This window comes from Peromyscus eremicus, chromosome 19, assembly GCF_949786415.1.
Source record: "Peromyscus eremicus chromosome 19, PerEre_H2_v1, whole genome shotgun sequence".
Classification (NCBI taxonomy): Eukaryota; Metazoa; Chordata; class Mammalia; order Rodentia; family Cricetidae; genus Peromyscus; species Peromyscus eremicus.
Genome location: NC_081435.1, coordinates 38,349,084 through 38,480,454, shown reverse-complemented (window position 1 = coordinate 38,480,454; position 131,371 = coordinate 38,349,084). Strand labels below are relative to the sequence as shown.

The 131,371-nt window shown below is 44.2% G+C and overlaps 1 protein-coding gene across 2 annotated transcripts; it reads right to left on the bottom strand.

The window, feature by feature from the left end:
* Nucleotides 1-16,011: 16,011 nt before the first annotated feature.
* Nucleotides 16,012-129,810, bottom strand: Tnfaip8 (TNF alpha induced protein 8). Of its 2 annotated transcripts, none has more exons than XM_059246219.1 (2): nucleotides 129,668-129,810; nucleotides 16,012-17,597 (listed from the first exon to the last, which is right to left on the bottom strand). In XM_059246219.1, coding segments are annotated over exons 1-2 (567 nt in total). In that variant the 5' UTR covers nucleotides 129,669-129,810; the 3' UTR covers nucleotides 16,012-17,031. The 2 variants fall into 2 exon arrangements, with proteins under 2 accessions (XP_059102202.1, XP_059102201.1); XM_059246218.1 differs by lacking the exon at nucleotides 129,668-129,810 and adding an exon at nucleotides 55,632-55,721.
* Between the last annotated feature and the right edge of the window lie 1,561 nt (nucleotides 129,811-131,371).

The following is a 131,371-nucleotide window of genomic DNA, read 5'->3' as shown; positions in this document are numbered from 1 at the left end:
CAGAAGCAGATGGATCTCTGAGTCCAAGTTCAGCCTGGTCTACAGAGCGAGTTCCAGGACAGTCAGAGCTACACAGAGAAACCCTGTCTTAAACAAAACAAAACAAACAGAAATGGCTTAAGCAGTGTAGTGGCTTCCATAGGCTCATATATTTGAATACTTAGTAACCAAGGAGTAGAACTCTGATAGGATTAGAAGGATTAGGAGGTGGGGCCTTCCTGGAGGAAGTGTGTCACTGGGGTTGGGCTTTTAGGTTTCAAAAGCCCAAGCCAGGCCCAGTGTCTCTCACTCTGTCTTCCAATGGATAGGAATGTAGTTCTTAGCTACTGCTTCAGTAACTGCCCGAGGTTTGCCTTGCTCCCCGCATTGATGATAATGGACTAAACCTCTGAAATTGTAAGCAAGCCCTCAATTAAATCATTTCTTTATAAGGGTTGCCTTGATCATGGTGTCTGTCTTAGTCAGGGTTACTGTTGCTGTGATGAAACACCATGACCAAAGCAACTTGGAGAGGAAAGGCTTTATTTGACTCACACTTCCATATCATTGCTGCTTACTGGCTTGTTCCCCATGGTTTGCCTGCTCAGCCAGCATTTTTTATAGAACCCAGAACCATCAGCCCAGAGGTGGCCCCACCTACAATGGGCTAAGTCCATCCACATCAATCACTATTTAAGAAAATGCCCCCACAGGCTTTCCTATAGCCTGATCTTACAGAAGCATTTTCTCAATTGAGGTTCCCTCCTCTCTGATGACTCTAGCTTGTGTCAAGTTGGCATCAAACTAGTCAGGACAGTGTCTCTTCATAGCAATAAAACAGTGACTAAGATAAGCATGATGATGAGGGTAGTAGTGGTGGTAGTGTATTGGCTTTGAACTTGAAGAACTCCCCAGGATGATGTGAGCTGGGCCTTAGGCCATGGCATGAGTATTTGTTTTCCCTTCTTTTATTGACTTTGCATTACAGATTTGGCTTTTCCTCATGGAAGCTCCAGACTCAGCCTCATTGTCTCTTGTCCAGTGGGAAGAGACAATGGCGAATGAGCTGAGCCTACTAGTGCAGACCTGTGATTGCAGCTACTCAGGAGATGGAGGCCGAAGGATTGGATGTTCAAGACCTCCTTGGGCTACTCATTAAGTTCAAGGCCAGCCTGGTTAATTTAGTGAGACCCTGTTTCAAAAAGTAAAAAGAGGGAAGGAGACACAGCTCAGGCATAGAGTGATTGCCTAGCATACACAAGACATTGGATTCAATTCCTAATTTCCATAGAAAGTAAATAAATAGAAACTATCAGGAAGCTCTACAGTCTATTGCAGAGACTGAACCCATGACCCTGTGCACTAGGGAAGTATTCTGAATGCAGGGACTTGTGCATTCTAGTTGTGTCCACCCAGGGTACTACAGCCCCACTCTCTACAGCCAAGTCAGTCTTGATTGCATCATTGTATTATGTATTTAGTCCTGAACCAATCATTCTTGAGAAGGAATGAAATGTTCTGATTGGCCAGAAGAAGATCATACGTCCAATGGTTTCTGTTTACTTAGCTTTATTACTATTGTGTGAGCATGTGTGGGTATGTGTATGCGTACGTATGCGGGTATGAGTCTGGATGTGCTTCCACGGAGGGCATTGCCAGTCAGAAGACAACTTTGTGGAGGTGGCTCTGGTCTTCTCGTTTTCCTCTAATGTGGGCTCCAGGGGTGGAACCCAGGTTGTCAGGCTTTTGAAGCAAGTGAGTTTACCTGCTGAGCCATCTCTCTGGCCTGGTCCAGCTGTTACCGCAAGGGGCAATGGTACTAGCTACAGAACTGGTGTATGTCTGTATATATACAGGTGATAGGACTAAGGAAAAAAAATAGGGCATTGCTACAGTATAACAAAGAATGGGTTTTAGCAATGGATGTCAACTACCACAAACATATATGGGATCTGATCATGAATATTCTTAATTACTCTCCAACATATTGAATGACAATCAGATACAATACTAGATATCAAGACAATCCATAAACTCCAGGCCAGATCACCTCTGTTGTAGTATGGGCAAGAGGCCTATGTTCTAGGAAAGGGTAGATTTAGTCAGTTAATTGAAAGCACCTCTCACCCAATAGCTGCAAGCCAGGGTCAATACCTATGAATGCAGAGTAATATAACAAGTGTCAATCACCCTACCCCTACACTGGCGTGGCCATGACCTTGAAATTTCCAGGATTTTAAATAGTGGAGACATCATAGAAACCAAAGGAAGCCAAGGGGAGCAAACTAAGAATATGTGTGTGTGTGTGTGTGTGTGTGTGTGTGTGTGTGTGTGTGTGTCTTAAAGAGCAAGTAGCAAAGACAGGCTCTTCTCAGATGAGGTTCATATGGATTACATTTTGTACATATGGAATTCATGTCAAAGCCACAGCCATGCACAAGAGTGACAGAGAGAACTGACCTTTCTTAGAGTGAGAAAGCTCTAAGAACATAATCTCAGCCAAGCCCTGGGGACAGGATGGGTCATTATTGGAAGGGACCAGCAGACTGGTGAGTTGAAATTTGGTTTTGATTGGATGGGACTGAGCACAGCCCTGGCACCTATGGTTAAATATGTTATTATATTATAAAAGTAAAAAAAAATGATGTAAAGTGATGGGTAGCAGATATTTCCCAAAATGAAAGTTAACATTTTACTGTAAACCTGAATCTTCCTTAAATATAAACTGCTCCACGTAAAAAGTTTTTGGATTTTTGGAACATTTAGGGTATTTTTGTTTTGGTTTGTTTTTAAATGATTACTTATTTTTATTTTACATGCATTGGTGTTCTGCATGCATGCATGCATGTCTGTGTGAGGGTGTCAGATCCTCTGGAACTGGAGTTACAGACAGTTGTAAGCTGCCATGTGGGTGCTAGGAACTGAATCCAGGTCCTCCTCATTTAGTTTTTTTAATTGTTATTTAAAACAAAAGACACACAAACAAAAATAAAAAAATAAAAAAATCTGAAGTACTTCTGGTGCCAAAAATTTTGGATGAGGGCCACTTAACCTGTAATCTAAAAATGCTTCAAGAATGAAACGAGCCTCCTAAATACTCTTGGTATCAGAGCCCCTCTTCATGGATGGTAGGTGACATGTACGGCAAATCTAAAATTTAGCAGCTAGAATTTTCCTAGGAGAGAAAACCGTTAACTACAAAGGAACCTTGGCCCACAGACTGGATTCAGTCTACACTCAGCAAGCCCTCATCCCCTCCCCTTCACATCCCTGCCTCCCTCTCGTAGGGGACAGGTGATGCCTGCAGTAGTGGTAGCCACAGTCGTGGTGGTGGCAGTGGTGGTAGCCACAGTCCTGGTGGTGGCAGTGGTGCTGAGGGCTAGCAGCAGTGGAGCACTTCCCGTAGGTGTGGCGCTACTTTTTTGTTTGTTTATTTTGCTGGTTGCTGTTGTGTTACTTAAATGCCTTATGTGCACGATGTGTAACAGCTACTCTGTACTTCTGTACTCAGATCAAAGTAAGCAACCCACACACCGTCACAGCCATTGAGTGGCTCCTCATCCATATGCGTAATAGCCATCAGAGCTACAGACACAATAGCAAGAGATCCCAGTTATCATACTTTCAGCAGCAAGCTAGTTGTTACATCTAAGGACAGTGAGCATCCTGATTTGCGTATTCGTGAGCAAGCATCACAGAGGTTAACACAGAGCGAAGGTAACGGAAGTAAGTTTTGACGGCAACTTCTTTCAAGCCACAGAGCATTGTGCAAAGGCATAATGGGAACAGAAACACATACCAGCCACCCACCCATTCTGGAGCACTAGGGTGAGTGGCAGAGAATGGGGTTCTCAGTACTGGTTGTGGATTTAAGCCCTAGTCAGCTCAGCCACTTATCAACTGTATTAGCTAGAACATCGTTTCTCAACCTGTGGGTCTTGACCCTCAGAAAACACAGATATTTACATTACGATTCCTATCATCGAAATTACAGTTATGAAGTAGCAAGGAAAATAATTTTATGGTTGGGGCGTCACTACCACATGAGGAACTGTATTAAAGAAGGAAGGTTGAGAACCACTGAGTTAGAACACTGTTAGCTTCTAGGTGCCCGTTTCTCTTCTGTGAAAAAAGCATGATGCTACGTAACTCTCGGTGGGAGAGGATGACATAAAAGGTCCAGCCGCTCCATGTTGGCACACAGAGAACACTTAGTTATGATAGCATCATGCTCAGAGTAGAAAAGTCTAGATTCCAAGGTAACCAATGTCTGCAAAGGGGACGGAACATATAAAAAACAGGAAAGGATCAAACCCATTTTATCTCTACAAGAACTAATCTTTACCACCCAAGATGTCCTACTTCCTCTTCTCTGGAACAAACAATGTTATCATCTGTGAGAAGTTGGATCAAATTTCCCCTTGATTCACTCTCACGTATACACAGGAGAGCTTAGCCTTGCAGCAGCCCAGCTCCTGGTTAGGAATGATGAAGCAGACCAACCCAGGCATTCACCTCTGTCCTTACCCAGATGTTTTCAGAAATGCCATTTGGTGAGGTAACAAAAAGCTGATGTCATGGGTTCCCAGATCCCAGGAAACATGATGAAACCATCCCTACCCCATCTTGCCAGTCACCTTTATAATGATGCTTTGGTGTTAGGAAAACCTAATGCCAAATGCTCCCTAAAACCAGCTGTTACTCCCTTGAAAGTAGAAGCACAAAAGATAACCGGAAAGTGATTGGTAATTCCTTCTCCACAGTGCAGTCCAGTTTTATATTGTCAATATGCTGTCACCCCAAAATACCATTTGGCTAATGAAGCATCTCAGACCTCAGAACAAACCATGGCTCCTTTGATTGCAGACACGTTCATGATTGTTGATATACTTGTGGAATTTGCTGCGTGAAGTTGGCAGTCATCACTCCTGAAGATATTTCAGCAATGTCTGATGAATCTCATGATGAAAAGAAACCCATTGTAATAGAAGAGTATGTGCTGAATGATTATTTTTATAGCAATTTGAAAAACAGGCAAAACTAATCCCTAGTCCTGTAAGAAACAAAATGGTTGCCCCAAGTGTGTGCGGTATAGAAGGGTTTAGCTGATTTGTGGTAGTTAACAAATATGCGTTTCAGGTTTGTAGCACTGTACTTCTCAATATGGGTGTTATACTTTACTATGCTTATGAGAAGAGGAGAGATGATGAAGAGAGAGGAGGAGGGGGGAAGAAGGAAGGGAGCGAGAAAGGAGAATAAGAGAGGAAGGAGGAGGCCTGGAAAGATAGCTCAGCAGTTAAAAGCTCTGGCTGCTTTTTTCATAGGACCCACGTTCCAATCCCACAAGGCGGTTGACAACTGTCTATAACTCCAGTCCAGGGCATCCAACACCCTCTTCTGGCCTCTCCAGGTACCCAGGCATGCAGGTAGTGCACAGACATACATGCACACAAAACATTCACACACATATGATAAAATAATACCTTTTGAATTATAAAGAAAGGAAATCGAATAGTGTTATTATTTTTTTTAAGGAAACACAAGAAAGTTGAAAGCAACAACTGTAAAGAAAGCAAACAGGCAAATAAAATAATAGCGCCTGAAAATACGTTAAATACCGTAATTTGAAATCACAGTGGAGGGGCTGGGAAGGTGGTTCGGTCAGGAAAGCTTTTTCTGTGCAAGCATAGGGACCTGAGTTCTGACCCTCAGGACTAGGGTGATAGAGCCTGGTACAGGGGCCTGCTTCGCTAATGCCAGCACTGGGGAGGGAAGAGTCTTTAACCCTGTCTAGGTTCAATAAGCTCTGCCCATGTTTGCAAATGTTGTTCCCTCAAACAGGGCTAGAAGGTCAGAGCTCGAGTCAAATGCTGTCAGCTGAGAGCAACCTTTTCACTATGGAAGAACAGCGACAGAAAACCTTTGCATGTGGTAAGGCGCAGAACAACTGCACTGTGCTTCCTAGACTCCCAGCCTCCTGGGTCCTGCTTCTCTAAGGGTTTGCATAAGGAGTATCGCGTCAACTTAGAGCTGGGTTGCTAGAACAGGAATCTGTTTGTATGCAGGGAGATTTCCTTGGCTATCATGAAAAGGAAGCAGAGGACTTGTAGGTAAACTGTTTAGGGAGCATCTCTTGGTTGAAATTAACATTATTGAAAGACTGATAAGCTCAGTTGGTTTTACATCCCAAGTTCAGTTCATACTGACAACAGCCCCAAAGTCAAAGCCTCTTTCCAAGATGGTGGCTCTTATGGAGCTGGAGTGATGTCTCAGCACTGAGAGCACTCGCTGCTCTTGAGAGGACCTGGATTTGGTTCCCAGAACCCATATGATGGCTTATAATCATCTCCAGAACCTCTAGTTCTGGAGGATCTGATGCCATCTTTTCTCCTCTGTGGACACTGCATGTACATGGTGTACACACACACACACACACACACACAGAGCAAAATACCCAAACACATACTGCATGTACATGGTACACACACACACACACACACACACACACACACACACAGCAAAACACCCAAACACATACCTTTTAAAAAACGGTGGGTTTCCATTTCCTTAAGCTGAAAGAGCAGGGAGACAACGTTTTGTCTGTGGAAAGTTTTCTTTAAAAGCCTGGGGGTGAGGAGAGAAATATGGCAAAGGCCACCTATAAGACATTAGAGAGATGTCTCTCTTGGCCTGCTATGGAATCCAACTGATTCAGAACACAAAAGTGGAGTTTATAAGCAAGGTACATATTTGAATTATCATTCTCATGGTTATTCAGAGATAGATTAAAATGTGTGTGTTTGTATGTGTAGCCATGTCCATATGTCTGTGTCTGTGTCCGTGCGTGTGTGTGTGTGTGTGTGTGTGTGTGTGTGTGTGTGTGTGTGTGTGTTGGCCAAAGGTTGATGGTAGATGTTTTCCTCAATGCTTTCCACCTTAATTTTTGAGACAGGGTCTCTCAATAATTTTGGAGCTTACTGATCTGGTTAGGCAGGCTGGCCAGCAAGTCCCAGGAACCCTTCTGCCTGCATGCCCATACTTAGGGGTTTGTTGTTGTTGTTGTTGTTGCTTGTTTGAGGGTGCCAGAGATCTGGAATCAGGCTCTCATGCTTGCATGTCAAGCACTTTGTCAACTAAGCCATTTTCCCTGTTCCATATTTTAAAACTAAGTTAAACTAAATGGTACATTTTAAAATCCCATCTTTCCATAATCATGAAAAATAAAAATTTCTTTCATGAGTCAGCCAGTGGCAGAAAGTATTGTGATTTGTCTAGAAGGGATCTCATTGTGATGAAACTCTCTGGATGGAACTCATTGTGAAGGAGAAGAGCCTTGTCTAGAGACAGAGATAGCCTCTGGGGCCGAGTCTCAGTGAGGGTCTGAATCCCACCTTGAGCTCCATGCTCAGGGGTCTGTCCTCTGCAAACAAGAGGACAGGATATTTTGTTGCTGCTCTCCCTCCAATACTCAGTAAGCTCAGAACAGTGATAGTGACATGTGGCCAAATGCTGGGAAGAATTCACTGGCTCCTGGGCCAAGGGCAAGGCAGTCTACAAACATAGCTGCAAGAGAGGCCTCTCTTCAGGCTGGCTCTAATATGTACTCCTGGGTCTCCACCTGAGAGCTCAGGAGGCACACGTATACTTCATGAGCACAGGGTATGAACTCAGAATTTGTCTAGCTTCATGAGGTGTGGAGATATTTTAAGATAAATGATTTTTTAAAAGTTTTAAAGTAGGTATCATTTCATACCAGTACTCAGGGGGGATGGATGATAGAAGATTATGAGTACTATGTCATCCTGGGCCACAACTGAGTCCATTCTCAAAAAGCAAAACAAACACATTCCTCTATGTTGCTATCACTCAGATATTTGTAACACTTTAAATGTGAATTAATTATTAACTATTGACGAAACTGTTACTTGTTTTCACATGCATTCTTCCACTTCGCAGGGTTTGTAATCCAAATCTTGCCATAGACTCATTTGTAACCAGTTTAGTTTTGAATAAAAACAAAAGAGCCATACACATGCTTCTTTTACCTATACTATCTTTCATACAGGCATGCAAGAATGTACTTGTGCATGTATGCATGCTCATGCACTTACATAAACACATGCAAATGCATTTGCCATTGATATGGAAAATTTGCCACCACTTTGAGTCTGTTGCTTTAAAAACATCAGTTTAAAACCAAACTGTTTGAAAATCTTCATGTCGGGAAGCATAGCTTGGGATCTTCAGCATCCTAAGAAGCCTAATGTAGAGCTAAATTAACTGTGCACTGTCACCCCACTCCCCATCAGTCACACACTCTTTAGAAGTAGCAGCCAGGTGTTCCTGCAGAGTCCAGGGTTTCTTGAATAGCATAGTTAATTTGTCAGGCACAGGCAGGGTACTCACATGGGCAAGAATGTAACTCTGAACGGGTTAGTCTATCACTATTTCCTGTATTTGTTTCTAGTAGAAAACAATTCCCTGAAGAAACTCCAGACCCCCCAAGTATTGGTGTCTTTGCTGGAGCCAGGAGAGAAAAATAATGACATGGTATTTAGTCTGTAAAGACAACTTCAAAGAGCTACTTATTCTCAAGTTCATGCCCTGGCATAGTTCCTCCCATACTGAAGCCAGGTTGCATGTGTGTGCACATTCCAAAGAAAAGACAGACCCTTCATCAGACCCCGGAAGATCATTTTTCAACTTTGGAATACCCTGCTTGACCAAAATGTCTTTGTGTACTTAGGAACCAGAAGGCATTCCAAACAGTTTATGCTAATAATGACATTGATACTGGGTGTCCATTTTTAAAACTCACCTTGGACCCTGAGTCATCCTGTGGTCCTTTACCACTGGAGAAGCGACAGTCAGTCAAATGGATGCTGTGTGCCTCAGTGAACACCCTGCATCCCACGAGTCAGAAGAGTGCTCTTGGCTGGTAATATTTTGCACATGTTTTCACACATTGCATCTGGAAAAATTAAGTGAGCTATAAATTCTACTGGAGGAAGCCCCCCAGAAACATTCAAATTGGTCCCTCCTGGACTCTCTTCTGTACACTTTTTCCTTTGCTGACTGTATTCTTGCACTGTGTATAAACCATAACTGTGAGTATAACCTTTTCCTGGAGTTTCCCGAGTTCTCCTAAAGAACTATCAACCCCAAGGGTACAGTTGAGGACTCGCAGAGGAGCCTTGATGTGCTTTGACTAGTATAGTGAGCAGAAGTGATGCTGAATCTGTCTTGGTATGAGTCATTTGAAGGACGGGAAACTTCTGCTGTTGGACTTGTGGTGCTCTTAGGAAATAGAAGGTAGAAAGTTAGCAGAGACTAGAAAAGATCAAGAGGCCCAGTCATCCCAGGTCTCCGACTAATCTTCAGTCCCAGTATGACTGTAACTCATGAGAGACCTCAGTGGAGAGAAATGCAAAAGTACAGGGTATGTAGCATGTACATAACATTAGCATGCATGAGGTCCTATGGTCTATTCCCAATCTCAAATCCAAATAGGGAACAGTCTGGCTGAGCCCATTTAACCCTAGAAATCATGAGAGACAGCTAAATGTTTTTTTTTGTTGTTGTTGTTGTTTTAAACACACCAAATTTTGCTGATGGCTTGTGATACAGCAATAGGTGACTAATGCCTGCAGCAATGACGAAATAATTTACAGAAATGTAGACTGTAATGGGTAAGAGACCACACCTAAATAACAGCCAGACAAATTTTTCACAACCCAATCCAAAATAATTTTCCGAAAGTTGAAAACAAAAGCCAATTTTTACAGGGGACCTGGATTAGATCGGGTTCTCTGATCTGTTGGAGCCTGTAGCTAAATTCCTTTTCAGTTCAGACTTATTTGTATTGCTTCTTGGGAAATGGCGGAAAGCCAACCATAAACAGTGTCCTACAAAGGAACAGCCCTAAGCTTTCAGAGCCCTCTGTGTTTGATTTTTATCTTTCAAATGAAAATATGAAATAGTTGATTGTATACAAGTGTTTAGAGACACGGGGGGGGGGGGGGGGGGGGAAGCTCCCTGTCAAGCCAGGAGCAGGAAATCAGTTTGCTGCTGGCTTCAGCCGTACATGCTCTGTACCCTGCTGCGTTCTACCTGGTCACCCTCCAGTGACTTCCCGGGAGGAAGGGATGCCAAACTCCTGACACACGCTGTTTGAAAACACTGTGGAATGTTTCCACCCTCAGATTTCAGGGTCTGTGCTTCGGTGAGTATTTTAGCAAGGTAAAAAATGTGACTGCTCAGTTGTGAAAGCAGAGGTCCCGACTAGGTAAAAGCAGCAACGTTGAGACTTCCCTCTGGTTGTCAGCCGGGACTTGTCCTTTGGAAAACAGTCTTCGAAGACAGCCGTAGCAGACAGTGAGGGTGCCCTTTAGCACAGAGAAGTGGCAGTGTCTATTGAGCTGACAAAAAGCTAGCTCTCGAGAAATGAGAGCAGCTTGTCTTATAAACTACCAATTATCCCACGTGATGGTTGACAAAGCTATTTATCCTTCACTTCTCTGCCTCACGTTTACACTTCATATTAGGCAGTTTTAGATGATTTAGCTGTCTGAATGCTTTTAAATCCAAAGTCGAAGTACAGAGGAATTTATTGTCTTAGTTGACTGTGAATCAAAACACTTATTTCAATAATCAGATATTACATTTAAAAAAATGTGTGTGTGTGCACCTATTTTGTAGGAGTCAGAAAACGACTTATGAAAGCCAATTCTCTCCCTCTATCATCTGGGATTCAGGGATCAAATGCAGGCTTGCAGGCTTGTAGGCTTTCAGGCTTGGCGGCAAGTGCACTGAGCTGCTGAGCCATCTCACTGGCCCCAATTCAAGTATTTTTCCCCTGTGTTAAGATTAAACTGTAAGTGCCTGATCAGCCACTTTATTTTCACAAGTCAAAACCAGAACTATGCAGCAGCGAGTAGAGAAGGCAGAATTCCCTCAGCCACCCAGGAAGAAGGGGGTTGACTCACTGGCTGCCTGATCTTACAAAGACCTCACTCAACTCTGAATACAGAGCCGGGTTCTCTGTGTGTGCAGAGTATTTTCCAAAGCACAGATCTTTTCCTTTTAGCTGAGACTGCTGCCTGGCTTGTCCACATCCTCTCTCAGTCCTTACCTGGAGCTCAAATTCATCACTGGGTGGAAAGATGCTCCTTCGGCAAGATGGAAAAGAATCCTTAGACATAGTGTTGCCCTTTCAGGCATTTCCCTGAGGTAAAAAGGTCCCTGTTGTGGAATATTACTTTAACTAGGCAAAGATGTGTTGCATTTGTTTATGCTGCATTTGTTTAACGATGTAAAGATGTGTTGCCTTGCCTGTCTAAGGCACCTGATTGGTTTAATAAAAAGCTGAACGGCCAATAGCTAGGCAGCAGAGGGATAAGCAAAGCTGGCAGGCAGAGAGAATAAATAGGAGAAAAAGAGAAGGCAGGGGGAGAAAGAGAGGGAGACACCTGGGGCCAGCCAAGCAGCCACCAGTCAGTAGACATGGAATAGGAAAGAAAGAAAGAAAGAAAGAAAGAAAGAAAGAAAGAAAGAAAGAAAGAAAGAAAGACAGAAAGACAGAAAGACAGAAAGACAGAAAGACAAAGACAGAGAGAAAGAAAGAGAGAGAGAGAAAGAGAGAGAGAGAGAAAGAAAGAGAAAGAGAGGAAGAGAGAAAGAAGGAAGGAAGGAAGGAAGGAAGGAAGGAAGGAAGGAAGGAAGGAAGGTAAAAAGCCCTGAGGCAAAACATAGATGAAGAGAAACAGGTCAATTTAAGTTATAAAAGCTATTGGGACAAGTGTAAGTTAAGGCCAAGCATTCACAACTAATAAATCTCTGTGTCATGATTTGAGAGCTGGTTGGTGTCCCAAAAGAAAGCCTGTTACAGGCCCCTGTGGTACTGGGCCATACATAAGTGTCCCTAAGGACACCAAGAGTAAAAAAGATACAAATGTTCAACACTTGGTGGTGATGGTAGCAGGTGATTATAAACATAGATTTTCCTGTTGTATCATTTTGGAAACAAAAGATGACTCATTTTTCATAGTCTAGGCAGGTCATGAACTCACTATGTGCTGAGGATGGCCTTGAACTCCTGATCTTCCTATCTCTACTTCCCAAAGTGCTGGGATGGGATTATAGACGTACACTACCTCAACACACTAGGATTGTTTTTTTTTTTAAGATTTGTTTTTATTATTTTAAAATTGATGTGTATATGTTTGTGTGGGTATATACACTTGAATGCTGGTGCAGGTGGAGGGCAGAGATGTTAGATCCCCTGGAGCTGGAGTTACAGACCATGGTGAGCTGGGCGCTGAACTCAGGTTCTCTGTCAAAGGAGTATGTACTCTTAACCTCTGGGCCATCCTTCCAGCCCCTGAGCTTGATATATAATCTTTATATATAAAGTTTTGTAATCTTTAGTTGAATTACAGAAAATGAAACTGTTTCAGAGCTAGGATAAAGTTGTTGTGTTTTTTTTTCCTGTCAAATAACATTTCTAAAACTGCTGAATTTGAGTCACGTGAGGGTTTCTGCACAGGTGTGTAATTTATCAAGCCAAACACTGCCAAATCCAGCTAACTTAGAAAATGCAAGTGTGGAAATCCAAGGCCAACAGCATCTTTAAACACAATTATTCCTGTTAACATGCTGTCTCATTAGACTGCTTTAATTTTCTAGCGATTGAACAACACTTAACTTCTACTAAAAATATTTCAGCCTATGGATAAATACATTGATCTTCATCTGTTCATCAAGGTGGGTTTGTTAAGTTATAGTTGAGCTCATATACTCACATCAAGTATCTCAAGGAGCATTTAAAATTCTCAGTGGGGAAAAAGAACCCAACTTGACAGGTTCAAGCTACAAAAACTATTATTTTAAACCATCAGTGGCAGGAATCCATCAGAAGTTTCAGCTTTGAAGGCTTTTTTTACGTGTGTAGTCACATAGGGGTGTGTGTGAGGGGGGGCTTTCCAGAAAATCACAAATGTGATACTGTTAGTTACACAAAAGGAGGCATTTCTGTATTGTTAAGGTTTCTCACACATGCTTTTCTTTCAAACAAACTGAGTTGTATATGCAAGTTCTAATAATCAGAAAAATACATGGGTATGTTTTAAATCTTACTTGTCAAAATGTTTTCAGCCTCCAAACCTGGAAATAAGGTCTACGCTTTGAACTGATACCATACTACTCACACAATGGGGGGACTGTCTTGGTGCAGGCAGCGTTCTGTGCCTCCACCAAAGGCTGTCGGGGCAGGGGGGAGGGGGGGACGCCTCACCTCATGAGCTCATGTGCAAACCGTCCTTAATTGTGAGCACCTTGAGCCGAGGCACCACAGGAGACAGAAATCTGAGCTACACAATGCCTTCAAATTAGAACTCATGCCGCAACACTGAAAATGCCTTTGTATAAAAATTAGACCCAGATCTTGGAGGATAGGTCAGGCCTGTAGTTATTTAAATTCGGTTGAAATTGTCACTGTATGAAAAATCTTTTCAGGTATAAACCTCTTCTCTGAGCCAATAGTGTGTCTACTATCACTTTTGGCCATGCTGCATTTAAATACAAGCAAGGGTGAATTGATATTGTAGTTGTGATACTTAAGTGTGACCTCAAGAGAACTTTAATTTCCCTTGCCTCCGTCTCCTCATTTGCAAAAGAATGAGGATTTTGGCAGGGGTTTTGAGTGAATGTGCCTGGCCCATGAAATCCATATCATAAATGTTAACTGCCAATATTGGCTATCGTTCGCTTATTATGTATCTCACACTTTTTGTAGAAAACCCATCAGCACATAATTAATAAGTCAGTTTTAACACATTTCATTCTTTCACCAAACCTAAAAGGGCATTATTTAGAAGAAAAAGGAATACATATAGGAAAAACAAAACAAAAATTAACCATGAGAGTTAGTAAACCAAGACACAGAAGATCCCAAATTGCATTAACTCAGATCAGAGTTATCTACCCTAAGCTTCTTCAAATTCTTTCTAGTTCCAGCCCTTCTTGCCAAAAGTAATGCAAAAGGGGAGGGAGTCTCGTCACATCCGAAATTAGGCTGCTACTCAGACAAAAAGAGAACCTACATGCATCAGGAAATAATGTGCTGATCGTGACATTTTAACTGATGTGGAAAACGTGCTTCCCAGGCAAAAGACTAACAAGGTAATAGTTCTCAGAAGACTCTGAAAAAAAAAAAAAAAAGGCAGCAAAGAGTCCTTGCTTCAGCCTTTATGTTCTTCCATGTCTGTGAGTTCAGCATTTGTGGATTGAAAAATATATTTTTTTAAAAAAATGTGTTTGTAGGGGCCAACAATATAGCTCAGCAAACGTGAAGGTGCCTGCTGCTACTGGTATTGGATACATAGTTCAGTCCCCAGGACCCACAGGTGGAAGGAGAGTATCAGCTCCTGCAAGTTGTCCTCTGACCTCCACAGGCGTGCCCACACACATACACACAAGTAAATATAAGAGAAAGTGTTTGTACTGAACACACACACATTTTTTTCTTGTGATTATTCCATACACAAAGTTTTGTTTTGTTTCCAAATCAACAGTTACGTTGTACATGTGTTGTAAGTAATCTTGAGGTACGTAAACATAGGAAGACATACAGGTAGGCTAGATACAAATACTATGCCATTTTCTATAAGGGACTTCAGCATCTGTAGTGTTTGATATCTACAGGGTGTTCTTGAACCAATTCTCCACAGATACTTCTTTTTGCCTTTCTGGGTGTGCTGGCTAGTTTTCTATCAATATGACACAAGGTAGGGTCATTTGAGAGAAGGGAGTCTCAATTGAGAAAATGTCTCCATAAGATCAGGCTGTAGGCAAGTCTGTAGGGCATTTTCTTAAATATTGATTCGTGGGGAGAGTCTAGCCCATTGTGGGTGGTGCCAGCCCTGGGCTGGTGGTCCTGGGTTCTATAAGAAAGTAGGCTGAGAAAGCCATGGGGAGCAAGCCAGTAAGCAGCACTCCTCCATTGCCTCTGCATCAGCTCCTGTCTGCAGGTTCCTGCCCTCTTTGAGTTCCTGTCCTGACTTACTTAGATGATGAACTGTTATACTGAAGTGTAAGCCAAATAAATACTTTCCTCCCCAAGTTGCTTTCAGTCATGATCATGACCTTTCATCACAGCAATAGTAGCCCCAAGACACTGGCATATGAAACTAAGGGATGCTACCACTGTCCACATGCGTATTGTGTTGCTACCCTACAGGTCTATCAGTATGACCCAAATGTGCTCAGACATCTCTAAATTTCTCCCAAGGTCCTCTGTGTTTTGTTGGTCACATCCTGAGTTAGAAATTCATGAGAAGCTGTCTACATCACTATCCATACTTCTGCTGTGCAAGATCCAGTAGAGAAGGGAATATGGCAGATCAGTGGCTCCCACCAGATCACAATACTCTTAGCTTTTCTGAGGTTGGAAAAGGGCTGGTCAAGGAAGGCTTGTGGAGCTCTCTGTATGAGCCCTTGAGCAGTTATGAAGTCCAGTCATTAGTAATGCAGCCATTTTGCTAGTGTTAGGACAGCTAGCAATCATCTACAGGCTCCAGGAGGTAAGAATTATATTTTCAGCTCAAATCAGAATTTAATATCACTCAGGCACAGATACTTTTTGCCTTTGGCGTTTGTCTTAACCAGGCAAAGCTGGGTCTCAGAGAAACCTAGCCACTTCCTTCTATTCTATGATGGGTCAAAGCAGATCTTCCGGAATCTTTACTCGTGGGACCTTTTCTGGTGAATTTTTACTTCACTGCCAATATTCTTGAGGTAGGTAAATGACAGACTCAGTGGCAGTGCCAATATTGAGTGCCGGTGGTTGGCTCTGTTATTTCCTAGATGACAGAGTTGGCCAGTAGGCTTCTAGTTCTTTTACAACATCAGCAAAGGTCTACTTTATCACCCACGCACCTAAAATGATAAAGAAATCGCACACCACTTGCTGGAGACAGACACGGTCATGGGTCCACTCATCCAAATAGCAAACAACACAATCTAAAACCCGAGTAGTTAAATAAAAAACGATGGCCTTTATTCATCAATCCCCACTTAACATTGAAATGCATCCATCTTTCTTACATTACTAAGCAACAGCCTTTCCATCCTTTCACCCCTCACCCCCCTAAATTAGGCTGCCAAGTTCATCTTCAAACCCAAGATGATTTTCCTCTTTTTCACACTACTTACATTTTATTGTTTCAATATCAAAGCCGATCTAGAATTCTTTTTCTCCTATTTGTGTGAGATGGATGTTAATACCGGAGACATCTGTCAGCACGTGTTCAAGATGACATCACAATTAGGCCCTAAGCAAGTATTTCAAGGCAACGGCATGCCGCTACAGTTTTGAGAATCTAAGTATCACGTTGGTACCAAGAAGCACAACTCAGTTTCAGAAGCACACTCTTACATTGGACACATTATTTATTTCCACAGTCGTGATTTCAGAAACGCGGTTTTCTGCTTTCCTGATGGTTCCACGGCCTCAGATTTAATTCCTGAATGTCAATGACAATCTGTAACCAAAGAATCGAGTAGACGAGGAAGCAGAATTGTTTCGAAAGGACCGATGACAGCAGAGAGAGGCCCTTGGCATTTTAAAAGAGACACACAGACATAGTAAAGGATAAAAGTGAGCCAAGATACACAACTTTGTACATATTAGAAATATCCAATGTGCCACCAACACGATTTCCCTAAAACACAAAAAATCCCAGTGACTGGAGCGAGCCACGCTCATCTGTCTTTGTGCCACTCTACATTTGAATTACCAACCCTCTGTTTTTTCCACATCCTGACATTTATTAAGTAAGACATTTCAGCCAGAATTATTGGCAATATGCTTTTTTTTTTTTTCCCCAATTACAACAAGCCACACAAAAGTACTACCATTAACGTCCAATGGTTGTATCAGGCCAAGCCTTTCTAAATTACACGTGATCTTTAAAAGATTCTCCGTCTTCCCTTCATGAGTCAGCAGTGCTCCGTCTCCACATAAATCGCTGCCGGCCACACGCGTATGTCACGAGCTCATATGTTCTCTTCATCCAACATTTTGTTGATGCCATCGCAAAGTTTCTGTAAGTGAGGTTTAAATTTTCCAAAGGGATTATACAAGGCAGCCAAAAAATCACAATCTGAAAAATGATCAAAGACATTATTAACCCGTCCGTGAGACTTGGCGGTGAGGTGGCGCTGAATGATGTCATGCAACAGCTCCCGGCACTCGTTCAGCAGCCTAGACAGCACGTTGCGGTCGAAGGTGTATTCCACCTGGTGGAAGCTGACCACCGTCATGGCAAGCTGGTGGACCTTCTTCTTGAACTTCTCCATCAGCGCCAGCTCGTCTTGATTGAACTGATTGTTCCTGTGGAGAACGGCCAGCTTGATGACCGTCTTGATGAGGTTCTTGATGACCCTCTCTGCCTCCTTCTTGTTTTGGGTGTACTCCTTGGTCACCCTGTAGAGCTCATCCAGCACCTCGCTGCTGGTGTCATCGATCAGCGTGGTGGCGATGGATTTGGATACCATTTTACCCAGGATCTTCTTTTGCGCCTGAACGGCCAGGTTTTTGGAATTAAAGACATCTGTGGCCACTACAAAATAAAATGAAAAAGGAGGGGCAGAAAAAGCAAAAGATCAGTAAATAGCAAGTAAAACGAAACAACAAAACAAATCTCCAAGTATTAGCGAGTATTTTCTCTCTTTCCTTCACTATTTACAGTTTGTCTCCCACTTACTGATACAAGTTTCTGTTCAGAAAAGAAAATAGATTCAATGTTTTGTACATTTCTGTGCATTGGGTTCTCATTTGTGGAATTAATGGGTTTATGTGTAATTAAAATCCTTTATACCTTCTGCTATGTAGTCAGTGATTTCTTTAGCAGTTAACAGTGATAACATCCTTGAAAATAACTTTCAAGTTAAAGGGGGCTGGAGGGCTGAAGAGATGGCTCAGTGGGTAAGAGCACTTGGTGCTCTTGCAGAGGACATATGTTCAGAATCCAGAACCTACACTGGGAAGCTCACAACGGCCTGTAACTCAGGCTATATGGGGATCTGACACTCTCTTCTGGGCACCAGCACACATACAGCACACACTCACACAGATATGCACACAGTCATATAAATAAAAATAAAAGCCAGGCGGCGGGGGCGCACGCCTTTAATCCCAGCACTCAGGAGGCAGAGCCAGGCAGATCTCTGTATGTTCAAGGCCAGCCTGGTCTACAGAATGAGTTCCAGGAAAGCCATGTGGTTGCATAGAGAAATCCTGTCTCAAAAAAATAAAGAAGGAAGGAAGGAAGGAAGGAAGGAAAGAAGGAAGGAAGGAAGGAAGGAAGGAAGGAAGGAAGGAAGGAAGGAAGGAAGGGAGAAACTCATTTGAATGAAAGCAGGTTAAATAGCAAGGCCATGATACTGAACAAGATGGAACACTGACTCCAGCAAACTGGAAGGAGAGTCCTCTTTTATAAACCAGTTACAGAAAGCCTAAGAGCCTTAAACATTGGTCGTCGCTCTTCCCGCCATCCCACCCACTTTGAATTTCACTCCCAGATGTCAGCTTTTGGAAGGTCACACTCCAGAGAGAGCTCACTGTCAGCTGCTGTTCTCGATCCACTGTTTCTGTTAAGTCTTGAGGAAATAAGCTTATTTCATGAGCCAATGAAACATGCTGCATGAAGAACATACTCTAGAAAAGCGGATCCCTCGAGTTGACTTTTGGCATGATTGTAACTTAATTTGCCAGATGTTTAACACACACACACAAGAGTTGCACAAATTACAGATTAATAACACATGAAATGGAATGTGTCTAGCTAAGGGCCCAGCAGTGAAAATGCTCTACAAACCACCATTAGTTTTATTCTACTATGATGACCCCTTCTATGTGCTGGATGCAATCTGAAAGCTTGTCTACGATTCTGCTTTTGCTCCTTCCCCTGCCTGGCTGAGGGCCTCAGAACTGCATTTCTCTGGGTATCTACTCCACCATGGGATCCAGGGATTTCTGTTCTCTCTGTTCTTGGCACAAATGCACTTAGAGCAGTTGGAATACAAACATTTAGAAATGGAGATGAACAACTTAGGGCATTGATATTGTAAAATGATTTCTAGTTTGGATAAAAACTAGCATTGCTAGGAAGTAAAACGGCAGGAGTACCAAGGCTGGGCTTGAAGGACACCTAGGAGCAGTAACTGGGTCAGTGTGCAAGTGTCGGGCTAGCTGTAAGGTAGGGACAAAGAAAATCCACATGACATTTGAAATCTGGACTCACAGCAGGTAGATCGTCTCATACAGGTTATTACAGAATGACTCCTCGTGTGTAGTACTCACCCAGGAGCACACAAAGCTGTGCGTCTACTGAGAGGATGTCCTGGAGGAACCAGAAACGGTGCCCTCCTAACTGTCATACTGAGTTACAGAAACACGAAGTGAGAGTGCAGAAGAAGAACAGAAATGCGTTTTGAGAGAGAAAAGGAAAGTGAAAAGCTGTGAGAAAAGGCCAACTTTGGGAACGTTTCCAAGCTTTTAAACCATTTTTAGTTTAATAGTAATCTATTCTTATCCCTGTCTCTTCAATGATTCACAAGAGTGTTAATTCACATTAATGAAATCCTACACAAAGAAATGCTACCCCAGCAGTTCATATTGCCACATAATGGCCAACGACCCTCTTTTATGTTATAGCTCCAGATCCACACCTTAACAAGTAAATCTGGTTTCTACAGGAAGAGATACACAACCACTTTCAGATACATAACAAAAAACTTAGATTTCAGCGACTTATTTTATATAAAGGCTCTTCTGCTTTGAATCTCTTTGAGATTGACAAACCAACCCCCCCCCATCTAGAATCTACAACCACATTTCCCACATCAACACACTTGCTGTTGTGAAATACTGAAACCAGAGAGAGGGAAGGGAGGAGAGAAGGAGGGAGGGAAGGAGGGCAGGAGGGAGGGAGGGAGAGGGTAAAGGAGGGAGATTCAGCCTCCTCAGTGCTAATCGCTCAAGGCTGGAATTGCAGCTTTGTAGCTTGTCAAACTACCTTTCTCATTAAATCTCAACATCCCATTTTGTTTCAAACACAAAGAGAAGCAAGAATCCCCCCAGCACAGCATTTTAGCTTCCTGCAAGCCAGGGAGGAAAAGCCAGTCTACTGCAGACTAAGCAAGACCATCCTCACTTACTGTAACCGAGTCATAACCCAGACATGGAAGTTGATCTCTGAGGCTTTTCCTTTCTTCCCAGAACTTCCACATGACACTTTCATTTTAATCTTCAGATCAATTCAGTGCACTCTTCTCCCTCTCCACTGGGAAGACTTACATCCAGTGGGTTTATTTTTCAGCATTGGAAATGGCCTGTTTCGAGCCAAGCCAAGGGTTGTGGCTGACAGCTGCTTGCCAGGGATATGTGGTCTGGGATCATAAAATGTGACTGTTTTCTTTCTTGGACATTAACTGCTGCTAGTCTCGTCTGCTCCAGATCATTGTCAGTTCGGTATGCTCTGTCAGATCTCTCAGAGGCCTGCCACATCTCAGAGCTAATCCCGGACTCCTGTCTAGTCTCACCCCCATGTGGTACCATCACCATGGCTTCAGAGAGCACCCGTGTGCCACTGACTCCCATAGTCCTAATGCAGCCTGACTTCTTCCCCAGACTCATTTTGCAAAAACATTTAAGACTCTTTTCTTTTGAGATTTTGCAGGCATCACAGACGAATCATGTCCCTAACTGGATCCTTGTTCCTCTCCCCTTATTCCACCCTCCCTGTCCATTACTTACCACCCAGATTAACAGCATCTCTCCCAACCACTGCTCAAGTCAGAGACCTGGGAGTCATTCACCATCTCATCCTCCCTTTTCCTTGGTCCATTACCAAGTTTTTTTTTTTTCCATTTTCATCATTTATTAGTTTCTAAATTCTATCCAATTACTCCATCTCTGCAGGCGTCATCTAGTTCAACTCCTTTCCAGTGTCTTTTCACGCTACAGTCAGGGTATTTGGAAAATGAACATAGAAAATGAGGTTCTATTTAAGTTCTTTGCTAACCATCACACTTCCCAGTTCCTCAAATCATTTTTTACCTAATTGTTATTGGCTCTCCCTTTGGGCCCTGAGCTCTCCAAAAGCAGACTCCGTCTGTCTACTTCTCTGTGCCAGGCCCTGGGCTTGGGCAGGCACCAATTTCTCCCATCTCTTCACCATACTTAAGTACTTCTCGAGGAAAATGTTTTGGCCTGAAAAAACTCGAGCTTAAAATACATATTTGAGTGTTTCTGTTTGCTTATTTTAAAACTTAGAGAAACGGGCACTTGTTGTAACTCACTAAATACGTGGGTTATGTTGTGCTGTGTGTCCCATGTCCCTTCCTCCCTCCAGTGTAAGCATACTTCAGAAAGTGGTTTCTCTTACCACTAGCCATTAGTTTTTTTTTTGTTTTTTTTTTTAAAGAGGCAAGATTTATGTCTACTAAGGGAATACATCAGAAGCTAACAATACAGATATTTTGAGTATAAGCAAGGTATACTATTTCTGACTGGAGCTGCAAGGGAAGATTAGCCATCCTGGCCCATCTCTGCTTCTGGTTTGGTCTGTGTTTAAACATGGGACAGAGAGACGGACCAAGGCATATCCCTGGAAGCCACCGAGATGCACACAGATGTTCTCTACGGAGACAGTGTTAAGAATATTGACCCACTGTTTATCTATTAAGATGAATTCATTTGCCTTGGAAATAGACATGGAAATTGTTGGCTGAAAAAAAAATGATGCTGTATCTAGCATGGGTGAGGTCCTACTCAATTTCTAGTTTTTTGGGGAAAGACTGTTCTATAGAAAAGGCTACATCGTACTTTGTATCTGCTCACCTCTCTCTCCCTCTAGGACTTAATCAAGCAGTCCGCTTCAGCAATGTTTTCTGTAAAACAAACTAATATTTAGGGAATCCTGGTTTTACCATCAACAATCATAAAGTTAGAGATAAATATTGATGGTAAAAATATTCTGACCTGTGTGTGCAAGAAAAAAAAGTGCTCAGAACAAAGATGAAAAAGCCTTTTGATAAAATCAATGAATGAAGAGGATAGTTTTCTGAAAATTCACAAAAATGCCCCACAATTGTTAATACCACACGATGAAGGACTCAAGTCATTTTACGTATTTATCAGCAAACACAATCTTTTTCACTCAACAGGTTTATTACACTTGGCATTTTGGAATGCTGACTACAGATACACATGTCATTCCAAATCCTTACCTAATTATACTCAATTCCATGGATCCAGAATGAGGAAGTATAGAAAAGAAAACCATTTGGAGAGTGTGTCTAGACATTGTGCAGAATGCATTCATGTTCTTTAAACAAACAATGCAAAACCTTAGCTGCTTTCTTATATTTGAATAATTCCAAATGGAAATGGACTTAGGGAAAAAAAAAAACAGCTTTGGGGATAAGGAAATGGTCAGAACCAAACCCAGCTTCATCATGAGAGAGATCAGTGGGCTAAGATAACCTCCCTACCCTGGGATCTGGCAGTGCTCCGGGGAGAGTGACTGGTTGTGTATCCTGACACTAGTCTCTCTACTGAAAACTCTGATGTAGGAAAGCAATAGTATAGAGAAGAAATGTAATTAAAGGGAAAGGAGAGAGGGGAAGGGAGGGGAGGGGAGAAAGGGGAGGGGAGTGGAGGGAACGCACAAGGTGGGCAGGGGCTGGAGTGGGAAGGCTGTGGCCAGTAGGAGTCTATCTATAAGAAGTGTAAGGACAGCTGGCCCCCGAGATCAGAAGTAGCACTCACAGCTGGAGGGAAGACAAGCTCCAGGCACCTTAACACGAACTGCATTTATGTCCTAAGAAGGTGAAGGCCATTCCAGAGATTGCTATCTTGGGAGAATTGATATACCTTGGATCCTTAACTTGACCTTCAAAGGCACAGTGGCGTGCATACATTCTCTTGATCTGAGTGGCTAAGAACCAGCAACACACACTACCACAGGGACAAGGCTCTTGCTTATGGAGGGGGTGAATAAAACTTTTCCAGTGGAGTGACAGTGAGTCTTGGCATTCTTGTCTACATCTCTTTGGATTCTCCTTTGGGTTCGGTGTTAACAGCTTGCCTTGTTGCCTCATGAACTCGGGTAAGAAAAATCTCCATGACATCCGATTTGTAGTCATGTGAAAGTTGTGAAATTATCTTAAAATTACACCTTCCAACACATATGGGAATTTTAGCAAAAAATATTTAAAGTTAAAAGGCTGCAGTGTAAATGTCAGTGTATGAGTGGTCCTTTCTGGTGGCATTTTTTTCCCAGCGCTCTGGAAAAGCAGTCTGCCTAATAAGGCCAGACATTCTGCCACTAAGGAGTGATGGAGCCACTGGGCTCTTGCTGGGACTGGGTTTCCTCATCTGTAAGCTGAGACTATGGATTCAACCTCTTGGAGTTGTTCTGAAAATGAATACACAGGGACTGCATGGAACTGCTACCATGCCTACCACAGAAAGGGTCCTCTGCAGACTTGTGAGGAGAACACAACACATAATAAGCTTCATATACATCTCAATACACACGCTAGTGATGAATTACATTGGGTCAAAATCAACCAGCTCCTCCTGTTAGTACTATGAAACTGAGAAATGCAAAGCACCGGATGGTTGTGTGGAAACAGAGGCCTCCTGCAGTGCACCTAATACCAACTTACATTTCCTTTCCCATGGTCACATCGAAACACGTGTAACACATGTAAATCCTTCAGAAAGAAAATTTTAATTTCCGAAGGATTTCAATTTCTCTTAGCAACAGATTCAACTGCAGAGAGGCAGTAGGCGGGTCTTTTGTCTGAGGAAACTGGTCCTCTGAGAACAGAAAGGACGCCTACCACCCGAAGACAAAAAGAGACACAGTTGCCACACGCATGCAAAGCTGCGCACCAGGGGCATCTCGAAAAAGGAAATGAAACAAAACAGTTAAAGCCTCACTGTGGCATCGCTCCTCCAGGCCTAGCCCTCCAAATCCTCACACAGGATCAGACATGGGCACAGGAAGCTAGTGCCGTGAAACATAGGGCCCAAAGGGGAGAGAGCTGGGCTGGAAGTCTGGGTACAATTTAATTTCTTTGAAATTCAGTTTTCTCATTTGCTAAGGTGCTGGCGTAGGGGGAATACGTTGCCTGGTGGTGTGGACTGAAATGAGATCTAATGAGTTACAAATACAGCCTATCAATGTGCTAGGCTCCGGAGGGGTCTCAAATGAAGTCTGACTTCAGCCACCCTCCTTGGTGTGACAACGAACCTCTGAAGTAGAGACCGCTAGAAGAGAGGAACCAATCCAAATACACCGTGACCTCTCTGCTCATTTCTCTTCATCTCTTCTAGTTGATAATGTGTGGACAAGACAAAATAAGCTCGGAATATGATAAGAAGGCTTTCCCTGTAGGACCAAAGGCTGTTTTTGTCACATTGACACTGAACCTGTTTGTCATGATTTTGAGGTGTGTCCTTCATTCATATGCTGGATTTTGTGGTGACTTTGAACATGTAAAGCCAGGGAGACAGGTCAATGGGTAAAGCCAGAAGACATATGTTAGATTCCCAGAACCCATGTAAAAAAGCCAGGTATGGAGGCATGCCCCTGTAACCCTGGCACGAGGGTGGTGGTGGTGGGAGACAAATGGATTCTGGGGCTTGCTGGCAGCCAGAGGAGTGTGGTTGGCAAGTTCTAGGCTAATGATAGATCCTGTCTCAAATGAGGTGGACAGCATCCCTGATGATAACACCCCAGGATGACCTCTGGACTCAACACAGGTGTACACATGTACATCTGTACACACCACACACACACACACACACACACACACACCACACACACACACGAACATGCAGCTATATGCACACAAATATGCACACACACACAAAAGACAATGCCAGTTGTTTCAACTCTTTTAATATCCTATTATTAGACCCACCTCTGCCTTTTCTCCAATGTTCTCTAGGGATCATTCCACCTCTTTATTGCCTTCTTGATGGAATAAACTCTGACGAGACATCCCTATTGCCTCCAGAAATGGAGGAAAATTTGGTGATGTTTAGATGAAGCAGTATGGTTGGATCTCAAAGAATGTCAGTTTCATAAATGTTAGGACAAAAGTTAGAGAAACAAATATATTTTATGGATGCCCAAAGTCACGGCAAGACATATATAGTCATGAGAACCCATTAAATTATCCTAGGCAATAATCACAGGAGAGACACAAATAATAGACAATAATAATAGTAGCCACCATTAAAAAATAGTTTGGTTGATTCTTTAAGACTCTCATACAATGTATTTTAATCATACTCACCCCCCAAATTCATGGCCTCTTTTTTCTTTTATAACCCCTCCCTCCAATTTCTGTCATCCCTATGCTTCTGGGTGTGAGGCCATCTACTGGAACATGGCTGACCAACCAGGAGCCACATCCTTAGAGAAACTTGACTCTGCTCCCCTAGACCTATATACTCCACAGTTCTGCAGCTGAGGGTGGGGGCTCATGAGCCCCTTCCCTATCCATGCTAGAATGTTAACTGGGCACCCATTGATTTAAAAATCCTTGCTATACTATCCTAGAACTTGCATTATCTTATTGAAGTTTCACACCAATCCTAGAAGGAAGACTATTACTGTCCATATTTTCAGGTTACGTGTCTGAGGCACAGAAAAAAAAATGAATTACTTTCTTATACAATATATTTTGATCATATTCCCTCCCCCAACTCCTTTTAGATCCTTCTCACTTCCTTATCTACCTAACTTCATGTTCTCTCTCTTTCTGAAAAAAAAAAAAAGACAAAACAAAAAAAAAAGACAAAACAAAAATAAAGGTTAACATACAGAGACACACACACAGGAAAAGCACACTTAAAAAACATGGAGTTCCTTTTGTGTTGGCCAACTGTTCCTGGCCATGAGGCCTGTCTTGGTTGATACCTTTAACAAACCCCTCCCTTCAAGGCTCAGGGATCTATGTGGAAAAGGAGGCAGAAAGATTCTAAGAACCAAAGCCGGTGGATGACTCCCAGGAAAGAGTGTCCTCCAGACACAGCAGGACTGATTCATATATGAACTCACAGAGCCTGAGACAGTACACACAAGACCTGCACATGTTCAAACCAGACAAAAATCTCACCACTAACAAGGGGAAGTGGACCCAAAGTCCCTAACCAAGAAACCTGCTGGGAAAGGGTACATTAGTTTTCTCTAACAGAGTGTCACTGAAAGTGAGTTAGATCAAAAGGCCACAAGTTGGTGGGTGGGAGAGACGAATTTGAATGCATGCATGTCCAATGCTAAGCTCTTCTCTGAAAGAGCCATGTGATACAGGAGTTTCAGAAATAATGTTTCAGCCGGGCAGTGGTGGGGCACACCTTTAATCCCAGCACTCAGGAGGCAGAGGCCAGTGGAACTCTGTGAGTTCAAGGCCAGCCAGGGCTACATGGAGAAACCCTGTTTTGAAAAAAGAAGAAGAAGAAGAAGAAGAAGAAGAAGAAGAAGAAGAAGAAGAAGAAGAAGAAGAAGAAGAAGAAGAAGAAGACGACAAAAAGAAAGAAAAAAGAATCTAAGGATGTCTCTCGAAGGGAAGGGAATCCAATGAAAAAGAGTAGGTCCAGCCCAACTGAACTTGAACAGCTTGTGTTTTCAGGATGCACCTGCTTAGCTTTAAGAAATTATAGTGTTTTAATCTAAAAACAAACAAAAAAAGATATACTTACACTACTCAAGAACATGAATGTAATCAAATCAAGTGAAAAGTCCCTCAGCTTTACCCCACTTGCTGCACAGTTCTGATCTCAACCCTTGCTTCAAGAGGCAACAACTGTTCTGAGATTTTTGGCATCTTTTCAGAGCTATGCATAGATCTGCCCCCTGCACAGATAAGCAAATATATGAATAGATCCTGAGCTATGTGAAGAAGTCTCAAAGGTCCGCCACCTCTCTACTTTGATTCTGAGCTAGGGTTTCACTATGCAACAGCTCCGGATGACCTGATACTCACGATCCTCCTAAGTGCTAGGATTACAAGGGCACACCACCACACCTAGACTAAGGCTTGCGACTCTTAGGAGCTGTGATTTCTGAGTGATGAAAGAACTACACATAACAACGTGTAGGCGTTGGCGGAACCGATAGATATAAAATGACGATGTGCTGAGAACAAGGCCGTTCCTTTGTTGCTGCCCACATAGCAGGAGTAGTAAGGGTCCTTTAGAAGAGGTGGGAGGAAGCAAGGCTGTCGTCCTGAAATGTGTGAAACGGGGACCAAGTACTGTGGTTAAGATTATCATGTAATTTGTCATCCAAACGGGATACCTTTGAACAGGGTGCTGTTGGTAATGGCACCATGACAACAGAGCTGTGACGCCTCAGGGAAATGCAAGGAGTTTTCCTAGGTGGATAAGAAAGGGGTAAAACTGAGAATTTATTTGAATGTTTGTAAGAATTTTCTTGAGAATCCTGTAAACATACAGACCAGGTTTTCTTCCAAACTTTGTTATAAACAAAAATACTAGGGTTTTTTTAATTTAAATTTTTTAAAAAAAATTTCTTTTACTTTTTTGGTTTTTCGAGACAGGGTTTCTCTGTGTAATAGTCTTGGCTGTCCTAGAACTCACTTTGTAGAGCAGGCTGGCCTTGAACTCCCAGAGATTCGCCTGCCTCTGCTGGGATTAAAAGTGTGCACCACCATTACCCAGCTTAGTTTGTTTGTTTTATTTTTGCTTTTTTTTTTTTTTTTTTTTTTGAAGTTAAAAGGAATCATATTGATGGTGTGGGGAGAAGCCTCTCTAGTTAAATAGGTCTGGAAAGCAGTGTATACTAAGGGTTTTTTTTTGGAGATGCTCAAGTATCCATACAGTAAAAACTTAGTATTTTAATTTTGCTTAATAAGTTTTCTAAAAAAAAAAAAAAAAACATTTCATAGGGACCCAAGAACAATTTGTAGACTAAAATCAATTAAGGTAATTGGCTAACGAACTGACGAAGGTTCTTAGTATTGCTTTGTAATGGATTCATTCAGCCTGACTCACTGCAAGCAGGGTCAGCTCGGTGGGCCGTGTGGGCAGGGCTGGCGGAGGGGCAAAGCTGGGCGATACAGTACAGGCACAGCTTCTGGAATCAGGCAGCCTGGGTCAGAAGCTGCATCATCCCCTGAGGGCCCCTGAGGCTGGACCACATCACCTACTTCGTCTGTGCCTCGGTTTCTTTGCCTGCAAATGGAGTTTAAATAGAAATAATCCACATGAAGTGCTGAGAATAGCATTTGCTGTTAGGTAGTCAGGTGAGTCTGTGTAATTATCACCATTATAACTGCTAGTTCGTCGTTACAGTGACGTTCTAGTACACAATGGCTCAGGTTTAAGTGAAGGAAGAAGGAAGAACATTAACAGATGTAATCCATACATGCCATTCAATGAAAACTTGTGTTGAGTGTGTCCAATGTGCCAGAGGCTGTGGCTTCAAAGATAAATAGCACTTTCTCTTTTTTCCAGGCACTCAGACTAACAGGGGAAGGAGGGATGATGGGAACACAGGTGGGGTGCACCACAGAAAGTCCACAGGAGGATTGTGGGAAGAAAGCAACGGCTGTGAAGATAGCCAGCGTTAACTCTCTGGATGAGATGATGGGTGAGGGGAGACTAGAATCGAACGTTTCTCAAAAGGGGCTTAGCCTCAAAAGAAAAGAAGCTCCTGCCTTAGAGAAATAAGTTACTCTATTCCAGAGCTGACATAGAGACTTCCTACTCGCTGGTGGGGCATTATAAATTCTGTTCATTAGCATCCCTAAAAACCGGAAGCCGACGGATGGATTTTATGGGGGAGATGGAGACATTAGGTGTGTATAAGTTGTCAGGGCCTTGGAAGTGCTTACTACTGGGTTTCTCAGTTCTCAGTGTTTGTCAGGGAAAGGAGAGCAGTCACAGGCATCCAGGGCAAAATTCTGCATCTTGGGCCACTCATACTAGAAGGGCATGGAAGTGGCTTGGTAATTGCTGTACCGACTGCATTGAGTCTCTATGACTCTAATCTCGGAGACTGCATTTTTTTTTTTTTTTTTTTGAGGACACTGAGTGATCATTCTGTATAATAAAGGTTCTACCCTGCCCTGGGATATGCTCCTAGATCACTGGACTTAAAACTCCCAAATAGATACATGCTGACCACAGAATCACATTGGAAACAGACTCAGTGGATAGCATTCTCTTTCAAAATTTCATGGAAATAGAGATGTGACTTCTGCTTGGAATCCATAGAAAATGCTTTCAAGAGAGAGCCTGTTATATACTGAAAGGGTTTTGATAAGGCAGCTAGGAGAGTATAAAGTAAGCCTTTTCTAGATGACATCACAAAGCACAATTGGAACAGGGCCTAACTCCTACAAATAGGATTGAAATTAAAGGAAAATACCTTCCAATAATTTATGAAAAATTGACTGTAGTGAGTTTTTTTTTTTCATTTCAAATTAAGTAAATCTTTCCTTACTTACTATGTTGAATTTGGAAATGCTAGTTGTTTTTATAGATGTTTCAACTGAGCTTGATTTACTTATATATATATTTAAGTATATAGCACCTTCCCACTGTTGATTCAATACAATCTTCTATCAGAATGTGGAGAAAAACTCTCTAAATAGCTCTGAGATTTCTACACTTTCCTAAGTCAAGCCCTGAAACTTGCCAGAGGCCCTGACCCCTGATGAATATTTATATTCATGTAACATTTAGAAAAAGTTTAGTACTGAGGCAGCTCTCAGATTGGCATCAGTGGTCAATGCACACTTTCTGGTCTAACCAGGTTGCCTCTGGCCAGGTAAGAAAGACAACAACAATACAATTACAGTGACCACTCTGTAGTTAACAAAATACTTCCAAACACTTTCATGCACACTTCTGATTTGGACCTATAATTTATCAACCCCAAGGGAGCCAGAGGAGTGAACACAGCTCAGAAACCCAGGGTGCATAATCAGAGACAGCTGAGGAACATTACTTCTTACTAGAGTGAACAGTTGCTCTATACAAAATGCAAATTAAGGTAATGTTCATTGTTTATTAATTTTCCATCAGATACTCTATACTGCTAAGTCAGCCACATTCTACTTCTTGGAGCTTGTCCGCCCTTTCTGTACCAAAAATAAGAAGCATAGGTCTTCCACATCAGGGGATAGAAAACTAAAGGAAAACTACATGCTGGTCTAACCTTACCCTGGCCCTCCATCCCTGCCCCAAAGGGGCTTCTCACCCTCCAAGCCTCAGTTGAGATACCACCTCTTACAAGAAACCTTCCCAAATCCAACGACCACAATAAATCTTTCCTTCTACCCTGCTTTCTGCTTGATAAGGAAATCCAATTTCTGTCTTACCTTAACTGCTTATAATCCTTGACAAGCAAGGTGCCAAGCCTTTCATCTCTATAGTCTTCACAGTGCTTAACATATATATGCCCTCGAGCTAGCACGAATGAACCAAGTTCCAACTCTCTAATCTGCCTCGGTGGACCCCACTAGTATCTTTCACAACTCCTAAAGACGTGTCGGAAAATCAATTCAGTTCTTTATAGCTAGAGTTTAACAAAGGAAGTCATTTGTACTCCATGGCTAAGAATATAACCCTACAAATGGGATATAGACACATTCTTTCTTCGTGGTACTAGTGATCAAACCCAGGACCTCACATGTGGTGGGCAACACTTTATGTTTTAAAGGAGCAAAATCTATTTAAAAAAAAACAAAACAAAACTGGTGCATTTTCTGCTTTTGTTTTTAAGCCATTGCTTTCCTCTCCATGCTCAGCTAAACCGTACTGAATAACTAGCTATCCAATCTTTGCAGCAAATGTTCTGGAATCTTCCATACAAATATCTCAAACCTATCTGTTTGAATATTTGAGGAGCAGCAACCTGTTGGCCTTACCCTGGGCATCTCCCGAATATGCATCTTGGCACAACTTCCCAACATTCTGTTCACAACCTTTCCCCAGCAATTATATTAACACGTCAGACAAGCATCTTACGGCCCTACCAACACCTTGAGGGCAGATCCTGCTGAGGGTAAGCGAATGGTGAGAGAAGACACATAGGCGTTCGAGTAAACTACTTCAATTCAGACATCAAGGTACTAATGCTCTAGGGGTCTGTGATAAACTCAAGTCTCTTTCCCTGGAGGCTCTCCAAACTTTGGGAACTTCCAAGGAGATATCTGCGTTCTCTGAGTAGTTCTTTCCTCGATGTCTGCCCTTTTCTATTCAATGCTGGGCTCCCAGGCAGACCCCTCTAGTTGGGGGGGGGGTTGGAAAGCACTGCAGAGCTTGGAGCCTGGACTCCCCAGATTTCGGGTCTGCATAGAGTTGTATTGCTCTTAGGGTTAGTGTCAGAAAACGGGGACAATTAACCTCAAAAGCTTTGTTTCTGATTTTCTTTGAACAATCATAAGATCCGAGCATAAGAAGCTCACATTCCCACATGACAGTGGTGCCCCTGAGCTAAGCTGTGACCACACTTTTTTGAAGGAGGGTCCCCTGGCCTTTTGAGTGGGTGACCTCTAACCTATACCATATAAACGTGACTAGATTTTAGAGCAACTTCTGGAACTCCTACTGAATAGTCAGGAATTAAAAATCCTGCCCAGCAGCTCTTTCTCTGATCTGGTCCCTACCTGATTATAGGGCTTTTAGGGAGGTAGAATGTTAAAGTAGATATGAAGGCCTGTAAAAAGAAAATGCCTCCTGATCAAGAGAATAGAATCTCTTGCTTGGGTACCGACCTAACATTCCAATGTGGCCAGATCAATCTCCTGGCCAAGGAAACACCCCCAGAAAGATAGGTTCACTTTAAAACATGCTAATGAAATAGTAGGAATAATTAATTCTTTGAACTAAGGCCCTAACTAAGGCTTATGAAGTCAATTATTACTGAGCAAGTACTTCCTACTACAATTTCTTACTCCAAGACAGGCAGAAAAAGCACACATCTTGATGAGTTTGAGAGTGTTTAAAAAGAATAAAGAGGGACTTGTTAGAAATATTAAATATGAGTCTTTTCAATCAAATACTATAAAGCTTGTGTTTAGGACAAGGAATTAAAATCTTTTTTAATACCCCCATCTTGGAAGGCTTTTATCCACACATTTAATCCTCCCCATCCAGTAAAACCTTTGTTTACACAAGGGCCCACTGCTCTGTTCTAGGGCTTTGATGTCCTAGAGCAGTAACTCTGTTCTTCTTGGAAAAGGGACCTGTTCCCCTTTCTCCTTCATTTTCTGTGCACCAGTTCTTTTCAGAGTAGTCAGATGAGTTAGATTGTGAGGTTGGGCCCCAGCCAATGGAGAAAAGACACAACCTCTACCTCCGTTAGAATAAAAACCAAATGTACTTCTTTTCTTAGTGTGTTCACTCATCTGAGTGCACCTTCTTGATCAAGAGTAAAGTTCGCTTTGCTTAGACAAAAATCCAACACACACACACACACACACACACACACAGAGAGAGAGAGAGAGAGAGAGAGAGAGAGAGAGAGAGAGAGAGAGAGAGAGAGTCCAGCCCAGCAATGTGCTTATACATTAGTGTGGTGTTTGAATTAAGAATGGCCACATAGGCTCATATATTTGAATGCTTAGTCACAAAGGAGTGGCACTATTTGAAAGGATTAGAAGAATCAGGTGTGGCCTTGGTGGAGGAAATGTATCATTGGAGGTCGGCTTTGCCTTAGGCTCCCCTCTCTCTGCCTACGAATCAGGATGTAGCCTCCAGCTACTGCCCCAACAACTGCCTGCATGCCAGCCACCATGCCCTTTGCCATAGCAATAATGGACTAACCCTCTAAAGCTGTAAACAAGCCCCCAATTAAAGGCTTTCTTTCATAAGAGTTGCTTTGGTCACGGTGTCTCTTCACAGCAACAGAAAAAAAAAAAAAACTAACTAAGAAAGTCACAGGCTTCAGCTATATTTGGTACCTATCTCATTTCTATACAATGTGTCAACTGAGTCATGGAGAGGCGGTAAATTTGCCAAGTTCATAAAGATCTTAGGAAAAAGTTGAACTAGTTGTCACCATATCGATGTGGAATCCTAAACAATAAATAAACTTATAGGTTGGGAGAAAGCCTTCACTCAACTCACTAATTTTTCATTCCACAGATCTTTTTTTTTCTTTTAAATCTAGTGTCTATTATGTGCTAGGCAGACCACCTGCTCACAAGAAGACCCATGACAAAACACACACACACACACACACACACACACACACACAAGTGCCAGGTAGTGACACTTGTGTAAGAAAGAAGTGTGTAAATGAGAGAATATGTTGTTTCATCCAGGGTAGTCAGGGAAGGGCTTTCTGAATAGGTGATGCTTGAAAAGAGACAGGAAAAAAGCACAGGGAGCAGCCTTGGCCTGGTGTAACCCCCAAGCTTTTCCCACAAAACCTTTCTTGACTGTCCTGCCTAGCTGTTACTGGACTGGGCATTTGCGTATTTATTTGCTTCCATTTTTGATCTACAGTAAAATCCTTGGGATTGGTGATACTTTATTACCTATTCCTTGATACAATAAATATTCAGTTAATCTCTAGTATGTATCTCCTAGATTTGTGTCGAGGAGTAGGGCATGGATACTGTTTCTATGAAACACAAACTAAGTGACTATACATGATGTATTTTCCTATCTGCTACACAGCTACTTCAACTACTCTTACACAAGCATGCATATTTCAATGTCATCTCTTGGGAAAAAAATATTCTAGTCATTTAATAACTAAAGACAGGGATAAAAAAGAAAGCCATCTATTGATGGCCTTGAAACTGGTAGAGATTACTGAATACCCTGAATTCTGTTTTTAGGGTACATTTTTTTAACTATTAAAAAAAAAGCATTTTCTTTACAATTATTCACCAGAAACTGGAAACCGAGGGTCGGGGCAAAATGACTCGGTTGTTAGAGTGTTTGCTGTACAGGCATGAGGACCTGGGTTCTATCCCCAGAACCCACATTTAAAAAAAAAAAAAAGCCACTGTAGTTCTAACTTAATAATCTTCATGCTGGAGAAGTAGGGACAGGCAGCCTTTCCTACTTAGAAAGCCCCAAGATAATGAGAGACCCCACCTCAAAAATGCAAGGTGGATGGCTCCTGAGGTTGACCTTGACTTCCACACACACATGTACACAGACACCCACACACATTTACCTCATACATATGTATGCTCACACCCACACAAACGTGTGTATACACACACACACACACACACACACACACACACACACACACACACACACGCATGCTCGTACTCATACCTAGAAAGCTAAGAAAGCATAAACTTACATTAATTCATTGAAAAAGAACACATTAGGATATATTTTATTTTTCCCCTTATTGAAACTGGCTGGCTTAACATTATATTTAGAATTTAAAACAATAAAGCCCCTCTCAAGCCAGAAAGACAAATATTTAGTTAAAATAAACACAGTCCTGTGATGCTGACAGGACATACCTGGTATACTAGACTCATTCTTTTCAGCTCAAGAAAATAACTGAAAAGACCATTACAGTTCTTTCTTGTAAGAATTGAAAAACATCCCCTGAATAGATCAACTTGCTGTCTTGGAGATGGATTACTTCTGTAATGGTGGCTATCAAGGTAAAATAAACTTTGGCAAATAACACAACAGAACGGGTCATTTTTATGACCGACTGCCAAATAGCAACAAAGTAAATGTCTTCTCGCACACACTTTGTCAGCCCCATCTCTTGTGGCCTCCGTCACACCCACTCGCTCCTTGCTCCTGCAGTAAGCCACCTTCCCAGCTCTTTCGTCAGCCCCTGCTCTAGAGATGGAAGAGGGAGAGCCGAGGCCCCCAGGTCAACCCAGGGTCACCACTCAAGTCCTATTAACTTGTGATGCTTCTCTCTCCTTCTGGAAAGGTCTTTGCGGGGGCATTATCAAAAGCAGTGGGTAGCAAATTCCTCCACTTAAAACGTGGCGAATCCTGCCACTTAGAAGCCTGTGGCTGCTGCTGTCCAGTTGAATCAAACACTTACCTCTTTTTTTTTCAACTGCGGTAAAACTCACATCACATAAAATCTACACTCTCACCATTTTAAAATTATTTTATTATATATACCTGTTGAACAACCATCTCTAGTATTTAATTTCAGCATGCTCCTATCCTATACCCACCAAAATGGACCCCCCATAATATTTTAATTTTTTGCCTTTGTAATTAGTAAAAAAAAAAAAAATCATATAAAAGTTTGATGGGCCCCTTCCCCCTTCTTTGTAAAAAACAAAACCCGACCTTCTGAGAGCAGTGAGTGGGGAAGGTGGGAAGGTGGGAAAGAGAGGTCCTCTCCAATTCCCGACCTGTCCATCCAGCACAGGGGTAACGCCCTAGGCCCTTGTGGTGTATGAGTTATCATCTCTGACTGGGATGGCCAGGGTCTCACAGCATTTGGACTCACTTTACAAGAACCCAGGATAAGGCTGTTGGTGACTCATGAGCCTCAGCCCTTTGTTCCCGGGTTGTCCATCAAACTGGACGAAGGGGCTACAGCTAGTCCCTCCTCCACAACGCCCAGGCTCTCGTCAACTTCTCTACTCCCTTTTCCCTCACAATGCTTCCATTTTTAACCCCAGGATCTTTTCTGAAGTCTCTCCCCATCTAAAGCCATATTGTATCCACCTTGGCTACCTCTTAAGACTGGCATCTTCATACCACACTATCATGCTTTGTTTCCTAAATATCTGTATTTTATTTCCTTACTACTTAACATGCTTTCATTACAAAATAAACTTACTTAAAAAGGACACCATCTATTTACTCAATGTGATTCCGAACTGACATTATCCCCGTTTAACACATCAAAGTCATCAAAATCATTCACTGTTCTAAACGTAAGAAGTAATTCAAAGGAGACAAGTCACCAACCCTATTAACTGCTACCAGATGCTGCTGTTTGCTGAAGGCCACAAGTCTGCACATAGCTTTGGATTACAAAATGAGTCCCGTGACTAAGGAGGCAAAGGTCACGTAGCCCAAATACAAGCATTCTCTGGAATGATACAGAAGATTCCAAAAAAACATTGGAAGCACCTGGTCTCGTGATGCAGCTGAAGATGACTGAATGCTACGTCTCGGATTTCCCAAAACCATTTTGCTGTGGTAGCAGCAGCATAGACACCATGTTTTGGGAAACCACCACACATTCCACCCCAAGCTTCACAGTGACACCATAAACATCAGTAGTTTTGCCTCAGATACTGTAGCCACAGATACTTTGTCGTGAACCTCTCTCCCCAGGATGTGGCATCCCTCTTGGGTACTTAACTCATGTGTATGTCTGATAAGTCCTTGAGACCGAGTCCACAGGGACAGCAAAGAGTCATCCACATTTCATTTTCCTTCTCCAGGGAAGCTACTAGTATTAATGACCCCCTTATCCTGGTCAGATTCCTGTCCTATGCCTGCCTTGTCTTTGGTGAGAAGGGTAACTTTAAACAGTTTAAACCAACTTCTAAAGGAACTAAAATATGTCCCAGCTGATGGGTTCAATACTGTAAAAGGCTCAGGGATATATGTATATGCATATCTGCTCTTCTCTTGCTATGGGTACTTCACGGCACTGAAGATAATTATCAGTGGAACTCGTCCCCTGTTCTAAAAGCTATCGTATTCCAAACAAGCTCTATTTAAAGGGGAAATAAATGTAGCTAGAAGGCTGAGAAGCCGAGGTGGGGAATGAAATTTCCCAGCTTGTTTCTTGGGTGAGCATGGGATGGATGTTCTGGGGGTGGTTCAAAGTGTCCTACATGTCCATAAAGAAACTGTTCCTATTACCAGGGCCAATGTGGGAGAAAACAAGAGTTGACATAAACAAACAACAGTATTAACTAACATAACCTGAAAAAGCTATTGAGATACAATTTGTGATGGGAAAACTTGTGTTTTCAAAGTATCTGGATTAACTTTTTAAAAAATTGAAGCCCATGCAAAATCTGCATAGGCAATATAATGTCCCCACTTTAAAGGCTGGAAATATAATTTTATGGAGTCAAATGATTAACAAGGTTTACATCTTCTTTTTGGTCTTGGGAAATAGTTTTGATCATGTCTGCCAGTTAGTTTACATCGAGCTATTATAAATAACAGAGCCTCCTAATAAAATATTGTTTCTATGGGAAAAGATGGTACTTCATTGAAATTTTTATTATAATAATCTCATAGCTACAAGAGGTTGAAAATATCTCCTTATCCATTTGGTGTTGTTGGCACAAATATCTGAGGCTGAGTACAGTTCTGCCAGCTAGGAAAGATCCCTGCAACTGCTGATGAGTTCAGATTGCAACTGAGCATGGTAAGTGGCAAAGCACAGTGAGAGTTCATATCAGGGGACCCCCAGAAAGAAGCCAAACTCACAGGATGGCTTTACTGTGATCCATCCAGCCCCACCAGACCTAGTCCACTCCCAGGAGATGAGCATCCATCCTTTCTGAGAGTGCTGACCCCATGACCCAAGTACCTACTGCAGGCCCCGCCTCCTCAAGATGTGACCACTTCTCAACACTGCTACACTGAGGGCCAATCAAGTGTTGAGCACTGGAACCTTTGGAAGACAGAGCACACCAAACCATAGCACTAGCTAAGAAAAATAACACTGGATTTATCTCTAAGATGTAAGACAATGCATAGTCTAGAGAATGCATCATACTTACACAATAAATCAATTCTTCTGAATGTATGATTGCAAAGTCAGTTTCTAAAACTGAGTTTTAAATCTATCCTTGTTAACTAGTTTCCCCTTGAATTTAAAGGGGATTGTCCTTTTAATTTTTCAATTTGTGCCACCTCATTCCCTGATTTGGAAAAAAAAAAAATGCTTAGGGGAGTTAACGATTTGCCAAAAGTGGAGGACTTTCTTGTCTCCCTTTTCCACATCCATCCTTACTGCCTTTCGCTGATCTTGGAATGAAGGAAACAGATGCTGGTGCCTGAGATGTGGTCTCGTGCAGTATTTTTAACCCGTCAGCTGTAGAGTTAGTCTTTATATAGGCGGTGGCAAGTGTTTCTCTGTACCTTTATTTCCCTGAAACACATAAATACACAAATGCCAGAACCGCACCCACATTCCAATGCAGGGCCCTTTCTACTGCAAATAAACAAAATGAATCCCACCCACGGTCCTTCACTATGCACCCCTGTGGAATAAACCATATCTCACATCGTCCCACCAGAATTTATAAGCTATTTAAACCAGTGTTTAGAGAATTTAGTTCATATCAAAACAGAGTTTAATCCCTGAGACCATGTGTTTAGTACGTACAAAGCAAAGAATCTTCTTCTATTATATCTTCATTGGGGTGGTGTGTGGCTTCATGGCAGAGTGCTTGCTTAGCAGGTGTAAGGTTCTAGATCCTTAGTAACACACTCATATATACACACCGACACACACACACACACACACACACACACACACACACACGCTCTATTACTATTAAGTTTACACTAATAGAAAATGGAGCAATATTCGATAAGAAAGCTACACAATATTTGGATTAAGCTTCTGTTTTCCAAATTCAGAGCCTTAACACTCTCTCCTTTCCACAGTTTGAGTGGTCAAACAACACTGACAGGTGAGGGGCCCTGGTTCATCTTTTCTTGCTAATGTAGGGCTCACTGCATTTTGATTACTATATTAATACTATGTTAATATATTTCCAAAAGATATTTATATATTTTATATCTGTGTATCTTTATAAGTCTATATTTATGTCTATCTATCTGTATATCTATTATCTATCTATCATCTATCATCTATCTATGTATCTGCAGTCACTAGGGGTATCTGAGAAGCTTGGCACTCTGTAGCTAGGGTTAGCTCATCAGCAAAGGTCTTAGGAAAGCCCCAAACTTTGGGAAGATTTTCTTTCCCAGAACAATTCAGATCATTACTCAGTGGCTTGCCTTGTATCACTCACTACGAGGCAGAACTTCAAGGCATGCACGTACATGGTTAGAGAGCTGAGACCTTTTTTGTCAAATTTGATAAAGTCCATTTCCTTTTGTCTTCTGTGTATAAACTTAGAAAAACTCTAGTTCTACCTGTTGCAGGTACCAACCTGAGTTCAAAGCCTCCTGCACTCAGCTCAAAGTGTTTTTTCACCTAGTGGCATACACTGTTTCTCTCAGTTACACCCATCTCCACTGATAACACTATTCTTTACTCCTAAAACTTTTTACTTGAAATTATACTTAGCTAGTGACAAGCTTTCGGGGGTGATTGGTGTTCTCATGGAGCACTTGAAAAATTCTACAGTAGAAGAATTCCACTGAATTTTAACAGAGAGATATTTTTGTGGGGAAAAAAACCTGCAGGTATTCCAGACATGGAGTTTGGCTAAGATATGTCTTTTTCCAATGGTACCATGGTATGTATTTTCATCAAGTAATTACATCAGACCCAAATTTGAAAGCCGAATCTTTAGTTTCTACCATGTTCCCACTGAGTAGGAAGTTAAGTAACGACATCCTTGGATCAGCTTGGACAGAGCCAGTCTGCTCAAGGCCCTCCTGTGCCCTGTCTGCTCTGAGTTGGGTCCTGAACACTGTGTTCAAACACCTACCAGCAGATTGAGTAGGACAAGGCCCTACCAGGTCTTCCTAAGCTTGTAGCTATGCAGTGTGTTAGGATTGCTCAGTCTAGTTTTAATTGACTTATGGGAATGGCATAAGTACTAACCAAGTATCACACACCACACACTAGAACGTACAAACCAGGAGATATGCCCAGAGGCATAATAAATATCTAGGTTTGGATAATCCATGAATCTCATGAAAATCACACATTTTGTTTTTGCGAAAATATTTTATATTGTGGACCATCTAGAAGTGGGCCTATCTTCACACTTCATTGGGTATCAAACATTTTCTGTTTGCCTACAATGTATTATTCATCATTTTAAAAAGCTACGAAAAGCTAGAGATGGGTCAGCAATTAGGAGCTCTTGCCGATCTTGCAGAGGACCCAGGTTCAGTTCCCAACGCTCACCTAGAGGCTCAAAATCATCCCTAACTCAAGTTCCCGAGAAACACACACACACACACACACACACACACACACACACACACGACACTCATACACATTAAAACAAAAACCAACCAAACAACATGGGGGACTAGAAAAATGGCTCAGTGGCTTAGAGCATGGATCCAGGCTTGTTGCTATTGCAGAGGATCCCGGTTTGCTTCCCAGCACCTACATAGTAACTCATGACCATCCATAACCCAAGTTCCAGTAGACTCTATGCCTTCTTCTGACATCCTCGGGCACCAGACACACACGTGGTATCCGTACAGGCAAAATACTCGTGCATATAAAATAAATCAATCTTAAGTCCTATCTGCTACTCTTAGGTCCAAGAGTTTTGGTTTCTAAAAAACTAAAATGAATCGATATTTTCCACCAAGGAACTGTTTTTACTTGATGAAAATTCATACACAGGATTTAAAATTTTAAAAATCAAGCTCTAATCTAAAACAAAGCAGGAATTGCTTCCTCCTGCTTTGGCATGATACAAGAGGTACCAACAAGGAAGGCACACATTTTACAGTCATAGCCATGCTGGGCCCTATTGCAATGCTGTGCTGGCTACTTTCATGTCAACCTGACACATCCTAGAGTCATCCAAGGGGAGGAAACCTCCATTGAGAAAATGGCTCCAGAAGATCGGACTGTAGGCAGACAAGCCTGTAGGGCATTTTTAAAATCACTGATCGGTGGGGGAGGTCTAGCATGTAGTGGGTAGGGACACCTCTGGGCTGGTGGTCCTAGGTTCTATAAGAAAGAAAGCTGAATAAGCCATGAGGGGCAAGCCAGTAAGCAGCGCTCCTCCATGGCCTTTACATCAGCTCCTGCCTCCAGGTTCCTGTCCTGTTTGAGCTCCTGTCTTGACTTCCTTCAGTGATGTGGAAGCTTAATAAGCCAAATGAACCCTTTCCTCCCCAACTTGCTTTGGTCATAGTGTTTCATTGCAACAATAGTAACCCTGAGACAGATCTTAACCATATATTTTGTAAGTTTATGATTTATTTCTAAACTTAGCAAATGAAGTCTAGCTGTGCTGTGGGATAATACTCTTATAAACTGATTTAATAAAACATTGATTGGCCAGTAGCCAGGCAGGAAGTATAGGCAGGGTAAGCAGATGAGGAGAAATGTGGGAAGAGGAAGGCTGAGTCAGGAGACATCAGCCCACCATCCAGGGAGCAGCATGTAATGGCACACAGGTAAAGCCATGGAACATGTGGCAATAAACCTTTTAACAGAAATGGGCTGAGCTTAAGTGTAAGAGCTAATCAGTAGTAAGCCTGAGCTAATGTCCAAGCAGTTTTAATTAATATAAGCCTCTGTGTGTTTACTTGGGTCTGGGCGACTGCGGACCGGGAGAGACACAGGAAAACTTCAGCTACGTAGCTGTGTCCCTGAAGCTGTCTCAAAGAATTGATCCTGACTTCACCCTAAGTCAACTAAAAATATTTGCATGTGTTTTGTATTTTAAATCTGGCATGCCTTTGTGTTTGACAGACAAATGGGAACTCAAGTGAGCCACACAGGCTGAGTTGAGGATATAGATGGAAGCACTTCGTTTTTGTACAGACAGTCTCATCTCAGCCACGTTACATCTCCTTTATAACTTCCACAACCCATAACCAATACTTCTTAAATCCTAACACAGGAAAGGAGTGCTGGTTAAAAGAGACACCAGAAAGACTTTCTTCCCTTAAGTTAAAGGAGGAAAACTTATAATATTTTGCAGAGAGGGAAAGAAGAAAAAAAGAACTTTCTTTTAAAGTCTTAGCTAAAAGCATCAAGATCACTAAAAATATTGGTACCTGTCAAAACAGCATGGTTCTTCCTGAGTGAAGGGAGGATCTGATTTAAAGAAGTTTAAAAGTGACTAGGCTACATGGACGGAGCTTTAGGGGTGGGAAAAGGTGATATATCATATGGGCCTTATATTCAAAAGGACAAGTCCCTGGTCTGAGGAGCTGCCAAGGCTCACTTTCATCTCTTAGCTTAAACTTCTCCATTGGTATGTCAGGTAGGTACCTCAGGAGGGTGGTAACTGAAATTGAGCTAAAATTAAAAGAAAAAACAAGTAGCAAATACAAACCCAGAAGATTCTAAGGACTAGTCCAGATTCTTCACAATTCATTTTTAAAAATCAACAAAACACCAACAGCATGAGAAAAGTTTCAATCTGTATAATATACAAAGTTAGGTGAAATGATGGCCTGGAAAAATGTAAAATAGCAGAGTGGTTGGCTTTGAACTTCAACATGTAACACACATTGAAATGAGTGACAAAGACCTATTCTGTCCAAAATCCCCCACTTTATTTTAAGCTTGGAAAATGGTTAGTCATATCTATACTAAACACTTCCTGTCCACGGGCAGGCTAATGGCAACCAACTGCCAAGTTCAGTAGCTGCCTACATTCAGTCAATTGAGTCATTCATGAACTAAAAAAAAAAAAAAAAAAAAAGCACCATAGACTTAAAAAAAAATCTGGCTGACTAAAACTATGAAGGATATACAATGAAAAACAGAACAGACCATTTCACAAAATAGGGAGAGATGGTCCATGAAAAATAATAGAAAGAAAGCCATAGACAATTCTACACTAAGAAAGTAAGTGTTGGTAGGTTCTATGATACTCTAAAAACTCTACTAAACATAGCAGTTCTCTCTTTCCGTCTGTCCTAAGTTACCATCAACTGTGAACATGGCACAGCCTAGAATCACCTGAAAAGGGTCTAAACCCAGCAACTGTCTTTATCAGGTTGGTCAGCGGGCATGTCTTTGAGGGGCTGTCTTGATTGTCTTAATTGAGGTAGGTGGGCCCAACCCCACTGTGTGCAGCACCATCGCTAGGCAGGTGGTCCTGGGTTGTATAAAAAAGGCTAGCTAAGCTTTGGCCTAGGAGTGAGCCAGAAAGCAAGCAAGCAAGCAAAGAGCATTCCTTCACGGTTTCTGCGTCAGGCTCCTGCTTGAGTTCCTGTCCTGACTTCCCTAGATGGACTGTGACCTGGGAACGAAAGCCACATAAATCCTTTCCTCTCTAAAGCTGTTTTTGGTAAGAGTGTTTGATCACAGCAACAGAAAGGAAACTATAATACTTTCCCCTACCATTAAATAATCCAACTGACATTCTACATCTCTGTGGACAGAAATGCCAAAGACGTTCAATGGAAAAAAAAAAAAACGGAATCAACAAAGGCAGCTAATCAATCTGCTGCCAACCCTTCATCTTTCCATTTTGTCGAAGCACGTTTTAAAGGAAGGACGACTTAAGAATTTTAAAGAAACAAGAACCAATCAGGAAGGACATGATACTAACTGCTCTACTGATTGCAATTTTACATTAAGGACTCATCTTCGGGAAGGAGAATGGAAAACAATTCAGGACTGCAAGAATGACCCTTTCCCCCAGCAACCTTGAGAACTGTGTCAGGCTTCGGCTCAACGGCCTCTCCCAGTAGCAATTATAATATACCTGATTAACCCTCAGATGTGTTGAAACAAGCCAGCTGCAGCTCCTCTGCTGAGAGACGGGAGGAACACCTCCCTGCCCCCATGGCCAGATGCTCTGACGAAACGATCCCATAGCACACTGGAATATGAGGCCAGAACAGGCATGTGCAGGAATCACTCTTCCGTGTACTTCTAGAATTATCAGCTTGATCATGAAGTCAGGACTAAGGCTGAGTGACCAAATAACGTAGGCCAGTTCTAGCCATAAAAAAAATTTTCAGCCTCAAATTCGCAGGGTTCACATCTGACTTGTCATTGAGGGCAGCCCCCAGAATCAGGTGTGTAGCTTCTGTGGCAAGGGGCTTTGGTTTTTAAATCCACCGAACTGTCACTTCCTGCTGGCCCTGTCCAAACAGACGGCCCAGAGCAGCAGGCAAGTCTGAGATGATTCCCACAGGCTGGCTCTACCCCTTTGCTCACTGATCATCTGCCATTTGCTAGTTTTCAGAGGAAATCACTTTTATAATCCAGTAAGGAAGTTACTGGACATTCTAGCCAGCTCAACACAGCCCCAGCTTTTGACTGGCCCCAAGTCAGCAGCAGGATTACCGTGGCCTTCTTTATGGGCCCCTGTGCAGATCCAGCCTGAGAAATTTACTTTTTAATGATCTTTTAATGGCACCACCATCCCTTTGGCTCCAAGTTGGCATAGTGCATTGGCAAACAGCACCCATCCCGCTTCCTGCTAAACCCACCAAAATAAGCAGACTGCCCAAACTTACCAGGTCACCGTCGTTGCTTGCCTGGTAAATACTGCAGTTCACTTTGGGGCTTTTCAGCCACTTTTTGTCCAGTTCACATTTTTTCCGCACTCCTCCCTTCCCCGCCTTCCACACGCCCACCCACTCCCAACTCCCACCCATTCTTACTCTCTGCTCCCACTCTTCCCCCCTCCCCCCTCCCAGTTCTCCCTCATTGTTCCTTTACTCTGGAATCTGCCAAATGGCTCCTCCCTTGACTTCCCTTTCAATTCTGGTTTCCAGTCCTTCCTCCTCTTGCCTTTCCTAGGTGCTACGTGCCCCAGAATTCCACCTCTGTGGACGACTCTTCGGGAGACTCCTTCTTTAATTATCCCCTGCCTCTCAAGAATCGAAGCCCAGTGATCAGACCGGTGATCTGAGGAGGGGGTGTATTTTCATACTAGCTATTTCAAAACTGACTTACCCGATTTTCATTTTAACCCCAGAAAGAAAAAAAAAACATCTCACAAGTGCCTTACTATAAGGGGAACAGCTGATGCACGACCATTGTACTTGGACAGAATCATTTTGTAGAAGGAAAAGGTGGCTTTGCTCTTCATGAAAGGTGCAGGGAGGATTCACTGTGTGAATGTGGTCAGCAGGAATGGGCAGGGTTCTGCCTTGGGTGCCATTGTGAGCCTCCTTATTTACTTAGCTCCTAAATGAAGCTGTACATAAACATTATCTCCTGGTTTCTCACCAGGAACAAGCCATGTAACATATTTCTGCTGGTATATGACAACAGTTCTCTGTCTTAATTATAGGATGAAATGGAAATTTCCCAAAATGCTTCAGAGTGTTTCAAATCCTACTTAATGTGTATAAAAATAACAGTCCAAGGAGCTCTAGGTTAGATACCAAAACTATACCACCCTGGCAAAGGCCATCGGTGGCTTCCCATTATACAACTTGGGCCAGAAGTAAACACATGGGAAGAGAGGAAATTAAGGCACCAGGGAGGAGAGAAAAATTCTCTTATTCTCAAGAGGGGCCAAAGGTCTTCAGAGCACAGAGAGCTGTCTGATGGTGTGATACAATAAGAAATCAACACGATCTTCATCTCTGGCTCCTGGCCAGAGTTCCTAAAACCCTGGGAAATTCCTAAGGGACAGGAACATCTTTTGTTATATGTTCTAGGTTCACTGTTTCTGTCACAAAGGTCCTAAGTGAGAGAAGCCTGTTTATGCTAATGAGGCAACTCAGAGACTAGGGACTGGATGCCACAGAACCAACCAAGTGACAAGAGGAGGGAACTTCATCTAGAGAAAGGGAGGAGCTGGAGACTCAGGTCAGTCTCCAAGGGCCAATGATCAGACCCCCCCCTCATGGAGGAGCCTAGTTGGTACCTCTGGAGTCACAAGGGTACTTAGGGTCCTGTCTCACCCTTTTCCTTGGTATCTCTTCTGTTTGGCTCTAATTGTGTGGGTTCCTTTACTATAAGCCAGACATTTTCCTGAGTTTTTGATCTGCTGTAGCTTATGGGGAAACTTTTTCCACCCGTTTTACATTTTTTCCTCCCTTGGCTATCTTCACCTGTTACTTTCATGCGTTGGTGCTTATTTGATGGGATGCCCCAGGCCTGTAGACCTGCTCAGCAGACTCTTCTCAACACAGATGGGAGGTGCTGGGATGGACAGAAGGAAAGGAGTCTACTGGCAATTAAGACTTGGAAGGCACACAGAAATGGAAATGATGGGAGCTTAGGAGGACTGGGTGTTCACAGAGGGACAGTCTTCATTCACCCATTTAACACAACTGAATGCCCAAGGCACATTCCAATCCCACCGCACCCCAGATGGCCTCCTCAAGCTTTAGCTCCCAGGTTTAATAGAACCCAATTTCACTCAAGGCCCCAAACCAAGGCAAAGTATTCTCTCTAGCATCCGTTCAGACTCAGCTGGCCATTTCTCCCATGGACTCTTCTTCTGGCTTCCAAAGCCCACTGTCTTTGAGATCTACTCCTCCCATTGGTATGAGTCTAATTCTGTTTCCTGTATGAGTTCCATCTCTCTCCACCCCCTGTAAAAAGTGGTTGTTTTCAGAAACTAAACCCATGGTTCAGCCTCTTCTTTCTCTACACACTTCCTCTTGGAATTTCAGAGAGCAAGTGATCTCTCCACCTGACTTCGCTCCTCAATATTTATAAAGCTAAACCTCATTTATCACTATCACTATGGAGCTAGAGGACACATTCCTTCTCAAGTCTACGTATGTTGCTAAGTGCGGTTATCATTTTAAAAACCATGAGTACGGTGGTAGGGTACCAAATCTAATCACATAGGTTTTGCAGTGTTATTGATTCCCAGAGCAGGACTCTGCTACCAATTTGCTCTCCGCTCAGTAATTACTCACAAGGACAGTATAACCCCTACAGCTAACTCTCCAATGTCGGTGAGCCATCAGAACAAGATTTAACACTTATTCTGTCACAGTCATTGGCAGGGGCTGTGGAAAACAGTAGGCTACTGACCCTCAACCACTTCCTAAAACCAAATGTTCTGACTTCCAGAATGCACCAGGCTTGCAGGCACCAGTGAAGGGAAGGCTGTGGGACGGGCATCTGTTCCTACAGTGGCATGCTCTAACTCCTTCCTCACCCCCACACATACAACACATTCTCCTAAAGAGTTCCCCGCCCAACCAGCACTCCCAATAACTAACTGCTCTTAACTGGATATCCTTAAAGGAAAGAAAACAAGTGAGCCCACTGGTTAAGCCCCTCCGTTGGCCTGTCACTTTCAAAACGAGGGATCTGATCGGATCTTTTTGCGGAGCTAAATATTACTTAATAGTGCCATATCTTTTATTCTCACCGGAGAAGGTCAAACAGGAACACTTCATTTGTTCAAACGTTGCATTTAGGTTTTTTCAACTTCTCCCAAAGGTAGTGATGATACCAACACAAACAGATTACTCTCCCAGTTCACGGAGATTTCACGGCCTGAAGCCAGAGCCTGTGTTGCATACATCCTCACTTGTAAAACATGCCAGGGAGCGGGTAGAAGGCTGGTGGGCACTGTTGGCCTCGGTGCCTCACCTCCAAGATGAAAAGTTTAGATAAAACGATCTTCGATGTGATCTTGCTCTAACCCCCAATCACGCTGAGTGATTCTACATGCACTTTCAATGAGGATCGTTTGAATGACAAAACCTTTGCGAAATAGACCTCTCTTAAACGTATAGACACGCACCGGACTTCATTTCATTCTAATTCATTGGCGGTATTATTTTAGGAACAACCATCTACACAAACTGCATTATGTACCCTGCTTGTTTCACTAATTTCCAAGTTGTTGGCGTCATTCTCAGAAGAACAGAAATGTCTACAAATAAAAGGTTGTGGCAAATCTCTGACTTTCGTATCATGTTGAGATGAAATCACCGGATCCTGACATTTTTTTTCTGGCTGTGTTCTCTTCCACCCACGCCCACCCTTTGGCTGCTTCCTGGATTACTAACAGCCAGGAGCAGGGAATTTCATCACCCATGCTCTCCTGACAGTTCAGTGGTATCATCATCCAAGAACAACAAAGGTATGGTGCGTAATCAGGCTGGTAAAACTTTTCAGAGGTGTACATGGGGAGCCTCGATTGTACTCCAGCTTTTAGAGGTGGGAGCACCAGGGAAGGCAAGGCCAGCGAGTGGTTCACTGTAGAGGAAAGAGTACGCCACATCTCAAAATGAATTTTCTACTTCTAGTCCTTGTCAGTGCACTGTACTCTCAGGCTAATGACTACATAAACGGAGACAGGTAATCGTGTCAAAGTCTGGCCTTCGAGAGAGAATGCTATGCCTGTTCCATCATAGATGACATCAAGGTCAGGCGAACCAAGTACGAGGCATCTGCACTATAGCCAACCTTCATCACCGCCTGGCCTCGCCTTGTCAATCTCTCTGCCAAGGAAAGGCTGTAAAGAGAAGACACACAGGAAGTACCTGGCAAGGCAATGATTGAGAACACGGAAGTGCCACACCGCTTGTGTCTGGAACGGTGAGAATAAACAGCATGCTATACATACATAGCTTACCCAGCATCACAGGGGGCCATGACCACAGAAGAGGATTCTAGTAAGTCACCGCCATGAAAGAGCTGAACCTCTCTCCTCAATATTTGACCAGCCAAACTGTGAAACTTGTAGAAGAAAACCTTCAGGATGATGAAACAGAAAGAAGCTTCTGGGGCAGAGCAGGGGTGGGGGGTGGGGGTGGAGGGTCGGGGGTTAGGTCAGGCCAACAACACGGGAAACAAAAGCAAAAGCAAACAAATGAGGATACAGCACATGGTAAAGGCTTCTGTGGGGCAAAGGAAACCATAAAGACATAACCTACAAAATAGAAAATATTTGCAAACCACTCATCCGGCAAAGAACAGATAACTATAAAGTGCAAGGAAGTCAAGCAATTCAACAGCAAAACCTCATGTGACCCAACTAAGACTTGGAAGAACTGTCTGAATGCGTCTTTCTCAAACAAATCCAAATGACCAACAAATACATGAAAAGTTATTTGCCCAACACTTGTCATCAGGGAAACATTACTGGAAGCAGCAGTGAGAAGCCATCACCTCAGTTCTGGGGGCTGTCACCAAAGGAAAAAATGAAAACGATTATGCTGGCACGTATTTTGAGAAGAAGGAATTCTTATACACTATTTGGTAGAAATATAAATCAACGTAGCATTACAGAACACAGTATGGAAATTCTTCAGAAAAACAGAAATACAATTACTATACAATCCAATGACCCCACTTACTGGGTGCTTAGCCACAGAAAATGAAATCAGAATGCCAAAGAAATACCTACATGCCCATATTTAACACAGTACTGTATAATAACCAGGCTATGGAATCCACATGGGTGTTCATTGACAAATGAATAGAGAAAATGTGATGAGTACAAAGTGGAATACCTTTCAGCCATGAAAATAAATGGATTCCTGTCATTTGGGACAATGTGGGTAGACCATTTCACATTCGGTGAAATAAGCCAGACACAGAAAGTCAAATATCACACGTTGTCACGTGGTCAAGTACAAAAATACATGACACAGAAGGACGAAGTCCCAGGTTCTACAGTCTGGAGATGACTACAGTTAACATCGAATCACTCCAGGAAGTATTTCCTGCACCGGAGTTCCTCCGTGTCTGTAGGATGCAGATACCTACTATGCTGACTTCTAGACCTCCTGCCCTCAGGCTGGACAGAGGCACTTGAGAGTGCCCGGGCAGCTGCCTCCTGACAAGAGGTAGCAGAGAGAGTGAGCCAGAGCCTCTTCTCTAGGGCACAAGCAGACACCGGCTACAGAGACTCTTGCTGAACCCCAAGCTTATGTGAGGATGGATGAGGGCAGGTTTAGACATTTATTGGAAGTTTTACATGGGGGTTGAAGGGACAGTTAGCTGGTCTCTGTTCAAATCCTGATTTTACCTTTCCTAGCTTCAGAAACAGTTGTTTATACTTTGAATTGAAGTTGCTCAGCTGTCAACTGGGCTAGACCCAAAGGATCATTGCACAAGTATGCAATGAGAAGTATGCCCAGCAATGAATCTAGTATAGGAAAGAACTCAGAATACTCTAGCTTCCATACTGCTTCTTCTGTGTTCAAGGAAATTCACGATGCTGGCAAGCTACTTCGGCCCTGACCCCATGATTGTTTTGCCTGTGCTATTAAGAAGAGTACTTGTGTGAAATGTTTAAGGAAATCAAAATAGGTTTGTCCTCTGGATTTGGAAGGCACCATTCCATATGAATTGCTTCCAGTTTGGTGTAGGAGGTTCAGGAAGAGAAAATGTGTAACTTTGTTGTCAAAGAAGTTTATAATAAAGTGCAGGCAAATGGGATGAATTATTGTAACATGGGGTGAAAACAGTACGTACTGGGTACGTGTAGGATGCCAGGGAACAGCCTGGAAGAGCATTTTCTGCAAAATGGGTGCACTTGGAGACCGGCATGAGGCAGAGGCAGAGGCAGAGAGAGATCAGGAAACGGGACTGTTGAGAGGAATGAGGAAGTGACTGAGCAGAGTACTGCGGGTCAAGTGGTGGGGTAGATTGCTGTGGTTAAGGGGATGCAAATAAGAACTTCCCATTTCGGAGAAGGTCTCCTTTTCACAGTTACTGGAGTCAGACTCCCACTTCCCAGTCCTGGAATCAGAAGCATCCTCTCCCCCAGCAGCGAGGGCAGAAACTCAGCCAGCCAAGACCAATCAGATGGCTAATATCTGGGATTTTGAAGGTGAAGGATGACCGCATACTCTGTAACAGAAAACCTGGGCAGCCAGAGGTAGCGACAGCAGTGGTGGCAACCTAACCAGATGGATCTTGGGTATCTGACAGTACAACCGAGTACATTCCGAACGCCTAGGTTTCCAGCCTGTTAGCGGGTGCTGTAGATTTGATCTCAAAGGTTCCCCACAGGCTTATGTTTAAAGGCCCCCAATGACACAATTAGAAGATGGTGGGGGCTTTCCAGTGATGGGAGGGTGCCAAGGTGAGACCCCAGCCCATCCTTGTTCTCTTTGGTTTCCTGGATACCACATTAATGGCTTTCCTTCCTCATGATAAGTTGCCATCAGCCCAGACCCAAGGCCCACCAATCATGCCCTGAAGCCTCTAAAACTGCACGCCAAATAAATCCTTCAACCAGAAAGATCCATACCTGTAATCCTAGCACCCAGGGGGCTAGGACAGGATAGTGAATTTGAGGCCCCCATGGGTATACATAGTGAATTTCAAGTGTAACCCAGGCTATACAGTAAAAGCCTAGTTCAAAAAACAAACAGTAACAAAAAAAATGTTTCCATAGAAGTTAATTACCTCAGGTATTTTTGTTATAGCAACAGGCAACTGTCTAACACAGTGAATGTATGAATTATTCAAATTTCCAACAATTATTTGGTTTACAATAACAGAAACTGTGTTCCACTTTTTGCCATTGGAATTCTAGTGATGGAGGTGATTATTATAATAATCAGTACAAATGCTCAGGTACAGGACAGATAAAGAAGATGTATTCCAGGAGTAACAGGGAAGGTAAAGTGGGAGTCCTTTCTTGGTGACCACTCTGAGGCAGACAATAAAGGAAAGAACAGAGTTGATGAGAGCATATGGGCTTATAGTTTGGAATCCGAAGAAGGGGTGTGTGGCCTTCAGTAGAAACACAGAAGGGAGATCAGATCTGTTCCAGCAGAAGGGGTGCATGGTCATGTGAGACTTATTGAAGGTTCCTGTTCAATGTTCAAAGCACAGTGTCTACCAGGAAGCTCACTCGGTATACAGGTGGTTCTTAGCGGAGTCCAGGATGGAGGCAAAGCAGACATGATGAAAAAGCTAGAAAAAGATAGGAAACCAGGGATGGTGATATCAGAGGAACCAAGGGCAGCGCTGGGTTGTAGTATTAAATACAGTTGTGTTTTGTTGTTGCTGTTGGTTTTATGTTACATTTATGTGGTGTGTGTGTGTGTGTGTGTGTGTGTGTGTGTGTGTGTGTGTGTGCCGTGGGAGGTGTATAAAAGTTGTAGAGGTCAAAGGACAACTTGTAGGAATTGGTTCTTACCTTTCCCATGGGAGTTCCAGGTCATACAGCTTGGTGGCAAGCACCTTTATTGGCTGATCCATCTCACTGGCCTTTAAACTTACTATTATTGTTGTTGTTGTTATTGTAAGTTATTATTATTTTTACTAGCAGTTTTTAAAGGTCATTATGACAAAAGATATGACCAGAGGTTTACTGATGATTTTGACAAATTTGTGGAAAAAAAAATTCTACAAAACAAAATACAAAAGCAACCAGATTTTTAGTAAGATAAAGTACTAGGAAAAGAACATTCACAGGCCAGGTGTGTTGGTATGTATCTGTAATCCCAGCACTTGGGAGGCTGAGGCAGGAGCATCACTGTGAGTTCAAGGTTTGCCTGGGCTACATAGCCAGATGATGTCTTGAAAATAAAAGCAATCAGAAAGTGTTTTAGAAGAAAAGTTCATTTTTAAAGGCTGGGTAAGTAATGCCTAAAACTGGACAAAGTGATGGAATAAGCTTTATAAATAAGCTTTACAAATCCATTTATTCCACCGTATTTAACAAGCTCCTCTCTCTGTAGGTTCTGGAGACAGAGGTGGAGAATGAGACACTTTTGCTTAGGAGCCTGTCGCCTGGAAAAGAGGCTACACGTGGTGTGGTGTGTCGTCAGGGAAAAAGGACAGGTGTTCTGAGAGGGGGTAACTGGGGGGCCTGGTTCAGATGGGGGAAGGGTTGGTTCAGAAAAGGCTTCTCCAAAGGGTTGGTCAAGAAAAGGTTTCAGATAAAGAAAAGGGTATTGAGACAGAAAAGAGGCAATAGAATAGGGAATGGGAACTCATCTAAGCGTGGAAGGGAAGGAACCAAGATGGAAGGGTGTCATTCTGGAGTATCAGACACCTGCTCCAAGTCTTGAGGGTGACTGGTGAGTGCGGCTGAAGGTGAAGCTGTCAGTCTGCAAGTAGGAGGCTGTCTAATGGCTACCATGTTCGCTGTGAAATAGCGGAAGTGCTGAGGCAGGAATGACCTAGGTTGGGTGGTAAGGGGAATGGCTAGCGTGGGCAATGGAAGAGAGAGCTGTCCTCACTTGCCGGCCAGCCCTCAGTTCTCTCCCGAGTCCTCACAAAGCAATAATTGCTTTTGCATTTCCACTACCCACACCCTGACTGATCACCAAGGCAAAGGAGTCTTGGGTTCTTCAGTGCTTATGTCTAAACCATCCTCAGTGATCTCAACTATCATTCATTTTTACTACTTTCCTAATTAAGCAATGTATTCAACAGGAAGCAACTAAATGCCAAATATGTGGATATTAATTGTCTCCTCAGGAAGCCCACATCCACAGGAAACTGTTGACATCCTCCTTTCAAAGGCATTCTCCTCCTTAATAAACTGGCTACTTCCCATTCACTTGATGTCTAGATATCTTAAATGCTTTCTCCTTTTAATAAAGCAAATCCTGGGTTGGTTTATTTATTTTTTTTTCAGTCACTTTAAGCACAGTCAATTGCCTACTGACAAGCAGGCAAAAATGAAAGCATTTCTTTAGGAGGAGACTATAGGCGGGAGCTACTTACTGTTGGCACAGAGTCAAGTGCATGCTAAGCTATGAAAGCTGAACAATCTCCCCAGTCATATCCATCCACACTCAGGCACATGCACAAATCAACTGGCCTCTAAGGACTTCTACATCTGATGGTATTTTTTCCAGATTTGACCCCAATGAAAGTACACTAGTCTCTTACTAAGGTTCGGAATAATGAATCAGAAGTATCCACCATTACAACAAATTGGATATAAAGCATCCAAAGGCAATTTTCTTGCACTTCAGATAGTACGAGGGGCTCCTGGTGATCTGTCACTAAACAAGATGGACAAGCCTGCCACCAGGGAAAAAAAACCCACAAACTGTCAGTGAAGGGAGGTAGGGAAAACTGGGATCAGTGAAGAGAAACAAGCAAGAAAACTGAGGAGTGATAGACTGAGTGAGGGGTTAGACCCCACAAAATACTAGTCTGCAGATACACCTCCCCACACACACATGCACACACGCACGCACAGGCACACACACACACACTGGAACACACACCCTAGCAGAAGTGTGAGTGAATCAATCTGCTCATTAAAGTAATAGACCAATTCTCCTCAGACTTAGTTTAAAAAAAAAAATCTTACCCTAACTGCTATCAATGTAAAATTCTAGCAGCTCAGATTCATTTCCAAGACACAAATGTTCCGGGCTTCCTCTAAAATGCAGAGGGCAAAGCCTGTGGGGCAGGTACACCTCTGCAGGCAAGGGCAGAGGAGGAACAAGGGAAAGGTGCCCACTCTGCCACAGTTTCCAGGTTGCTGCTTGCAAACTCACAACCAGAGCCAGCAAGGGGAGGGGAGAGTGTGGATGCTGGGAGGTACAATACAGTTGACCTGGCAGTTTTTCACCCCCCTACCCCACCCCTCCACCTCCGACTCCTTTCCCAAAAGACAGGGAATAACAGGGCCCGGGAGAAAATACTAATCTAAATGCTATGCAATTTACAAAAAAGTTCAAGAACGGCTTTTCAGCCCAGCTCCCATCCCGTTTTAACTACTTTTGACTTCGTGTAAATTGTACCAAACAGAAAAAGAAAGCCATCTATCAGCACAAAGCTCTGTTGGACCAGAAGCCGCCACGGGGAAACACCCAGCCGCAAAGCTACAGTGTTCCTAGCTGTCACTTTTCATGCTGGCTGGCCCGAATTTCTATTAAATAAGCCCTTGTCCATGGACAGTTTCCCTCACATCGCATAGCGAGGTACATGAGCCGCACCGAAAGCCTACATGGCAAAACGGAGCTTTCCCTGCTCAGATGCGGCGGGAGCTGTGCCTAAATTGCAACTTAGCAGTCTCCCAAGAAGCTTCTTGAAAAGAAAGGGGGATTTCACAACCTTGAACACCCCCACCCACCTAACTTCTCCCCCCCCCCCGCCACCCCTACTCCCACCCCCATGTACAAGTGGACTTTTGTATACCCAAAGTTCCAGGAAACAAAGCACACAAACACTCACCCACAAATAAACTCCCAAGCTAACACCAGCTATAATAGTGTTTTGGTTGGAATTTTTCCAGCCCTGTCACCAGCTCTGTTAGCAGTAAATGAAACTCTTGCTTTTGCAAAGACAGAGAGGGACCAGCTCTCCTATTTCAAATGGTAAAAAGGGCCCCCCTCACACTTTCCAGTCCCCAGCAAAAACTAACTGCAGAAGAGCTGGCAAGGAGAAAAAAAAAAAAAAAAAAAAAAAACAGAAAAAAAAACAACATATTCCCCAAATAAAGATCTTTCACTTCTCTCCTCACCCAGCTTCCCCTTTTAGCCGGAAATACATGTCCCTTCCAATTTCTGATACCCCTTTTCAAGGGACCCTGACTTGGGCTTTTCCTGGGAATCCAGCTTTGGGCTGTCCCCAGGCAGGCAGGCAGGCAGCCCATTCCAGGCGCGTTTTGTATTCTTAACAGCCAAAACTCGCTTTCTCCTTTCGAGAGAAAGCTGAAAAGCAGCCTTGGTGGGCTGGCTTGGCTAGGTCTGATGCTGGATCCCTTGCCTCTTAACTGCCTGCCTAGTGGGACAGGGCTGCGCGCTGGGCTCTCAGCAGAGTCCAGCCAGGCTGGGGAGAGACAAAGTTCCCCACCGCTCGCTGGTTGCTCCCATCAGCGCCTGCTCCCGCCTTCCTCCACATTCCTGCGCTGAACTTGGCGGAGCCGAGCGGCTGGCGTACCTTCCTTGGGCTCCTCCGCCTCGGAGAGCATGCTGTCGGGGTGCACAGCCGCAGGCGCCACCGCCGCGGACATGGACGTGAGGCTGCGAGGCTCCCAGACGAGTGCGATGCGCGCGGGCGGGCGGGCGGGCGGGCGGGACGGCGGTGGGAGGAAGCCGCTGAGATCAGAACCTCCCGGGGCGGGCGGCTGGCTGCGGGAGGGATTTTCAGGGGAAAGTTCCGCAGGAGTGACGAATCGCGCGGGGCTGGGCCACAGGAGTCCGCCCCCGAGGGGCCGCCGTGGGTGGAGGCGACCCGGCAGGTGGGGCCCAGCGCAGGAAAGGTGCCCTGGCCAGAACCGAGGTGCGGGGTGCAAGCTCGCACCGCATCTGGGGGGTGACATTTTTGATATCCCCTGTCTTGGGTTTTGACATGCCCCGATTTATGAAAACCCTTTTCAGGACGGTTATTTTTCAGGCTAGGCATACAGATGCTGTGCAAGCTTTTGGAAGGGTCCCGCTTGCAAGGCACAAACTTCACCAGTGCCAGGAATGGCCTCTCAGGAAAGTAGGACAGGATAGGCAGAAGCCCCTTATGCATGGCTGGCTCCCTCTAACCAAGCTGCTGGGCGCTAAAGGCCTCTCTGGCTTTGGGAAATGCTGCCCAGACAGGAGATAAAAGGGCAAAGGGCAGGAGGGCCCAGAGAACAGCAGCCATCCTGCCCTCCCCTCCCCAACTGGCTCTTACCATTGGCTCAGAGGAAGTCCTCTTAGCTCTGGGGTGGCTCCGGTTTGCCCTTCAGAGAAGTGGGCACGACCGCTTCCACCAGCCTACCTGTCTTGCGGAGCTATTTATTTTACCAAGCCTTGTTTTAGCACCAACCCTAGGGTGAGGGGCCTCAAGTGACATACCGGAATGGAAAGACCCAATGGAAAAGCATACCCAGCTGGAGGTTGTGAGGAGAGGTACATTCTTTAAGAAATATATTTCCCACTGCCTTCCTTTTCCTTCTATTTTATTTTTATATGGGGAGAGGGGGCCCAGGCTCTATGCTAAATTTAATGAAAGGACTGTGTAAACTGCCCAGGTTTTTCGAATCTGGGTTTAGATTTAGTTCTTCTATTTATTATTTATATGGCCTTAAGCAAAATAATAACAATAATAACCTCTCAAGCATCCATTTGCTCATCTGTAAAACGAAGATAAAAGCAATCTCTCATTCACAGATTTGTTCGGTACTATAGACAGAATGATTTGATAGCGTAAGTGCTGTACACAGGTTATCATTAACTATTGCACCTTCTGACAACCAATTTTTGTAAAGGATACTCTTGCCTTTTATTTCACCATTAAGTCTGAAGAGTATCAATTCTATTCAGAGGCAAGGGGGTATTATAAATAGTAACATAAGGTCTGATATTAAATCGGTTTCTATTGATGGGTGATTCTAACATGCCTAGGACCCTTCCAAAATTTCATCTCAATTTTATTGAAAGGGCAAGGTGAACCAAGACATAACAGCCAGAGGGAAGAAAGAAACATCTGGAAGACATCAGTGCTGTGGAGCCTGCGGAAACTGAGCATGCCTGGAAAAGGGTTACAGGCTGCACCCTTCTGAAATCCTGGTTACCATGGTCCCCCTTGCCCCACGTCCTAGTGCTGCTGGGAGGGGCAGCCTGTGCTCCCTAATTTCAGGCTCATGGGGGACACAAGCTGAGGTAAGGATGGGGATGGTTCTGAATCAAAAGAAACGGTCTCTTGCCCATCACACATGGCCTTGCCTGTCCTTCTGAGGAATCAGTCTGCCCCTTGCTACTCTACAGCATCTGGTCTTGCCTTCCCTCCTCCACAGGCCAGATGTCCACAGATGTCCACCAGGGGCTCTGAGGAACCGCGCCATGGCCGTTTGCTACACAAATGAGACAACTTCCGTCAATCTTTAGCTGGGGTGAAGCAGCACCTTTTCAAAGATGAGGTGATGGTTATGCAAATGAGGTCAGCCCAGCTTCCACATCCCTTTGCCCCAAGCAGAATGACTTTCTCTCCTCCTTCAGAAAGCGCCCCTTTATGTAATATTCACTAGGTGTCCTTTCACAAACCCAAGTGCATGCACACGTCCTCAGGTCTGGTAAGTAGAAGTCCTTAATCCCCTGCTTGCTTTTACATGGGTTCACAGAACGGCCTGCAGCCCAGCCCAGGTCAGCCAAGGAGAACAAATGCTGAGTGAATGGTTTGAACACCACCACAGCAGCCTGGTAATCAACTTAGCATCCTGTTAACAGCCCCGCTGATCTTTGAACATTCACTAGGAGCCTCGAGAAACTGCCAGAGAAACTTTTTTTATTCAAATACAGTCCAGCAGTCACCTTGGGGAAGAATGTTCGGATCTAATTCAAGAGCACTGGATGCCCAGCTTATTTAAAAAGACTGTCTGTACACGATAAGCACTCCACAGCCACTGGCATAACCCCAGAGCCATCTGCCCTGGGCAAATGACTCTGCTTCAGCCTCCAACTTGCAAAATCATGGCAACGGATGGCAGGATGTCTAGGGTTCTCTTTACCTCATGCTACTTCCAAATGAATGCTTGGTAGTGTTGATTTTGCTAGGACTTTATTCAAAGAGGGTTGGGCTAGCTACAGTGACTAATGCTCCAGTACACCATAGTGATCTGCTACTACTTCCTATCAGACCTATTCACTTTCTGTCTTTAGAAGATCAGGTTCATGGACCGTAGTCTGGTTTGAAATTTGTATATGACCAAGTATGGCCTTGAACTTCTGATTCTCCTGCTGTCATGCCCAGTGTGCTGGGATTATAGGCTTGAACCACCACGTCTAGTCTATGTGGGTCTGGAGATTGAACCCAGTGCTTTATGAATTCTAGGCAAGCCCTTTACCAGCTGAGCTATATCCTCAGTCCCCTATTTACTCCTGTATGTTTAAGAGACAGTCCAGCATCCTTACTTGGGCAATAAGCTCAGAATTCACATAACCATCCATTATAAAATCGCCTAACATAAAATAGCAACTAAGCTGGCAACATTTCTGAACTAGAAAAAGGCATACTGAGATATAATGTTGCATTCCACACCTGTGCAATAATGGAGCTGTCCCATCTATATCAATGTGGGAGAACTATAAAGGTTCTAATGATTTATCCATCCATTCAGACATTACCCAATATTTACACAGGTCACATATAAATGGGTCTTCCTTAGCTGGAGCTTCTGCCTATAATTTTGATAAATCTGGACCCCAGATTAAATGAATTCCTCACAAGGCACTTGGTTCTGTGATAAATCTATTAACGCCAACCCAACTGAACTGAGTCTTAGTAAGTCAACTGAATCTCATGCAACAGGACAAGGCTCCTTTGAATCACACTCCAGTGAAGCTGTTTTTAAAAGAAAAGAGGAGGTGGCTGCAGCCTGGGCTTCAGGCCCTTTGGCTTACAGAGACCCCGATGCCTCTGAAGAACCAAGAAGGTTGGAGACTTCTCAGCTCAGAAGGCCATCGAGCAGAAGTGGCTACCCAGGAGTGTCACGCCATCACATTCCCCAGCAGACTCAAGGAGAGTCTGGTCATCTGCAGTGGAAACCAGATACCTCTGCCAGCTACTTCTGTGCTGGCAAATGCTGGCTCATAAGCAGCTCTGGTCACGCTATCAGTGTTTTTATTTTTATTTCTGCCCTGCTGAATCCGAACATATAAAATTATAGGTCACAAAATGTCCGTTTACAGAGTATTCAAAATGGCCTTCTTCTGTTTCACTCTGGGTCCTCACTCTGGGTCCTCAACTTTTCTATTTCCTGTCTTCAAAGACTCCCAGGATCCCTATACAAAACTGACCTTTATACTGTTCTGAAACGTGGAAAAGGGTCTTTGTTTTTGGTCCCATCTGGTTGGGGCTGAGGATCTTCCACCTTCAAGATACTATTCACACTCAATCTCCAAAACACTGGAAGGCCTCACCGGGTGTCTCTCCACAGCCCTCCCTGCCCCGCATCCCTGCTCTCAGTGAGGAAAGGGTACTTGTTTAACAGTGGAGGCCATTCCACTTCATGTGGCCTTCTATGTTGATGTGGTGACGAGCAGAGGGGTGTGGGTGGGGAGTCCGAGCGTGAAGTGGAACAAAAAGTGCCTGGATCAACCGCGAGAGAGCGTGGAGGGAGGCGGGAAGAGAAAGGGGCACTGTCGCCAGAATCTGGGAGTGTGTGGCTCGGGGTAAATTCCATTCAGACTTTCGATGACAGTTCCAGCAAATCTTACATAATCATTAATATTCTGGGTGTGAGCAAATAGTTGTGAGGGAGCAGGAAGAAGCGCTGACACTGAGGTGCGCACTGGCAGGCGGACAGCTATGCATCTGGTGCGCACTTGTTTCCTAGGAGCCCATTGTTTGTTTCCGTCTCTCTCCGAAGACATCATCGTTGCCACACAGCTCTGAGTAGATGATCACAAAGCCCGTGTGTGCGTGTGGGCACGCGAGCGCACACCACATCTCTCTCTCTCTCTCTCTCTCTCTCTCTCTCTCTCTCTCTCTCTCTCTCTCTCTCTCACACACACACACACACACACACACACACACACCACCACCACCACCACACACATCACACCATATACATCACAAACACACATCATACACACACACCACACCACACACATCACACCACACACACATCACACCACACACACATCACACCACACACACACATCACACCACACACACATCACACCACACACACATCACACCACACACACACACACATCATACCACACACACATCACACACACACACACACACACACACACACACACACACACACACACACCAGGTTGGAAAATACTGAAGGATTTTTGAGTCCATGATCCTTTTCCTAGAATACTTATCAGTAATTCCTTTCATTTGTTTTCTTTTTGGAAACAGTGTTGGAGTTTATTAAGGAGAGCTCTAACATGATTTCAGTGTAGGTATTAATTTTAGAGGAGCCTCCAAGAGGTGCTTAGGAGAGGGATAGTATATACCCAAGAAATAAGTCTGGCTTCTCCAGGGAAAATGGCACCCCTGTATTCTACAATAGACGATATGTATGACTTGGTGGCTTCTGAAGTTACATTCCTCAAAGGGTTTCTAAGAAACTTTTCCCTCCTTGTTCTTCCTTCCTATGGTGTGGGAGGGGGAAAGTGACAGGATCGGGGTGCTCTCTGAGGTGCCCTGGATAGTGCAGGCTGGACAGGAGCAAGAGTACTCACAGGTCACATGACTCAGTGCCATGACCATTTTGCTTGAAGTGTATAAAAAGGAATACTGTTTCTATGTAGGCATTCTTCGTGGCAAATTTTGTTAACTATGCCACAACTCTTGACTCTTGGTTGGTGAGAGAATTCAACCACACTCCAAGTTGAGGGGCTCCTTACTCTTTGCATGTCCTTTAAATTTTCCCTGCCTTCCTATCTTGCCTCAATTTACCTCTCTGGAATTTTGTTAAGTCTTAGGGACTGATGGTGGCTGAAGACTCAATTTTTGAAACTTCATTGCTAAACATGAACGGAGACTCTGTCTATTCAGGGATCAAGTGTCTGGATCTGTCTGAGAAGGCCTCAGCTTAGAGACTAGAGGATCTTCATTCAGTGAGAACCTAGCAGGGCACACTGTTACTATAGGTTTATTTAAAGTCACCAACCTGAGGAGCAATGGACTCCAGCACAGTGGATGTGGGCTGAGCTTCCTTCCGGTCTCCTGCATCCTGACCCTTCCTTTCTATCCAGTTACTCATTAAGTCAGCCCTCCCCTCACAGAGGAATACCTCAAAGACTGTCACACTGGAAGGTCACCAAAAGAGTTTACAGCTGGCTGTGGTTCCAGCACAGACTGCTCTAATCCCTGTTCACAGGCTGAGATCACCGCTTCAAATTAAAGCCATTCCGTGCTTGACATTTAATGCTTTAAATAAGCTATAAATTTAATAGCCTCTATTTATTCAGCTTTGGGAGACCTCAAATGTATTGGGTCTTTTTTTTTTTTCTTTAATTAAAAATTCAGTTGGGACCCCAACTAAGCTTCCTTGGATATGAAGCAACCTGAATTAAAGAGAGAAAAAAAAAAAAACAAAAAACCAAAACCACTAGACTCAATTTGGGCTTCTTGGCCTCCTTATGGACAGCATAACAGAGCCCATGCTGATTGAACCTTGCTTGTGTTAGAAGAGTTTTCCTCTTTTCACTCTTTTTAAAAAACTTCCTCTAAAAACAGGCAAGTTGTTAAGCCTCTATTTGCATGTCTGTAAAATGGGGCTGATGCTACTTATTTATCAGTCACAGTGATGAAATGAGCCAAGAAGCTGGCCAGGTATGCAAACTATAGCACCCTTCCCTGCCACCACTTCTCTCTCTCTCCCCCATGTTTTCATGAATCAGGCCAGACTGGTTTGGATTGCTTAGGAATGTCTGTTTGGAACCCTACATGCTGACCCAGATTGACACGCCACAGATAGTGAACACAGCAGGGCTGGAATCTTTCCTATGCCCAGGTTAATGGGGTCAAATGGGAGAGCCTGAGATGGGGTCACAGCAAGGAACAACAGATGGATGGGAAGGAGTCAAGACTGAGTCCGGGCAGCTCGGAGTTACACGGACCAATGCATGCTGGTCTTCCTGAACTCAGGCGATCAACAGTCACAGCCAGTCAGTCACAGGAGCTCAGGCCCGGAAGCAACCTTAGCGGTCAGCACTCCAGCCCTCTGTTGGGCTTAAGGGGTTCCCCTGGATACAGCAGCCATCCTCCTCCTCTTTCCTTACCTCCCTTAGCAGATATAATTAATTGCCTTAGAAGACAGCCCCAGTCAGAAAGTTCCTCTTTCTAGTGAGCTGAATCAAGTTTAAGGGCAGTAAGTAGAGAATGATTTCCCTTCTCACCACTGCCCCTACCTCCTGTATACTGGAGAAATAATTCTGTGATGAGATAAACACAGATTTATAACTGAATTTTCTTTTTGAGCAACTCAATAGAGAACCCCTTCTTGCACTGGCTGGCTGACTGTAGCTGCATGCAATCTGAGATGCTTCTGCAACTTTCCAGCGCTGGCCGGCCCGCACACATCTGTGATTGATTACTGGGATGCGTTCAGAAGCCAGGGACTCTGCTTGGGACCTCCAGCGATAATCTCTTCTCTCTCCTTTGTGTTCACTTTGAGAGGTAGAGAACTACGCCAAGACAGGTTGAGGAACGAATCCCGAATGATTACATCTGAGCAGAGAAGAGGGTTTTTATGCAAGTTTCTGCACAAAATTTTGAAATCCCAAAGTCGTGCTCCACATGTGGAAATTTGAATTCAGACACTTAGCCTGAGATCTGTTTGGCAGTTTAACCTGCGTCCAGTTGTCGCAATCTGAGTTTTACATCAGATTTTGGACGTTAGCAGAATCCAGGAGGGTTTGACCATGTGCCAGGTGGTCACAGTTTAAGGGAGAGAAAGGCTTGTGGAGAAACCCCGGGATAGGATGGGCTTTCCAGGCATATTGGCCAAGGCTGACACTGGACAGACACACTCAGCAGGCGGTAAAATGTGAACTGAAGCAGAACTTATCCAAACAGGCTTGCGGGGAGAGGAGAGGCTCCTTTTCTGCCATGGATCAGAAGTTTTTCCACTTGAATAGGTCAGGTTCTGAAACTGGTTTATGTGGCCAGTCCTTAAAGAAGAGCTATAGAAATATGTGCCAGTTACACCTCAGAGCATGGGGTGCAAGCTCTGACTACCTCCCCACCTGGCTGTGTACATGCTATAGAATGTAATATTAAGCCTGTTAATTTTGTAGAATGAAGTTAAAAATCATTAACTTTCTCAATCTGAAATCTATTTCCACTGACTTTTTTTTAACTACTGAATTCAGCAAAACCCCCTTACATGCCATTTAATTATTTTTTCCAATTTCAACACTACATGGTCATTTCAAACAGATGCAAATAATAGAAAAGTAGCACCTGGGCCATAGTTCAACCTAATTTTATCCTGGAAAATATGATGACGTAGAGCTGGGACTTTACTGCTCCCCTCCTGACCCTCTCTCTACACCTCTGCCTGGCCTTTCACCCTGGTAGCCCTTATACATGAAGAGTGAATGTTACATTCAAGGCTATGTAGCTTTTAAAAAATTGATAGACATGTCTAACAGATGGCTCAGCAATAAAAGGTGCTTGCCACCACACCTTACGACTAGTTCAATCCCTAGAGCCCATATGGTGGAAGGAGAGAACTGACTCCCTCACATGGTCCTCTGACCTCCATGTGCACACATTGCACACTCTAAGTAAAGGTAAGATGAAGAAAGAACGACCATAAAAATATTGACATAATAACTGAATATCTTCAAGGAGCACACTGTGATGTCTTAGTACATTGTATGTTGATCATACAATGATACAAAAGACACTTAGACCATCCATCCTTGTCAATATTTTTCATTTCTTTGTATTGAGAACATTCAAAAACCTTCTCGTCTAGTCATTTTGAGCTACCCATCTTCCCATTGCAAAATGTTTCTAAAAAGAAGCCAACTCTAGCTGGGAGGCAGCACTCACTGAGTAACTCTTAGACAAATTAAGGGATGGGTGACCAGTCTTCAGTAACTTTCTAGGAGGTCTCCAAAATTAACATTGATTCTATACAGTTTTTACTTGACACATGACTCTAATGCATTCCTAACTAAATCAGCACCTTAGATTCCCATTAGTAAGAGTAGTATGGCCTAACGTTGCTGATAAGGACCCAGAGCTGTAGCTGATATCCACATTGGGTGCCCATGTATCTCCCTCAGGGCACTACAATAACTCCCAAGGGTGCCATGGCATATTAGATTGAGGCCAGAGAGGGGAACAGAATAACATCCAGTCTCTCAGGCAATGTGCAATGCATGAGTGTTTGCTCAAGCTTGTTCACAGCTTAATGTCACATTGTGCTGTTTTTCACGTGATGACATCATTTCTTTCCAAAGAAATGTGATAAACAAGAATTCTGTGAATGGGAACACAGAGCAGGAAATTAGGGTTGCAGGATGCTATCGGAACTCAAGGTTGGCAAAGTTGTGAGGTGATTCATGACAGACCCCCTCACTTCACATTCCAAGCCTGTCCTTCATTACCTGCTGTGAGAAACTCAGGGGCCTTTGTCCAGTGTTTCTTCTGCAGCTAATAGAATTCTGCATTTATTCAGTGGATGGCACTTCTTAAAACGTACAGAAAAAAGTTCCCTTCTGGGACTTGGTGCTTGCTTTCTGTGGGTGTCCTGGGCAGCTAGCTCCTTAGCAGACACTTCATCAGCTGACTCCTGTTGTGCATCTGACAGACTGGCACTACCTGGCCTCACTCAGGCAGTTCCTTCTGGCATCCCCCTTCGGGTGATGGACAAATGTCTCAAGTGAGAAAACTCCTTGTGAACAGCAGTCCTCAGCAGCTGAGAGGATGACTTTCCAGCAAGTTCCGCCAGCACAACCAACACCCTACTGACTTGGCTTCCACTCAGTGAGCCAATATCTGTAGTGGAGGAAGCCGTTCTCTCTCGTTCGCTAGCAATCTCTGCATTTCCTACCAGCCAGTCACCACCAGAGTTAATATTTCTTTTTAATAGATTGGTTTCTCATTACCATATTTGTCACTGTGGTGAAACACGTGGCATAAAAATGACCATTGTAGGGCTGGAGAGATGGCTCAGCTGTGAAGAGCATTGGCTGCTCTTCCAGAGATCCTGAATTCAATTCCCAGCACCCACATGGCGGCTCACAACCACCTGTCATGAGATCTAGTGCCCTCTTCTGGCCTGCAGGCATACATGCAGGCAGAACACTGTATACATAATAAATGAATAAATCTTAAAAAAAAAATATCGTTGCAACCATGAAAATGTGTAGATGAGTGACATTAAGTACATTCATATGTTTGTATAGCTATCATCACTATACATCTTCAGAATGTTTTAAATCTTGGAAACTATTTAATGAGCTACTTTCTGTCTCTAGACTGGCTACTCTAAGTATCGTATCTAAGTAGGTTAAACAGTGTTGATGTTTTTGTGACTGGCTTTCTTCATTAATCTTCAGCCATGCCAAGAAACGTGTCTGAATCTCCTTTTGAAGGCTGAGTAATATTCCACATCACCTCTGTAACATATTTTAGGCAGCTCCCAACTATGGGCTACTGCTATGAATATAGATGCATGGATATGTTTTTGACACCGTTTGCAAATATTTTTGTTATGTAACCATAAATGGGCTTGCAGGATTAAGTGTGTGTGTGTTTGTGTGAGTGTAGGCCACCATGTGTATAGGTACCCATGGCAGCCAGAGGAGGAAGTCCGATCCCCTGGAGCTGGAGTTACAGGAAGTTGTGAGCCATCAATGAGGGTGTTAGGAATCAAACACAGGTATTCTGAAAGAGCAGCTAGTGCTCTTACCCTCTGAGCCATCTCTTCAGCTCCTCTATTCTGAGAGAGAAAGAAAGAGAGAGAGAGAGAGAGAGAGAGAGAGAGAGAGAGAGAGAGAGAGAGAGATACAGTGTTTCCTAGCTAACTTTTTGTTTAAATCTTTATGTTCAAATAAACACATAGTTTCCTGATTGGACATTGACTAATAAATTCAGCACCACATATGTCATTAGTAAATAAAGAAGAAAAAACCCTTTAATCTTTCGATTTAAGTATGTTATTTCTTCACAGGACTACAAAGTAATTAGTATATAAATACTTATTAAGTTGGTCACAGATTTCCAACTGCCTAGGACTGGTCTGCTTGGATGGCTGCTGAGGGTCACTGTACCTAGGAACATCTACCCCTGCAGGCTCCATCAGAGCCCATTTTGATCCCTTTTTGAACATCTCGCTTTTCTTCCTACATAATATTCATTTCCTTTTCTCCATTCAGGCAACAGTGGCTGCAAGTCAGATGGTCATCATTCCTGTTAGCTGCTCTCTCACCCCCTTCATTTCTAATCCGAGTGCCAGTCAAAAATGTTTCCTGGCCCTCTCTCCTCTACTCCTGCCCCACCAGTCAAATCACCAGCTCTAGCTGCAGTGCCTATAATTGTTCAAGTTGGTTGCTCCCAGCAGTGTGGGCTGAAAACCCAGATACACTAGTCCCTGCCGACCACCGTCCCACCTCCCTCCAAGTGACACAGATAAGCTGGGCTGCAGGTGAGACACCATTCCCAAGGTTCCAGCCGGTGTCCTCATCTCCGCCCCAACGAAAACAATAGCAACGCAAGAAAGCATGAAGTGTTTCTGGGACACATTCGTGAGTATGTGCCCACAAGCTCACAGACACGCATGGGTTGAAAAGGTTATCATTCAGAAACTTTTAAAACTTGTTTCCATTAACTGGAAATTACTTACAAGAACCCTTATGGTGAATCACGACACCCTGTGCAGTAACACTGTGGGGTAGCTGCTGTCAGCCTGATTATTTTTCTGCAGCTACATCCTCTTTTTGCCCTCTCAAAGCCACACTGAGGCCTCCCCTTTTCGATGAAGCCTACTGAGGTCAGTAGTGAACGTTTCCATGCAGCTTCTGCTGTTGAGAAGCTTGATATCAGATGTCTTCTGAGGCAGATAACTAGGTTATGTTATTTCCTATGAAGGGTTATCCCTTATGTCCATTTGCCTGTGTTCCTGTAGACCTATAACACATTGTTGGGCACTTTGAAGAGACAACATAACCAATAAAATAATCATTGAAACGCTTCATTATATTGACTTATGACAACATGTAAGAATAAACTTCCTTTTCTCCATTCATAAAGCATATTACAAGGGACTATGAAAACACAAAACTGCTATCTTCAAAGAAAGAAAAGTTTAAAGGAGCATTTGCATTGCACTGGAGACCGAGGCTGGTAATCCGCAACTATTCACAAATCCAACAAGTTCCCAAAAATTCCGTCAGAAAAGGAGCCAAGAAGAAAGCAATTCTGCCAGCTGCAAGCCTTCTGTTTTACAGTGTGCGCGGAGCGGACATGCTCGCTCTATCATTCTTATAAACCGAGTGTAGGGGTACGATGCAACCTTCCCAGAAGATGTTCACCGGACTCTGGGCTGCCACGGATGGGCTGCACTTACCCGTACAGAGGCAGCCTAACCAGCTACCTCGCCAACCCACCGCTATGGCCATCCAGATCCTTAATAAGACGGAGTGGGCAGCATTCCACTTGAGCTGATGACATTCCCAGGGTCAGGAAGATACGGGCAGCTGCTGTCACTTTACAGAGCAGCAAGTTCGCCATCCTCAGATCAAAAATGGTTTCCTTAAGAACTAACATCCGCCCTACGCCACCTGCATACATACCCTAATGAATCCCAGATGGGAGTTCCAGACACCTCTCTGCTCAAGCCATGAATTTCTTCCCAGCGATAACATTCTATTAAACTGGTCTCCCAGCAGCGAGCTGCCTTTGCAGAGACTGCCTTCATTTACAATATACTCGGCTTTATAGAGCTAATTTGGGATCCAGCATGGCCCAATGTGTAATTAATTTTGACATTTTTTTTTTAATGGATGAAAAAAATCTGTAAAAAGGCAGCATATTAAGAGAGCCGATTCTGTGGAAGTAGAAACTGTGACTAGTGGTCACTAGAGGCAGAAGGGGAAGCGGAGGGAGTGGGTAATGGATACAAAAGGTTTGGATGGGGAGCCTAAGCTCTAGTATCCTACAGCACAAATGAATGACCATCATTTACAGAATTAACCATTTGTTGTATGAAGAGTCCAAAGTTTCCCATCACATAGAAACGATAAAGGTTTAGAGCGAGTGGGAATAATAGTTATCTTAGTTTTATCATTATACATTTTAAAAGTGATGATGTGATGTGAATCATCACACTGTCACCTATAAGTCTCCACAAATATCATGTTAATTAAATATTAAGAAGGATAATTCTTTTAAAAGGAAGCACTTTGTTTGTCTAAGCACCTTGTTATTTAGGCCAAAGCGGGGGGGGGGAATGGATCCTGTTTGACCATACATAGTCCCAAATTCTGAATTAGCAATCCAGACAATTTACATATTTACATTAAATCATGTCATATTTCAACAATTTACACACGATGTATCACCTACTCTAACGTATTGCAGGCTACGTGTCACACGAGACACACCATAGGGCACGTTTCTGAGCAAGATGGCGCATTCCACACTATGGAGTACTTCTGCACTGATCCTCCCTCATAGCAATCCTTAAAGGAGAAATCTCGAGTGTTGCTTTCAACACTCACTTCTCATGAGTGCACAGACCCTCAAAGGCATTAAGTGGCTGGCCCACAGCCACTAGCTAGGGCTGAGACTACAACGGGAGTCTTCTGACCTTATTCCGTGCTTCCTCTCCACACCATGGTGTCTGAGCAGGAACCAATGCTGCAAGGTTAACCTGTCGTGCAACTCAGAAGAGGGATACAGACAGTAAGAAACATTGAGAGTAGATCCCATGTGGAGTCTTTGAGACTAGCTGCCTGGGGGGAAGGGGACCAGACATTAATAGAAAAGAGGAAGTCACTGATGGAACAGGTATGGCCAGAGGAAGCAGGCTCCACCTCACACAGCTAAAGGTGCTAAGGTCTGGGTAGGAACGCATGTAGGCAGAGCTTCAGTCTCCTCTCTGACTCACTGCCCATATAAACAGAGCTCCTGGGCAACTCACTGTCTTTTGTGAAATCACACAGACTAGCTACTCTCTATTTGCTAAAATCTATAGGGCATATTTAAAAAAATTATTATTTTATTTTACATGTATAGTGTTTCGCCTTCATGTATGGCTATGTGCCATGTGTGTGTCGTGCCAGGGGAGGCCAGAAGATTGTGGCAGATCCCCTGGTACTGGAGTTACAGCTGGTTGTGAGCCACCACATGGGTGCCAGAAATCAAACCTAAGTTCATTTGGAAGAGCAGTCAGTGTTCTTAACTGCCCAGCCGTCTTTCCAGATCCCAGGAGAGATGCTTTCTTGGTGAAGTGGGCTATAGTTAATCATAAACTTATACAACATAGATGTGGCCCACCCATCACTCCCATCCTCTGTCATTGTTTTTACACATAGGCAATAATTTTGGCCCAATGTCAAGAAACAAAAAGATCAGAATTCAAAGTGAGTGGCCAGGATTGTGCTTTACTTCTAACTGTCCTTTCAGATAGCCTGTACCAATACATGATATAGAATGAATTGTTTTAGAGGGATGATGAGGAACACTGAGCTCTCAAGATCCATAAGGTAAAACTGTATATAGTTAAAATTTTCCTCCAACATGCCTTAAACAGCCCAGAAAATTCAGCACTGGCTTTACGATCTTGTACATACACATGCTGTGAGAGCCCTAACTCTGTTCTACTCTCCAGGTGTCAATCAGATATTCAAGTTCTTTTTCCATAACATGGTTCAGTTCAGTACAACCAACTCACTTGGTCTCCCAGATAATGTAATCTCCATTCTGTTTCTGTTCTGAACCTCCAAGTGCATCCAGCTCTCATCAGCAGCCACTTCCATATTCACACAAGCAGTACAGAACTATTTGCTCTTGACTGGGTGGTGAATGCCAGCGGCCAGGATGGCCTGACAACTATCTTGTCCAATCAGGGCCAGATGCCGTTTTCTTTTCTTTTTTATTGACAGCCTCTATCTCCTCCTCTACAGCTTCAACTGTATATCAAAGGGACCTAGGGAGACTAAATGTTGTTAAGGAAACCAGGGGCTCACAGCCTGCTCTAAAGAAAGCTGGGTGATTTCAGGTACCATCTTCATTGACCTTTCTCCATTCTGCAAACATGTGTGGAGGCCCCATCACTTACAGGAAAATGGTACAGCGGCAACAGCTATGGTGTCTGTCCTTGAGGAGACAATTAGGGGGTGGACCGAGGAGGGCTAGAGGAAGACTCTTAGGGACACTAATTAAAACACAGTATGATGAGTTCAGGAGCAAAAAGACATGAGGTGCCATGAAAGTTCAGAGGAGAAGAACCTAAATCATATGGGGGGGGGGGTCATCACAGAAGCCTGGCCGAATGACGCAGTGACACAAAGAAGGTGAAGTGATCTGGGTAGTAATAGCAGCACATGCAAAGATGCACATGTCCAAGAATGACCGGTGGGGAAGGAAGGCTGACAAGACCAATGACTACACTGGTGAGGAAGCCACTGGAAGTCCTTTGACAAAGAATTCTGTCCCATAACTAGGGATAGAAGTCAAAGGGTCTGTTGAATAAACCAGTATTAAGCTAAGAGAGAAAGCATGGTAGACCATTCACTTACAAAGTTTCCCTAAAAAGTGAAAGTTGTGAGGAATAATTGCTTAAAAAAAAAAAATCTGACAACCTTAGGCTAGGCGTAAGTGCCTTTGAAAAGAGAATATTTGTATTTCCAGTTGTACCAATGCCAACACCAGCCACAGGGAGGTGAGTGGGAGAGCTGGATCTCTAACAAAAACACATTTGCAAGAATCTGCATGGACTCTGGCAGGAGCTGGACAAACTCAAAACTCCTTCCACTTCCCTGTGGTGGGTGGCTGGTCCAGCAGGTCTGACCCAAGCAAGTGTGCCTGAGGCTCCCAGGACCCCAACTGGCCTCTGAACGAGACAGGAAATATTCTCATTAGAGAGGCGGTACTCAGTGGGAAACTCTGCCCTGCTTCCTGTTCTACTGTGAGGCTCTTTTGAAAATCCAGGCATTCCTTGGAAGAGGGGCCCAGGAATGACTAACATCTGATAGCAATTGGCTGGTTTCTGTTTTCATTTTCTGGAGAGGTGAGGGCTTTGGGGGCACCTGGGTGGGAAGCAGAGCTGTAGAAATTAAAAGTGTAGGGAGCAGAGAAGGAAGAGGCATCATGGCTCCACTCCCAGGTCTGGCAGGCCAATAATCTCATACCTTCCTAATACCGAGAACAGACACAGAGAAGCGCCACCGCCACCAGACAACTCCCAGAGGTGGAGCACGTGGTTCGAAAGCTTGGGGTTCCTGATCTGCAGCAATGCAAATTATTTAAGCGACGTAAAACATTCAGAACTGTTGTGACTGCAATTTCCATCTCTGCCTCTCCGGATTGATTGAGCCTCCAAAGGCCAAACATGACTTCCATGGGGACACAGTTTCCTTCACAAAGTTTCCAGTTGATGGGGGAACAATTTGGAGATCTTGCTTATTCCAGAGACAGCCACTTTTTAAATGGAAGGTAGAAGCTATAGTCAGTCACAAAAAAAGAAATGATAAAAGGCTCACATCCATCAAATCCTGTATCTCTCACTTTAAATAAACTCAACAGTGACAGCCAAAGTCAGTGGCCTTAGATCCTGAACTGATACCTCACTGGCCAGATTAAAATTTCTTTTTCCTGTATCTCCAGTGCTGTTAAGGCAGTGATTCTTAGACTCCTAATGCTGCGACCCGTTAATACAACTCCTCATGTTGTGGTGATCCCCCAACCACAAAATTATTCCATCGCTACTTCATAACTGTGATTTTGCTACTGTGATGAATCGCAATGTAAATATCTGATGTGACCTGTACAGGGGTCGCACCCACATGTGAGCCGTTAAGGAACAGGATTGCTGATGGACAGCGAAGCAACAGCACTGTAATCAGAATCTCTACAAAACAGGAGTGCGAAACTGCCATGAGACTCACCAGTCCCTGGATAAAACATGGCCAGTGCTTTGAAAGCACTTCTCCAGAGATGTACTGCTCTAGGTCACTGACTGATCTGGTCTCATGTACACTGCTCCTGTACTGTCACTGACATCTGAAGGTCCCAGAGCACAAGCCTGGCAGCCAGTATCCTATTCTGGCTTGGCAAAGGATGCAACTCCCTTCAGTGAACTGTGACCACAAATGTGGCCACTGTCTCATTTACAACCAACAACACTTGGAGCAATTCACACCTGGCACCCAGCCAGGTGAAGCCTCTTCATAGCTAACTTGTAGCATGCAATACAGAAATGGGGCCATCGCCTGTCTGTGTGCATGGGTTCTCACAGACAGGACTCAAGTCTCCACAACTACCTACAACTCGGTTCCTCAAGATACAATCTACCACAACCTGCATGAAACTGAAGAATCAGAAAGCTGACATCCAAAAGCAGAATCATTTCCTCACTCTGCAAACTTGTTTATAAACAGGAAAATGGGCCCAGGAAGTTCACACAACAATATCCAAAAGCTAATCACACAAGTGTCCTCTCAGAAACTATACAACGGAACCTCCAGAATCTAGACTGTAACCTCAGGACCTCTGTGCTCAACTTCAACCAGCCTCCTGAGACACCAGTAATGATATGCCTTGCCCCAGGTCCTCTGAAATCTCACCCAGCCCAATTCAGGCTTTCATTAGGGACCAAAATCCACAGATCAGGAGGTAGTCCTTGCTGTGGCTGGCCCTCTGAGCATCAGTTTACTTCCAGAACATGGTGAGGACAGTTGCTGGCTGGGAACAATGCTCCAGACTCTGACACACTAAGCCAGGGATCCAAAGTAGTGCTTCTCAACCTGGGGGATGAATATCAGATATCCTGCATATCAGATATTTACATTATGACCCATAAAAGTAGCAAAATCACAGTTATGAAGTAGCAACAAAAATAATCTTATGGCTGGGGGTCACCACCACATGAGGAACTGTATTAAAGGGCTGTAGCGTTAGGAAGGTTGAAGACCACTGCTCTAGAGGACAAAGTGGTATGTATCCTCTGTGTCAACCAACTCACCACCAAGTGGTATTTTCCTGACTCTATATAGCTTTCCCTGTCACCAGCCCGCTGAGTGCTACCCCAACCCTTCCCCTGCCCTGCCAGTCACTCCCAGGTAGGACTACCTATAGCAAAACAAACTCCCAAATATTCATGTGCAGTCTCAAAAGGGTTACATTACTCAGAACCCACTTATTTTGATTAAAGTTAATAAAATTTAGTCAAATATGATGATAAAACTCATATATTTATAAGATTGGCCTTTGCAGGAATTTAGTTTTTCAATTTTTTAAAAAAGCTATATTAGACTTGAGTATTTATAATGACATGCAAATTACAAGAGGTTGAAGAACTGTCTGTAATTAATTTTCTGGACTTACATTGTTAGTGTTGTCTATGTTACCTTAAAGATGCCTTATTGACTTTCGAGAATTTCTGTGTGTGATCTACCATGTTAGAGCGGTCAGGGGATTGGTGCATTTGCATCTGACATTAGCCACTGGGAGCTGGCCATCTCATACACTGTGCCCCATTCACTACATCACACCATGGCCAGTTACCAAATGAGAAGCAATGTAGTGGGAATACCATGTGGCCTGTGTACACTGAGGCTCAGCATCGCTCACACTCCTCTCTCCTTGGTAGACACCCTGGCCATTTCAACCCAACTATAGTAATCACAGATGTCTCTGCCGTGCAGAAGGGGGTTCAGGCAACCCATGCCTAAGCCAGTCACCAAGCAGATGAACAAATAGCCAATGAACTGGTCCTCAAGACATCAGAGATTTCCAAAGCATCTAGAAAGGTGGTTCACTGGAGTTTAGAGCTATGACAGAATCTTAGCACTGTGAGAGAAGCCAGTTCAGGAGGAAGCTCGACCACAGACGGAACCGGGAAGAAAGTAGACTCTCAACATCACTAAGCTCCTAACTCAAACCTGGTCCTCAGTACTGAGCTGACGCAAAGCTCTCCTCTGTGTGAGCCAGTCTAAACCTGCTCTCTCTTTTCACTACACTGGAAGCTATGTCTGATACAACGTTGGGGTAGCTAAGGGAAAACCAGATTCCCAGTGCCCAAAGTTCCACGGGTCAAGGACCCAGGGGTACAGAACTGACCAACTCTTCAGCTAGGCCAGCACAAAGGCTGGGAAGCCTTCAGCAGGGCCAAGCCCAGCACTGGATGACAGTGGCATCAGAGGCAGGTGAAGTCCCAAGGCAGGTGAAGGTGTGAAGGCTGTGAAACCCCAGTGGTATAGCCAGGTAGGGAGCCTGACCCTGACTGCAGGGCCTGGTTGCTCGACTTCATCCCTGACTCACAGCTCAAGGGTTTAGCTTCCTAATAGCCCTAATATAGATAGTCCCTGTTATATGTGGCTGACTGCCTCCCTCTCAACAGAGGGCAAAAAGGCCAATATTTATAGGGTGGGATAAGGTGCTGGAAAGGCTTGCACAGGTACAAGCCCCATGTTCCAAACTTTAGGGAGCCAGGAGTGAATTCAGGCATGACTTGGGGTTTTTCCTGGGTGCTGAGGGCACACTCAGGAACGTCACAGCACATGTGGTGATGGGCAGAAATGTTACTAAATAGTTACCCAGAAAGGTGGCAAATCAACCACACATTACTACTACAGGAGGGGTGGATCTGAGCTTGCCTTTGAGGGTGTTCAATGTCAGCTGGGTTTGAGAACTCACGCTTCTAATGCCGGCATTCAGAAAGTTAAGGTTGGATGATCTAGAGTTCGAGGCCAGCTTGGGCCACATAACAAGACCTTGTCTTTAACAACAATAATTAAACAAACAGAACCAAAAAGTACCCAGAGTCCATTTGGTGCGGCTTTGAACAAGAATACAGCTCACAGCCAATCACAGGTCTGCACTTCCGCTCTGAGCACACAGCCAATCACAGGTCTGCACTTCCTCTCTGAGCACACAGCCAATCACAGGTCTCCGCTCTGCTCTGAGCACACAGCCAATCACAGTTCTGCACTTCCTCTCTGAGCACACAGCCAATCACAATCTGCACTTCCTCTCTGAGCACACAGCCAACCCCAGGTCTCCGCTTCCACTCTGTGCACACAGCCAATCACAGGCCTGCACTTCTGCTCTGAGCACACAGCCAATCACAGTTCTGCACTTCCGCTCTGAGCACACAGCCAATCACAGGTCTGTACTTGGCAGCCTCACAACGGAAACTCAAAATTCCAACAAGACAACTCTGGAAGCTGATAATCCATCTGGACTTTAACTAGCCTCTTTCATGCACCTTTAACGAGATCTCCCATCCCCCATCTCCCACATGTAGCAAATACTTTTGATGCTCCTGCTTAGAATTTCTTCCAGCAGGTCCTCGTTCTTAGATTCCCACCAAATAGTGCTAAGAAAACTCCCCTAGAACTACCACACTCCTGAAGACTATAAAGCAAAAGATAGCACAACTCTAGCTACCCAGGCTCCCAAATTAATCAAAGAACTTTACTACAAGAACTGATAACAAAAGGCAAATTGACGCTCATCCTACAGGCTCCGAGAAAGATTTCAGCAGTACAAAGGAACATGAAATGACCTTGGCTGGCAATTAAAAGGAAGAAAGGGAAGAAACTATTCAAACCAGCACAAAAGTGGAAGATGGTGGGTGGTGGTGATGATGATGGTGATGGTGGCGGTGATGATGATGGTGATATACATCTCACATCTACAATATGAACTCTAAGACAAGGGGAAAGAACCATGCGAGAGATGAAAATACCTTCTGTCACTTCCTCTCCTGGAGATAGGACATGGGGTGATTAAACACGAGGAGACAATGCAGGTGACATCTCAAAGTCACCTTTTTTCTGCACTTAGCCCTGGTCTGACCTACATCACACAGTGATACTGGAGAACTTGGCCTGTATCCAGAGGACAACAGTCATAAGATGTAAAGGAATGTAAAGAGGAAGAAAGGGTTTGAACAATTTCAACCTAGGACAAAACGACAAGGACAGACAAACCTGTGCAGGACAAACTGCATTTGGTGTCTTTGAGTTCTGACTCTTCTCAACTTCCGCTTTCAAATTAATTTCCAATCATATTTGATGCTCAATCTCACTTTCCTGACATCTTAGAAGTGTGGAAATTACACCATATGTTAACTATGCCCAAATAACCTAATCATGAATGCAGGTGAGGAACAGGTCATCCATCTACTGACTGGTAGAGAAATATCAGGAAAACACAAAGGATTTATCTTCATTCCCCAAAATAGGTGGGCAGTGTTAGCGTGGTGTTGGCGTGGCCGTCCTTTGGGCTCAAAAGGGAATGATCCATGTTTACGGTGGCTGTGGGGTCTCTATTGGTGGGTACAGGTGCATTGGGGGAAAGACAAAGGTAATCCTGCAGAAACATTGATGCTAGAGGAGCCCACAGCACTTGGAGGTCTGACGCTGCATGCAGCCACATATCCCTGTGGAGGAAGAATGCTGATGTGGAAAGGTGAATTTTTATTTCAATCTGGCACTACAAAGGTGGATGGCCATGGACACTTGATTCATTTGTAAACTGAAGAAATAAGATCAAATGGCTCTCGCCTCATGCCCAGTAAAAGTTAAATAGATTACAACTATCCGAGGCCCCTTTAGTCTTGCCCCCATCCATCTCGAACCCATCTCTTCTCTTCTCATGAGCTGGGATCCGGAATGCAAGAGGATGATCTGACCTCAGGGCCTTTCCAGCTGCTTGCATTTTGCCTAAAACATTCTGCCCAGGATAATCTTAGCTGGCTTTCCTATACTGCTCAGGTGAGTCTAATATAACATGCTCAGTGAGTTTATTCACTACTACAATCACTTATATAACTCAACACTTGTGCGTGTAAGCATACATGCATACACACAGAGAGACGAGAGAGAGATCACTATTTCTATCCTCATGTTTAAATTTGCCCTTCTTAGCACTTAGTATTGACTTATTACAAATTTTGCATATTTATTGTGTTTGGTGTCAGTCTCCTTCAACTATAACAGCTACTCTCTAAAAGCACGCATTTTTACCTGCCTAGTTTACCTCTGTATCCCCAGGGCCTGAAAGAATGACTGGGACCCACAAGGAACAGTGCGTGGGTGGAAAGGAAGCCGGGAGTGCCAACCTCTATTGTTTCTTTGGCTCTCTGTCCTGTGGGCTGTGGCGCCCATGATCATAGGTCTCTCCCTCTCTACTGCCGGGATTTACTCTGTAACCACAGGAAAAAACAAGACAACACAAGTGAAGACATAAAGGGCCGGGGCCAGTTGTGACATGCTTTCAGTCTGCTGCAGAACTGGGCAAGCGCATGCCCAGTGTCTAGCCTGCTCTGTAAACAGTAACATTTGGCCAATGCGAAGTTCCTGATACTGCCATCCAGCTCCAAATTCCTAGTGTCTGAATTAATAGCATAGGCATGGAGCAGAGTACATTCATCTGCTCTGACTCTTGACTTAGAACCCCCAAAGGGAAACAGAAGCCAGTGGTGGCACTCCCATGTGCATCTCAGATCATTCCACTAGAGGGCCACATGAGATGTGCTGGCGTACTGGGGGAAATTCACCAGCTGGGGAGCAGCAGAGTCCCATGGCCCTCTAGTCCTCTGCTGGGCTCTCACATGCTCCTTTCTCTTTCACGTGAGCCTGCCTGTTTTCAGTCACTAATTTATAAACTGCTCTCTAGCGCTGCAGGCTCACCTACGACATCACATGACTCCAGCCCTTTCTGCCTCTCGGCCAAAGTTCATTCTTTCTCTTCGGAACGCTCCCCCAAACCCGCTTCTTCCACAAAACCTTCCCAAGCAAAGCTGGCCCTGACCCCAGTTGTGTCAATGTATACACCATGACATCAGTCACAGACACATGCCTGTTTTTATATACCAGAGAGGGGCGCGCGCACGCGCGCGCGCACACACACACACACACACACACACACACACACATACACACACACACACACACACACACACACACACACACACACACGAAGCAGGCAGAAGATCACGCGCACAGCTCTGAGCGTCCAGAAGACACATGTTTGCCTTTTATGAACAATGCGCAGGTGACCACACTTTGGCCAAGAGAAGTCTCTACAAAACCGTCCTGGCTGCCAAAGGGTCAGTTAATGAGCTGAGACAAGTTACATCAACATCTGCTACGTCTTTCCATTTCTAGTTCTTCCTACTATTGACTTTAAACTCTATAAAGCACTTCTTTTTTTTTTTAACCTTCTCTTTCCTTTATCTCTTTTGCTTCTTTCCGTCTTGAGCAAATCTTGCTGAAAATCCTTGGATTCCTATCTTCCTGCTTTAACCTGCCAAGTGTGGGGTTTACAGGTGCGCCCCGCCATACTTGGCTCTCCAAAAGCCTTGCGTATAGAACTTTAGGATAAACTTATGGAAATCCTACCCACAGACCTGTAGAGACATGCATAAGTACCAAAATAACTTTTTAAATGGCTGTTTAAAAAGCTCTTTCATTTCAACTCTTCACAATCTTTTTCAATTTACCTTAGAAATCAAATTGTTTATTTGTAGTAACTTTAAGTATTGGCTATAAAACAAGCCTCGGGTGTTATTTTTAAAAGGCAAAAGGTTTTAGACGTGGGTAAAGTTGCTTTCTGGTTCCAAAGGGAAAAAAATAAGAACAGTAATAATCGGACAAGCAGTTACGCAGTGGGGAAGAGAGGAAACTAGATGTTTACAGGTTACCAACGCAGCAGACCCCTGGGAACCAACCAGAGGTATGCTACAGTTCATAAATGCAGGGAAATATACAAAATGAGCTGTGGATTTTAAAACAACTACAAACTCTTACGAGGCTGTGTTTCTGAAACTTTTCAAGACTTCATCTGTTCACAAGTGAAATTATCTATCCGTACTCTGCAGATGCCATTTTTAACCCATAATCCCCATATCTCTCTCAGCTGAACAGCGGCTCCCCACAACCAGTTCCACAGGAGAAAGAAACCTGTGAGTTAGTGAGCACAGCCCCTCCAAAGCCACGACCAAACGTTCTTCCGTGGAATACAGCAGTACCGAGTTAGACATCCGAAAATTCCACCAGATCCCCAGAGACACTGCATCCAGACTGTCTAAGAACAGCCTTAACTCACCTAATCTCAGCATCTTCTCCCTGTGCTCGTCAGGAGGACCCCGTCAAAGTGTCTTGGTAGAGTCACACAAACCTGAGGAACATCCCATCTTTTCCAATCAATTCACACCATCCTTCTGGAAATCCGCCACAAGCTTCCCAAATGAACGCACAGGAGGCTGGTCAACAATGGTCTCTTTAGAAGTTGTCCTGCTTGTTATTCTGGGCGCTGCATTTTGTCGCTTATAGAGGAATATGTTATGTAGCTTTTAAATGTGCGGGTCACAGAGGTGTCTGCATTCACACTGAGGATGGACTGGAGGCTGCCCGCACTCTCCACCTATAAACTGCGCTACACAGGAACACAGCTTACTGTGCTAGGCAGACAGGCAGAATTTGAAAAATCAAGCAGAACAGGAAGTCTACTGTTCCAACAGGCTAGGGGAAAAAGCAGATAGTTCAATTAAAAAAAAAAAAAAGGACAAAAGGGAGTGGTTCCATTCACAGATGCCTGAAGGAAAAAAAAAAAAAAACCCACCCCATTCCTACCTAGCCAGTACAAACATGAATGAATGTCTATTAATAGGAAGCGTTGCTCAGAGGTGCTCTTGTTCTCAGGAGAGCTAAGGGATGCAGGAAGAACAATGTTACTGCTGAAAATCACCAGCCTTTTGCTTCTGCAGAGGACTTACAAAGAATGTGAGTCTGAGAATGTTTAGGTGCACACATATATACACATGTATGCATGCAATACGCATGTTTCTGTGGAGACTGTATAATAGTCTCCTTCATATCTTATTGATTTACCTGGGTCTTCAGAAGTTATCACAGCTAACTAACTTCCCTTAGATAAGATTCTGTCCATACTCCTCGGCCCACTCAAAGCACACTACCTAAGGGTGTGAAACCTTCTCCCTACAGACTTCAACTGTAAGCTCAGGTCTTCCTTTAAATCCTAAAGCTACCTGCTTTACAATTTCTCGGTACTACTGTGTGATAGTTACTACAGTTAATACCATCCTTGGCTGTGTGTCTACCTTGCTACACAGGTGGATGCTCTTCATCCTCTGTAGCATGTATAACCTGGCTTGAGTCTACCAGCAAAAAAGATACAAAGTGGAATATAATTTGCTAGACCCGTTTCAAATTCCATTTATGCTGCTTTCTGGTTTGTAGGCTCCCAAGTTATTTAACCTCTTTGGATAACTGCAAAATAAAAGTGCCACAGCCAACCTCAGAGAACGTCTGTCAAAGTTGAAGGAGAACCATGGGAAGCCAATAACAAATTGCCTTATGCATGCACAGTGAGTTCTAGTAGTAATGGGAACTGTTAGTGAACTGAATTTAAATAAAATGCCCTCTCTTAATTGGGGGAGAGAACTATAGGAAGTGAAATGATTGTCAATTTACAAACATAGGTATACGTTTATCATTTTCATTCTACATAGTCATAGGCGGAGGTTATGAAATCTGTGTTTTAGAAACCATCTCTTTGTGTTCACAAAATGTTCTCTCTCTGAATTCTGACTGGCCCATAATGCTATGAAAACTTCATCAGTGACGAGAAAATGTCAAGAGAAATCTGTTCCCAGAAGTTCAAGATTCCAACCCCCAAGCTTGGTTTATTGATAAATCTGAGGGTAATTGATAAAGAACAAAATTTCATACCTAAACAGAAGGAAGGCCTCCCACTTCCCTAAAATGGCCTCTGTGGTAGCTCTGTGGCTAGGCAGCTGAGAGGCATTGCTTCGTCCGGCCTGCTGAAGACTGGGGTGCACAGTGAGGCCGTGGAAAGGGGAGCCTGGAGGAAGACTCATCAGCTCACATCACCTCACCTGTGTGGGATCCAAGCCCAGGGAAGGAAAGACCAGGGAAGTCCCAACACCAAGCAAGAAAGAGAACATTGTAAGTACTCTATCCTCAGGTACCAAGGGCACCTCCAACCCAGCAGGACATTCCTGTTCTCAGAGAGGTTCCAGACAGCAGGAGAACAATGTAAAGCAAGGTACCTGCATGGCACTCTTCTTCCACAGACCCCTCTTCTCTCACATAAAATCAGAACACCCACATCATCCATGATTGGTTCTATTCATTGCTGCTGAAAGTTGTTCCAGCATTTAGAACTATGTTCTGCTCATCCCCGTGGTAGTGGGCTAAAAGGGAGTGGGTGGGTAGGCCCAGGCAGAGGAAGAGTCTCCTGTCACCATCTGTGGAGCAGTCCAACCTCACAGAGTAGCTTGGGTACAAAATATTTAACTCCTACATTTGCCTTTGTGGCTATGAATACAGCTCTTCCAAGCTTCCCTAGGACTTGCAAATTCAACCGCTTTGGGTGGGTTCAAGGATCCGCATTTGTTATGACATCCAGTGCACATGCATCCTCATGCTGTGGTAAGGGGGGAGCACACAGTCAGAATTTCCAAGCCTGGACACTGGTTGGTGATCTAGTGGTCAAAGAATGTGCCCAGACTATGCCTTGATAAGGTAATTTGTAATTAGTCTTTTTTTTCTTTTCTTTCCTCTCCCTCCCTCCTTCCCTCCCTCCCTCCTTCCCTCTTCCTCCCTCTCTCTCTCCCTCTCTCTCTCTGGCAATACTGGGGGTCAAACCCAGAGTCTTGTAGCAGAAATACAGGACTGCTCAATACCCCAGCCCCAAGAGTACACCTGCACTGTCAGTCATGGAGATGCTCTGAGGGGTCACATTGATAGGGAGAAAGCCCTCCCTGGGGATTCCAGAGCCATCTATCAGAGGTTTCTTCATCTCTCTGCAGCCACATGATAGAGGCCACTAGAAAAATCAGCTGTTCTGTATGATGCTATCTAGCAACTCTTGGGGAAAAAAAAAATCACTTAAATCCGAATCCTCCCTACACCCAGGGGAAACAGGTGACAGTCTCAGTTTCCAAAGAATATGGCAGAGCAAGAGGCCACACAGCATCTTCAAGGCTCTGCAACACAGGGCAGGGCTGAGAAGAAAGACATTGAGGCCAACTCCTACCCTTCCAGAACTCTCTCCAGACACACATGCTGGCCTCGTTTCAGTGGCTGCTTACTGTGTACCCCAAGGTGGGGAGAAAACAAACTTCCTGTACAGCCACCCACATCCTTATCAGTAGCACATTGCACACAATCACCACCACACTGGTGCCTGCATGCAAAAGATAGCTTCATGTATTCTATCTGATTTTCAAGCCTCAGAGAGAACTGGAAACATTCACAAAACACCTTGACCTTTATAGTCTGGCATTCCCAAGACAATGCCCGTCCATTGTACACAATACTGCGACTGCCAGCATCAACTCAATTTTCTGTCTTAGTGTTCAGCATCCCCTTATCCCATCAGTCCTCTTCTGGCCCCCCTCCTTCCCGATCCTACCGAAAACCACAGTTCAACCAGGGCCCTCGCCTCTTCTCACTTTGTTCCCCTTCATTCATCCTCCTCTTTGAGGAGAAGGAAGTCATTGATGAAGAGGTGTGGAAGGGGGCCTAATGGAATTGTTCCAGGAGATTCAGTGTCTGAGACTGGTACGTGCTCAGAAGCGCCCTCCAGCTAGTCCACAAAAGACAGCGCAGATAGATGCCCCTTGAGGAAGTTCTACCTTGGCCTTGGGGGCCCAGGGTCCAAGCCTAGATAGGCTCAGGGAAATCCCACTGCTGAGTGCCCACCAGCTGCCTCACTGTGAGAGCACAATATTTACACAGGTCCTAGGAGGTAGGCAACATGTTCTCCAGATTACAGACAAGGAATCTGAGCTCCATCTAACTCTCCTATCTGGTTGGAATGGGGAGACAGGGGTGTATCAGGTTTGCCTCACTCCGAATTTTTGGCTTTTCCCTCTGCATATCATTCCAAAAAAAAAAAAAAAAAAATCCCTTGGCTCCTCAGCTAACACAATGAGGGCGGTCTGGGAAAATGAAAGGAGTACCTAGGAACTTCCCATCTTGGCCCAGGCAGAGTAGCAAGCTAAACTGTGCTGCAGGGGCCAGCCCTGGCACAGGGTCAAGGTTGGGCTGGAGATTTCCCGTATCTGTCACTTGTGGCAGCTGTCATTCAGGGCCTTCCACCCAAGCAGCTGCTCAAACGACCCTTTCACATATCAGCCATCCCGCATATCAGATATTTACATTACAATTCATTACAGTAGCAGAATTACAGTTACGAAGTAGCAACGAAAATAATTTTATGGTTGGGGAGTCACCACACATGAGGAACAGTACTAAAGGCTTAGGAAGGTTGAGAACCACTGTGCTCAAAGAATAAGTGTGGGGACACAGGCCTTTCTATTAGGTAATATGTGCGGCTATAGTTCAAGTATACGTTTTATTAAAAGGTTATTCTCCTGGTTGTTCTCTTGGAATCTCAGATTTGAGTGTCTGCAAGAGCTCTGATATCACCTAACCACGTCTCACAAGCAAAGAAAATGAGACAGCACCGTAGATTGAAGGCCATTTCCCAACTTTTCTGGTAGGGAATAGCCATGCAGTGAGGGGGGTTGAGGACTCCAGTGAGCAGGGAGGTCTACCTTCTTGGGAGATTCATGCATACCCAAACCTCTTCACACTTGCATCACCAGTGACAACACTAAATCGGCATTTAGAATGCAAAGAAACACTGAGTGCCAGCTGTAGCAACTATGCTGGCACAGGGCTTGGAGGTGGTTTATTCTCCACTAAGCCAAACAGAAACAGAGCCTTAGGATTTTATTGCTCTCTTGCACCGCAAACCTTCATACAAAACAGAACATGATCCCCAGTAATAAATATGAAACTAATGAAACTCTCATCGGCTAAGAGAAAGTATCCAGTCTTGAAGTCAACCTCCCTATACATTTCTGGAAATTCGACTTCATGAAGAAACACAGAATATTTTCCACCCTGAAATCCAGGCCTGCCCTGAGCCCCCTGCACTGCCGGCCTGGCTGGCCATCACTGCTGCTAGCACTGGATTCTGTAAACCTTTCTCAGAAGGTGTCAAAAAGGTGGCTCTGTGAAGACACAACATCCCAGAGACTCCAGCAGGGAGGGCATTTCCATTTCCATTCCCTCTCTAGAGGTCATAACACCTTGGTCATTATACAATATTACCAATGGGCCTATTTGCACGAGCACATTTTTTAAAAAATATATAATAAAAATAAATTGCAGAAACTCAAAAAAAGCACCTCACTTTTGAGTGCTTGCCCGGGAGAATGATGTATCACACCATTCTGGGCCCAAGTCCATCTGTATGCAGAGCCTGCGTTCTGTGCACAAGTTGTCCACCACCTCCTCCTCCTCAGCCTACCGTAAGGCTACATAACAGGCCCAATGCCCAGCAAATCCCTCCTCAGTGGAAGATGGAAACAGACTTCCTACCAAACTACATCTCATCCCCCAGAAAGGGGTTAGAGTCCCCACTTTCCCCTCCCACTAATACAGTCCTACTCTAACAGATGAGGACACAGGAGCCCCAAGTCCCCTGTCCAGTGGTATTTTACCATCCTCTTCCATCTTGTTACTGCCAAGAAGAGCACAGAGGATAGTTTAACCTGGAAAATGTCACCCGAGAGTAAAGGGCTGAAACTGGGCACTTGCTGAATATCTGATTGACTCAGAAATGAGGACTCAGCAGGAAGTCCCACAAACTGACATTCGATGTGAAAGAGAGACTGGGCAATAGCGAACACACAAACAAGTAAAGGACGCGTGCGGCGCCATAGGCATGGGAAGGGAGTTGAGATGGGGACACTCCATGGCTGTGGCACTGGAGGTGCATAACCAACACCAGAGGAATGGCAGGCAGTCCGGCAGCAGGAAGAGCTAGGCATGTGTGGCTTGCTGTGGGCAATGGAGTCAGGAAGGCAGGGCAGGGCAGGGCAGGGCACGTCTGCACTGCTGGAAGCAGGTGTGAAAAGCAGTGGCGCATTGGGCAAGGGCTAGAATACACACGGAAGACACTGTCAGACATTTCCACCATCTGGCGGGAACGTGAAACAGACAACTGCCTGGAAGGCAAAGTGGCCGTAAAGATCAAAAACCTTACAGCTCCACAGTCCCTCTGAACAGCGTCCAAGCCCACAGTCCGTGAAGCGGGGATGAACGCAGACAGCCGTTATGGAAGGAAATTGTATAGATTATAACAAACACTGAGGACTGAGCAGAGCTGCTTGGTGGTGGCACACTGGCTATCAACACACTTGGGAGGCCAAAGCAGGTGGATGGAGAATTCAAGGCCAGCCTGAGCTACCCTTTAAATGAGGTGAAGCAAGAGCAGGGGGCAGACCCAACTATCTAACGAGGGCGGTACTTGGAGTAGGACACTTCTACAGAATGGAATGCCACACAGTCTTTAAACAGACCTTGCAGTTAAGAACAGGGAGACTCCTCATAAAAACTGCAAAACAATACATTGAAGCAGAGGGCCTGTGAGAAGGTTCAAAGGGCAAAGGAGCTTGCTGCCAAGTCTGGCCACCTGAGTTTGATCCTGGGGGCCCACGTTGTACAAGGAGAGAATTGACTCCCAAAAGTTGTCCTCCAATCTTCACATATGTACCATGATATGGAGATGTCCAAACACACATACATATATACACACACAAATGTACTTTTTAAAGCAGAGAGATTATACGAAACAGTATAGAGTCTTTGTAAGCAGAAAAATGTCTAGAGGGATGACATGTACAAAAAAAGAGATTTATTTTATTGTATTTTATTTGTATAAGTGCTTTGCCTGAATGTATGTATGTGCACCACATGAGTGCTTGGTGCCTGAAGAAGCCAGAAGAGAGCATCAGATACCCTGGAACTGGTGCTCTGAGCTACTATGTGGGTGCTAGGACCCGAACTCAGGTCCTCTGCAAGAGCAACAAGTGCCCTTAATGACTGGGCCATCTTTCCAGCCCCAATACGTTCCTTTCTAAGTAGTAAAAACAAGGAGGGTTTTTGTTTTGTTTGTTCATTTTTGGTCAAAGTCTACTTGATAAATATGCTTCACAAACATGATACTTTTATACTAAGGGAGCAACGGATTAATAAAACATGTAAATGACAAGGAAATGCAAGAGAGGCTATCCTATGACACCATAGAAAGAACAGAGGCTGCTGTGGAAGGCCTCAGCCGGACAACCTATCTTTTCAGGGAATCATAAAGCAAACAGAAAAGCGAACCAGAAAGGCTGACTAGAGCTTGAGACAGGAAGTGTGTCACTTCTGCCTGGCTGGTCCCTCTGAGTCAGCATGGCTGCTCAGCCCCTCTGATCCTTGTGGTGAGGTGACAGGCAGGAGCTGAGAGGAAGCTGGCTTCTCCCAGCCCAGGGAGAACCTGAAACGCTGGGCCCGGCATCTTCTCGAGAGAGTTACCTGACCCGGTCTTTTACAGACTCCATACAACCAACAGCGGTCTCTTACCTTTTTACCGTTACAGGTAAAGAAAGTCCTTGTCTGTTGCTTGGAAATGAGATGAGTGCACAAGACCCAAACACTGTTGCTCTCCCTTCCCAAACAGGTTTAATAAGCAATGGGGACAAGTCACAACAAGTCTCGGGCATTCAGAGTCTGACTGACTGGAGGCAGTGTTGGAGAGCTTCTGAGAGCTCAAGTCTATTCAGCCAAGGTGCCCTGCTCTCCCCGGAAAGCGAAGGTGCCTCAGCTCCCATGGGCTGTTTTGTGGGGCAGCTTCCTGGACTCAACTCTGAATGGCCAAAGAACACAGACTGCGAATGATTCACTAACAGAATCCCACACATCTCTTAGTTCTGAAAACTGTAAGTGAAGGAAACAGACACAGAACCAGGAACCAAAACGAAGGACAGACTCGGGAAGACCTTAAGCTTTTAAGAAAAATTAAATTAGAATTTGAGGACTTTGACAATCACTATCCCAGGCTACGACCTTCCCACCTTCAACAGGCCTTGGTGTGCCCTACACTAAACTACAGGAGAAATGATAAACAGGAGGCCGAGGAGGTTGTCTGGTCAGGGGGTGTTTGTGAAGTGAGATAGACGGGTACTCCTAAGGAATGCCACAAATCAGAGCCAGTTTGGGGACGAGTTACTACAGATCTTCTGAGCGCTGTTAAAATGCTGGAACTTTAGAAAACTCCAAGGCACCTCCAGCCTGGGAATGAAAGAATCAGAGGGATATTTACTAAACTAACAGTGGTGCACGGAGCCAGGCAGGGTGATGGAGCAGGAGTCAATCAACTGCTCTGAAGGTAATCTACACAAAACAGGTCTAGCCTGGTCTTGGCTGGTTGAAGCAGTCAGTAGCGCGCAATGGAAGAAGGGACACGATTGGTAGCTCAGTAGAGACAAAGACATAGTAAAGCAAGATGCCACCCAGGTTTCAGGCTTATATGCTGAGGAGAAAACTAGAAGAGAAGGCAAGCTCAGTTTTCTTCCTAGTGAGTGTGAGTTGCCTGGGAAACACTTATTAACGCATTCCAGGAAGACACAGGGATTGAGGACGCAGATAAGAACTTCATCCTGAAATATAAACGTGGAAGTCAATGGCATGTGGAGAATCCAAAGACCCAGAAATAGACACGACCACGAGGGAGAGAATGGAATGAGGGCAAAGAACACCAGCAGGGCCTGAGAAATGCCAGTGCCTACTGCCGGTACTTACAGGACGGACAGAGCAGAGCAAGGAGCCCAGAGAGAAGCTAAGGAGGACCTGAGCAAGAAGGGAAACAGGAGGAGATGAGCCAAGACGGTCTGTCTGTCTACACAGCACAGGAGCAGAGCGGAAGGACCCCGAGTGGTCAGGAAGAGAAAAAGTGAAAGGTGTCTGCCCCTCACTAAAGCAGGGGACCCATTCACTTCCTTCCCCATATCTCTGGATTTCTTGAGTCCTCCGTCAAGAAGCTGAAGCAGAGTCAACAGGGAGAGTTAGGTTTGAGATAAACAGCCGTCGATGTCGGCTGTAGCCCTGGTGCTCTTCCTGGGGAATGGGAAGCAATAACAAAGGGCTATAAAGGTGACGCAGCACTATGGTTCCAAAAGACAGGCCTCAAGCAGTGGCAGACCGCTAGTCACAAGCACTTACTGGTCACTGAGGATGGATCAGAACTGTTCAGGGTTAGGACAGAACAGTGACATAAGTCCTGCGGTGACCGACTTGAGGCACAACAAAAATATGAGAGAAAAAAAAAGCAGCCACGCCTTAGAGTGCCTGGCCAAGGGGAGCACTTTGGGTAGGCCTTCTTCTGTTTCCTCACTGGGTATTAATCATGACTCCATAATCCAGGCCAGACTTTAATCTTAGCCTAGCCCTGTAAAGCTGTGTTCTCAATTCATATATAGTTGCATTAAAACACTATTACTATCTCAAAAAAAAAAAAAAAAAACCTCACGAAATCTTTAGATTTGCAAACATTCAGATTTTTTTTCTGGCTTTGAAGTTATTTGTTTATTTAGGTGTGTTTTCTGTATTGCATGTATGTGTATGGATATGCATGCACATTTGTGTAGATGTGTGTGGAAGCCAGAGATTATCTTCTTCAATCACTTTCCCCCTCTCTCCATTTATTTATTTATCTATTTATTTATTCATTCATTTTTGAGAGGCTCTTTCACTAGGCTGGTTGACCAGCAAGCCCTGGGGTCTTTCTGTCTCTGTTTCTCCAGTGCTGGGATTACAGACAAATGCCACCACAGCTGATACTCTGCCTGGGAGCTGAGGGTCTGAACTCAGGTTCTCAGCTTGCTCATCAAGCACTTTACCAACCAAGCCATCTTCTGAGCCCCAGTCTTTGTTTTTGAGATTCCCTGAAAATTTACCTAAGTTTGTGGTCTGGAGACCCTTCCCTAAAACTTGTCATGAGAACCATGACAAAGGTACTTAATCATGGCAGCTGGCAATGGCCTAATGTTCCTTTTCATGAAGATGTGAATAGCATGCTGAGTGCAGTGTGTGTGTGTGTGTGTGTGTGTGTGTGTGTGTGTGTGTGTGTGTGAGAGAGAGAGAGAGAGAGAGAGAGAGAGAGAGAGAGAGAGAGAGAGAGAGAGAGAGCATGCTGTGTCCTTGCTAGGGCAGAGAAACAGACTAGAATAGAGGAAAGCTAAATTACTTCTTAAGGACTGAATGGAGCAAGATTTACTCCAAACCTTGGAGTAAAGATTGGTTTGAACCACGGTTGCAGAGATTGTTCAGTGGTTACGAGCATGCCTTAGTCACTGTTCCATTGCTGTGGGCACCATGACCAAGGCAACTCTTACAAAAGAATTTAACTGAGGGGCTTGCTTACGGTTTCAGAGGGTTAGTCCGTTATCATCATGGCAGGGAAGATGGTGGCATGCAGGCAGACATAGCGCTGGAGTAGTTGAGAACTGTACATCCTGATCTACAGTCAGGTACAGGGAGGGTGGGGGGCACTGAAGTGGGCTTTTGAAACCTCAAAGCTCACTCCCAGTGACACACTTCCTCCAACAAGGGAATATATCTCACAATCCTTCTAAACAATTCTTCAACCGGGGACCAACCATGTAAATATATGAGCCTATGGGGGCCATTCTTATTCAAACCACCACAAAGCATGTACTGCTCTTGCAGAGCATCTGAGTTTGAATCCCAGCACCCACGGCAGGTGACTTATGTTTGCCTGTAACTCCAGGGTGGGGTGATTCCATATCTTTTTCTGGCCTCTGCAGGCACTGCATTCTCAAGCACAAACCCACACATAGACGCATGTATATATACATAATTAAAATAGAAAATCCTTTTATAATACCATTTCTTTATAATTTATTTAAACTTATTTTATGCACATTGGTGTGATGGTGTCAGAACCCCTGGAACTGGAGTTTCAGACAGTTGTGAGCTGCCATGTGGGTACTGAACCCAGGTCCTCTGGAAGTGCAGCCAGTGCCCTTAACCGCTGAGCCATCTCTTCAGTCCCTTATGATACTATTTTAAAAAGATAGTGCAGAACCATTCTGGAAAACAGGATTATTGTATATGTGATAATGTAGCTCTTATTCCATATGTTTGTGTATACTTCTAACATAATAAAAAAATTGAGGTATGTACAGAGTATATAAATCAGTTACATTCATTGGATAGCTGGTATTAATTATACAAAAGACATATACAGATTAACATTAACTCCCTATGGAACTGGGGATGTAACACAGTGGTAGAGCACCTGCCATGCATGCTCAAAGCCTTGGGTTCAATCCCCAGCAACCCTAAAAGAAACTTGATATATAAGCATACCTGAAAGTCTCACAATTAAATAAAATTGAAAATGTATTTCCCACCAGGCGGTGGTGGTGGTGGTGGTGGTGGTGGTGGTGGTGGTGGTGGTGGTGGCGGCGGCGGTGGCGGTGGCGGCGGCGGCGGCGGCGGCGGCGGCGGCGGCGCACGCCTTTAATTCCAGTACTTGGGAGGCAGAGGCAAGTGGATCTCTGTGAGTTCGAGGCCAGTCTGGGCTACAGAGTGAGTTCCAGGACAGGCTCCAAAGCTACACAGAGAAACCCTGTCTCAAAAAAAAAAAAAAAAAAAAAGAAAGAAAAAGAAAATGTATTTCCCAAACTCCTTTGAAGAAAAGAAAGACCTCCCACAGAGCATAATATCAGATTTCTTACAGGTCACTCCTCTGGTTTAGAATAGGCCAAGCAATTCAAAAAACTGACTTAAAGGTTGTTTGTTCTAATTTCTATGGATTTAATTTTCCTAACTTTGGTCTTCTTCCAAGTCATTCAACTATGATAAATTTAGAACACCAGAACAGGGAGACATCTGGCCCCAGAAATCAGAACCTGGTACGCCAGCCTCAGGGACAGGCTGCCATTACAGCAGGCACAGAAGAGGTTCAAAGATACACACTAAAACCACTTCCTTGCATATTCTGCTGAGAGGACAAATGTGTACTTACCTGCTGTGATTTCCCCCAAGAGAGGCACAGACATGCTCCAGAAGCTCTTGAATCAGATTTCTGGAGCACCGTTTTCCATCCTTGGTTCTAGTGATATTTTGGGCCAGCTTAATTACATGCTGTACTACATCCCATGCCCTGAGGATGTTCTCAGCAGAATCTCCCACCTAGAGGCCAGAAGATTCTGTGACATCCACAAAGTCTATAGGCATTACCAGTTGTCCCCCAGGGGACAAAATCACCCACAGTTGAGAGCTATGTTCTAGAGCACTGGCTTTTAAACTTGGCTCCACACTGGAAGGCATACTCCACAGGCATTTCTAAAAATACTGATTCAAGTTTCACCTTGAGAGGGTCTGATTTTATTTCTTGGGGGCAGGCCCTGGGCTTCTGCATCTGTGAAAGCCAACAGGTAGATGAGTGAAAGAACGTGTCCTCTAAAGCTATCAATGATGTCGAATGCCTCCCTGACTCAATTCAACACAACAAAAAATACACTATACCCTCCCCCAAGTTAGAATCTTTATAACCTTGGTATTAGAGTCAACATGATTAGAAGAAAGAAAGAAAAAAAAAAAAAAAGAACAAATGGAATAGGTCGATGGCAATAATGATCTGCAAACCTCTTTTCTCCTTTAGATGGACCAAAACTAGTGGAACACTCCAGGGTCAGCAACATAGCCCAGTGGGTAGAAAGTTGTCACCACCAAACCCGATGCCCTGAGTTCATTCCCTGGGAACTACACGGTAAAAGGAGAACTGACTCCAACAAGTTGTTCTCTAACCTCTGTATATAACACACACACACACACACACACACACACACACACACACACAATTAATTAATGAGGAAAAAAGAGCAAGCAAACAGCAACAAAAGCACAAACATGCTAAGCTTTGAGAAACTTAAAAATAGCCTTAGAGAGAGGAGACCCCCCAAATGACAGCCCCAAGAAGATAATAGACACACCTAAAACAGCTTAGAGGAATGCCAAGCTTGTGACAAACGAGAAAACCTGTGGGCTGGGAAGACCTCCACTCATAGTCCCATAGATAGCACAGCCAGAGACTCCCTTGGAGTCAACAACAAAGTTTACCGCCTATACAAACCTTTCCCAGCCACGAACAGCCCAAATGCCCCCTCCTCCCTCCACACTCAGCGTCTTCTGCCAGCTTCCTCAGTATTCAACAACACTGGGCTCGGTTCCAGCTTTCGTGGAGAATGACATGGCGCGGCCCCAGAGGCGCTGTTCCCCCAGGAGCTAGTCTCAGGCTATTGGCTTTCTCATCAAATGGATGCCAGCCTAGGGGCTGTGCGAAGGCAGGCTGTCACTTCTTTAAGAAAGAGCAAGTAGACACATGTGTGCTGGGAACTCCTTTCCTACTAATAGTGATTGCCAACTTGTACTGCATACTTACGATGCATGCAGCTCTCACACAAACACCAAATGCACACCACTATCTCCTGAACTCCCAACAGCACTGTAGAGTAAGTATAAAGCACTCTTGAGTAAACACACACATTTTAGAGACAACGTAATTGAGGCTCAGGCAGTTTAAGAAACTCATCCAAGGAAAAGCTGAGAGTTGGCCCCATTGCTCTCTAGCTATTCAATGTCATTTCCCCATCTTCACTGAGGTTCTTTTAGCATATTTAGCCACTCTTAATATGGAAGCTAGAATAAAGAGAATAATAATCAAAATAGGTGTTTTTTTTCTGGTTTTTAGCATATAGCTCTTTTTCCAAGAAGGGCTTACTGTAACCTAACTTCACCTTCTGTTCTAAACTCCTACATCCTACGGAGTGTCTCCAGGGTTTTAATGACCACATTTGCCTTCTCTGCATGAATGAACAGGCTGCCCTGCCCTGCAAGCTCCTTTCACTTGCCATCTTCATGTTCACGTTTCCCTAACTTTACAAGTCCATACTCTTCCCCGTAAACAAACACACCCTCCCTTGGCAGCAGCATGTTGGTCCCTGAGAATCTCACTAATCTTAATCTCAACTACAGCTTCCCACTGAAGCAGCTGTATTTTCCTTTCTTCTGGGAAAATAAACATGTTCGATATAAAATACAACTATGCTGAGCATTCAACTCCAGTGCTCTCTGCAAGTGTAGATATATACAAAATCTCACTTTCATCCTCATACCTCTGTCCTCTCACAGGCTGGGCCTGGAGTCTCAACCACAGGATGAACTGCCCACCTTAGCCCTTCTGCTGTTTCCTTCAGTTATAGCCCCAGAGCCATCTTGTGAACACATGTTTTAAACAGTGCTGAAGGTAGACCAGATGGCTCCACAAGTAAAGCAATTGTAAAAGCTTAACAGTTTGAGTTCCATTTCTGAAGCCTACATGGTGGAGGGAGAGAACCAATTCCTGTAAGTTGTCTTCTGACCTCCACATACAAGCTGTGGCAGAGTGCGGCTCCACCATCACCACCTCTCTCTCTCTCTCTCTCTCTCTCTCTCTCTCTCTCTCTCTCTCACACACACACACACACACACACACACACACACACACACACACACACATTTAAAACCTGCTAATGGGGAATCTTTTTCAGACAATATGTTAGAGTGAACCACACTGCCTCTGGCTACTAACCCTCACCCTCCTCATGATTTCATCCTATCCCTGCTCCCCCCCCCCCCCGCCCCCAGTAAAGGTTGTAATCCTATCCCTATCCCCCAGTAATCTAGTGAGGAATACCTCCACAAAGATATTTTTTTCTCATTTAAAAAATTTTTGAGAAAAAAAAAAAGGTTTAATCAGGTCTGAAAAGGGTGTCCATTCAGAAGGACAGAGATATCCAGAGACGCCCTAGAGTGGCCACATTTCATCTTGGTTGGGTGAGCTTGCTAGTTGCTGTGCAGGGTGAGAAAGTAGAATACTGAGAACGCAGCAGAGCATTTCATACAAAGGAAGGAAGCTGCGGTCTGAGCAGAGAAGGAAATTGCAGAAAAGGTCTCTGATCTTTGCATTTCACAAAATGTAACCAAAATTGTAAGTAACTGTCTGCTTTAATACCGGTTGCAGTTAGCAAGAAACAGTGTAACGACTTTACCACACACCGCCCCATCTGCCTTTTTCCTCGGTACCATAAATAACTGGAAAGGGACAGTCACTCCGAGCACTAAGAAGCAGTGGCTCTGAAGTGTTCTATCCAAACAACTGTCTTAAGAGAGACTGTAAAAACTCATCTAGCCAAGAACACGCACCATGCCTGCATGCTTAAGACCTTCTTCTATAAGGCCACTCTCTGCATAGGCAGCCTTTCATAGCGTCAGGGAAGCATAGGCTCTACCCTGTGCCATCCACACAGTTGGGAAGCCAAAAAGTAATGGTGTGGGAAAGCACTCCAGAAAGCACTCCAACTTGATCAAACAGAAAGGGGAAACTGACTTGTGAGGCCACACGTGCCAACACTGGGGACCCAGAGGACAGTTCACAGGTGGGAGACTGTGGCGATGTCAGCAGGAAATACAGTTATTTGCACTAAAGCTATCATTTCATGACTGTAACACCCAGTTCACAATATTACCTTAATGTTAATCAACGTTGGGCAAGATGCATGAAATGCCAGAGTGCTGAGCCATAAGAAATTGGATCACCTCTAAATTACAGGGGGTGAAATCAACCTCCAAATTCTGCAACTCTAAGTAACATGACCTACTATTTTTTTAAGGTACGGTTTGTGTCTTGATTTTTTTTTTTTCTTGAAATGTGGCTCTTTTGGAAATGAAAGAGAGTTTGTTTGTTTGTTTGTTTTTCCAGTGCTGGTGATCAAACCCAGGGCCTTAAATGCTATATGCAAATTCCACCACTATCCTACAGCTCTAAGCATGAAAGTTTGCTTTCAGTGATGTGTACAGGGCTGGGGAGGTGGCTCAGTGTTGTTAAAGTGTTTGTTACACGACCGTGAGAACCAGAGTTTGGATCCCTAGCATCCAAGTAAGAGGTCAGGTGTTGGTTGCAGGCCCATAATCCCAGCACTAGGAGGCAGTGACATAAGGATCTACACGTCTTGCTGGTCACCCATTCTAACAGAATTGGTGGGCTCCAGGTTCCATAAGAGACTCTGTGACCGAGAAAACAATATGAAGCCAGAGAGACCTCTTGGCAAGTAAAGGCTAGTGACAGAGGCCTGGCAAGGAGATCAAGCCCAGAACCCAGCTTTTTAAAAGAGTCCAATGTGGTGATGCTCATCTGTCATCCCAGCACTCCTGTGGCGAGACAGGAGGTCGGGACAGAAGAAATGCTTAGAAGATCTCTAGCCAGCCAGCCTGGAGTACACAGCGCAGCAACAGACACTAGAGAGGCCTTGACTCAACACAATGGAAGGAAAGAACCCACCCCTGAAAGTCTTCTTCTGACCTCCACGTGAATTCGGTGGCACTCATGTGCCCACACACACGAAATAAATGGGTTTTAAAAAAGAAAAGATGGACCGTGATAGAGGGAGACACCCGACATTTACCTCAGACCTCCGTGGAAGGATGCACAGACAGGTGCACCTGCACACATGTGCACCCACACATAAATAAACAAATTAGATACAAATCACCGGTGCAGACCCCAAAAGAGAGCAGCAGCTGGTATCTATCGAATAAGTGGTGTCTACAAAGTTCTGGCTTGCTTCTGAGAATGCTTCGATGGGAAGATGATTAAAACTGTGTTTTCATCCTTACAGTCATTTGCAAATACATCTTACAGGGCATGTTTAAACCCATTCTCACCAAAATAATACTCTATTTCCTTGATTCTCAACATGGCACCAAGTGGAAGATATACAATTTCATAGCAGGTTTTTTTTTTTGGGGGGGGGGATTAGGATGTTATCTGTACACATCCACTGTACATTTCAAATATTAAAATGTCTTTAAAAATGAAAATGTGCATATTAGAACTAAAGTACTATTATGTGACAAGGTAAGTATGGTATACACAAAAACCTATAATTAACAAGAATATTCAACAACAGGGGGATTCTTAAATAAACCATGGACTTGAAATGTGGGCTATTTAAATGTGGATTTTTTACATGAAACATCAGTAAAAGGAATTGCATCTCTCTCTCCCCTCTCTCTCTCTCTCTCTCTCTCTCTCTCTCTCTCTCTCTCTCTCACCCTCTGTCTCCAAAAATGGAATGATATCCAAGGCATTTGATGTGAAAAATAATAAATTCCAGAAGAGTAATTTTCTATATGTCAACAGCTATCGAATTCACATTTCTTCAGAGAACATCTGAAATTAAGGCACATCATACATTAATAGTGTCTCAGAGACCACAGAATTCAGTGGGATGGGTAGTTTCTGTAGAAGCATGTGTAAAATATGCATATATGAATATGCAGAGGGCATTTCTGGATATCCACTTCTAATTGTAGAGAATGTTGTCCTCTTTGTTTTAATTTCCTTGCCCTACATCCCTGAAGTTTGAAGTGTTTCCTTGAACATATATTACTTCCAAAACAAAGTGTAACTTGTCCCAGGTTCCTAAATAGAATGATTTGGGTGACCTCCTGTTTAGAGGAAAAGGCTTTTTTACTCTCTCTCTCTCTCTCTCTCTCTCTCTCTCTCTCTCTCTCTCTCTCTCTCTCTCTCTCGGTTTTTTGAGGCAGAGTTTCTCTGTAGCTTTGCACCTTTCCTGGAACTCATTCTGTAGCCCAGGCTAGTCGCAAACTCACAGAGATCCGCCTGCCTCTGCTTCCCGAGTGCTGGGATTAAAGGTGTGAGCCACCAGCGCCTGGCTGGCTTTTTTATTCTTATAAAAATGCGTTTCATTGAAAATGAACAATGGAAGTCAAAGGAAGGGTACATTCGCTAATAGATGCCTGAGACAGCAGAGACTTGGGGGCAGTGCTCTCTGCAGCCCTTTAGTATTCTCATCCAGAACCACAAAAAGGCTCTGTTAAACACAGATAAGTTCTAGCTTCTCTAGATGGCAGTTAAGTAACTTCTATCAGCATTCCCACAGAGGCATCAGTTAGAGAGTTTGGGTGTTTGTAATCTGTAACTCATGAGCTAATGAAAGAATGAGAAACCTTTATAGCACATAAAAAGTAGAGAGAAGCATTCCTCCTGGGGCCCAGCTCTTAGAGTGCTGGAAGATGCTATGTAACTGCCCCCACAGAAAAGTTATCAACAATCCTACAGCTGTAAAGCCTGAGAACTACAACAATGATGTACAGGCAAGACACCTGCCACAGTGTAACAGTGGCATTCATATCTTGGAGGCAACAGATAGCTGTGTGACTGGACTTAAATCCTGCTCAGCTGGGGGGAACTCGTGCCTGATGCTGTAAACCTAGCCAAAAATCCATGGCTAGAGAGGTCATAGAGTCGGAGAACCTACACAACCATATCACTAAAGCAATACAAGTTTCCAACTGCCTTCTAAACACTTATCCTATGTCATAGCTAAGTCCAACTCTCACAGTTCATCAAGGCAGCTTCCTCTGCAGCAGACAGACAGAGAACCACCACTAGCCAAATGCAGAAGGTACAGGACTGTGGAGCACCCAGCCCCAAATAGGGCAACAATACACAACACCTACACCTAAATCTCAGAGAACACTGCAGAAGAGGTGGCATGAAGTTTGGAAGACCCCAAGGAACCGGATGACTGCTGTGTAGTAATTTCTTCTCAACATGACTGGCTATTGCTTCCATAAATTCTCAATAATATGCTTGTCTACCTGCCCAAGACCTGCAAAGACCTAGCTGATGTGCCAACGTGGGTGGGGGAAAATGTCACAAGGTCCCACACCTAAAGAGCTACAGGCAGTCAACAGCTGCTGTGGGACAGAGAACCCCAGGTTTTGCTTTTGTTTTTGTTACTGTTGCTTTTCGGAGATGAGATTCTAATCCTAAGTGGTCAGCCCCAAACATGTAAATAAAACAACACTAACTTGACTCCATAGGATACATAAATAAATGCACACATACATGGATATGTTACACAAATGTAACAAAATAACTAGAGAAGAGGTTATGAATTTTAAAAGGGGGTGTTTGAGGGGATGCAGGGGAAGAGTAGAAGGGGAACGGGGTGGAAATGATGCAAATACAGTGTGCTCATGTGTGACATCCTCAAAAAAAAAAAAAAAAACAGATTTGAGACAAGTTTAACAAACTATTCGAAAATGACTTTTACAATTCAAATGAAAACTACAACCCAGGCAGGAAAGGTTTGGATCTTCTGGGATTAAAACCTTTCTGTTTAAAAGTGTTTGGACACTGAAGCCCAAATTTAAAATCATCACCTTCTGAAGAACTAGGAAATGTGCTCCTCCTGCAGCATGTTTAACTAAGAAAACAGTGGCAAGAATTTTTTTTTTTTTTTTTTTTGGAGAGAAAACTGCTGAAGTCCCCATCAGAGTACTGGATCTCTGAAACCTATTTTTCATTGGTAAATCATCTTATTTAGATTCTGCTCATAGAGAGCCGGTCACAGGGCACTCGCAGCACAGAACTTTCCCTTCAAATGGTTCTTCCTCTGTGCTTTCAATTTGGAGTTTACAGATTTAACTTTGTCTCCTATGATGTGATCTCTTTATATCATGGCAGACACAGATTATATTGACCCACTGATAAGAATGTAATTATATGTCAATTTTTAAAGACAATCTCACCTAGAAGTCTTTTGTGAAATTTCTCTTATTTACTTTTTGTTTGGCATTTTGTGTGTGAGTGTGTGTGTGTGTGTGTGTGTGTGTGTGTGTGTGTGCTTGTATTCTGCATGTTCACATTGTCGGCATGTTCACATTTCAGGGGGAACACGTGTGTGTACACACAGGACACAGTTGATAATAGGTATCTTCCTCTTCTGCTCTACTTTATTCAGGCAGCGTCTCTCACTGGACCTGGTACTCACTGCTCTAGCCAGCCGAGCTAGACAGTGTGCCCTGCGATCCTTGGTCAGGTGGGTCACCACAGCCACCCAGCTTCTATGTGCTACAAACTCATGCTACAAAAATGACATGAAGGCAACTGAAAATAACTGTAAGAGGATACAATCTCATTGACAGGAAAGTCATTCCCTAGAAGGAGAGCAGGATGACTATAGTTCTTTTCACTGATAGAAATGAATTCCTGCAATCTTGATTCAACCGCACAAAAATCCCAACAGCTAGAAGCTGTGAGTACCGTAGTACCACAAACTCAGGTAAAGATCTGTTTAAGGATGGGCAGCCAGGAGAAGGTTCTGGAATCCCTGTGGGCCACTGGGGAATGTCCACTGTCTTGACTCCTCCATAAGCTCACTAACTAGGCTACGTCGTCTGTGCTGAGACAAGAAAATAAGAATTCTTCTCCTTGTAGTTGGGAAGATGGGGGCGGGGGGCAGTGGAGAGGGATAAGAGAAAGTCATAGGACGGGGGAATAAGATCCCAGTAAGTTGTGTACACATAGGAAATTGGCAACATTTAAAAATAATTTGTGTTATTAATGTGGGAGAGATTAGTTAAGATTGCGTCAAAATGACAGCAACAAGGAAGCAGCCAAGCTACACAGAGGATCACCAAGTGCCGCTCTGATACAGCTCTTGTTTTCACCATGCTAGCTTTTTTGACAGGCTCATAGCACGTAGCTGTACTCACCAATATACCTGGGAACAGATCCTGTTTCTACCAATTAGAAGCACCAAACCTGTACAGGAAACCAGGACTCAACTTATTAACCTTTAAAATAAAGAAACTGGAGAAATAAACAGCATCCCAGGTAAAGCCTCGCTGTCAGGATTAAATGAATTGATACAAATTAAACCCTTAGAAAAGTGCCTAGCCCTTTCTTCAACACATGCTAGCTAACATACTCACTGGGGCTGAGGAAGGCAGGCCAATAGACCAATTATTATTAGACAGTACAATACATCTCAGGAGAAATCCAGAAGGGAGCATTCAGGATACACAGGACAGCAGACATGTTTGGGAACATCTCAAAGCATAGCTTTAAAGGAAGCAGTCAATTCAAGCAGAAGAGGAGTCTCACACAGGAGGACAATCACTAGAAAGTCTATGGAGAGAAGAAACAGTTCCAGTCATCAGAGACAGAGCCTTCTCAAAAAAGAGGAAGCTAGGCTGGAAAGGTGGATATGATACAAACCAACCTTAATATGCAAGGTGAGAGTTTGAATTTGACCCTGAAAGCCAAGGAAACCCTTTGTGATGATCAAGCTGGGGATAATAGTATTTGCTTCTTGGACCACACAAGCCCTAGGGAAGAACACTTGGAGGAAGGATGAAGACTCTCCATTGACATTCAGAAGACTGGGCGAGAAAAAGTTGAGGGAATTTCCACTCAAACTTGTTTAACTGTTTATCCTTGGAGCCCATCCCTGGTAAATGGACTTAAATAAAATATTTTATCCCCTACCAATAGTGGGAAACTCTTAGGCAAGGTTCTAGAAAGTAAAAGCACTGTTGAGTGTTTATATCATACTAGCAAGTTCTTGTATAAACAATGGGAAGGGTGACTCACCTTGTGAATCCTAGTGGCGTTGTGCCATTGCCCATCATTATGACAAGTAACCTCCCACTGAACTCAACTTCCTTTTCTTCTCTGTTCTATGGGTTTGAAGCAAGCATTCATTTTTTGGCTCTATACCCTTATCCATCTCTTTGGATTTATTCTACTACTCCTGTCCATGAGAGTGGGAAGAGTCTGGTCCTCGGCCTTGGAGGCCTCTGAGATGTGAGTCAAGATATTTTTACTGTTCCACTGGGGCAGCAGTCCATCTGACTCAGCCCATCCCAGAGCACAGAGCACTGCTTACACTGCAGGTGTCGAGCTAGGGATAGAGAACGGAGTGAGGGAAAAGGTACATGAGTATTCCCTGCACCACACACTGTCAGTAGTGAAATACTAGCTGCTCCCTAAGCCTCTGGCTTTGAAACTACAAACATTCAACCAGACAACTTGCACTTGAAATAAAACACAACGCTCATTAACGTGAGCACATTCTGCATGACCTCACTGGCGTGGGTAATGGGAAACCAAGAAGTTATCTCTAACTGAACTGGAATGTTTACACTGGCTGTACAGTTGCTCCCCGAAAGGAGTCAGGCCGGGAAGCCGGGAAGCCAGACTCTCCTCATTTCCTAGTGTATGGTTTTGCTCTGGATGGGGCTAGGGCACAGAATAGGAGTCTTTCTAAAACAGAAGAGCCAAGAAAAGAACAGCACACCGGACAGGTCGGTGGTGCCAAAGTTCAACACACAAAAATGAATAAAGGCAGAAGTTACAAACTGGAAGAAAATATTACATGTCCACCCAGGACTAGGATACTCAAATGGGAGGCATCCTTCCATAATGAATCTAAAACTGTCTCCTGAAGACTCATGTTAAGAACTTCACGGCTAGCTTATGTAGGCTTTTGAGAGCTCTAACTTCATCAGCCCATTTATGAGGTCATGGCTGAAAGGGCTTTCAGGTGCTGAGGCCCAGAAGGGGGAAGTAGGTCACTGATGCCGTGATTCTGTAGAGAATATCTTGTCCCCAGATCCTGCCTCTCAGTCTCTCTGCCTCCCAACCATCAAAAGGTTATCAGCTCAGCTCTTCCACATGCTCCCTGCCTGACCATCGCCCAGGAGAGAGCTGAGGCACCATGCACCTCTTAGACTCTGGGCCAAAATAAACCCTGCCTTCCTCCAGTTGTTTTTCTTGGGTTTTTATTTGGTCGCAGCGGCAAAAAGTAACTAGCACAAATACTGATGCGAAATTAGAGGTGGGGAAAAGGCCAGGGGCGTTTGCAAGCCTTGCTGCATTTTCTTCCCAGCTGCTTTGCTGTGCTGTTTGGGGTTCGGTTTGCTTTTGCAGGTGAATCATCTTAATGTCAGAAGCTGGAAGTGTTAATTACGAATGGAAGTTAATGCGCTGATCTAGCTGACCCCGATGAAAAGATCATCAAGTGAGGAAGAGGCTCCAGATGAGCTCATAAAATGCCCATTAAAAGACTGTATCACATAAATGCTCCTACCACCACCACCCCAGCCCCGATGGCATAGCTGATAGAGACCTCTGAGTACTGGTCTGTCAACCTGAGCTCAGTCCCTGGATCCTACAAGGCGGCAGAAGAGAATACCTGAGAGTTGTCCTCTGACTTCCAGGCAGACCTTGATCTATCTCTCTCTCTCTCTCTCTCTCTCTCTCTCTCTCTCTCTCTCTCTCTCTCTCTCTCTGATTTATTTTCAAAAGACTGGGACAAGGGATTGGACAGGGCTCAGGAAAACCACCTGCTATCTCACACGATAGAAGTGGGTGACCTGACAGAAGGAGAAATAATTCTCAAAAGGAAAATCTGTTCTTTTCACCCTATCCTTCTCCCTGGTGGAGGATAGCTGTTGCTTTTCGCTTTTACCCGGCGACTAGCAGAGAACACAGGGAAGCAGAGGAGAAAACGAAAGCCCACCCAGTGCTCTCGAGAAATCTTCTTTCCCCATAAGCGCACACACATATTTCTAGGTAGAGACTGTTGTTTCTGAGGGCACAGGGACTCTAGCTTACAAAACACCTGCTGCAGGAACGCTGCACCTGGGAACCAAATGACCTCTACGTAGCAGGGGCATCGACAATGGAGCTTAATGCACTGGCCAGTGTGCACTAATAAGTCAGGTTGTATTATTCCGGATATATGATGAGTGAATAATCAATCTATCCTTTTGTTTGACAGAAGATGACAATTGAAACTAAAATAATTTTGAGGGTAGTTGGTAGATGCTCAAAAGCCACAGAGTCTAAGTGGCCCCTTCTTTTCTGAAGACAATCTAGAAGATTCTTAGGAGCACCTATCTTGGCTGTAATTCCTAGGCTCTCATTTCTCCCATGCCTTCCCCAATACAAAATGTTCAATGAGACTTTGCAGTGGGTGAGGGGGGGACTGGGGACACTTGGAATACATATTTACCCTAGGAAATAAGATAGCATTTCTAGGGCATTGGTTATGGGCTAATACTTTTGGGTCAGTTCTATTTTTTTTTCCACATGACAATGACTTGTCAAAAGTTTTTAAGTCTTTAGACTTTGCTCTACAGAAATCATAAACCAGGATTCCATCAAAGAGTTCATCCTACTAGATTCTGTGAAAGCCCACCACAAGATCGATATAGAACTTGGGAGTCAGATGTAAAGAAGATGCTGAGCTCTCCAGCTTGAACTGTCTGAAACACACAAATAACCACCAAAACTAGAGGTAGCCAAGGTGTACAGAAAGTTCCATGAAATCCAAGGAACCTCAAGCCCCTGCCACCTTCCCCTGTTCTAATGAAGTAACTTATCATTTTAAGTACACATTTCAATAATTCTGATGGTTATAGAGAACTGTGTAATAGTTCTGTGTAATCTCACCAATATCCAAATTCTAAAATACTTCCCTGATAAAGAAATGTAGTATGCATATATGATGGCATACTCTTTAGCCTTTAAAAAGAAATTTCACTTGCAACAACATGAAAAAATCTGGAGGACACTGTTCAGAGCTATCTGAGGTAATATCAACTGGGGGACTGCCTTAATCAAACTGGCCTGTGGGGCATTTATTTTTATTGCTAATTAATGTAGGAGGGCCCAGCCCGCTATAGGCACCCCAAGACAAGTGGTCCTGGGCTGACCATCAGCCTTAAGGAGCAGCATTCCTCCATGGTCTTTGCTTCACTTCCTGCTTCCAGGCCTTAAGTTCCTGCCCTGACTTCTATCAGTGAAGGATTGTGATCTGAGCATTGTAAGAGGAAATAAACCCTGTCCTGCCCAGGCTGCTTTTGGTGTTTGGTCACAGCAAGAGAGGACAAATTAGAACAAGGACCATATGTTAAGAGAAAAAAGCCAGCCCCAGAAAACACTGAATGACTCATCTGTATGTTGAACAGAAAGGCATCAAAGTGACCAGAGACCGGTGGGTGTGGTAAGGGTTTGAGGAGATGGTAATCACAGACACTACATTTCAGTTAGACAGGAGAACTGAGTTCAAAAGATCTATTGCACACCATGGAGGTGGGCATCCTGACGGCAGCAGCTAACAAGACATCGCACAGCTGAAAACTGCTGGGAGAGTCGTCTGTGCCCATTCTCACGTACGGGTGACCTCAGCCAAGTTACTCAGCCTTTCTTCGCCTCCACTTCCTTCATCATAAGGGACAGGAAAAAGTAAATAGCAATACCCATGTTAAGTAGCTTGATTCAGTATTCTCTGAATGAAAACATTACCAATACATCATGATGTATGTACATCATTGATATATTTAAGATTTACATGTCAACTAAAATAAAGCGTTTTAAAGAAAAGGAGGCAATCCCATTGTCTGTGTGACAACAGATGTATCTGACAGATATTAACATTTAGAACACATTTCACCATCTCAAAAATAGTCTTTCACTTTCATCCTTAGGCAGCGGATAACCTACTTACCTTCATAATATCTGCTTTTTCTCAGACAATATGTAGTCTTTGATGTTTGTATCCCTTAGTTAATCTTCTTTGAAATCCATAACATAATAAATAAAGTAAGCTATTCTTGTTTATTGGTAAATACTGTTGAATTGTATAAATGCATCTCATTGTGTTTCCATTCACTAACAGTTTTTCCAGTCAGGGACCCTTAAGTGTAAAGAACATATGAGCACACTCATAAGTATTTATATGGATATATATTTTTTCTGCATTAGATATTCAGAAGTAGAATTCCTGGGGGGGGGTGGAGTTATTGCCCAACGAAATCATAATTTTAGAATCTGATGCAGATCTCAGCATCCTATGACCCAGTTTTACATTTAATAAATGAGGAACTAAAACCAAACACATTAGTTAACTCCCCTAACTCACAGCTCCCTAGCTGCTGTCAGGATTTGAACCCTAGGGCTCCCATTCTTAAGTGTTTTGCTTTCCCACCTAAGAAGCCTTCTTCCTGGAGCTCTAGGCTCTCAGTGCATCTGGCCTGGCTGTCCTCCTGGGGCCAGAGCTGCGAGGGACAAATCCTTGTCAGCCCCTCCTCTCGCAGATCTCGCCTCCTCCACTCCACCAGGAAGCTATCTATGGGCCTCTGGAATCTGAGGGCTCACTCTGAGACACCCTGGGACTCTGAGGGTCCCCTGTTTCTGCCCCATCCCTGGGAGCAGGCATTTTTATGGCCCTGCTCCTTTCGCTACAGCCTCAACCGCCATCCTTCCTCTAGTCTACTTTCTGTCTTTGAGTCCTGTATCATTTGGGGTCACAGGCCTCTCCAACGTTCACAAGGGCGGGTCTATACCTCCAGATTTCATTCTTAGTTTCATGGTAATTTTGCAAAGATAAAAAGCATAAACGTCCCTGCTGACTTAAAACCGAAAGTCTCTAACTTTTGTGGACACGATCACGCTGGTGAAGCATGTCAGTAGTTATGACAGTGATTATTTCACAGCCCCGCCTCACATCCTGAGCAAGAGCACAAACCATGCCACCTTGCTTGCTGTGTGCACATGAGCAAGGCAGCCCTCACTCAGACACGAACGCCACCCTTATTTCACACAGTTATAACTGCATCAACAGAATTAAACAAAATAAATCTTTTTGAAGATAAAAATAACTCATGGGATTTTTTTTTTTGGTTAAATAAAAATTTTTTTTTTTTTTTACTAGTTTCCTCTAAATATTTTTGGCAAATCGGGATGTTTTCCACTCACAGAAATCTTCTGAAAAATATTTTAACTACATTATGCACCACAAGCTGGAAATGGTAGCTATCCACACAGCGTAACTGGCTGTTACCAGTTAGCAAGTATTTACTGCACACCAGTGTGGTAAGCGCACAGCCGAGGAAATACAAACAGATAAGGCCAGGCCCTGTGGCCCCTGTAATCTCCGTGTGACAATAAGACAAGCACATGAAAGGTAAACAGTGCAAGGCAGTCTGTGGCCAACACAAGGCAAGAGTCTTACGGAACTTAGAAACGAGAGAGCTGAGCACCTAGATAATAGTGAGAAAGAGGAGGGTGCCCAACCCTGAAGCTCACATCCAAACTCCAGCTACAGTATGCCAATGATGAGGTACCCAGCTAGCTCAAACCCTTCCGAGTGAGCCTCATTCCCCACCGTAAGATCTTATAGGTGCTGACCCCCTTATCTTGCAGGCTTTTGTTCTAGCCAAACTGCATTAAAAGCTCGGAATATGGACACCAGCTGTTGCCCAGGCCTTTCCTCCTGGTCATTACTCCAGGGCATCCTTTCCCTCCCCTCCCCCAGCCACTGACAGACCATCAGTTTCACATTTTACCTCTTCTACCACTCAACAGTGTTTTCTTTAGCTATGCTGGTCTTTGCCTCCTGAATCAGCCTGTCCCCAAAATATCCCCAATGATTCTCACTTCCCTGTGCTATCCCTTCCCACACGACCTGTGTAGCTAATTGTGGTAAGCATTGTGTGACCCCCACAGCTTGGTTATAACAGATACTTGAGTCTTCTACATGTACTATGTTGGGTCCCTGTCACTAGGGAGACTCATCCACCGTGTAAGGATATACTCCAGAAAGCCTGTCAGAAACTGAAATTGGGAAATGAGACCTCCTGCTCAGCGCCAGCATATACGGAAGCCATCTTTAAATTGCTCCAGAATCTCTGGATTTTGCAGACCTGGCCAGCTCTCTGACTTTGAGCTATGTGACACCTCAAATCAGTACCAAGACAGCTGAGCTGCTCCAAAATTCATGACCTCTATATGCAAGATTACGTAGAGATCGTTAGTTAATCGACTCAGGATAAAAGAATTGAAATACTAAATGAAACAGTTGGTAAAATGGTGCCTTGGGTTGACATTATATTGATTTTTGAGAGAGAGAGAGAGAGAGAGAGAGAGAGAGAGAGAGAGAGAGAGAGAGAGTTAGTTTGCATGTGCGAGCTTTAAGGACTTGGTGAGGTCTGGCCTGAGGGTACATCAGTGGTACCCTAGCACATGTAAAACCACAGTGAACAAGCCAACATTTGGCAGTGTGGATTCTGATCCTCACCCTGGGTCTTGGGAAACAATCCAGGAAAACAGGCTCTACCACACCTCTAGCCCTGGACTCGTCTCCCACCTTGGCTTTTCTAACCCACCAGAAGCAAAAACCTGTGGCAAATGAGCATGGGGGGAGACGGTGTCAGACAGCAGCACTCAGAGGGTAGCCCAGCCAGGTCTAGGGACATCCCCGACTGCAGCCCCCATCCTGAGATGGAAACCATTTCATGTATCATCACTTGAGACTTCTCCTGCTCCTCCCATATTCCAGGTCAATGCTGCTGTTCTCTCAAACCTGGGGCTAAGTTCCAGTCAACAATATCCTCCGAGCAGGTCTTTGTAGGACCCACAGAGGCTGGTGGGAAAGAAAGGTAAGACTGAATACCTCTTACTAAAGTATAAAAAAAATAAAATAAAATGGGGAGAGGGAGAACTAATTTATGGCATTTTCATAACTCAAACCCTAAATAAACACAAAGACCTTGTCATCCCCGCTGAGAACTGCACAGCCCTCTCTCTGATAATATTCTCTGCGAAATTACAACTCTAATACAGTAAGGTGAAAAACGATGGACTTAGCGGAAAATATTATACAGAGTGAGGTAACCCAGACCCAGAAAAATACCACGTGGTCTCTCTTATTTGTGGATCTCAACCCTGAATCTTTAGGTCTGAGTGTAACTTGGAGTAACCTTAAAAACCAGTAAAGCAGAGTAAGAAGGAAAGGATAAATAAGAATGTCTAAAAAGACCATAGGGAAATATTATTTTATAAGCTTGTGTGTGTGTGTGTGTGTGTGTGTGTGTGTGTGTGCATGCGTGTGTGTGCACATGTCTTATAGTTACCCCCACAGAATGATAATGTTTCCACCAGGAACCTTAGATTATGTAATCCTAACCCCAGTGCCAGGCACAGGATGCCTTCCTTTAGAAACAATGAAGACTATTCCATTGATCTGAGTTGCCTGCTCAAGCTTGAGGGTATGAGCCTATTGCTGAAGACGCCATACACTTCAGTCATGGGCCATGGAAAAAAATCAATCTGATACTGATCCGGAGGTCTCCTTGAGGGCAAGCTCTCATAGCTTCAGAAGGTGCAACATAAACTAAGGGGGGGGAATGACAATCAGTAGTCCTACCTAGCTATTAATCCTGTGACCCACAATAGTGACCAGCCCCGCAAAAGATCCCCAATGGTGCAACAGTGGCACTTATATCTTAAGGGTAGCCAACAGCTGTCTGATTAGACGGAGGGCCCACGGAATAGGAGGGAATTCATGCCTGGTATTATAAACCTAGCCAAGAACCCATGGCTGGAGAGGTGATTGATACTGGAGGAGAACCCACAACTACCATTTTGCTGAATTAATATATTGTCCTACTGTCTTCTAAATATTTATCTGTATACCCATAGATAAGTGCAGCCCCCATACCTCATCATAGCATCTTCTTTTGACAGCAGGAGGCTATTACAGAGACTGACATTTGGTCAAATGCAGAGTATAGGTGGCTGTGAGAGTTCCCAGACCTAAATGGGACATCTACAACATGACCTCTACAGCTAAGGCTTGGGGAACATCGAGGAAGAGGGGGTGGAAGACTGTAAGAGCCGGAGGACTGCGATGATGACCGAATGGGGTCTTTTAGACACGACAGGAATGATGTAGCAGTGAACTCTCAGCAATGAGGCTACCTGCATAAGACCTAAATAAAAGCACATCAGCCAACATTCTAGGATAGATGAAGGAAGGGTACACAAGACTCCACCCCTAGTTGAAGAACTACAGGAAGTCAGTGGCGATTGAGAGACGGAAAATCAGTTTTGTTCAGGAATGAACATCATGATAGGCTGCCCAAGCCTAAATGTTCAGCCCTAAATCCATGTATATACAGGAAACACTAATTGGACTCAGTAGGTTGTACGTGTGTGTGTGTGTGTGTGTGTGTGTGTGTGTGTGTGTGTGTGTATCAAAAAACAATAACTATAGAAGAAGTCATGAATTCAAGAAAAGGTTATGAAGGTGGAACACGGGAGGAATTGGAAGAGGGATAGGGAGGAATAGAAATAGTGTAAATATAGTTATATATGAAATTCTCAAAAAATTAAACTTAAAAGTAGTAAGGTGCGATCATTGTAACACATACTAATTGCTAAACACAAGGTAAAGTTAAGTTGAAAGAACACTTGTGTTGATGACTATGGGAGGTGAAAGGAACATACTTTAAAACCTCCCTGTAAAGGAAAGCTAAGGACAATGTTGCGACGCTAGCCGTCTCTCAAGGTAAGAGGGAGCCAATGTGGCTGTGAGTCAAGATGTGCAGTGCAAACTTGCCAGCTTCGCCCAGGGCCAAAGCAGGACTGGGTCCAAGAAGGAGTATTTAGTGCCTGTTAAATCCTGTACAGCCTAATGCCCCTCTTTCTCTTTGGAGACTCTTTCCACAGACCTCAAAGAGATTCCGGCATTTAGCCTAATTCTTTCCTTATGTTAACCATACCTCTTCGACTACAGGTACCAGGCAGGCGTAGTTTCTTCTCAAAAGGGTCCATAGAGATTGATTCTTCTGTGTAAATTATTCCATCCTATCAGTTGAGAGACATGGATTTTTATGACCGAAGGACTTGTGGCTGGTTACACAAACCTACAGATATGGAAGGGCTGCTGTCCAGCTGTTGCCAGCACACCTTGGTAAATAAAAAGGCATTGCTTAGGTTAAAAAAAAAAAAAAAAAAAAACCTGTTCTGACTGGGCTACAAACATCAATGGATCATCCAATGTTTGTACTCCAGTCCATCTCGGCAATACTGGAGTAAGATCACTGTCTTTTAAAGGGCATCACGGCATTCCTTCCAGTAGCATCTGTTTTCTAGTCTCCATCCCTTTCTCAGGGAAGGCAGCAATCAAGTCAAGAGTTTCATCTTGAATCAAAGCCAAATGTGCGTGAAAGCATGGGAACTGGGTAGGGAACGTCAAGTGGAGTCACGACGCTAAACTTGTGTTCCCTAGTCAGGCATACGTAAGCACAGGCAAAGACAGAAGGGAACTGAGAAATGAAATATGTTTTCACGCAATGTCTACAGCCTCACTGTGCTTTCTTTCCACATTTGCTTTTATGGGAGTTGTCTTAATAGTGGGTGTAATATGTTTATTTTTTCAACTATCAAGATAAGATTTCAGCTCATTAGATAAGACCTTACAATATTCAAGTACAGGGTGGTGACATGGGAACCACCCTAAGATCCTGGTTGCCTAAAAATTCCTCAGTAAGGTTCAAGTTTAAACTCTATAAGAGGAAAGAGATGGTCTAACCTATTAATCGTACTAGACTCCAAGGGAACAGTCTCAATTTTAGCATCAAGCTTTTTCTTTTTTTACTTTATTTTTATTTTGGGTATAAAAGTGTTTTGCCTGTATGTATATATATCTGTTTATCATGTGCATGCCTGGTGCCCACAGAGGTCAAAAGAGGGCAATGGATCCACAAAACTCCAGTTTGTGTTTGTGTCCTAGTACCTGCCATTCAGATGCTGAGACTAGACCCCGGGTCCTCTGCCAGAACAAGTGCTCCTAACCACTGAGCAACCTCTCCAGCCCTAACATCAGGCTTTTCAAAATGATTCTTTGAATGGAAGTAAAAAATATTTGAGCAAATCATAAAAATGAAGCCACTCATTAATACACACTGATAACAAGACTTCCTTCATAGAAGCAGAAAGCAGACAGTGGTTGCCTGGGCTGGGGGTACGGAGAAGGGTTGGTCAAATGGTGCAAGCCTTGAGTTCTAAGACGAAGAATTCTGAGGTGTATTACTGTTCAGTGCGGTGTCAGGAGCTAATAATACTGTACTCCTCACTTGCAACCCTACTAAGAGAGCGGATCTTATGTGTTCTGACCGTACATGCAGATGATAAATGTAGGGTGAAGGTGTCCATTGTTGGTCATGGGAGCCCTTAACCAGATGGAGGTGCCTATCAAATCTGCAGTTTACATCCTGAAGAGAATGCAATCATTATTCATTAAGACATCCCTCACTAACGCCAGAAAAGGTAAAAACTGAAAAGGTCTTTACTGCCCAGAAAGCTATCTGAGGAGGCCAGAGGGAGGCCGCATTACAAGGGAATGCTGTAACAGTAGAGGTCTGGAAGGAGTTACAGGACCTCTGAAGAGAGCAGAATCACATCTGGATTCAGGGAAGGTTTGCCAGGCCTCACCTGGGCTGGGTCCAGGACAGAGAAAACTTGGATACACCCTAGCACACTCAGGGAAGAGCGGGTGTGGCTTGGTAGCCTGCTAGGGATTTGGGAATGGAGTGGGAAGTAACCACACAGAGGAAGAGGAGGGGTGTGGTCAGAGCCTTGAGGGCTGTACAAGGAGCTTGGAACCTGCTAGTCTATTCATTCCTTGCTTGCTTTTTGTTACAAGACGGAAGACTGAGACCTGGAAGGCAAACACAGTTTCTGGGAGATGCACGGCCCACCGGTGTGTCTTGCATGAGTACTATGCCTGGTACACGGACCAGCCATCAACAATGAATGACGAACGAGCCAACAGGCCAGGCCTATGCTCTCCCACACCACCCTTCAGGACTTCAATAGATCCTGGAGAATCGTGGATCATCCTGAGCTAAAGAAACACAACCACCAGAGAGTTGTGTTTTGAAAAGAGGACAGGGCTGTGGAGGTGGAAATGAAGAGTTACCTAATGCTGGGAGGCAAAAGTGTTTATATTTGCTTTGCTTTTCCCCAGCAAACTATTTTTACTCAGATTTTTCAAAGGGAGCATTAGAAGGACTCAAAACCTCAACTGAAATCTAAATTCTCTCCTTTGCCAAATATATTCGTATTATGAAATTGGAGCACTACAGTCTAAAATGAAAATATAAGCCCCCTTCCCTTCCAAGCTGCAGTTCTACTATTAATGGTACAGTGTTCATTCTTTTCAAAAATGCCTATGCACTCATAAACATATAATATGCCTTTTTAAAAAAACATAATGAGATCATTATTTGGTGTTTTGATTCAATCTGTGTTGAAGATCTTTCCCTATCAGAGCACAGAGGCCAACCTTGTTCTCAAGCTGCGTAGGGTTTCAACTCCAGGAAGCACCATTTTATAGACATAAGCAGTCAAGCATGTTGAAGCCATTGAAGGGTTTTAGTTATTACTTTGTTTATTTCGCAATGCTGGGGATTGAGTATGGGGCCTCATGCAGCTAGGTGAGTGCTCTACTCCTGAGATATTCTCTAGGTCCTCTTTCATTCTTAAAAACAAAACTGTAATGAACCTTTTTTTTTTTTTTGCATAAAACTTCATTTACTTGTGGGCCACGCACATCAGCTTCTTGATAGAGTCACAGATGGGTTCTTTATTTAGCATATGTAAGTAAGAGTCAACAGTCACTTAGCAAGGAAAGTGATCATGAAGATAGTCTAAAACTAAATTTACTCACCAAGAGTATCTTAGGACCATACTGTACAGCCCCGGAGCCTCCTGGGAAGACTCTGAGCTAGGATTCTGGCTTCCCACCCCAAACTCCTTGGGTAAAATTCCCCATTCTATCCCAGGGCAGGCAGGGCAGCGGTCCTTCCCAGGGCATCCAGGGCACTGTCATTCTTGTTCTACCAAGGTCTTTGGTCTCCCCTGGCATCTGTGTTTTCAGTGACAATACAAACTCTATGTGATCATCAACAGAACCCTGGGATTCCAGAGCCAGCGGGGCCTGCAGGTAATTTCGTCTGTGCTTCACATTCTTAGGCATAGATTTTCAGGCTGACAGTGGTTATATAGCTCAGCAAGATCACACAGCCAGTTGCTACACACCCACCACCTGCACACCTGTCCAAGGCTTTTCCCACCACACAGGACCAAATGAATATATATTTTTTTTTACTTTTAAAATTATACTTAATTACTTGGTGGAGGATGGAGCGTGTGCTGATGTCAGAGCACAACTTTCAGGATGCAGTTCTCTTATTAACTCAGGTCAGCAGCAGTTTCGGTGGCAAGCACCTTACCTGCTGAGTCATCTCACTGGCCCCAAATACGTATTTCTAAAAGGATTCTGAGAATATGTGGAGACAGGACACTTAAAAAAAATCAACTTTTTAGAGGCTTTGAAACTTTTTCTTTACTAAATTAACATGCTTAACAAGTTTTCAAATTGACACATTAGTTACACACTCACACATTCTCTCTCTCTCTCTCTCTCTCTCTCTCTCTCTCTCTCTCTCTCTCACACACACACACACACACACACACACACACACACACACACACACACAGTGCTGAGGTGCTAACAAGCAAAGGCAGGTAACACTGCTGACTTGTTACCAGTGAGACATGCAGCTCTCCAGCTTGTGGTCCTGACAATGGATTGGAAACCACAGAGCTGCATCTGCCATACCTCTTCACCTTCCCATTCATGCTCCAGGGTCTAAAGGAGATTTTTTTTTTTTTTTTTTTTTTTTTTTTTTTTTTTTTTTTTTTGGTTTTTCGAGACAGGGTTTCTCTGTGTAGCTTTGCGCCTTTCCTGGAACTCACTTGGTAGCCCAGGCTGGCCTCGAACTCACAGAGATCCGCCTGGCTCTGCCTCCCGAGTGCTGGGATTAAAGGCATGCGCCACCACCGCCCGGCGAGATATTTTTAACAGCTGCAAGGAAAGGCTATAAAAGTTCTAAACTTAAGAGTCATAGCTCAATGGTTGGAGATTTAGCTCAGTGGTAGAGCGCTTGCCTAGCAAGCGCAAGGCCCTGGGTTCGGTCCTCAGCTCTGGGAAAAAAAAAAAAAAGAAAACAAAAACAAACACAAGAGTCATAGCTCTGCCCTCTAACCCCTGAGCCCAATCTGTTACTGACCAATAGCAAGCACCTTCATGTCCCCCAGGATGAAGTTGGTGACCCAGTTCCTGCAATGGTGACACCGTGCCTACAATAGGAGTTGGGAGGGGACAGGGATGGTGAAGGCAGTGAGTAAATGCAGAGACCATGTACAGTATGAAAATGTCGCAACCAAACTCATCCTTTCGCATGCATACTAAGATAATTAATAAAGATGGATTCAAATGTCAGATTTCCCTTTGACCTTGGGTAACAAAGTTCTGAATGTTTTCATGTTTAAAATGATACTAACAGGTACTAGAGAGATATCTCAGTGGTTAAGAGCCAGTGACTGCCCTGGGAATAGACCTGGGCTCTATTCCCAGCACCCACCTGGCATCTCACGGCCATCTGTAACCCTGGTTCCAGGGGATCTAATGCCCTCTTCTGACTCCACCAGGCACACAGGTGGCACATGGATATATATGTTTAATATATATTTTAATTAAATATATATTTAAATATATTAAATCCATATTAAAATATATAAATATACAAGTATACACTAATTAAATATGTTTAAATATATTAACATATAAATATATTTATATATAAATATATATTAATTAAATATATTATAGGTATATTTAAAGAAAGAACAAAGCAGGCAAGAACAGGAAGGGTGCTTGTCAAAGAAGGTGGCAGCCCCGGCACCCAGTGAGGCAGCAGTGGTCACAAATGCAAGGTTGGAGGAGTGGGAACCTGTCTGCAAGACAAATGAAACAAGAAGGGAATGCATGGACAGAGGAAAAAGGCATGGGGACCATGCTGATGTTCACCATGGAGTCACATTGCTGAAAGCATGGGCATTCACCACGTGTAATACAATGAGAACACAGTCTGACAACCTGACACCAAGTACAGAGGACCACCTGCCACTCATAGGTTACTGCACCCACACGCTTGCCAAAGGAAAAGCTGCTGTGGTGAGCACAGCTACCTCTGAGGCAAAGCCTCACTCACCTCACAAGAGGAAGAGAGTTGAAAAGGATGGGTGGTTCCTCACAGACGAATAAGGAAAGAAAAACCACCAACGCCCTTCCACATCACTTCACAAACAAACATGTATTTAGCGCTAGCTGTGCACACTCTTAAGGCTCAGCTGAGCTTTCAAAGGCAAGAGCGCTACAGTTACCAAGAGCACAGTGTGGATTGTGGATTGAAAGGATGAAGAGATGATATAGGACAAGGACTGATCAAATCATAAGCTGGCACTTGGTAGCTTAACAGCTCACTAATCCTAGGACTGGAATGCTGGATGCACAGCAGATTGACTGAAATAGATATATAGCATGATTGGTGCCCTCAAAAGTATTACAAGAATAGACCACAAAGAGCAAAATAAAATTATATTTTCATGACTGGAATTCTGACAAGGGTGACATACTTTCGTTTTTTAGTTTCTCAAGGAAAAAGAATGTGAGCTACAGATTTTTATACCCAGCAAAACTGACTCTAATTACAAAAGTCACAAAATGTTAGCAATAAATTAGAGAATATCATTCCCATGAGTCCTTCCTATTAAGTCAATTAGAGAATCTTCTTTAATTTGGAATGTCCAGAGGCTCCAGTGTGGGAACTGGTGAAAATACCTAGAGAAATAACATTAAATGGAGATTACAGGGCAGATTGTTTGATATGATCTGGCAGTGAGGAGAGTAAGTCATAAATAAATTGGTAGAAGGAGCATGACATATACCAAATAATATTCTCTCCTGGGACAAAAACAAACAAAACACGATTTGTTGATGCCATTAGGCAAGAATAAGACCACTACCATTAATTTTTTTAGCCAAATTTGAAGCAAGCTTTATTAAATACTGGCCAGGGAAATGGACACTGGCCAGGTCCATACCTGGGATTCCCAGAGAATGGCCACAAATTACTTTAGTCGGGTGCATATAAAGGCAAAACCCACAATACATACTTCCTACCTTCATTGAATCGTGGGCAAGTATACATCTTGAGGTAGTTCCTGTTTACATATCTCCTGCCTACGTGTGATCAAGCACATCCTATGCAGTTGGGGCAACCCACCTTGTTTATGGACGTGAAAACATGTGGCTTGTTATCTTACATGAACAGCCCCCAGCATTCCAGGAAGTTATCTGTCCTTGGGCAAGTGGGGCTCACAGGTTAGAGGCATTTTTGTTTTATGGATCTCTTAAGCACAGAAATTAAAACCTAAAACATAACTTTAGCCCTCACAGATTCCTACTAAAGAAAGGAGAAAAAAAGAAACTAACTAACAAACAAAAAACCATAGTGGTCATAGTGTGTGAATTGGAACCATCAACATGAACTCAAAAGGTTTCTTATCTCCGCAAGAGTTTATATGTTTCTATGTGGATGAATGTACTTTTCCTAGTTGAAGCCATTGAAAACGCCTAGAAAGAATGACTGTTCCAGTGAAGGGGCCATCTCCTGCCTGTTTTATGATCTGTAAATATTATTCTTCATTAAAACAGACAAACAAACAAAAAACCCAGAGATTCTGAGGCTCATTGCAGGCCGAGGCAAGAAACCTGAAGAACAAGCCTGGATCACTTTAGCACATTACAGAAGGACTCCAGACCCAGTAGAGGAGGACTCCCTGGCCCACTAGCCCAGGGTGAGTCTTCGTGAAAATTAAAATGTCAACAGATGGAAACTCATCAAGTATATTTAATTCCACAAGCTAACAAGGGTTTAAAATAGTAAAATCCTAATTGTCACCTTCCAAGAATGATAGGAAACTAATTCTAGAAAAATTGGGTACAACAGAGGAGATAAGCATTTATCTGGCTGTTCCTTATACCTCTGGGCAATCAAATAATGATCCAAGAAGAGTCTCACTTTATAAAATTATTCTGCCTATAATTGATATGCAAAAAGGGCAGAATTGAATGCTCCCCCCCACACACACACACACATACTCTGCAAGTCCCAGTGAACCGATACATCTAGACACTGTGGGTCAGCAGCTGCATCCTTCAGAAAGTGGAAAAACCAGACCCAGGGACCTTCCAGTGACAGTATATTCCACCACTAGGAATCTCGCCAGAGGAGTCCTGCCTGAGTCTGTCACACTGGAACCGGACATAGGAAACAGGAAGCAAAGGTGGAGCTGCATCTTGATGACAGAGTTGAGGGAAGCTGCAGAGCCAACAGCCCTCATCCCTCCAGGAATAATAGTTTTGATGAGAGGAAGGGGGTCATGGAGTCAGTTCAGTAATGACTTAGAAGACTAAACCCCTATGCATCAGAATGCTCACCTAGGTGATACAGCCAAGGAGAGGCACCAAGAAAACCTTCCTACTAGCAGGTCAACATTTTGTTCCGAGGGGAGAGAGGGATGTGTGGTTGGGACACCCAGGGCTCCCTTAACAGTGCTGACATGTGCTTGCCTTACAATACCTCGGTAAGTCATGTGTTTCTTTTGTGTGGATTTTTGGCATTTATGTTTTATTCTACAATAAAAAAAGATTAAAATGTTTAAGAAAATCTAGACATGTCAGTGCAATATGCATCTGATGGAAGGGGCTGCAGGACGTCAGAGAGAGAACCTGGGAACACCAGGATTCATTTCAGTGAGCCTTTTGTGTTTAAGGTAAAGAATTTTCATTTATAGGCCCAACTAAAACTTGACACAACTTTCAAAATATGCTCAGAAGCTTGTAACAAATGACGTAAACCAGGATATCTCAAGGACAACTTTAATTGAAAACGACTTCGCTTGGGCTGGTGACATAGCTCCATTGGCACACTACTAACCTAGCACTGGTTTCTAGTCCCGGCACTCCAGAAGTAGAAGCAGGAGGCTCAAGAGTTCAAGGTCATCCTCAGCTGCATAAGGAGTTCAAAGCAAGCTTGGGATACATGAGTCTTGGGGGGTGGGGGTGCAGGTTGTTGGGGATGACCCTGCTGCAAGTGCAAAAGGGAGTTCAGTGTTCAGTGCTCTCAGTGCAGAGACTACAGCAGTCTACCCAGGAAATGTGGAGTGGACAGCGCAACACAACCCTCGATACATCTTTCTACAATGAAAAACACCACAATGTAAAAAAAAAGTGAAGCATGGAGGACAGCTACGTGTAGAACCATCTGGCTGGAGACCTGGCGGCTGCCGAGAGGTCACAGGAAATGAGATCGTTCCTAGCAGCTATTCTGAGGAACAAATCCCCCAGGGCAGTTAGAGCAGCGGTGTGGGAGGCAGCTGAGCCGGGGCGTGGCCCCTGGTCAGCTGGACAAGCTGCAGGGGGTTGTTAACCTTCCTCACCTGGATGAGAGGATTAACAGCCGTTCCTTCCTCGTGGTTCCACTCCGAAGGTGATATTAAATAGCTGTAGCAAGCACTGAGCACACATGCCTGGCCCATCAGAAGCACTGGATAAATGTTTGCCACGATTACCAAGGTGGCAAACATTTCTGGAAAGGTAAGTTTTTCTGGGTTTAAATGCTGGATGGATTTCTCCAAAGTAAGTAATGCCATTTTGATAAGCCCCTGATCTAGAAGATAGAGTTACTGCTGGCAGTTCTTACACACATGTGATTTTTAATATATTTAAAACATTCGATTTAAAAATATATATATATATCCTCCCTGTTACCATCAGCAGTAGAGAGTTTAAATTCCAATAAGACCTAGAATTATTGTCAAGAACAGCCTTAACTCAGCAGCCTTCTAGGCATGTGGGCAACTTGGGGCTAATCCAGATGCTCTTTGCCAGCCCAAATGTCTAGGCCCCTTGCTTCTTCCTACCGACAGATACTGGAGACTAGTGTAGTAATGAAGTTCTCACTCTGGGTCCAATATCCAGTTACACAGCATCCTTTGCAGTGTGATTAGTTCTAGACAAGGAGGCTGTGGAAGCTTAGGAAAGAGTTACTTATCTTCTAATGAAGAGAAAGACTCTACAAGAGACTATTTATCATGGCTACCTTCATCATGCCCTGCGCCCACAGAGCCAGGCAGATCTCTGTGAGTTCAAGGCCAGCCTGGTCTACAGAGCGAGATCCAGGGCAGGCACCAAAACTACACACAGAAACCCGGTCTTGAAAAACCAAAAAAAAAAAAAAAAAGAAACCTCGGTCTGGCCACACTTCCTTTCATTTGCATATCTGCTCATTTATGCAAATATGCAAATGAAAGGTAGCATACATGCTATGGAGAGAACAGAAAGAAGGGAGCCGAGCAACACTGTTTAAGCCACTGGTAACAACCACAGATGACCCTTCATATAAAATAATTTAATATTCTTACTGTTAGAACCACTATGCTGGAGCACCCCCTTACCTGCACACCAAAGGTCCCTGATCAGGATGATTCTGCCATCACTGAACATAAAACCCGAAGGAGATGGTACTGAGACATGAGGTCTTTGGAGCAGTGACTTTAGTCGGGAGGTTCTGCCTCATAGGTTGATATTATAAAAGGAGTCTGTGAACTCAGGGGAATAAACAAGAAGGCGTCTTAGAAGAGACTTCTGAAACCTTTGTATTTGGCTCCTCAGCTGTAGAATTGTGAGAAATAAAGTTCTTTCCTTTTCTTTTCTCTTCTCTTCTCTTTTCTTTTCTTTTCCTTTCTTTGAGAGAGGGTTTCTCTGTGTAGCCCTTGCTGTCCTGGAACTCGGACCAGGCTAGCCTCGAAATCAGAGATTCACCCTGCCTTTTCCCGTGAGTGCTGGGATTAAAGGTATGTGCCATCACCACCTGGCTAAATTATTTTCTTTATAAATTACTCAGTGTTGGGCATTTTGTCATAGCAGTGTTATCTTAAAAAGACATTACCCCAAATCCATATACTGAAGTCTTGTCTTTCAGATGTGACTATATCTAAAGACAGAACCGTTACAGAACTGAGTCAGTTAAACCAAAGCTTTATTAGGATTGGCCCCTTTCCAACCTGACTGGTGTCCTTATAAAAAGAGAAAATGATACATAGAGGCATCAAGCAGACACAATGAGAGAATCCATTGCTAGCAGATCTCAACTATAAGAGATATTAAAGAAAGTTCTTCATGGGTCTGAAGAGATACCTCAGTTGGTAAGGAGCTTGCCAAGCAAGCATGAAGACCTGAGTTCACATCCCCAGGACCCACACAGAAAAATAAAGAAATCAGGTGTACTACCACCCCCGACCACCCCACCCCCAGCACTGGGGAGACAGAGACAGGACAATCCCTGGGCTTGCTTGCCGCTTTAGCTGAATCACCACGTTCCAGGTTCACTGAGAGACCCCAGTTACAACAATAAAGTAGAAAGCAATTGACAGAGACATCGGGCATCAACCTGTGGCCTACACATACACACACACACACACACACAGAAAGAAAGAAACTAAAGTAAAATTAGGGAATTTTTTTAAATCTGAGGAACAAAAAAGTATACCAAATGTACACTTAGGTCACCAATAAAAATAACAGGACCCAAATACATCAAGTGGGTAGGTAAATAAAAGATAAAAACAAAAACAAAAATCCAACTTATTCCTGGGGCCAGTAAGGTGGTTCATCAGATAAGGGCATTTGTCACCAAGTCGGACAACCTGGGTTTGATCCCTGGAACCCACATGGAGGATGAAAGACCAACTCCCATAAATTGTCCTCTGACTTCCACACATGTGTTATGACACACATGTGTGCTTGCATGCATGCACACACATGCATGCACACACATACACACATGAGTAAAACAATAAATGTAAAAGGAAAAATTCTCTCCCCTTTTAATTTCTATAAAACCTGGTTATTATGGACAGAAGTGTGTCCCTCTAAGTTTTTTATATCAAGGTCCTAATTCCCAATGTGACCATATATGGAGATATCTAGTTCCTTAGGAAAGAGATAATTATGGTTAAATGAAGTCATAAAGGTGAAGCTCTAATTCAACATGACTGGGGCCTGATAAGAAGGACAGACACCAGAGACATTCACGGCAGGACACAGAGGGAAGGTGGCCATCTACTAAACATGGAGAGAGGCCCCAGGAGAAGCCACACCTCTGGTATCTTGATCTTAGACTAAGAATTAGGTATTCTGGCAGCCTCAGAACATGTCCACTCCTACCACGACTAGATACACACTAATGGGAGCCATAAAACGGAAAAGAATTTCAAGGCTGATTACAGAGACCATTTTGGAGAGAGGATGTGCTTGCATTGTACATCAGGCAGAAGGTGGTTAATTCTCTCCTCCTGCCATCTGTCTGTGAAGTCACTGCCCATTCTTCCATCTGTTCACTCCTCAAATGGAGGGGCTGGAAGGCCTGGTGTACTGGACCTGGGCCATGCAACCTAGTGGACAGTGGCTAGACTCAAATCCATCCGTCTTCACCCTTGTTAGTAACTAATTAAATATTTAAACCCAGAGGGTAAAAGCAGTGCCTCAACTAAATTAGCACTGTCATCAGGATGAGGCCTTCATCATTCATACTTTCCATGACCCCTATTAGAACGATACCTTTCAAAGTAACCAGTATTCCGTGCACACAAGGAAAGGAGGTCCCAGGTACTAACACAATCCAAAATTCAGGGAAGGGGAGAGAAAAGCAGAAGTTATAGCAAGATGGCTTCGAAGGAAAAAAAAACAAAAACAAAAACGATCTATTTCTGGTTGCCCACAATTGCACAATCGAAGAGGAAATGTGAGAACAAGACAAGTTATTCCTGGAGGTTCTAGGACCTCAGGGCAGTACAACAGGTCTGGACTAGGGAAAAATGGGTCACTTGGCAGCTCAAAGTCTCAGGCTATGCTTGAAAGAAGGATGTCACCCTGGACCAGCCATCTACAAAGCACTTTTAATGTGCTCCGACCAGCCACACAGCAAACCCACAAGGTCAGCATCATGTATGACTGACATCTAGCTTTTCAGCTACTGAATGTTGAATGGATCCTCCTATGGGACCTTCCAGGGATGGCAAACTAGGATCTATTTGTGGGGTACCACTACAAGTTTGGATTGTCAACATTTTCCAATCCAGTGGGGACCCACTTGAAAAAAAAAAAAGACTTGGTTATTTCTTAGGATGGGGTATGCAGGGGCTGGAGAGCTGGCTCAGTGGTTGAGAACATCAGCCACTCTTCCAGAGGACCCAGGTTCAATTCCCATGCACCCATAAAGCAGATCACAGCTGTCTGTAACTCCAGTTCCAGGAGATCTGATGTTAATGCACATAAAAATAAAGTTAAATAAACTATGTTTTTAAAGATGGGTATACATTCTCTGTATATAATTTATTTCAATGTTCATTCACCTTTAAAGCCACTCTGTACAAAGAAAACAATAATCCTGGACTGAGGAGATGGTTTGGTGATGAGCACACTTGATGTGCAGGCAGGAAGACCTGAGTTTGGACCCCCAGCTTGGCAGGATGCATCTGTAATGCCAGTTTTGGGGGGGGGGGGGCAGGTGGGTAACCCAGTGGTGGTGGAGGAGACAGCAGATCCTGGACCTCACGAGTCAGTCTAGTCAAATTTGTAAGCTTCAGGTTCAAAGAAACAACCTGTCCCCAAACTTAAGAGAGTGATAGAAAAAGGCACCTGACACCAACCTCTGGCCTCTACATGGACATGCGCCTGGGTCCCAGCTGCCACCCCCACATCCACATTCAGGAATACATATGTGTGCCCACCGCACATGCATATACAGAAACACACACACACACACACACACACACACACACACACACACACACACACCTGTAGAAATCTGCTGTCCAAATAAGTTTTCCCAAGCCAGACGTGAAAACAGCTCTCCCATACTAGAGGTTCTCATTTTGCTGTGCATTAGTTCCCTGGGTGCGGGGGAGGGGAGCGGGGGAGGGCTGATCAGAGGGTAGAAACATATTCCCAGGTCTACCCTGGTAAGGGAACCCAAGAACATTCACCTTCAACATCAGGTTTTCCAAGTGACTGACTTGTCAGGCCAGAAGGTGCAGCCTCGGATGTACCGTGGTCACATTCACCTTGTTGGCTTCCCAGAAAATCCCCAACTCTGTCGCCTGAGGAGAGGCTTCCTGCTGGGAAGGCAGTGAGCGCACAGTACACCAGGCAGAGAGACTCTTTGCTGCCTCCAGAGTTCTCCAGCCATACAAAGTCTCCTACACGGGCACCTAACAGGAGCTGTGCCTTTGGGTCCTACCAGTTGTTTCAGATCATAAAAGCAAAGGGGTGGAGAGGATGAGCATGCGAACAGAGGTCATCTCTGGAAGCTGAGGAGGTCTGGGCTCAGTCACCTCCCAGGTACACCCTGTGAGTCACTGGGGGCCTGTCTACACGAAGGTGGTGACAGGGTTATTTGATCAAACACCAGCCATTTCCCAGAAAAACCACCTCATCATTTTAGAGAGAGAGAAGAGAAAATAAAGAAGCCGTTTCCTGATCCCTTCATGATGGAGTCAGACTCTGGGCTTGTTTCTTGCAGGTCTGAGTCATCAAAGCACGTCTCGAACTTTGAAATCTGTGGCCAACATTGTGCCCACACCTTTCCCCATAAGGCCGTGGCATTTGGTGTTGTGTCTGTACGTGTGTGACTCTGATCACGGTCAGACCGACAGCCCAAGACAAGAAAGCATAGGTAACAAAGGCTGCCACGGCACACACCATAACTTTTGCACCTGCCATTGCCATGGTAGGACATGTAAGTCTTTTTTTTTTTTTTTTTTTTTTACGTGATTTTACGTGTGTAAGAGAGTGTGTGTGCATCTGAGAGTGCGGTACTGCTGGAGGCAGAGGCTGGAGGAGTCAGATCGCCCTGGAGCTCGAGCTAACAGGTGGGTGGCTGTGAGCGATCCAAAGTGGGTGCTGGGAACTGAACTCTGGTTCTCCGCACGAACAAAGACTGCTCTTAACCTCTCAGCAATCTCTCATTTTTAAAAAATAAACAAATCAGCTGTTACGTGGTGGCACACAGCTTCAATCGTAGCACTCCGAAGGCAGGGGCACGAGGATCTTTGTGAGTTCAAGACCAGCCTGGTCTACATATTGAGCTCCAGGACAGACAGAAAGGACTATGCAGAGACCCTGCCTAAATAAATAAACAAATAACAAACAAACAAACAAATAAGTCAGATTTGGGAGTGGGGAGGGTTTACTCTAAGTGAAGTCAGCCTGAAGGAGGAAGAGCCAGCTGTGGCTGCCTGGGTTGCCTTCTCCTCATTGGCTCGTTTCAAATACCCTGTCACACATATTGTATGCTTTGCCCGATGCTGTGTTCCCAGAAGAGCACACTTTCCCTGCCCTTTTGCCTCCTGGAGTCCTGGAGCTCATATTTAGGCTGAGGACACATCAGTCCAAGTCCCTTGCAAAGCCATGGGCAGCTGTCTGTGTTGGATGCTCTCTCTTCGATACCTGTTTGGAACATGGGAGAGGTGTATTGGTGTAATTATTAAGGCCACTCCACATAGTTAAAAGGGAGGTTTATTTTGTGGGGTAACTTACAAGTGAAGGGATAGTTTACAGGGTCTGGGAAAGGCGTGGTGCAGTCCGGTGGTGTTCTCTGGAGAACTCTGCTCCGTCTACCTCCAGCATCCAGGGTCCAGGAACCAAGAGGGCTGGCCCATCCGGCTCTCGGGTCTTCAGGGTCCTCCCTTGGCCCTGCCTCGTAGGCGTGACAGTTCCCGAAGCCTCAATGGGGGTTGGAACTTCCAGATCAAAGCTGGAATGGCTACCCACTACAGAGGTGAAAGGCCAGCTCACTAGTCACAGCTTAATTATAACATGTCTTAAAAGCATCCCTCACGTGCAGGGAGGCTAAATGGACACCAGAGCTCTTTGTGCTGAGAAATATAAACTCAGCAGTCCTGCGCTGGCTCATACTCAGCAGCATTACCCTCATAGAATCATGTAATCCGACAGCAGGAGCTCATTGAAACTGGGCTACATTCACTCCGCTCTCGGGGCTCCTCTGGCTTTGTTAGGGAAAACACAAACAAGCTATAAGTCCACCCAGCACAATTTGCCCCTCTCTGGCTCTACGATAGCCTAGGGCCATCACCACCCTCCTGAAAGGAGACCAACTTGGCTAACTGAAGAGAGTCTGCCATTAATTGAGCACCTTCGAATGTTTTGGTTTAGTCCATACAGCCATCATATAACGCAAATTCTGTCACCAACTTTGAGGAGGCAGGCTCAGAGAGCTGATGTCAATTGTTCAAAGTCACATAGCCTGTGGTGGCTGAGACATGAGCAGCTGACTCCAGCAGAGTCACATAATCAAGCTCTTCCTGACTAAACAAGCCATCGTTATTCCCATCACCAATGAAACAAGCATGGGAAAAAAATCTGAACTTACCACTCTTCCGTTATCAAAGCATTAAACCTAAGACTCCTTTATAAACTGGTCTGAGGTGCTCCCCCACTGGCGCATGCAGTCCAATGACCTCCTCACCCTTGTGTTTTCCTTTTCGTGGAAGGCAGCCGTTTGTCTGGCCCATCCTTAGTCACGTTGATAGAAACATCAGGTGTTCTACCCCCCCCCCCCCCCATTCTGTATGAAAAGTGTGATGAGACAAAGCCAACCATAGTGACCTGCAGCTGGGTGTGAACCTCAGCCCCTTTAGTCCTGGACCATAAATACTTGCCTCTACAGAAAAAAAGCATTGTCCCCAGAAAGGACAGGGTAGGTATTCCCGGATTACTGCTGAGACAGGGATATTTTCAAACACTTTTCTCAAGTAACATCCGTGCTTGACACAAAGGTTTAAGGAAAGAAAATAGTATGGAATTGGGTTGGTTGCTGTTCGGTCATTAGTTATTTGAAACAGACATCAGGCCAAATGTGCCCAATATAGCTTCTAATCTCTGAGAAATAAAACTATTTTGAGAACGGTTTTACTATCCTTTGGAAGTACCTTCCCTTTGTGAAGCATTAAGAAAATTTTAGTTCACTTTGCTTCTGTCCAGTCACCTGCAGGGACCCCCTTCTCACCGATGTCTTTCTCTGTCAAAGTTACCAGCCTCCGGGCCAGTGGACACACAGGAGACATCTGGGAGCTCCCAGGCATACACTAAGAGCACAATTAATGCTGCTGCACGAGTGAACGATGCTCACTCACCTCCTACATGCTAGATTGGGGAACGGGACACCTCCCAATTTGAATACCCCTAGCTGTTGTGGTCTAAGACCACTGAGACGTGGTTTCTAAGGTACCTCTTGACTGACATTCTGGAATCATCCGCCCTCTATTTTTAACTCATTTCTTTATCTTCAGGCCAAAATAAAAAAAATAAAAACCAGCCGACTTCCACTGGGAATTATTTTTCATTTACATTTTGTGACAAGATATTTCCTTTCTCTCTCCTTTCTCCTTGCTCCTCTCCATGAAATATTCATTTCCAACTCTTGGATAGTGACATCAAAGAAGAAAAGTCTAGAAACTGCAAATCAGATATCCCAAACCAGATATGGGATATCAGAAAATGAAATGGACACTTAGCTACAAGGAAGTATTAACGCTGAGTTGTTAAGAGCATGTTTGGGGCATTTGTTAAGTTCTTACTGTATGCTTTGGTATTAAATGCAGGATGTGGGCAGTGTAAGGAACGGAACAGCAAGGTGACAAAAGCCACTCTAGCCAGGCACCACCTGTACCCCCCCTCTTAGTTTCTGTATCAGCCAGAGAGCCCTAAAAATACCAAACTGGAACAAGCTGTCCAGCATATCACTGGGTTGGCCCTGTGCATGTCTCATTGCCAAAGTCGATGCCCTTAGCACTGGGATTAAGATTCCCAGTGCTTCCCCATGCCTCTCTGCCTTTTCTTCCTGTCCTGGGGAACACAAGTGGCTGGTGTTCGTCATTGCCATCTCTCTCCTGACTCCTGGAAGTTCCCTTGTTTCTGGTCCTTTCAACCCTGACCATACAAAACTGAGAGAGTGGTGAGGTGCCATTCTGCTAAGAGTGGAGCTCAAACCTGAGTACGAGTGAAATCGCCAAGAACGAACGGGTTGTGTTGCTTCAAAACGGGGCTAACTCCAGCACAGACGATTAACGGTGCTGTGCCTGACATGATGGCCCACTCAACCTCAAGGATTTACTATTGAAGTTTCCCTTAGAAATCTCGCCCCCCCCACCCCACCCCCACACACTGGGCATTTCCTAATGAGCACTGTTTAGATGCAATCACTTCTCTGCACATACCCTTTCCTCTGATTTCAACAGAATGAAAACTACAAAAAAGCTGACCTCACGAAACATTCTGTGCCTGGCCAATGCGGAGCGCTTAGCCCCTGGTTTCTGCCATTCTGTTTAGGATCCCAGCACAATCTGTCCTTACATACGCTCAAAATCCAGGCAGAGACCATAAGTAATCACAAATGGAAAGTGTGCTGGTTAATTTTGGTAAGACTGACATACAATAGATTCACCGGACAAGAGGGAAACTTGACTGAGGAATGGCATCCATGAGATCAGCCTAGAGGCAAGTTCTGTAGAGCATTTTCTTGATTAATGATTGTTGTGGGAGGGCCCAGACCATTGTGAGCAGTACCAACCCTGGCCAGGTAGCCCTGGGTTCTATAAGAAATCAGGCCGAGCAAGTCATGGGAGCTGAACCACTTAGCATTGTTTCTCCACGGCCCCGGCTTCAGTTCCAGCCTCGACTTCCCTCAATGATGGACTGTTACCTGGAAACTTTTCCTCCCACTGGTTACTTTTGGCCACGGTGTCACCGCAAAAGAGAGCAAACTAGGACAGAAAGCTAAGAGACAACAAGGATGAGATTTCCAACTCACAAAGCCCCCTTTCTCAGTAAGCATGAACTGATGAGAACAAACAGCACAGTTGAGTCAGTCTCCCACGAAGACAGTGTCTACAATTAGTGCAAGATCACTACACTTTCAGTGGCACATTCCTCCACGTGATGATTTATTAATGATTCTTAAGTCAGGAAATCTAGAAAGATGTAAGGGCTTATGAAACCTACAACTGTCATGTGAGCAGGAAACACAAAACATTCATTATCTAAACTATTCACATTTTCCAGGGAGGGGAGAGCTAATCTACTTTCCTCAACTGTATTTACTCAGTTTATGGGTAAAAACTCCAAAGGTGAGTAGCGAGGAGATTAATCTATACTGAGGGAAATAGCATCTCAAAAGACCAAAGAAAAGATAACTATATTACTAGCCAGAATATTAGCAATAAGTTGTTGACTTAACTGCCTATGACAGATTTAATTAGAAGGTGGCAATAAATGTTTCCAGGTGTTTAATTAAGTGTGATAATTATTTATTTCCTTAAACAGAAATGGAGTCATATGTTTACACTGCAAAGTATAATGTTTCCTTAGTTAAAACAGTGTGTGGAAACACCTTTGTGTAATACAGGATTCAAGGCATGATAAAAATATCCGCTGTGATAAGCAGTGCTGAAAGTGATTTATCAGCTCTTAACTTGTAGCCACCAGAGCACAACGGCTTCTTAAAAGCCACCCTTCTAGGGTTCTTTCTTGTCTTTAGCTACAAAGTTTTGTTAGCCATGCACCTCGGTAAATAATTTGTATTCCAAGTGTCATTCCCCTGCCAGCATCCAAAAGGATTTTCAACAAAGATGCGGAAGAAGTTTCATGGGAATTCTACTTCCATGGCAAACACACAGCAAGAATAAACTCAGCGGTAGAACCAGAAATTATGACTAGACGGGAACTCAGCAACTTAAGCGCAATAAGCCTATTGGATGCCGCAAATTGATCAAGGAATTGTGCTGTGTAGAAATATGCCCTCTGCTGTGAGAGTTACTGATGCCCCCTCCTCGATAAAAAATAACTTACAGCGGGATGAAATTTTCATACTTAAGCAACCCAAGGACGTTACTCTTTCAACACTGGGCAATAAACTACAGTTGCTAGTGCTGTGAGTTAGGAAATCAATCGGTTTAGAAACATGGTGTTGCTGAGTCAATGAACATCTTTCAGATGCCCAAGTCGGTTGATCAGACTGGTCTTGAAAACGCCTATCAGCAGTCCTGGGTCATCAGGCTCTGGGAACTCATCAGGTGTTCTCCCAGCAGGTGCTAGAAGCTCGGCGCCACGGGTGAGCACATGGGACATTCAGAAACGCACACACGCACACAACTAACTTTCTTAACGATCTTAAAACGATCTTAAAGCAAAACCCTGGTCGCTGGCGGTTTTACAATGAAGGATTGGATAACAATCTGAGGCCAGCATCTCAGTCTGCAATCTGGGGCATCCTGAACAACACAGGCAACCCTTGCTTCAGCGTTTGAGGTTGGTTACGGAGAGGACAGGACACTTAGCCAGAGAAGAAAGGGAGGGATGGGGAGAGAGTCTTAACGCAGGAGCCTAGGCGGTAGATCCCCAGCATCGGAACCAGGATCCACAGTGCGGCGCGGGCACGATAAAAACTATGGGACTTTCCGAGCTGCGCGCACCCACACGCTCACGGCTCACTTACACTCCCCACACGCGCCCACTCACGCCCACTCTCACGGCCCAAACTCTTGGCGAACTGCAAGTGCGCCCCCAGGAGCACTCTTAAAGTCCCAAAATAGCGTCTGGTTTTATCATTACTATTCTTTTGACCCCCCACCCCACCCCCGGCTCCCAGAGCTCCACTCTTAGGAGGGAGGCAACTTACTCGGAGGAAGGGCGCGGCGGCGCCGGGACGAGAGAAGAGCGGGGCGGTCCCGCAATGCAGATCCTGGGAGGCTGGACCGCTCTCGGCTCCGGGACCCTCAACAACCCCAGGCGGGCCCCAGCGCGGGAGAAGTGGAGCTGGCCCCTGGGGCGGGGCCAGGAGGAGGCAGGGGCGGAGCCTGTGGGCCGGGGCGGAGCTGGGAGGTGGACTAAGGGAGTGGCCAGACTGCTGTGGCGAAGCAGGGAGGAGGTCCGGGGCGTGGCATGGTGGGAAGGGGGCGTGGCCGGGGCAGGGACTCTGCGGAAGGGGCAGTAGGGAGGAGCTGAGTTGCTGGGCGGGAGGAGAAGCAAAGGCCGCCAAATAGGGCGGGGGCTTGGAGGCAGGGACAGAGCAGTACGGCCCAGGAGCTGGAGGCGGAGTGGATAGATCAGCACCTCTAAGGGCCCCTGGACTCAGAGGTCGGTGCAGGACGGTGCTGCCCACGATGGGCAGAATGGAAGCTCACAGGGCAGCGAGGACCGCTGAGCGCTGGCGGCCAAAACCTGGCTGAGAGATCTGTTTCTTTGCATAAATGAGATCACCTTCGTAGTCGATGTGGTCAAATAGTGCCGCGCTCATTTGCACCACACTGGACCCTTAACCCATGTATGTGACTGATGATCTGTGGAGGTCTCTGGATCCTGCTTCCCTTCCGTCTTTCTCGCTCTCTCCCTCCTTGTTTTAAGATTACCCAGTGGCATTCTAAGCGCTTGCAGATCTTGTGGCTTCCATTGTCAGCGGTTGTGGGATTCCACCCATCTCTGGGTTAATGCCTGTCACTGGCTTCCTCGTGGGAAGCCTGTGGTCTTGGACACACACACTCAAACGCACACCAGTCTAGTATGACTAACCGCCTTTACCTGAGGAACAAGAGACTCCAGAGGAAATGCCAGGCCAAAGCCGACTCTGGGGCTTGGGAATAGTATTGACAAATTTAATATGTGCGCGTGACCATTCTAATCTTCTCAACAGTTTATGATGTAGCTCTTAACAGTTACCAGAATTTAATGAAAAGAAAGGAAGGTATAAGAGACTGCTCAAAGAGAGCTACATACTCAAGAAAGGGCAGATTGACTGGAGCAGAGGAAAGTAAAGACTGACTTGACGAAACACACAAAATCACAATGGTGTGGGTTTAACGCAAAATACCACTGTCCGGGGCTGTAACTAGGCATCAGAGGTGCCAGGATGATTTTTCTGGAAGGGGAACTCTGAGTTCGGTTTGGATAAGAAGTGGGACCTTCTTCACAGTCCTTCCCAAGGAGGGAGCAGTGGTGCTGTGTAAGATTCCTCCGAGCTTAAAACATTCCATCCTACAGAAAGCTCCTTAAGCAGGAAGGTAAACAGCACAAGATAACTTCAGGAAGTCCCTGAAACTAACCAGACTCACAAGGACCCTCCCTGCCAGAGTAGACAATGGAAGTTGATAGTCCCCCTCAGACAGAAGGAGCTGAGCTGCAAAGACAACAATGAGCCAGACCAGCTGCCTGGAAGAAGCAGAGCTGCCTAGAAGTTCAGAACAGAGTCACCTGGAAAGAACACTCTCCAACCTGTTGAGCTACCTGCAGGCTGTGCAGTGTACTCCTGGTTTCGAAGCTTTTGTGAGCTGTCACCCACGCTGGCAAGGGCTTTCGTGACACAGCTGTCTTTGAGTCATTTCTGCTC

Excerpts from the sequence above, each read along its gene's own strand:
- Tnfaip8 (XM_059246218.1), bottom strand. The coding sequence starts at position 55,704 with ATGTCCGCGGCGGTGGCGCCTGCGGCTGTGCACCCCGACAGCATGCTC. Across the intron at positions 17,598-55,631 it reads GGCGGAGGAGCCCAAGGAAG|TGGCCACAGATGTCTTTAAT; the intron begins GTACGCCAGCCG and ends TTTATTTTGTAG.